The sequence below is a fragment of the Dryas octopetala genome, chromosome 3, assembly GCF_963921425.1.
Source record: "Dryas octopetala chromosome 3, drDryOcto1.1, whole genome shotgun sequence".
NCBI classification, from domain to species: domain Eukaryota; kingdom Viridiplantae; phylum Streptophyta; class Magnoliopsida; order Rosales; family Rosaceae; genus Dryas; species Dryas octopetala.
Genome location: NC_141368.1, coordinates 24,321,857 through 24,466,035, shown reverse-complemented (window position 1 = coordinate 24,466,035; position 144,179 = coordinate 24,321,857). Strand labels below are relative to the sequence as shown.

Genomic DNA, 144,179 nt, shown 5'->3' with positions numbered 1-144,179 from the left:
GATGCTTATCGGATTTTAATATAGAGTACTATTATTGAATGGTCTGTTTTGTGTGTTTGTTGCTTTATGTTAGGAAGACTAAGGGTAGGATTTGGATCATGAGAATGAATTGATGAGGATCTGAGGTTAAGGAATTAATTTGGAATTTTAGAGTTTGTCCTGAGGATAATTGCTGAATTAGGAAAGAAATATTTACTGTCGAAGTAAATAAATGATGTTTAGGCGATTATTATACCGATTTGATCGAATTGAGTATTGAGGAAGTATTGGTATGATTTGAGTGACAAACAAGTGATGGGTCGTGAGTAGAAATCAATCTCGGAAAGGTTTCGGTGTAGATCGGAGTAAACAGTGAGTGGATTTTGTTTATGATTGATTATTTATACAATGATGATTAAGACGTTGTGATTTGAGGAGAGACACCTCCTTTTGATGAGTGGGTTTGATAAGGAGAATTTAGAAAAGAATATTTAAAGACTGCTGTGTAAATGCATGTGTTGACCGGTCGAGCCTGCCTGTGTAAAATGCACGGGATTGTGGCTAGGGTACGAGCTTGCTCGTGCGGAGAGACCCCTCCGTACGAGATTGTGGCCAGGATACGAGCCTGCTCATGCGGAGAGACCCCTCCGTACGAGATTGTGGCCAGGATGTGAGCCTGCTCGTATGGAGTGACCCTCCGTACGAGATTGTGGCCAGGATACGAGCATGCTCGTATGGAGTGACCCTCCGTACGAGATTGTGGCCAGGATACGTGCCTACTCGTGCGGAGAGACCCCTCCGTACGAGATTGTGGCCAGGATGTGAGCCTGCTCGTGCGGAGCGACCCCTCCGTACGAGATTGTGGCCAGGATGTAAGCCTGCTCGTATGGAGTGACCCTCTGTACGAGATTGTGGCCAGGATACAAGCCTGCTCGTATGGAGTGACCCTTACATACGAGATTGTAGCCAGAATTTGAGCCTGCCCGAGCGCGGGATTGTGGCCAGGACATTGTCTACAGTACAGGTACGAGAATGATGTGAGTTTTAAGAATAAGTGTTTCGAGATATCAGTTTCCAAGGATAAATTCAGTTTAGAGCTTGATTTACGGTTAAGGGGATTTAAAAATGGTTTTGAAAGGAGATTTTTGGAAGTAGTTATAAAGCCGGAGGATTTCCAAGAAACGAAGTGTGTGAAATTAGATAGATGGTTGTTGGGTTGCTTGTATTGCATTTGTTTGCTAGGACTTAGTAAAAATCTAGGCTTGAATCGTGAGGACGGAAATGATGGTGTCTATGCATTGAGGATATTAATTAGGATGTGAATGATTGAGGTTGAGGTTAATGGTTGATGATTTGGCAATTGATTTGTCAGAGTATAATTATTATTATTGATAGAATATTAGGTGATTGAAGAATTGTGGACTTATGAGGATTAATTAGTTACGCGTTGGATTTATTGCGGATATTTTGTGGATTATTTTTGAGTTTGGGGATTGAGAAAATTATTGAGGACAATTATTATTATGTCATTTCACTCATACGAGCTCTAGTGAGCTTACCGGGTTTGTTGTATAACCCGGTACACTAGGGATGTGGTGTAGGATTTGTGTTTTGCAGGTTAAGCAGGCTGAGGAAGCAGTGGGGAGAAGACGAGGCAGTGGGACCCAGAGAGATTTATTTAATTGTTTTTACTCAGTGGTTTGTTTAAAATGTTTTTGACAGAATTATATTTACTTATGTTGTTGTGCATGGCTCAAAAGTAAGAGAAAGCAGATTTAACAGTTTGATGTTCAGTATTTTCATGGGCCCGAGGTTTGGGGCGTTACACCCAGTATATCACCAATGAGGTATTACAGCAAGATCTCATCATGCAGTCTTCTAGGCATGTGATCGATGACTCAATCACTTCTCTATATATTTCTAAGGTGCAACATTGGAATATATACATTCTACTCATCATGGATTTTGTGCTTAGGAGGTGACCTCCATATCTTGCCTGTTTGGTTTAAGCGATCATAAAGTTATCCTTCTTTTTCAACTACATTGCTTATACTTTTGTTTCTGACATCAACTATATTGCTTATACTTTTGTTTCTGACATCAGCTATACTGCAAACAATAAAAACAATTTAGCAAGCTAGCTAGGTTTATACAATTTAAAATTAATTAAAAAAATATAAAACATATTATTGGCATGCTATTTGATATTTGAAAATTAACATTAGGAGAAGCAAACAGTTATTTGTTAACCATTTTCATCCGTCCTTCATACGTACAAATCCTACTGGCATAACTCAATTTGACTGTTTTGTGCAAAAAATAATATCGAAGCTCAAATATAAAGACATTTTGTAACTTGAATGAGAGTAATAGAAACGTAGCATGAATGTGAAATACACTAATAAAAATTAAAAACTATGATGAAAAAGGATCTCACATCTGAACCTAACCTCACCCTTAATCTGTCTTGAAGCTGTATAACATACAGCAATAATTCAATAACTTAGCAGGCAAATGTCAATGGAAAAAATGATTAAAAATGACTATGAGGAAGCTAACTTTAAAGCAAGAATTCAATAACTTAGCAGGCAAATGTTAGTATTTGTACATATATCAATGTATTAGTTATCTAAAACTATAACCATTAATTAAGAAGCTAATGGAAATGCTAGGGAATATCACTACAAGAAAAAGGCTCGTAAGGCACAAGCAATAAGACACAAATATAGTTTTGTGACAACATGTTTATTATTGAGCACAATATAAGTAATTATGTGTTCTTCACTTTTATGGCACATATAATTGTGTCCTATTTATATTGTGTTATGTCTGGAATGCTCTTGTCATTTCAATGTAAGCAAGAATAGTGATTATACTTTAAACTTTTTAATAGGCACAAATATTCGTGTTTTAATCTGATATGCATCTATGACAACCCCACACCACATAAAGGGCTTTTAATTAGGCAAATGTTAACATATGTCCTTATACATTTGACAAATTTGTCTTATCCAATAAGTTTCTCTAGCTTATATGCTTGTTTGTTAAAAAGAAAAAAACAACAACCAAAAAAAGTTTGTTTTTGTCAATCTAAATTTGTGTTGTAAATTTAGATCTCAAATGTAACAGTGTTTTACTTTGTCAATAAATGAACCTTGATCAAAGACCCATATGTGAATATATGAAATATTGTCTATCATTTGAAATCCAAATTTGGAGCATAATATATATACTTCAATAACTAGCTTGTTCATTATGCAATTTAATGTCTTAAATTAGTAATGCAGGGTGGGCCAACGAAATTACCTTATCATATTTTCCGTTTGAGCGTTGTCTAAGTTGAGTTGTCCAATTATCCCGCCATTGACACTTTTTTGATTCGCCAACAGTTTCCGCACTTGAAGTCATTTGATCCTTAGGAGTTATTTGAATCTGTAACCACATATGCAAGCAAGTGAACATATATATATATATATATATATAGAGGAGTGCTCTAAAACTAACCGGTTAGTAAGTTAATACGAAGCTAACCATGCTTTTGGGCCCACCACATCACTAATTTCATAATCCGAACCATCAATTATTTAGGCCCTACTTCAAAGATCATCATTGCAAAAAATCAACTAAATCAAAAATCATGTAGTCATCTAATTGAGATCAAATAAATAGACGATCAGTATTTTCGATAAAAGCATAGAAATAGTTGTTATTATAATCAAATGGCTAAATGGCTTCCGATTTTAGAGATTTTTTACAGGAATGATCTTTGAAGTAGGGCCTAAAAAATAAACAGTTCAGATTTTGAGTTTACATTATGCAGTGGGCCCAATAGAGTGGTTAGCTTTGTATTAATTTACTAACCAGTTAGTTTTAGAGCATTCTTGTATATATATATATATATATATATATGAATAGTTTTTAACACAAATATTTATGAATGCAAAGCAATATTATTTCAAAAAGCATTGTACCTGCCAGTTTAAAGTATATGTGAACTAGATGCAATTATATACATAATTCAATTAATTCAGAAAAATTGGTTTGATGGATCTTTAGCCATCCATCTAGCTTGTATATAATATCATAAATTCTTTTTTAAAAATATCATAAATTCAAAATTTTATTTTTAAAATATCATTAATTTAAAACACGCATGCAATACATATTTTGGTTACATATAGCATGGAGAATTGGTGTCGTGGCCCATAGAGAGAAAAAAAGTAGAAAAAGGTTATATAGTTTACTATATATATAATTTCTAATTTTGTTTTTGTAATTTGAAAATAAATCACACCCCTATAGTTGACATTAGAACGTTGAAAATCAAGCCTGAATCTCTAATCTAACTCAGTCAATAAAATGAAACGAACTATGATGTGGTTATCCCTAAATTCTGTAATTTCTAAAAAAAAAACTTCCAAATCCATGTAACTTAGGTCATTTCAAATTCATATCACTAAAATTATATTTAGAGTTAGACAACTTTCCTTAGTAAATATATATTGTTCTCATCTGTAATAATTTCAAAACTTTAAAAGCCCCACACAAAAGAAAGTAGACATACAATTTTCTTTCTCACTAGAGTAACTGTAGAATCACCAGAAAGTCGGTATGGTATTGGAATTGCAAGAATTGCCTAAGTTGAATTTGTTTCCACTTCCTTTGATGGTCGTGGTGAATGTTGCTTCAACCAAACATATTACAATAGTAAAATAATTTTTTCGAGAAATACTATATAATTCGACTAATTAAAAACTCGATAATTAAGTCATTTACAAGGACATAACTCAATTTACAACATAACCAAGTAATAAGACAAGGTCTAAATAGAGACACAATTAATATCAAAAGATGCACGTATAATCAAATCAAAATGACTTTTTCATTGTCATCAGCAAAACTAATAATTTCATTAATTTGCAAACAAATTACTTGAAATAAAGTAGAGGTAGGACTATAGGACAAAATGCTTCTTAAATATAATAATTTGAAAATTTCAAAAGCCCCACATAATTTAGAAAATAGGCTTACCATGTTGGTCCTCATGGTAAAAATTGTAGGATTATCTGGCAGTTTGTAAGATAATGGTACTGCATCAATCACGTACTCAGTGGATTCTGAAAACTCTTTCTTTGATGGCCTTGGTGAATGTTTCTTCAACCCAACATATATTACAACAATAGATAACTTTTTCAGAAACTTATATATGTAATATCCTTTAAATGAAAATAACTCAATTAATTAATATGGCATCATGAAGTAACACAAGGTCTAATGGATTGATGCGGACGAAGTATTATACTATGATGCATTAATTAAATCACATCAAATTATCCAAACAAGATGTACGGCTAGTCGGCTACAAAATGGTTTTCACTGTCAGCGCGCAATAAATTATAGAACTCAAATTAATATTGTTGACAATCGCTGCGAGTAGGAAATATAATGAAGTTAAAACCAAAAAAAATTTATGTTCTAGCTTAAATTATGTGAACGTACTACGACTTGCCTAAAGGAGTTTGCATTGTACACTTTATAGTTACTAAAGTTTTATAAAAACAAATTAAAGATGCTAGTTACATATGAAATTGCAAAAAAAAAATAGATCATTTTGGTGTCAAGATACAATAAGAAAGGATGCCAAATTGTAAATAAGAGAAATAATCAAATATCAACTTGTTTCACACAAAAGAAGTTATTTTGATGTCCATCTGGTAAATTGATTATATTAGTTCGACTCAAGCTTATGTTTCATTTCAATTTTTTTTTTACTATTTATTTCTCCTATATTCCTTGTCTAACTTATACGTAATCAAGCACACTTCAAATATTTTGCATGGATGTCAAGAAATAAGAACAATCAAACATCTCCACGCGTCGTATAGTTATCGTTGTTGTAATAAATATTAATTTATAAGGTATTTTTTCACGTTGTTAATAAGATAGGTCAAGATTATTGCAAGCATACATATTTTACGTACGTTCCATGCAAATAAATGTTGGGATTCCTTTATCAATTATTAAAAACGTGGCAACTTTTTTCCATCGGCCGACAACGTAGTCCAAATTTTTTCTCAATTTTCATAAGAAGGAATTAATTAAAATGGAATTTAAGAATCCTTCAAGATTAAAATCACTGACAATTGTACGTAGTTAATTAGTTATATATTAAACACAACTAAATTAAACAATCAACTGCTTCTACAATCTCTCAAGCTGAAGTTATAATCAACTCATCCTTTTATTCGGGGGATAGAAATTTCAAATGATCCTATTCCTAAATATATATATATATATACATATATCTGTACTGTAATATCTATCCGTCCTTCATACGTACAAATCCTACTGGCAGTACTCAATTTGACTGTTTTGTGCAAAAAATAATATTGAAGCTCAAATATAAAGACATTTTGTAACTAGAATGACAGTAATAGAAACTTAGCATGGATGTGAAATACACTAATAAAAATTAAAAACTATGATGAAAAAGGATCTCACACCTGAACCTAACTTCACCCTTAAACTGTCTTGAACGCAGTGTAACCTACAGCAAAACATTAAAAACTATAACCCTTAAACTGTCTTGTACTCAATTTGACTGTTTTGTGCAAAAAATAATATTGAAGCTCAAATATAAAGACATTTTGTAACTAGAATGACAGTAATAGAAACTTAGCATGGATGTGAAATACACTAATAAAAATTAAATACTATGATGAAAAAGGATCTCACACCTGAACCTAACTTCACCCTTAAACTGTCTTGAACGCAGTATAACCTACAGCAAAACATTAAAAACTATAACCCTTAAACTGTCTTGTACTCAATTTGACTGTTTTGTGCAAAAAATAATATTGAAGCTCAAATATAAAGACATTTTGTAACTAGAATGACAGTAATAGAAACTTAGCATGGATGTGAAATACACTAATAAAAATTAAAAACTATGATGAAAAAGGATCTCACACCTGAACCTAACTTCACCCTTAAATTGTCTTGAACGCAGTTTAACCTACAGCAAGAATTCAATAACTTAGCAGGCAAATGTCAATGGAAATAATGATTAAAAATGACTATGAGGAAGCTAATTTTAAAGCTGTAAATCTCATAATTTTGTTTAAAAGTTTCTTTACTATAAATTTTTGTTCAATGTTTCCATATTTTCAAAGTATTTATAGAACTTTCCAGATCTCGTTCTTCATGATTCATCATGAACTTATTATTATTTATTTTTAACAAAAGGTCTATAATGATGCAGGACGTCCTTCTTCCCCACATGCTTTGAAGACAGAACGACGCCAACGCAGGTCCATTACTCAGAGATAAAGAGGCAGCGCGATAGGCAATGATTGCTTCTCAACAAGAAGCATGTTTAGCATGGCGGCATGCCGACTATCAACTGGCAGCTGCATGTTCATAAAATCAGTTTTATGTTTAGGCAATATGCAGGAGTAAAATCCCTATTAAAATTTCATTTTAGACAATGGACAAGAGTTGAGAGATGGAAAATACGCACAAGAGCCTGCAACAGGAGGTCTAACCCTGAGGAAGTGGTGGTTGAAATTGGGAGAGGTCCACTCAACCGATTGTCTATCAGGTCCAGTCAGTAGAGTTTGGAGAGTTTACCCAAAGAAGGTGGTATTCTACCAGTGAAGTTATTTGAAATTAGAGCTCTGAGATGAATCAAAGATTTACATATGGTTGCGTTAAATTCATATTGGCTTTGTGCACAAAAAGCATAGTTAGTAGTCTAATTCTTACAAGAAGGATATCTCTGCAAGATTTCCTAATTCATCTGGAATAATACCACTGAAACTGCAGCCAGCTAGGATCCTAAAAGATGACAAGAGTCATGTATGCTCATTCAATATAACAAATTTTAAGTTGCATATACAAAGTTCAAAAGTTAGAAATATGAAAATGTTCTTACAGGACATTTAAGTTTTCCAAATCCCCTAATCGTGGAGAGAGAGGACCCGTGGGCCCCAGTTGAATAATGTTTCAGCTTCAATAATAAAGATTGATGCTATGCTAATCAAGTTGGAGTGACATCAAAATAACTGATGCAAAAGAAATATGTTTTCTTTTTTTGTGTATGTTACTTACTAAATCTGTTGCATGTGGTTCACTTCATGGACAAAATATGTTGCAAACGTAATGCTGGTACAAAGAGGAACAATCATACTCACAAGGATCTTAATTTAGTAAGTCCCCCGATGTCACCATTAAGTTCCCCCTTTAGCCCATGGTTGATAGTCCCCTGCACATAGCAGAAGAGGTGCTAGTTAAAAATTTGTTGATGAAAGAAAGTGATCATTTGCCCATAATACAAGGATCATATCATATCATATTTTAAAGATTCAGACAATACTCACAATGCAGTCACCCTTGAATTGCTGCAGGTGACTCCATCCCAGCGAAAATCACAGGGATCATTTGAGTTTTCCCAGCTTGGTGGTGTATTTTTCCAGGACACCTTCAAGGATTGGAGTATCAATCGCAGCTGGACCGACACACTTAGAAATCAATCAACTACCTTAAAGAGAATGATTGCAGACATTTATGTGCAGGAATGTTCATTTATAATCAAAGTTTAGCTAAGGATTTAATAATAATTTGAACTAGACCTAGATTAAATGGACTAATAACTAAGATGCACACATATGAGAACATTGTGATTAACATGATATGGCAAACTCTTTCCCAGTTTACATAATCAAAAACCCAAAATTCACATTACTTAGTAGATGAATATCATAATATATATATATATATATACATATGAACATTAAACATTGATATTTAGGAGTACTATACCATCATTGGGGTCCGTAACAGAGGAGATCAAGTGAATCCCTGCAGAGTAGAATGTCATAAAGAGCAGCAACCTAATGGTTGCCATGATCCCCCCAGCTAAAAGGAAATAATATGATGAAGCATATCAAGATAACTGCATATAGGTATCTATATATCTTCTGGATGGGCTAATCAGCTAGCTAGCAATTAATTCCTATTGAATGAGGACTCGTGAAGTGCATGCATATATATATTGTTGTAAAAGTATGTAGAAATTAGGATTTGTGGAAAAAAGAGGCAGAGAGAATATGATCTGTCTATTTCATTCATCTTATAAATATCCTTATATAGAGGTAGGGTTTACTAGGTTTTGAATATTTACTAATATGCCCCTACAACTTATTACAGGAATAGTCACACATAATAATATATTTACAACACTCCCCCTTGGATATTCCATGTCATTAGTGTTGTCTCTGCTATGCGCTTCTAAGTTGCCTCGTTAAAACTTTGCCAAGTAATAAAAACCTTGTGGGAACAAAAACAACCTTGGTTGAAGGAAAAAGAGTGCAACGCGCGTAAGTGTGGAGTAGTCGCATCAGAACCTCGAAAGTAGGTGAAGTCATATCTTCTGGATCATAAGCATAGTATGTCTATGGGAGCGGGGTGCATTAGAGTTGCTACACCAAAACCTTGCTCGGTAAACCCAATGGGAAAAACCCGTGGTCAAAGGGAAAAGATGAGCAAATGCATATATATCAGATCAACACATCTTCAGAATGTAGTATGAGTAGGGTGACCATGTCAAGATGTGCCTCATTAAAACCTTGTAAGGTAACAAAACCCAGTGGGACAAAATAACCTTGGACGAAGGACAAAAGAGTACACGATGGTCAAGCAAGTATGCTTCGGGATACTCCTCCTGATGTCGACTCCCCCTGAAGACTACATACTAGGTAAATCAGCCAATTTACGCAAACCAATACCTCGAACATGCATCAAGAACGTGGACTTTGGCAGTGACTTGGTGAAGAGGTCTGCATGGTTGTCTTGAGATCGGATCTGCTTGACTTCAATCATCTGATTCTCTTGTTGCTGTTGACTGAAGAAGAACTTCGGTGCAATATGCTTGGTGTTGTCTCTTTTGATGAAACCCGTCTTTATCTGCTGGATTCAAGCGACATTATCCTCATAGATAATCGTTGGTTAATCAGTGGTGGAATTCAGCCCACATGTACTTCAAACATGTTTGGAAACTGCTCTTAGTCATATACATTCACGAACTGCTTCGTGAAGGGCTAGAATCTCAGCATGTTTGAAGAGGTAGCAACAAGGGTCTATTTCGTAGACCTCCAAGATATTGTTGTATTCCCAATGGTAAAGACATAACCAATTTGGAAACACGCCTTGTGCAGGTCTGATAGATACCCTGCGTTAGCATATCCAACAAGGCGGGCATCATTCCGAGGATCGAGGGGTTCGATCTATTCCTTGATGCATAGCTAGGGATAGAATAAGCCCATATCCGTCATACCTCTAAGGTAGCGGAAAATGTCTTTTATACCATTCTAGTGGCGGCATGTTGGCGCAGAGCTATATCTAGCTAACAAGCTCACAGTGAATGAGATATCTGGTCTAGTACATTGAGCCAAGTACAATTATGCGCTTATTGCACTTAGATATAAAACTTCTGGTGCCAATATCTTTTCGTTATCATATGCAGGATGAAATGGATCCTTCTTAGGATCTAGACTACGGATGATCATAGGCGTGCTAGAAGGCTGCGCTTTATCCTCATTAAAGCGCCTTAACATCTTCTGGATGTAATTCGATTGATGAACCAAAATTTCATCTGCACGGTGCTCAAGCTCCAGGCCGAGACAGAAGTTCGTTCTCCCAAGATATTTCATCTCGAATTCCAACTTCAGGTGTTTAGCGGTTTCCTTGGTCTCTTCAGGAGTACCAATTAGATTCATGTCATTGACATAAACAGCTACAATAGCAAAATCAGAACTTGTTTTCTTAATAAACACACAAATTTATCCTCTTCCGGGGATAAGAGTCCATCGCGCCTAGTGGTCAACCTCAATTTTGGGCAAGGACATATGACTGGTTAGCCACTATGGATGTACCTCGTCCATTTGGGACGACACATCCTTCTGGGATGACACGTCTTTCGGGGACAGATATCCTTGCAGGTACGTTTGCAACAGGTATATGTGATCTCGTCATTTTAGCTAGATTAGAGAATGTGTCTAGCATATTATTGGCTATACTCTATAGATCTAGAATTTTTCGCACTTTGCTATCACATTGTGCGGTTCGAGGATCGAGATGAAACATAGTGGGGACATTCCATGTCAATTCACGTCGTTCTTCAGCAATGGTGACGTTCTTATCTCCCCCTAACGGCGGGAAGACTGTCTCATCAAAATGACAATCCGCAAATCTGGCGGTAAGAAGATCGCATGTCAAGGGCTCTAAAAAGCGTATAATTGATGGAGATTCATAATCGACATATATGTCCATCCTTCGTTGAGGACCCATTTTGGTACGTTGTGGCGGCACAATTGGTACGTAAACTGCACACCCAAATATGCGTAAGTACGAAACATCAGGTTTGTACCTAGTCACTAGCTGTAACACAGAGTAAAGTTGGGTAGCAGTGGGCCTTAACTGGACCAATATGGCTGCATGCAAGATTGCATAGCCCCACGCAGAAATTGGAAGAGTCACCAGCTGTAACACAGAGTAAAGTTGGGTAGCAGTGGGCCTTAACTGGACCAATATGGCTGCATGCAAGATTGCATAGCCCCACGCAGAAATTGGAAGCCTGGTGCGCATAACCAAGGTTCGTGCGATCATTTGTAATCTTTTAATGAACGCTTCTACAAGACCATTCTGGGTGTGAACATGGGGAACTGGATGTTCAACATCAATCCCAAGGGACATGCAATAATCATCGAAAGTTTTCGATGTAAGCTCTCCGGGATTTGATTAAAAGGTCATCATTGCAAGTGTTAATGGAATCTATATATTCATTTATTTATTCTATCACAATTAGATATCTTAATGGTTTTCGATTTATTTATATATATATATGCATGGCATGTACATGTGCTGACTAAATAGTTTACCAGAATGCTTAGTCAATTAATTAGATACAAACAAAGTGGACGTTACCTTTTACCGTTTCCTCTGCCCGCACAATCCAATAAGCAACAACTCTCTCATCATCTCACGTTTTTTGAATGAGTTCAAACAAAAGGCTCTCACGATCGAAACATTAAGTTTTACATAATTACCTTTGGGAGGGTAATGCCAATATTGCATATAGAATGTTATCGCTACAATGTTAGCTAGCTTCCTCTTGGAAGTTTGGTAAGCTCCAAAGTTTATTATTATTTAGTATTTGACCACGTAGCAAAGTGGGGGCCGCCGGCCGGCCAAATGTGGAGGGAGCTGCACAATTTTTTGTCATTTTTCTAAGATACCGAGGAGGTAGGCTGGTGTGGGGAAAACCAACGGGGGAAGAGGAGGGGCGCTGTCGACGGCTACCGACGGTGGATGGCTTGGGTTGGCTGCTGCGTTTGGTTGAGGGAGGAAAAGGATGCTAAAAGAAGAATGGCTGTGAGCCTGTGTGGGTGAAGAAGAAAGAAAAAAAAAAATCTTTTGTAATTTTCTGATAGAAATCCACCGAAGAAGATGGGACCGTAATGATTTTTTTGTTTTAATTTTTTTTAGTTTTAAATTAGTTTGTGGACCATATTGAAATCACCACTATAGTTCGTGGACCATCTTGAAATCACTACTATAGTTCGTAGGGGTAAATTTTAATTGAACCATTTTTAAAAAAAATATAGTATTTTATTTTTTAATGAAATAAAAAAAAATTAAAAATGAAAACCCAGTACCCCTCCCCCACCCGACTGCAAAACCTAACCTTCACCTTCCACACCTAGCAACGCCGTTATTCCCTCCCTGACACCGACGGATCTGCACTATACCCCTCTCCTCTTCTCTTTTTTCTTTTTTCTTTCTCCTCTCCTCTCTTTTTTTCTCTTTCTTCCTCTCTCCCTCTCTTTCTTTCTCCCTGTGCGATCTCATTTTCGCCGCTTTCGAACCTTCTCGCACTGTCTCAAAGCATCTAAAGCGAGGTGTATATGGTTGATCTGTCTCAGTTAAGCGTCGAGCTCATGCACTCGCCGACGACAGTGCTGGCTAAGATGACAATGAGTGGTGGGAGTGGGAGGTTTGGTGTATTCATCTAGATTTGCATTGAGAGAGAGAGAGAGAGAGAGATAGAAGGGGTGAAGAAAGAAAGAGAGAGGAGATAGAAGAAAAAAGAAAAAAGAAAAAAGATGAGAAGTGATGGTGGTGATGACTGGTGAGGAGCAGTCGGGTGGGGGAGGAGTACTGGGTTTTCATTTTATTTTATTTCATTAAAATATAAAATAATATTTTTATAAAAAAAATAAAATAGTGGGTAAACAATTAAATTGTTTATGATTTTATGAAAACACTTTTATAATTAATAAAAAAGTAGACAGAATGGGACGAAAGTGCCACATTGCTACACAACTCAAAGTCTAGATGGCAATTAGTAAAAAAAATTTGTTTGAGTGGTAATTACACACACCCCCTATATAATCTGGGTGGTAAATTTGCAAAATTCTCATATGTATATGTCTACAAACTTTCTCCTTTTAGTGTTGTTTTATATTTAAAATTTAATATGATCATTCCTCCTGATTATGGGCAATGATCAGGTTCTTTTGTTAAACAAATTTTGTTTTTTGTTTTCTATGGTAAAGAGTAACGCCTCTATTGCTTTTAAGTGTAGGGGATTACAAAACATGGGTCTGAGATATTTATTTCTTGTACCATATTATTTCTATGAAGTGAAATATATTATATATGCAACAAATTTATTGTTTCTAACTTTGTATTAAGAGAGAAAGCTAAGGAGCAAATGCTATCTATGATGAAATTTATGAGGAATCACCCAAATAAAAGCTACTCAATTTTCATTTCGAAATTTCGGCGAAATAAAATTCATACTAATAAAGCAAAATATACATTGAAAGAAAATTTTAATCGGTAATAAGGAAAAACCAATTATCGACAGTAGCAGAGACGGCAACAGCAACACACTGGCGAAGAAAGGCAACATAAAACAATATAGATATTTAGATAAAATCTTGAAAACCAAGAAGAACAACAACTCAACAGCAGCCATAATAAATTTTATTACGGATGTAATAATTTTGTAGAAGCAGCAGCGGAAATCACAACAATCACGAATTTTTATGGAAAAATCCAAAACCAAATATAAGGAGCAAATCCTAAAATCTAAAACACAAACCCTAATTTTCCAATAGTAGAAGAGAAATTAGGTCAGATCTGATACCAAGTTAAAATTCAGGCTTTATGAAAAAATAATTGTGCTCACTTTTATTCTTCTCCCTAAGAAGGTATTTATAAGAGTACAATGATAATCGAGGATGACACAGAACGACCACCGTAACTGTGTTCAATTTAAATACACCAAGGATCATCTCTCGTATATTGTTCAAGGCAGTACGGTGAACGACTGTAGTTGTTTGGCACGACATTAAGGCAGAACATGTAGTCGTAGTTGGCGATAGCATATATGGGTTTTCCCGCCTGGTTATACAGCTCCATAACCAAGATATGGTGAACGACTCTGGGAATACGATCTTTTACTACAACAAAACTGTCAATACATATCAATCGTGGACTGATATCTAATTGGGTAGCCGTCCGATATAGTCAGTCGTGATATACAATCTTTTACTATCAGTAGTAATTACATATCAATCAAACACGCACAACTTGTCACAAAATTCACACAATATACAATCCTCGTCAAACACGCACAACATACAATCTTCTTATTTCTCACAAAATTCACCAACACCTTCATGAGGATTATTAAGACAATCACTACATATTCCAACAATTTCTCTAATCCAAAATTATCAAAATCCCAAAAATCCTCACAATGAAACGAAATTGCGCTTAAACTTTAAAGTCTTTGGGTAGTGATATATGAACGAGCACTTTGTGCCCACTCAAAATAATTGGACTTATCAAATATTTTAATTGGTGAAGACTCATAAATAAAATTCATACTAATAAAGTAAAATATACACTGAAAGAAAATATTAATCGGTAATAAGGAAAAACCAATTATCAACAGCAGTAAAGACGACAATGGCAACACACTGGCGAAGAAATGCTAACATAAAACAATATAGATTTTTAGGTAAAATCTTGAAAACCAATGGAAGCAGCCGTAATAAATTTTACTACGGATGTAATAATTTTGTGGAAGCAGTAGTAGTAGCAGCGGAAATCACAGGAGTCACAAATTTTTATGAAAAATCCAAAACCAAATATAAGGAGCAAACCCTAAAAACTGAAACACAAACCTTAATTTTTCAATAGTATAAGAGAAATTAAGTCAGCTCTGATACCAAGTTAAAATTCAGGCTCTATGGAAAATAATTGTGCTCACCTTTATTCTTCTCCTTTATGAGGTATTTATAAGAGTAAAATGATAATCAATGATAACACAGAGCGACCACCGTATCTGTGTTCGGTTTAAATCCACTGGAGATCATTTCTCGTATATTGTTCAAGGCAGTACGGTGATAATCGGGGATGCCGACTTGGACCTACAGGCAAACATTGAAAGTATAGTTGCTTGACATGACATCAAGGTATAGCATGTAGTTGTAGTTTGTGATAATATATATGAGTTTGCCCACCTGGTTATATAGCTCCATAGCCAAAGTATGGTGGACGACTCTGGGAATATGATCTTGCTTATCCAGGATTTGAGCAAACTACTCAAGGTCAAGGTTGTTCTGTGGATCGACTCTGTGTTCCCTGTTACTACCAAATGCTTGTGCATTTTGAAGGTAAAGTTGTAGATCTCTTCCAACTATATTTTCGAGAACTCAAAGAGCACATTGACAGGGGAGGTTGAGAGGATGAACTCAAACTGCATTTTGAATCCTACACATGCTATATGCAGTCAAAATTAACAGAAAAGTTAATGGAAGAGGCACATTGCAATTTTCATAAACTTTAAATTTCACATTGAAATGTTTTGAACATTGGGTACCAAAGTTAAAAACAACCTATACTTGAGGTGCAAAGTTTAATTCACCCTAATATTTAATACGTTGAAGATTAAGAAAGTGATGACAAAAAATTATAAGTAGCCATGAGTTACAAACACACTTTCAGCTCAAGAGGTTCTTGATGTAGAAGCTTAAGAGGATGTCTGTGGTTAAATACTATGGGATGTCTTCGAATATGCAACAAGCTTTGCTGCTGAGTCAAGATTACAAGTTTTCATATATGTTGATAAATTCTTAGTCTTTGTTTGAATGTCATGGTATTTGTTTGCCCTATTTAATTAGCTACCTTAGAGATGTATGCATTTAGCAAATGTTGAGAAATTGTGTGAAATAATCAAAGATATGATTTCTAAGTGCAAGAAAGTGATTGATGAAATTCATAAGACTACTGACATAGCCCTCATGTAAACATTGTCTAATACTATCATCTTCTTCTAACAAATCTTCTTGTTACATCGCTTGCTTAAATGTTATTTGTAGAATCTCATTAACTATCATTAAATCTTCAAATGATATAGGCCCTCTGACATGATTAAGAAGTTGCGTAAGTAAAAATTTTCCCCTTTTGAAGGTGAGATTGTGTATATTCATCCAATAACTTTTTGATTACTAACACTCTCCTTCCACTCCTTATCTGCATCACTCCAAATTTCTGAACCAATGGCATTGCATCATGGTATCTTTGGTGCATGACACATGGACTTGCAATAAATGATGAGGGCATTATGGTCTTTCAACCAATGTTTGATGTGCCACGATAGCCATCATGATAGAACTGTTGTTGTTGCTACGATAAGTCCCTAAACCAACTATTGAATTCTCGAAACACGACATGGAGATAACTCATTGGTTCATACTCAATAATTGCGAAAAAGTTGACTTCTTGTGCATTGAGCATGAGGAACTGATGAATCGGGACTATCCATGATATGACAAGGAATGTGTAGAGAAAAAACATATGGAATTGTTTCTGAAATGGTTAAAGGAACATGTAAGTGATTACTGACAATAATGATCGGTTCAAATAGTACTGCCTCATCATCAGAGAGTAAGAAAAATGTTTTCACAGCACTTCTGTTTAGGTTTAATTGTATTTATATGTTATAAGGTTATTGTGAAATTAATATGTTATATTTATTTTTCGTCGCCTAAACATTCTTTGGGCGAGGGATAATTAATTTTGTCGCCTAAAGTATGTTTAGACGACGAACAATTTCGTCGCCTAAACATGCTTTGGGAGAGGAATAATTAATTTCGTCGCCCAAAGTATGTTTAGGCGACGAACAATTTCGTCAAGTAATTGTTTATCTATGGGAGTGGACCCGATGATGTATCCAACAAATAATATTAAATGTAGGATCCTACAATGGAGTCTTCGTGTATATAAGTAATTTAAGTTGGATAGTAGCCTGAATAAATTATAATCATTAGATAAAATCTAATGGTTTAGAGAAAGGTTAGCTTATTATTATTTTACTAACAGGATTAGCTTTAGAGTGTTCCTATATATATATATATATATATATATATATACAAAAATGCTCTAGAGCTAACAAATTAGTAAGATAATACGGTACTAACCACCTTTTTGGGCCCACTACATAATATAATCTCATAATTCAAACCGTTCATATTTTAGGTTTTCATTCAAAGATCAACCTTGCAAAAAATTTACCAAATCAGAAATTATTTAGCCATTTGATTATCATTACAATCATTTCATGTTTTATTGAAAAACTTATGTTCGTCCATTTACATGAGCACAATTATTTTGCTAATAGTTGACTAAACGATTTCTGATTTTGTTGATTTTTTGCAAAGATGATCTTTGAATGAGAATCTAAAAAATACATGGTTTGGATCATGAAATTATATTGTGTAGTAAGCTAAAAATGATGGTTAGTGTTGTATGATCTTACTAACTAGTTAGTTATAGAGCGTTTATTGAGCTTAATTTATATACATATTTTATCCTTAAAACCATACATTTTTATATGTCTTTTGAGCATTTTTAGTGTTTTAAATTCTTATTTTTATTATTTAATTAATTAGTGGGTTTTATGAGTTTTTGTCTTAATTCCTAGAATTTAATAAGTTTTATTTAACTGTTTATTAGATTTTATTTCTGTTAATTAGTTTATTTTAAATTTTGTAGGCTTAATTAAAGAAAATGAAAACAAAAGCCCAAAACAAATAAAAGAAGAACAAGCCCAGCCCAAGTGGAGAGATGAAGCCCAAAAAAGGAGGCAGCCGGCCCAGTCCACATCTTGAGGTAGCCGAAGAGTCACAACACCACACCAGCAAAGCTTCCGCCCAAATCAAATTGCTTTGATTAATATTGGCTCCAGCCAATATGACGACGACACATGGCACATCAGCAATCAACCCAGTGCCTCTCTTTTTCTCTTCCGCCTAGTAGCTGATGCACGCCTCCCTATGCCAGTCATAAGCCAAACCTTGAGCCGCTTCTCCACTATCTCTTTCTCCCTCACGGTTCTTGTGCAACCGCAACTCACAAGCCAAGCCGCCGGTGCGATATTAATCTTTCTTGCAGCCAACCACACTGCGACACGTGTCCCATCTTCCAGCTGCTTCCAGATTTCTCCAGCGCCCTCTTGTGCTAATCCCCATCTCAAATAGCTGTCACCCGCTATCCTCTCAGCCTTACATAAGCTGCCAAATGTCTCCCCCTTCTGATATTTTCTACCCTAAGCTTTGCCTATATAAGGAAGCATTCAGCCCCTTTACCATAGCTTTTTACTCTATATTTTTTATTTTCTGCCTTTTTCTAGTATTCTCTTAGGATTTTTCTCTCAATCCCTTAGGCTATAATGTTTGAGAGAGAATATGAATGTGTAACGACCCGACCCAAATTTTCACTAGAAATTTAAATTTTTATTCAATTATGGTTTTAAGAAGTTTTTGAAAAGAATGTTGAATTGTACTCTAAAAATTTGAGATTTTATTTGGAAATTCAATAGGTTTTGGATTTATTTTAAATTTTGTTTTAAATCAGGATTGACCCAAAGTTGACTTTTTAAATTAGTTGACCTTTGATTTTGACTTCGGATCCGCTGGATAGATCTCAAGACCACGAGTTCGTAGACACGAAGCACGCATAAATCAAAGTTACGGTTTGAGAGATACGGACATTTGAAGGGAGGGGCAATTTTGTAATTTTGCATGTGTGGGCTTTAAATACCCAAAATCCAGAATTTTCGGGGATTATTCTCTCTCCTCTCACCCCGACACACCCTCTCTCTCTCTTCTCTCGCCTGTTCAGCACCGTCGTCCTGTCACCGGCGCGTGGGCGCGCGTCCGGCGGCGGATGGAGGCGGACGAAAGCTCCCTGAGCTCGCCGTCCCTTCCTCTCTCTTCCCTTGGTCTCGGATCACCCAGAAACTCAGCCAAAATCCGAATCCAGGCCAAACCCGATCGAACCCAAGCGACGACGATCCGCCGTCTCCGGCCAAGACGCGACGCCGGACCACTTGGGTCTTCTCCCCCTCGTCGCGGCGAGTCCAGTGGTGGTTCCCGATCGTTCATCAGACCACGGCAGCACGCAAAACGAAGTCACAGGGCCAGCTGTCTTCTCCGGCCAGTTTCTGGTGTTTCCGGCGGCGTTTTCGTTGAGTGAGGTACCCAAACTGATCCTCTCTCTCTCCTCTACATGTAATTGTACTTTGTTTGACTCAATTATCACTAGAATAGAAAAACCCTATTTGAAACTCACAGCCACCGCGTGTGGTGGCCGGGTTGAGTTGTTGTTACTAAATTTCTGTCCTAAATCCTTTTATTTGTTGCTTGTAAATTGTTGGACTGAATTTGGGCTTGTTTTGGATTGAAATTTTCTGTCGAGGCGATGTTTTGCTACTGCCACCGCTAGCTCCGCCACTGGTGGTGGCGGGTCGAGCGGTCTTCCTTGTCAATCAGCCTCCCCAGGACATCCAGAGGCCAATTTTAGGGTCTGTTTGCGTATCGGTAAGTGTTTGCATGTTGTTAGGGGCCGGGCAGCCACCGTGCGTGGTGGTTACCGCCTATTTCGGCTGCTAAACGGCCAAATTGTGAACCCTGTATATCGAATTGTTGGTTGTCTGGTCTTAACAGGTATACAGGCTCAGGAAATCTCATTCCCGATGCCGTTATGCTGCCGGATTTGGTATCCGAGCAATGGTGTCGTGAAAGAGCATTAATTATGAATATTTATGTTTAGTTGTTTTCAATTGAGTATAAGTATTACTCATATAAATTACTGTTACTGTGGAATGCATTGATGTGAATTTTGGTGTGCGTGGAATTTGGTTATTGATTGAACTGATGCTGTTTTGGTTATGATGTCGGTGTTTTAGATTACAGGCGTTGTTGGTAATGCATAATGGATACTTGTGGTTAAATTGAGGAAATAACTTCTTTGAGATTATTTGGGTATTGGATTATGCTTTACAAGATTAATTGATAATGCTTTTGGGCTGTGTGCACTATATGGGTTGCTATGGATTGCCCATTTGATTGATAATGCCCTGATGTTATTAACTTTATAAGGGAATACTTATTGATTTGCTACTGAGTCATTCAATTATATCTTTGTGAATTGCCATGGTTGAATTGGTGATGTTAATGATTTTGGATGATTGTGGTTGAGGGTAATAGTTAACGATTTGGAAATTGGTTGATATTAAAAGGCTTATGGTTTTAAGAGCTATACTATTTTGAGACGATTTATAAATTGCATGATTTGAGGATGTGAAGAGCTTAAGAAATCGTTGATTTTATCTATTTACAAGAATGGTTTTAGAAAGTGGAAGAGCGATTTCTAAATCGTCATATAAGTACCCTCACCCACAGGTATAAATACAGATAGGTCTTTGGGACCCATCACGGCACACACATAGGCTTTGGGCCGTGTGCCGGGATGCCTCGCCCTTTGGGGGTAGTCTACGTGCATGTACGACATTTGGCTTATTGTACGACGGCGATTCGACGGTACAAGAGCCACCGTATGTCCACTTGTATGACGGCGATTCGACGGTACAAGGGACACCCTAAGTCCACTCGCATGACGGCGTTGCGACGGTGCGGGTGGAGGGGCAATTTACGTGCACGTGTAACACTTTGGCTTATTGTACGACGGCGATTCGACGGTACAAGGGCCACCGTATGTCCACTTGTGTGACGGCGATTCGACGGTACAAGGGACACCCTAAGTCCACTCGCATGACGACGTTGCGACGGTGCGGGTGGAAGGTTATGAAGACGGTCCACTTGGTGCGACTGTCTTGTACGGTACCAATGTGGAGCCCGTCAAATGGGTACTTATATGGCCAACGTTTTTACTAAAAACTTTATAAGATAAAAATATTTTTAGTTATTTTTTTTATCAGTTCAAGACTCAAAAGAGGTTTTAGCTAAAAATCTTATAAGATACAGAATTTCTTTTACTTCTCTTTATTTCCCATATTCAAAAAGGAATTTCAAAGTTGAAGTTGTTATATAGAAACTTTCTGTTGGAATGATGTTGATGGTGTAAGGTATTGGATAAATTGTGAAAGAGTTCATTACAAAAAAATGTTTTCAATTAATATTCATTTTCAGTTCAAAATTGGATATTTTCAGCCCGAGCAGTTTTATAAAATGGCTCTCAAATGAAAGGTTTTGAAGTTTATTTTGTACACTCACTGAGAGTTTTTCTCACATTTTGTTTTTGATGTTTCCCCCCCAGGTAGTAGCGATCACCGAGTCGGACCGTACCACGTCGAGGCATTCGAGTTCTCGTCCCCAGTTATAGATATATTAGGATTTAAGGTTTCCCTTGAAATAAATAAAATGATATATAATTGTATAGAGGAGTAGATATGCTCTGATTAGAGTTGTATTACTTGTGGTGAGCTTGAGATCTTATGTATTACTTGTGGTAGAGGTGGTTGTGGTTTAGAAGTGCTTTTTAACAGGTTTTGGAACTTCTGGGTTAGTCCATTTTCAGAGGAGGTTCTGCCGAATTTTCGGTAGAATTTTCCTTGAATTTGGATTCCCGCAGGATCTCTCCGGGTTTCAGGGTGGAATCCGGGGGCGGTCCTGTCAGAATGTAATTTTCTTGCACTTTTAATTAATGAAACTTTAATTTATGTCTCTCTTCTCTCTTCTCCTTATCTTTTATTTACTTTATACCTTTAATTTTATGTAGTTTTTTACTTTATAGTTAACTTTAATATTATATCTCTCTTCTCTCTTCTCATAATCCTTTATTTACTTTATGCCTTTTATTTTATGTATTCTTTACTTTATGGTTAGTAGTGTTATGTATTTTCTTGTTCTTTAAATTACATGCTTATTTCTTTCTTTCTTTATTTAAGATTTTGATATTAAAATGAGAAAGAGATCATCTTTCACCCATAATGTCATATATTATGGGTAGTTATATCCTCTTTCCACATTTTAACTTTATGGTTAATCTTTTAAAACACAAACTTCTTTGAACTCTAGTTGTTTCTTAATTTTGGTTCACTTGAGTTGCTTAAAGTTTGCATTTTCTAAGCAAGATCAAGATCTACTATATAAATCTTCAATTTTTGTGCTCAATTCATATTTATCTTTGTAAGAGGGCATCAAGTGACTCTTGGGTGCCCTCCTTTTTGGGGAAATTACTAAAAATCTCACTTAATATGTTCATAAGTGGTGTGGAACCCTAACCTTGGTTCTTATACCATTGTTTAGCTTCTAAAACCAAAGAGTTGTTATTTTCCTTTCTAGATTTAATATTTAAATTCTTGCACCTTTATTTACTTTATTCTCTTTTCATCTACTTTATTTGCTTTTTCATTTTAGTTGCATTTTATTTTAAGTTGTCTCACAAACCTAACAAAATTTTCAAATTAGGTTAGTTTTAAATTAACTTAAGTTTAAGCTTAGTGTATCGTTTTGCATCACTCCTCACTCCTTGAGGTTCGACCTCGTTAATATACTACTAGACTCGAATATTTGCGAGTAAATAAAATTTTACAACAGCGCTCTTCTATATATATATCACTACTACAAAATTGTCAATATATATCAGTCGTGGACTGATATCTAATGGGGTAACCGTCTGATATAGCGAGTCATGATATTTAATGTTCATATTTTAGATATCAGTTTTAAACTGATATGTAAATATTTTTATATATCTTTTTTTTTTTCAACCTGATGTCCTAAATACAAAATAGATATCCGATTTTTTATTATTTCTGATATCTACAAAATTCGAGTATCAATAGTTATGGTCAATAGATATCATATTTGACACTAATACTGACATATAACCTGGTATCAATATCAGGTATGGAACATGCTCTGATATCTAAACATTGTTTATATATCAAGTCTGAGATAAAATCTGATATCAAAACATCAAAACATTTCTGTTTTTAGACCAAAACTAATATCGTTTATTATTGGAATGTATGTTATATATCAGTTTTTCACCTAAAAATGATATAATTAATTGAACATAAATTTGTGCCTGTAAATTAAAATGGGCAGAAATTGTGCAGCCATAAAATCTTCCATTCTCATTCCATATATTCCAATCACCAATAACAATATTCGAAGCTGCCAAAAAAGGTTTACAGTACAATATCCAATAAGAGAACACATTTTTTGTTTTCTAGAGGTCTAAACATAACCACCAGCCTAATAACTAAAGTAATGTTGCCTAAACCTACTTATAAAGACCTTTACAAAACCAAAACAAGTTGTAATGTACCGAAAGCTGCTCACATGTACAAAATATTAGCATGGCAACATCTTTACATGTAATTATTGACAAAATTGACCCGTGAAATCTGCACCTCATCAATTTCAATTTCCTCCCATGTGTTGTGCTGCCTCAGTTATAACAGCTCTATATCATAACAAAAGATCGATGGTTCAATAAATTTAGTTAACTAAACATTTACATGAACTAAAAAATTAACATTTACATGAACTAAGTTAAAAATATTGGCCAAAAAGAAACATGTATGATGTTATCTTCACCGAACCTGTTAAAAAACCACATGCCTCATATCGGTAATAACTTAGAATTTCAGAGTCATCAAAGAAAGAAAAAAGTCTTTTTAAGAAAAAGTGAAAGGAAAGGCAAACTGCCTGTGAGATAGGAAATCTGTGCAGTGTAGGCTCTTGGAATTCTTTCAAACCAATGGGATGGAACTAGATCAATATATTTCTCCAGCTCAAAATATACATTTCAAACTATAAGGAATAAAATTATCATGACCTATTTCCAACCATAACATGGTTAAAACTCAAGAACAAGTTTAGGTTACTACTTGCCAAAAAAATAGCAAATCAAGGCAGAGCAGTCCTTGTGATTTTTATAAAAATAAAAACAAGAGCTATGAACATGATATTTTATAGAGTTGTACTAGACATTCAAAAGAACATTGATAAAAATTATCAAGTCAATTGAAGCCACAGATCGACTAGCATTTACAAATCTTTCCAGGTTCAAAAATCAGGGTTTTATCTTTCTGAAAACTGTCTCAATTTAGGAAATTCACCATAAATCAAACATAGCTTCAATTCATAAGGTTTTTGGTTAAGATCACTCTTTATCATGTCTAGTACATATTTCATTAGTATTAGATCATAAGCATGACTCAAAATGACCAAGTTACACTCAAAATCTCTTTAAATTTAGTAAATTATAGTTGATCATAAGCATGAAATTTCTGCAAGCAGTCCATCTTAGAAAATTCACAACAAATTCAATACAGGTCCAAATTACTTGGTTCTTGTCCCAAAACAACCATTAGTAAGTCTAATTTCAAACCCCTAAATCTCATATTTAAATTCCCCACACAGCAATACAGAATTCAGCAAGAGTCCAGTAAGGTCAGATTCACTAAAAATGGCTTATTTTGCTATTTTTTGAGTTAAAACACCTGTTCTTTAGAATTCAAAGGAAATACCAATACATGCAGGTTTAAAGACCTTATTTGAGCTATAAAATAAACAATTTTAAGACAAAACTTCGCTGGAGGAAATTAAAATATACAGAGTAGTACAAAAGGTATGCCCTTGTCAATCCAAATACACTCTCTATTTCCCTTAAGCTTAAGCAAAAACTTTAACCAAAGACATGCAATCAAACATGAGCTAGAAACATTATAATTTAAAGAATGCTAAGAAAGTATCCATTGCCTATGCTATCTCTCTTACCAGCATGATCAAAAACAAGTATCTTAGTTGAATCCTTAATTTGAGAAACAAGCTTATTACTGCCTCTAGGGATGACCAGATCTATTACATCAACAAGCTGCAACATAATAAATTTATTAAAATTCATTATATCAAAAAACCATATACAATTTAAAATTTATGTGCCCACCTTGATAGTTTATAAATAATGACATTCATAAATAACTTAAAGTCTTAACAACATATCTGCTAAGAGACCATTATGAAAGCCCACAGCAATGTAAATATTTAAAGCAAAGGTACAAAGATGATACATACTTCAACATTTGCATGTAGTTTGGGAAAAAAATTAAATAAATAAATCATTTGGAAATCTAAAATTTCCATAAAAATTGCATCTTTATGTTTTTGCATCTTTTAAGTTTATGGGTCTTTACGAATTTAAAATGCAGACTAAAAAACAAAAGAAAAATCCTAACCTTTTTTTTAGGTCAGAATAAGAACCCTAACCTTAATTGTCAGTCAATAGCAGGAAATAGAGGGACAAAGAGAGAGACAATGAGAGAATCTCAATTAGATCGATGACAATTCTTTATAAAACCTTTACTACTAGTTGGTACTGAAGGCCTCTCTTTTTAGTTGGTCAGTACCAGGATCTTAATTGGAAAAATTTAATCAACTCTGGTATGGTTACTCTACTTGACGCCAATATCATGATTCAATTAAACTTCTGCAGCAATTTTTTGGATAGACCTATTCGACTGCTGGAGATCTATACAAGACAGAGAAAAAAATTCATACACAAAGACACATATTGGATAATAAATACAATTAAGTTACTTTTAGTATAACATTGAAAATAAATAGGACAATGATTAAATTAGGGGCACATGCATAGTGTTTTGTTAAAAATTTAGAGGGTGTTTAGGACACTCGTAGCTAATGGCTTGTGTAAGCTTCTATTGGCTATCTATGCTTGATATGAGAAGTGTTTGAATTATAAAACAAAGTATCTTTTATTGATAAACAGAGGAGGATACAAATAGAGATGTAGATATCTAGGACAATAAGACTTTAGGACTAGTGGCTTTTAGTATTGCCTCTTGCTTACACTTAGAAATGGGTACATGCTATATATAGAGAGTAGATGAACCTACTCGACTTCTCTATAACATCTATTAGCCACATGCTACTAGTAGGTTCTAGAGTATACTACACTTTTAATTATGTTCTAGTACATTCTTATATAAGCTTAATATTCTAGACTCTTCTTTTATGTAGATACTACACTTTTAATTATGTTCTAGTACATTCTTATATAAGCTTAATATTCTAGACTCTTCTTTTATGTAGAATTATGTAGACTTCTCTAGTTAAGATAGTTACTAATAGATTTATCTAGAATACTCTTTCTTCTTATCAAGCTATCTTCTAGACTTTTAGAATTATGTAGAACTATGTGAAATATTCTAGCTTTAATTTGTATGGGCTTTGAGGAAGCTAGTCTCTAGAATTTTGTAGTATTTTCCAATAATGTGCATTAATTTTCAACATGTTTATATAAGTCTAATTGAGAGATGAATCTACAAGTTAACTCAAATTCTTCCTAAGAAAGTTTTTGTCATAGCTGATGGCAGTTCTAAGTGCAAGCCTAGTATGTGTGAGGTTGTGTATTATATCTTAACCTAAAGTTCATGCTATAGTTAAAAGCAATCACCATCTAGAAAAATTGAGTAAAACTTACCTACAGAGTTAGATATCTCGCCTGAGTTGACCGCTGAAGCATGTTTTCAGCAACATAATACTCTTCATTTCTAGTGCCACTTTTACCCCTTTATGGGAAATATATGTATATGTCAGGGAAGTATAGGGAAGTATATGTATATGTGTGTGTCAGCCTGTGTGTATACACATATATAGATATACTAGGTCAGAGATACAAAAATCTAGATGAAGATCTAAGGTTGCAGTAAAAGGATGCTAATCATATAAAAGCTAACCATATGATAATTACTGGTTGACATTTCTCTTTCTGTTTTCACTGCGAAAAGGATAAGTTACTTGAAACAAGAATATATGGGAGAACCTTTTACTAGTCATAAGAATAAAAGAATAGCCTTTTACTAGTCATAAGAATAAAAGAGAACCTCTTCTTTTGCTTCAGTACACCATAGCTCCAATTCAAGATGGAACAACATCTTACCTGAAACAAGAGTATATTATAAAACTGTACATTGCTTTAGTTTTCAATCTTTTGCTTCTTTTGTTGATAAAGATGGAACAGCATCTTACCTATTATAAACCTATACATTGATATATAAGAAAAGTTGAGTAAATATCTTCTGAAGAAGAACTCGAGGCACCTGAAACAATGTTAACCATTAGATTAGAATGTATACATATGCCCAACTTTTTATATATACATAGCTTATCTTCTTATTAATGCAAATTGTCAATTACTCAAGCTGCTACTATTACTAGTAGCTAATCATGTAGTTTGGTGCAAAGAAAACCAAGAAAGAAAAGAAAAATGGATGTATATCACCGTACGTACCAACAACTTCTTAAATGTAAAGACTCAAATCAAACACAAAATTATTCCAAGTAATTAAATCTTTAAACATATATATTTTTTTACGAAAAATAAAACTGGTGCCATTACTGTCCATGCTCTACTCCATTCCATATTCCTCTTCATCACCACTCCCGAACCCATAATATCTTTCACATCCAAAACATACCATTAGGAGAAAAACCGAATATACAATTCCAATCAGAACACACCCACAAAATGTATTATAGAGAGAGATCGAGATTGAGTACTTGGGTCCTGATATATAGTGCGGGAGGAAGAACGAAGCTAATCGAGAAGAGAAGTGGTAGAGAAGCAGGTCCTTCCATGGTAGACACAGAAAAATATTTAAACTGCTGTCTTCAAAAACTTAAAAAAATATATATATATATATATTATATATCAGGTTGAAAAAACAAGTGATTTCTTTTAGAATTCAGATATCAGCAAAAAAATTAACTGACAATTTTGTTGTGGTATATATATATATATATATATAGAGGGCCCTTCCAATAAGGGTTCCCTCATTTAGTGTTAAATGAGGGATCCCTTATTAGAAGGGCCCTCTATATATATATATATATATATATATATATATACAAAAATGCTCTAAAGATAACTAGTTAGCAAGTTAATATGAAGATAACCATGTTTTTGAGCCTACCACATAACTAATCTCATAATCCGAACCGTTAATTTTTTAGGCTCTACTTCAAAGATCATTATTGTAAAAAATCAACTAAATCAAAAATCATTTAGTCATTTAATTGTAATCAAATAAATAGACGAACACTATTTTCGATAAAAAACATATGAATAGTTGTTATTGTAATCAAATTGTTAAATGATTTTCGATTTTGGAGAATTTTTACAGAGATGATCTATGAAGTATGGACTAAAAAATAGACGGTTCAGATTTTGAGAATACATTGTGCAGTGGGCCCAACAGAATGATTAGGTTTGTATTAACTTACTAACTAGTTAATTTTAGAGCATTTGTGTATATATACCGCACAATGTAATATAGACAAGTTGCTCACCATTTTAGTTAAAAAAATAAACAAATAACACAAAAACATCAGTAATATAAAAAATAGCGGTAGGAAGGGAGAATAAAAGAAACCCAAAAAACAGGAGAAAGAGTATATCGATCACAAATTGGGTTGCTCCTCAAAATGTAGAATTGCAAAAGATCGAAACCCATAGTTGCTCCTCAAAATGCAGAATTACAAAAGAAACTCATAAAACATATCTCTCACAAGTTTAGTTAAAAAGGAAATAAATCTACCTTTGGGTTCATTTACATTAACACCCCTTAAGGTTTATTATGTTTTTACATAACCCGTCAAGGTTTTAACATTTTTTCATATTACCCCTTAATCATAAACATAAATGGCAGAATCTTGTAAATACCAAAATAACATTTATGAAGTTAAAACAATGTCTCTCAACAATATATTTTCATTTTTACATACTAAACGATATATATATTTTTTCAACTATTGCAATATTTTGTCATGTTCCTTTTTTTTTATTTATCAAAGACTTATGTGAAAATGTGTTGAAACTTTGGGGATCTTTCTATAATTGAGTTAAAACCTCAAGGTATGTTACTATAATTTGTGGAACCATAGGGGGTTCTGTGAAAACATGATAAACCTCAAGGGGTGTGCATGTAAATAACTAAAATGTTAAACTTATAATTTAAAGGTAGTTTTTATACCGATGTCAACAATATTTGGACATAATTTTAACCGAATGGATTATGTGAAAACAATTTAAAACCTCACGTGGTCTTTTTGTAATTTCTGAAAACTCAAGGGCCGGGTGTATGTGAAAACACGAAAATGTCAGGGGTTTGTGTAATAAACCGGCACACATGTCACTGTTTATTTGTCAGATCATAACCTAGGCCTCACCAAAAAGCCCAAGGCCCGAACCCCGATTTGGCCCGAAATTTGGGCCGGCCCCGCTCGGCCCGAATATCTCTTGGGTTGGGCTTGGGCCATTCCCTTGAAGCCCATGGGCCGCCAAAAGCCCGGCCCGTTTAGACCCGCCCAAAGCCCGACCCAAAGTCCAATTTGGGAATCATAACATATTTAATAGGTTTTTCGTTTGTTTACTCTAATAAATTATTAATATGTTTATTAAATTATTATATAATACTATAATGTTAGTAAATAGTAATAGTGTAACTATGTAATACCATAAATAATAAAGTAATAAACTTTTAAAATTATATACAACATTACAACTATAATAAAATATAAATGTATATGTGTATATACAACTATAATTAAAGTTATTAAACCACGATCGTCAATTCATTAATTCAACGATCTGAACCGTTCATTTTCTATTTTCATAGTCAAAGTATCATCCTTACAAAAAATCGGCTAAATCGGAATTCATCTACCTATTCGATTATCATTAGAAAAACCACAATCGTTCATTAATTCGACCACCGTTACATCACTTTTACATCTCCGATTAAGCTAATTTTTTGCAAGAATTCTCTTTGAGTGGGGAACTAAAATATGAACAGTTCGGATCGTTGAAAACACGATCTATATGTGAGCTTCTACATATAAAATTATAAATACACTCGAAGAGTATTAGTTCAAATAACTTTCCCGTTGAAACCTTGTTGTTTCCATAATTGTGAAGACCACAACGTGATTTTAACAATCTAAGCCGTTCATATACTAATAAAGTAAATTATACACTGAAAGAAAACTTTAATCGGTAATAAGGAAAAACCAATTATCGACAGCAGTAGAGACGACAATGGCAACACACTGGCGAAAAAAGGCAACATAAAACAATATAGATTTTTAGATAAAATCTTGAAAACCAAGAAGAAGAACAACTCAATAGCAGCCGTAATAAATTTTATTACAGACATAATAATTATGTGCACAAGGACAAGAAAACTAATTAATAATAATGAGAAAATAACAAATCTACTCTAATTAAACTGGAACTAGGAAAACTTAAAATATAGAAAGTACAACATAAGGCAAGTAAATTAAAACTATGACTTCTAAATTACAGCTCACGCTAACACTCCCTCTCAAGTTGGTACATAGTTATGCATGTCCAATTTGCAAGTGAGTTGTAGAACTTTATACTTGGAAACCGCTTTTGTAAGTAGATTAGCTAATTGGTCTTCATTCTTCACAAATGGAAAATCACTAATCACACTCTCCAATATTTTTTTGACAAAATATTTATCAACGTTAGCATTAAACTTCAGTCGATTGACAATACCAATCAAATTCTTGGCAAACTAAAAAATAAAAAGACTATGACAATAAAGTCAACATAGTCACTTTTACCACTATCACCCAATATGGTAAATCGATCACCCCCTCATCAGTGACGAAAAATCTAGTAGAAGATCCATCATCCGTATCAATGTTGATTTTTTCCTTAGAACAAAATAAAAACATTTCTCATTCTAAGTATACTCGCAAGTGCATGAATCGCATCAATAGTAAAGCATACAAACACGAGGTTAATCCCACAGGGAATGGTTAATACACAACAAATCAATTCAATTAATCAATAGAATAACTAAACAGGGGGGTTTTGGAAAGATGGAACTCACGCACACCACACCACACACACACACCCATTACCCTATCTTGCAATGTTAAGCTTTCAGCCATCAAAACAAATATGCATACTCTAACCATTTAAGGCTAATGACAAATCAATTCAAACACAATATATAAAAGTTTGACTGCTAAAAAGGTTTGGCTAGTTACTTTCTCGCAATTGTTCTCCTAAGGCATAAATTAAGAGCTTCTTAGGCCTCCCATAACTAGTTAACTTACATGTTCCGAAAACGAACTTAAAGCAACTGTTATCCATGCAAGAATTATTAAGATTTATGAGAACGTCAAACACGCACAACATACAAGCTTTGACTATTTCCTTGTCACAAAATTCACACAATATATAATCCTCGTCAAACACGCACAACATACAATCTTCTTCTTTCTCACAAAATTCACCAACACTTTCAGGAGGATTATTAAGACAATCACCACATATTCCAACAATTTCTCTAATCCAAAATTATCGAAATCCAAAAAATCTTCACAATGAGACGAATTTGCCCTTTCTCTTCTTGACATACCCACTCACTAATCTAGTTATTTTCTGACGAATAGTTACACTCCCCTTGAAGAGAATAAACAGAGTCTTCATAATCAATACCATATATATGCATTATAATGCATTATAGTCTCTCAAAAATCCCTAGCTGTCTGTGCTCCATGTTTTTTCAACAAAGAACGAACCTCTTTAATCATGGAATCCGCAAGCCAACACGACACGATAACCTCATATTGATCCTAAGTCGCAGACAGTAATTAAACTTTGTTTGATCCTAAGTCACGACACGATAACCTCACAACACGACACGACACGATAACCTCATATTGCATCTTTGTTAGGAGCAGTATACTCACCAGTAATTAAACTTTAAAGTCTTTAGGTAGTCATATATGAATGAGCACTTTGTGCCCACTCAAAATAATTGGACTCATCAAATATTTTAATTGGTTAAGACTCATAAATAAAATTCATACTAATAAAGTAAAATATACACTGAAAGAAAATCTTAATCGATAATAAGGAAAAACCAATTATCGACAGTAGTAGAGACGACAATGGCAACACACTGGCGAAGAAAGGCTAACATAAAACAATATAGATTTTTAGGTAAAATCTTGAAAACCAAGAAGAACAACTTAACAGCAGCCGTAATAAATTTTACTACGGACGTAATAATTTTGTAAAAGCAGTAGTAGTAGCAGCGGAAATCACAGGAATCACAAATTTTTATGAAAAATCCAAAACCAAATATAAGGAGCAAACCCTAAAAACTAAAACACAAACCTTAATTTTTCAATAGTATAAGAGAAATTAAGTCGGCTCTGATACCAAGTTAAAATTCAGGCTTTATGGAAAATAATTGTGCTCACCTTTATTCTCCTCCTTTAAGAGGTATTTATAAGAGTACAATGATAATCAATGATGACATAGAGCGACCACCGTATTTGTGTTCGGTTTAAATTCACTGGAGATCATTTCTCGTATATTATTCAAGGCAGTAGGGTGATCATCGGGGATGGCGGCTTGGGTCTAGAGGCAAACATTGAGAGTGTAGTTGTTTGGCACGACATTAAGGTATAGCATGTAGTTGTAGTTGACGATAACATATATGAGTTTTCCCGCCTGGTTATACAGCTCCATAGTCAAAGTATAGTGGACGACTCTGAGAATATGATCCTGCTTATCCAAGATCTGAGCAAACTGCTCAAGGTCAAGGTTGTTTTGGGGGATCGACTCTGTGTTCCCTGTTACTACCAAATGCTTGTGCATTTTGAAGGTAAAGTTGTAGATCTCTTCCAGCTGTATTTCCGGGAACTCAAAGAGCACATTGACAAGGGAGGTTGAGAGGATGAACTCAAACTGCATTTTGAATCCTACACATGCTATATGCAGTCAAAATTAACAGAAAAGTTAATGGAAGAGGCACATTGCAATTTTCATAAACTTTAAATTTCACATTGAAATGTTTTGAACATTGAGTACTAAAGTTAAAAACAACCTATACTTGAGAGGCGCAAAGTTTAATTCACCCTAATAATTAATACGTTGAAGATTAACAAAGTGATGGCAAAAAATTATAAATAGCCATGAGTTACAAACACACTTTCAGCTCAAGAGGTTCTTGATGGAGAAGCTTGAGAGGATGTTTGTGGTTAAATACTATGGGATGTCTTAGAATCTGCAACAAGCTTTGCTGCTGAGTCAAGATTACAAGTTCATATATGTTGATAAATTCTTAGTCTTTGTTTGAATGTCATGCTATTTGTTTGCCCTATTTTATTAGCTACCTTAGAGATGTATGCATTTAGCAAATTTTGAGAAATTGTGTGAAATAATCAAAGACATGATTTCTAAGTGCAACAAAGTGATTGATGAAATTCATAAGACTAATGACATAGCCCTCATGTAAACATTGTCTAATACTATCATCTTCTTCTAACAAATCTTCTTGTTACATCGCTTGCTTAAATGTTATTTGTAGAATCTCATTAATTGTCATTAAATCTTCAAATGATATAGGCCCTCTGACATGATTAAGAAGTATGCGTAAGTAGAATTTTTCCCCTTATGAAGGTGAGATTGTGTATATTCATCCAATAACTTTTTGATTATTAACACTCTCTTTCCACTCCTTATCTGCATCACTCCAAATTTCTGAACCAATGGCATTGCATCATGGTATCTTTGGTGCATGTCACGTGGACTTCCAATAAATGATGAGGGCATTATGGTCTTTCAACCAATGTTTGATGTGCCACGATAGCCACCACGATTGAACTGTTATTGTTGCCACGATAAGTCCCTAAACCAGCTATTTAATTCTCGAAACACGACATGGAGATAGCTCATTGGTTCATACTCAATAATTGCGAAGAAGTTGACTCCTTGCGTATTGAGCATAAGGAACTGATGAATCGCGACTATCCAGGATGGGACAAGGAACGTGTAGAGAAAAAACATATGTAATTATTTCTGAAATGGTTTAAGGAACATGTTAGTGATTACTGACAATAATGATCGGTTCAAATAGTACTGCCTCATCATCAGAGAGTAAGAAAAATGTTTTCACAGCACTTCTGTTTAGGTTTAATTGTATTTAGATGTTATAAGGTTATTGTGAAATTAATATGTTATATTTGTTTTTGTAGGTACCAAAAACACGAGGGGGATAAGTACATGGTTGAAAGCGTCCCGAATCACGCGCACGACGAACGAGAGAATTCGAATCGTTCTTGAGAAAGAATACCTACGACTAAGCAAGGAGGTCCATAGTACTTTCGCTTCATTTGTCGAGGCGATTATTCATGCCGACTGCCCCATGCTTTTCTCCAGTTGGGAAAAGGTTGATGACGTCATCAAGATGAGCATTATGGGCTCCATCTCAGTGAGTATATTTCGATTAATACAAAATGATGAATTTGATCATTCCTAACAATTTAATATTTATTTTTTTCAAGTAAACTATGACATTCGGATGGAGGATCCGAATGTAGCTAGGTATATGGAGAATTTATTGAGAAAAATTTACATACAATGGAAGCACGAGCTGCACAGGGAATATAACATATTTGGATTAGCAGATGAGGCATTGGTCAGCCCTCCTTCGGAGATGACATCTCGGCTTGATCAGTGGCAGTGGTTGTGCACTCATTTTCAGAGTCCGGAATTTTTGGTATGTTATATCATTTTAAGACTTCAAAAACCTATTTTCTTATGTTATTCCTTTATCGTATATGTACTAATGCATTTACAATTTGCTTAATATTTAACAGAAGAAGTCGAATGCCAATCTTAAGAACCGGAAAGCACCCGCAAGGATTGATCATCTTGGTGGTTCAATGCGCTTCTCATACCGGGTGGAATTGTATCGTAAAGTGCGATATTATTTAATTTAATATATATATTCCTTAGTATTATTTAAGTCTTTATCAATATTATATTCTTTTTCAGGCTGGTTCGCAATTCCCGAAGCTCGACAACTACAGGGATGTTTATGGCCGACCCGGCAATGAGAAGGGCATGACAAAGCACGTTAGTTTTTTATATTTTAGTTTTTTTTTTTCACAATTTTTTATATTTGTATTTAATTTCCTAATTTCTAACTTGTGTATAACATTTTGAAGGTGGAGAAGCTCGCCAAGAAGGCGAGTTATTTAGAGGAGGTGGCCAGCCAGTACCCTCCGGACACTCCGTTGGAGTCGATCTCAGTCCCCGATCGCGATGCCGGTCTTCGTATTATAACGGAGACACTGGGTGTTAGGCGTGGTAGGGAGATATGCAGAATGAAAGCAGGTCAGGTTCGTGATCTTAGTGCCGAGTCTTCATCTTAGCCATCTGCAGAATTCGTCAACCTGTACACTAAAGTGCATCTGTTGAGAGGTCAACTAGAAGAATCGAGAGCGGCATATGCACAGCAGACGAGTAAGGTGCATCAGATGGAGCAAATGTTTAGCCAGTTGGTCAGGATCATACTTGGGTTTGTGTTGCCACCGAACATTGACCAGTGTATGCCAGGCTCCTCCACCGGTGCCGATGATGTTACTGACTGAGGGGGTCATTAGTGATTGTTTGTACCGATTATATTTGCATATAATATGAAATTGTTGCTACTTTATATGGATATTTGGATATATAGATTTATTAATTTTGTTATATAGTTTTTGAATAAAGATTTTTTTATAAAATATTAAATTTAAATATATAATCTCAATAATTTTTTTTTAAATAAATATGTTTAGGCGACGAAATTGTTCGTCGCCTAAACATTTTTTGGCCGAGGGATAATTAATTTCGTCGCCCAAAGTATGTTTATTGTTCGTCGCCTAAACATTTTTTGGGCGAGGGATAATTAATTTCGTCGCCCAAAGTATGTTTAGGCGACGAACAATTCCGTCGCCTAAACATGCTTTGGGAGAGGAATAATTAATTTTGTCGCCCAAAGTATGTTTAGGCGACGAATAATTTCGTCGCCTACACATGCTTTGGGAGAGGAACAACGTTCGTCGCCCAAACTCTTTTTTCTTGTAGTGGTAATTATGAATATAAAGCACCATTGAAGTTGTGAATAATCCGTACCAATCTGTTGAATAATGTTCTTTGCAACGTAATTAGATAACCGCTTCCAATCTCTGTACCGGCTCAGATTATAAGGATGAAGATGTCCATCAAACTCCAAACTTCTAACTGCTTGACAATATCTTTCTTTGGTGGGACATAAATACGAAATAGAATTAATAAATTGAAACAAATCAATCCACCTATATCGAAATAGTAAGATCCATGTTTTTCCCATAATCCAAGCAACAATTAGACAATATGAAACCTGCATGTATTCATTTAAATGACATGACATCAAATATTAATTATTAGATTTCAGTTTTTGAAAACAATTAAAGCATTTGATCAAGTTTGGTTACACATTTTTAGTATGCACAAAACAGTTAAAGTAATAAAACTCTTAATTACAGTCTCATACAAAGGTAGCCTCTTTCACTTGTCTGCAATCGTAAAGTATACAGTGTTAGGCTAATAATATATGTTGTTTTTGCATACATGTCTCGTCTGTTTTTTAAGCATACATATATATATTTTGATAAAATCATTCATTTATTTTATCAAAGTTAGATAGACAAATAATTTTCGATTTGACTAATTTTTTGCAAAGATAATCTATGAATAAAGTTCTAAAAAATAGATAGTTCGGATTGTTGAAAAACTCTATGGGAGTGGGCCCCACGATGTATCCTACAAATAATATTAAATGTAGGATCCTACAATGGAGTCTTCCTGTATATAAGTAATTTAAGTTGGGACAAGTAATTTAAGTTGGATAGTAGGCTGAATAAATTATAGTCATTAGATGAAATCTAATGGTTTAGAGAAAGGTTAGCTTATTATTATTTTACTAACAGGATTAGCTTTAGAGTGTTCCTATATATATATATATATATATATATATATATATATATACAAAAATGCTCTAGAGCTAACAAATTAGTAAGAAATACGGTATTAACCACCTTTTTGGGCCCACTACATAATATAATCTCATAAGTCAAACCGTTCATATTTTAGGTCTTCATTCAAAGATCAACCTTGCAAAAAATTAACCAAATCAGAAATCATTTAGCCATTTGATTATCATTACAATCATTTTATGTTTTATGGAAAAACTTATGTTCGTCCATTTACATTAGCACAATTAGCTTGTTAATAGTTGACTAAACGATTTCTGATTTTGTTGATTTTTTGCAAAGATGATCTTTGAATGAGAATCTAAAAAATACACGATTTGGATCATGAAATTATATTGTGTAGTAGGTTAAAAATGATGGTTAGTGTCGTATTATCTTACTAACTAGTTAGTTCTAGAGCGCTTATTGAGGTTAATTTATATACATATTTTACCTTAAAACTATACATTTTTATCTATGTCTTTAAGCATTTTTAGTGTTTTAAAGTCTTATTTTTATTATTTAATTAATTAGTGAGTTTTATGAGTTTTTGTCTTAATTCCTAAAATTTAATAAGTTTTATTTAACTATCTATTAGATTTTATTTCTGTTAATTAGTTTATTTTAAATTTTGTAGGCTTAATTAAAGAAAATGAAAACAAAAGCCCAAAACAAATAAAAGAAGAAGAACAAGCCCAGCCCAAGTGGAGAGATGAAGCGCAAAAGAGGAAGCAGCCGACCCAGTCCACATCTTGAGGTAGCCGAAGAGTCACAACGCCACACCAGCAAAGCTTCCGCCCAAATCAAATGCTTTGATTAATATTGGCTCCAGCCAATACGACGACGACACGTGGCACAACAGCAATCAACCCAGTGCCTCTATTTTTCTCTTCCGCCCAGCAGCTGATGCACACCTCCCCATGCTAGCCACAAGCTAAGCCTTGAGCCGCTTCTCCACTATCTCTCTCTCCCTCACGATTTCCTGTGCAACCGCAACTCACAAGCCAAGCCAAGCCGCCGGTGCAATATTAATCTTTCTTGCAGCCAACCACACTGCGACACGTGTCCCATCTTCTAGCTGCTTCCAGATTTCTCCAGCGCCCTCTTGTGCTAATCCCCATCTCAAATAGCTGTCACCAGCTATCCTCTCAACCTTACATAAGCTGCCACATGTCTCCCCCTTCTGATATTTTCTACCCTAAGCTTTGCCTATATAAGGAAGCATTCAGCCCCTTTACCATAGCTTTTTACTCTATATTTTTAATTTTCTGCCTTTTTCTAGTATTCTCCTAGGATTTCTCTCTCAAGCCCTTTGGCTATAATGTTTGAGAGAGAATATGAATGTAATTTTCTTGCACTTTTAATTAATGAAACTTTAATTTATGTCTCTCTTCTCTCTTCTCCTAATCTTTTATTTACTTTATGTCTTTTATTTTATGTAGTTCTTTACTTTATGGTTAGTAGTGTTATTTATTTTCTTGTTCTTTAAATTACATGCTTATTTATTTCTTTCTTTATTTAAGATTTTGATATTAAAATGAGAAAGAGATCATCTTTCACCCATAATGTCATATATTATGGGTAGTTAGATCCTCTTTTCACATTTTAACTTTATGGTTAATCTTTTAAATCACAAACTTTTTTGAACTCTAGTTGTTCCTTAGTTTTGGTTCACTTGAGTTGTTTAAAGTTTGCATTTTCTAAGCAAGATCAAAATCTACCATATACATCTTCAATTTTTGTGCTCAATTCATATTTATCTTTGTAAGAGGGTATCAAGTGACTCTTGGGTGCCCTCCTTTTTGGGGAAATTACTAAAAATCTCACTTAATATGTTCATAAGTGGTGTGGAACTCTAACCTTGGTTCTTATACCATTCTTTAGCTTCTAAAACCAAAGAGTTGTTATTTTCCTTTCTAGTTTAATATTTAAATTCTTGCACCTTTATTTACTTTATTCTCTTTTCATTTACTTTGTTTGCTTTTTCACTTTAGTTATATTTTATTTTAAGTTGTCTCACAAATCAACAAAATTTCCAAACTAGGTTAGTTTTAAATTAACTTAAGTTTAAGCTTAGTGTATTGTTTTGCATCACTCCTTGAGGTTCAATCTCGTTAATATACTACTAGACTCGTATATTTGCGAGTAAATAAAATTTTACAACAGCGCTCTTATATATATATATATATACAAAAATGCTCTAAAGATAACTAGTTAGCAAGTTAATATGAAGCTAACCATGCTTTTGAGCTTACCACATAATTAATCTCATAATCCGAACCGTCAATTTTTTAGGCCCTACTTCAAAGATCATTATTACAAAAAATCAACTAAATCAAAAATCATTTAGTCATTTAATTGTGATCAAATAAATAGACGAACACTGTTTTCGATAAAAAGCATATAAATAGTTGTTATTATAATCAAATTGCTAAATGATTTCCGATTTTGGAGAATTTTTACAGAGATGATGTATGAAGTATGGACTAAAAAATAGACGGTTCGGATTTTGAAAATACATTGTGCAGTGGGCCCAACAGAATGATTAGCTTTGTATTAACTTACTAACTAGTTAACTTTAGAGCATTTTTGTATATATACCGCACAATGTAATATAGACAGGTTGCTCACCGTTTTAGTTAAAAAATAAACAAATAATACAAAAACATCAATAATATAAAAAACAGCGGTAGGAAGGGAGAATAAAATAAACCCAAAAAACAGGAGAAAGAGTATATCGATCACAAATTGGGTTGCTCCTCAAAATGTAGAATTGCAAAAGAAACCCATAGTTGCTCCTCAAAATGCAGAATTACAAAAGAAACCCATAAAACAGATCTCTCACAAGTTTAGTTAAAAAGGAAATAAATCAACCTTTGGGTTCATTTACATTAACACCCCTTAAGGTTTATTATGTTTTCAGATAACCCGTCAAGGTTTTAGCATTTTTTCATATTACCCCTTAATCATAAACATAAATGGCAGAATCTTGTAAATACCAAAATAACATTTATGAAGTTAAAACAATGTATCTCAACAATATATTTTCTTTTTTACATACTAAATAATATATATATTTTCAACTATTGCAATATTTTGTCATCTTCCTTTTTTATTTTTTTATCAAAGACTTATGTGAAAATGTGTTGAAACTTTGGGGATCTTTCTATAATTGAGTTAAAATCTCAAGGTATGTTACTATAATTTGTGGAACCATAGGGGGTTGTGTGAAAACATGATAAACCTCAAGGGGTGTGCATGTAAATAACTAAAATGTTAAACTTATAATTTAGAGGTAGTTTTTATACTGATGTCAACAATTTTTGGACATAATTTTAACCGAATGGGTTATGTGAAAACAATTTAAAACCTCACGTGGTCTTTTTGTAATTTCTGAAAACTCAAGGGCCGGGTGTATGTGAAAACACGAAAATGTCAGGGGTTCGTGTAATAAACCGGCACACATGTCATTGTTTATTTGTCATATCATAACCATATCATTAGTGTCAAAAGACTATATATCTTACCCAATACAATTTTTTTTCAACAAATAATTCAATAAAGATATGTATTAATTCTTAACAAAATCTCATTTGCAAAGCCCAAGAAATATGGATTCCATATGAATCCCGATACGGCCCAACTTCAAGAGACGACATATTCCAATTGAATCCCAAGAGTTGTACAAAGAGCAAAAAGACTCTTTTGTTGAGCTTGCGAATAAGTTTTCTGCCCCTTTGTGAAACCAAAGGATTGCATGCGATTTCTACATGGATTTGATTGTTATTGGGTGGAAGATGGACTCAAAATGGACCAGCTTGCTGAAGATGCCAAAGCACCACCACTACAACTTGAAAAGGCTATTGATTTGGGTGTTTTGAATTTGATAATGATGCTTCTTTGAGTCGATGATGATAATGATCTACAGAAAATGCTAGGTATACCACATTTTGATACCTAAAAGTATGATCCACTATTACAAATAAATATCTCTATTAAAGAAGTGGTACGTACCAAAATGTGATACACATTACCCATAATCTACTAGTACCAAGACCAATGGGAGAAACACTACAACACCAACAAAGACTTGTGTCTACTCAAGGCCCAATGGTTTGAGGTTTGAAACCCGGCTAAAAACTTTTGTTTTTGTTTTTGTTTTTTCACTCAATAACAAACAGCTTGCATCAACGTGGGCCTAAGAGGAAGGAGAAGGGCTGACGCATAGGCCGAAAGTGACATGGGCCTAGGAGCTGGGCTGATGCATGGGCCTAGAATAGGGGCAAAAAGGAATTGCAGGTGTTGGGGAGTTTTGAGAGAGTCTAAAAGATAGAGGGATGGTGAAAATTTTTATATTAAACTAGGGGGCTAAAATTAGGCACTGCAGTACCAATATTTTGACAAATATTTTCATATAAATTCTTTCAATATTGACACTTTATTGATATTTTCGTTAGATGTATTTGTATTTTCAGGTTGTGGATATTTCTGTTAACATTAATATTTAATTTCTAGATAATAGTAATAACAATGTAATATTTAATTTCTAAACCTGTTACTTGTTTACATCCACCAACCATTCAACTTCCACAAAAGGCCTCATTCCCTAAGCTGACTTTGGGCCCGTTTGGCACTGCTTCTTAGAAGCACTTTTATTTAGTAGCGTTTCTTACCTTGCCTTTTTCTATTTTTTTTAAAAAAAATTTTTATTTATTATTTTTGCTTTTTGCTTTTTGCTTTTTGCTTTTTGCTTTTTCTTGTTGGTAAAATAAATATTCCAGAGTCTGTTTTTATTGTTTATTCAGTTTTTCATGCCAGACTTTGTTTACAGGTTTCGACGCTTCGTTAATCTCAATACAGTTTAGAGGGTCCGTTCTGAAACAAAAATTTGTATCTGATTTACCAAGCAAAAAAAACAAAATACAGTATCTTTAAAATATTATTTTATACAAAATCAAAGAGACAAAATATTTCAGAAAAATTTGTCAAAACCCAGATGCATATTCTTCCCATCATTGCAAATCTTCTTTCCCTGAATCTGTGTTTTTTTTTTTTTTTTTTTTCCCAAATATTCCATCAGATAACATAATATATTATTTTTCTTCACCTACCCACAATTTTTTTCCCCCTTTCTTTTTCACCATTGTTTTTCTATTCCAATATCCCAAGTTTTGAGGTTCAATCTGTATACGTTTATTGTCAACGTTTGTTTCCCAATTTGAGGGTAGCTTTTTTCTTTTTTGGCTAATAATTTTTTAACAATGTATTTATCATCTACGAATTTGTTTGACTTTGGCTCTTTTTGTTTGATGCAGAGAAGAAACCGAGAAGAAACCTTCTGATTCAGATAAAAACTATCTTCAACTTTCATTATTTTATCCTATGTTTCAATCTGTAAGGATCCATTTGAATTCTTTGTATTATGTTTCATGGTTGTCCCAATATAATGTTGTTTACATTTTCTTACCCAGATTTTTAATAATTGAACCATTGTGCCATTGGATGCAGACAAGTTTATGTGAAATGGTTTTCCTCGGATAGTAGATTCAGATAAAAACCATATTCAGTTTATTATCTATCCTATATTTGAATCTGTAAGGACCCATTTGAATTCTTTGTTTCATCTTTCATGATTGTCCCAATATAATGTTGTTTACGTTTGCTTTTTCATATTTCTGATAATTGAATCCATTGTGCCACTGGATGCAGAGAAGTTTCTGTGAAATGGTTATCCTCGGAAAGTAGCTCCGTTTGATGATTTGGGTCTGAATCAATAGAGGATGGAGATGTCTACCCAGCAAAATAATTCTGGTCCTGACAATGTTTCAGGTAATAATTTTTATTTTTGTGAATGATTTATAATGAGTCGGAATGGCATAACATAGTTCATGCTGCCAAAGGCCCAAAGCTATAAAGGCTGATGAGGATATATGGACAATAATGATCAACTTGTTTGATTATTGTTAAAGGAAAGTAATAAATTTGCTGTGGGAGTATAGGATAATTGTCTTGAAATAACAATATTCTTTTCATCAACATTTTATAGTAACTTTTGAATGACAATATGGTTTTATTCCTCAGCATTTTGATGCTTGTATATGGTTTAAAATTGGTTAAGGTTAACCTTAATAGATGTTGTACTCTCGCAATGTTAAACATAGTTTCCTACAGTACAAAAGTTGATGAATTTATTGCACTGTGTTGCACAAATTGAATTTATATTGGCGGTCAAGCAGTTCATTGAACATGTTGCATTTGTAGGATCAGGTTCTTGCCTGTATGATCTCTTATCTTCAGACACACCAAGTTGGAGATGCCCAACTGATCGGCGGACACTGTCTGGTACTCTATAGCCTTTCGATCATTTACTTGATTAAAATTCTGTTTGTGTTCTGATTTTCCAAGCTTTTCCTTTTTCTTGATCATGTTCGTGTAGTTAGCGACAGTCACAATTAATTCAAGTCTAGAGTGCAGTATACCATTATAAATAGATGAGACTGAAAGTTCTATGAAATCAGTTATTAGAATACAATATGAGTTGTTCCAAGCAATATTTCAAATCCTGCTGGTTGGTGCAGTTAATTATCAGTGCAAAATGATATATAGATATCTCAAGGAAGATCCAACGCCTCCATATTATTTCCTGTTGTTTCATGTCTCTTTACTTCATGGAGACCAAACAGAAGACCATGCAAACAAAAACAAAAATAGATCATATGTGCAAAGAATGTATTAGGCTCATATAGAAGACATACTGTGTCAAAAGTGTAAGTGGGAATGTGGGAGGCGCTTCCATCCTCTAAAATGCTTGAGGCATAATATTAATACTTCAAACTTATTCACCAATTAAATTAAATTCTTAAAAATGGGTTCTGCACCACTAAGAAATCTAGTCTATCTAATATAGATATGCTTTTAAATTTGTGATTTGTCTTTGTTTGTTGTGGATGTTCCTGTCACCATCTTATGTGACCATATTGTATATTTTGTAACTCTTATACTTCATTGAACAGGTCCACAGGAAAGGCTGGATATTTTGTTGCGTCAATCTGCCAACAAGTCCTGTGCAGATTGTGGATCTCTAGATCCAAAATGGGTGTAAGTATCGCATTTGGATTGAAGAGAAAATTTTACCATCTATTTGTACTTTAAATTATGATTGGTTTAGTTACTTGCATTGTGTTTTGACTGTACCAATTGGTGATATCAGATCGTTAAACTTTGGAGTATTTATTTGCATCAAATGTTCTGGTGTACATAGAAGCCTTGGAGTGCATATTTCAAAGGTATGGCTCTGCTCTATGCTCCTCAATATAATAACAGGTTATGCAACCTTGTTATGACATTATCTAAACATTGTAGACCTGAAAGTTTGACTATAGGAGAAATATCTGTTTTTGTAAACAAGAAAGAATGACACTGCTCAATTACTTCCTGGATGCGCAAGCCTGCTTGGGTTGTCCTTTTGGTATGATCCTTTGAGGTTTGGGCCTTTGGGGTTATTTAATTTGGTTGAAAGCAGGTTGTGGCCTGTCATGTACTTTGCGCAAAAGCAGTTAGTGGGTAGGAAACCTACCTGAATGATAAAAGAATATCATAAATATGTTCCTTAAATAATTCCAGCCTTTTCAAAAATTTCGTTTGAGAATCATCATTCATTACTCTCTTCTCGCTCTCTGGGACATTTTAATTTGATCTGAAAATATGCTAGGTTGTATCGGTGAAGCTAGATGAATGGACAGATGAACAAGTTGATATCTTGGCTAGTATGGGTGGAAATACTACTGTAAACAAGAAGTACGAAGCTTGCTTGCCTGAAAATGTCCAGAAACCCAAACCAGATTCTTCTATAGAGGAGCGCTTTTATTTTATTAGGTAATAAAGTACAAAACTTGTTATAGCTTTGCATGAGAAACCTATGCCATTCTAAACAGAAATTTACTTCTTGTGTACTCAGGAGAAAATATGAGCTGCTAGACTTTTTAAACTCTAGCGAACAGATGTCCTGCCCTTTCCAGCCTTCTCATAAGAGATCATCTCCTTCTAACAATTCTTTAACCATTACTTCTACCCAAGATAAGAAACAATATGAGAAACAAGCAACAAAAAATCGTATTGGGCAGGCATTTCGTAACAGCTGGGGAAGAAAAGACTCTGAACATAAGGCCGCGAAGAAGAGCAACTCAATGCCAATGGTAATAGCTTTTCAGTTTTATTAATTGCTATGTTTTGTCATGTTATTTCACAATTGTTTTGATGCGCTTGCTCTCTCTGGAGTTAGGTGCTAAAGTACCATGTGTTACTATAATATGTACATTCTTCCTGAATAAAGATGTTTAAGTATATTTCTCAGTTTTTTTTTTCTTTAATTACATTTAGGAAAGGCTTAGTCATTCACAGCTTTTCATTGTTTATTTGACTTGGGCTTATCTGAGATTTTCACTTCTTTCCGTATATTTTTGATGATTTTCAAGCTCCAAAACACAGTTACTTGTCTAAAGATATTGTGTATGCACTCATGTTGAACTTATATGCAATATATATAGTAAAATTCAGAAGATAGAAAGATACTTTAGGACAGGTATGCTTTGGATATTCCTGGAGTAGACAATTTTAAAGAAAAATTGTTGTCAAAATTATTATTACCACAGGTATACATCCACAATCACCTGCACAAGCACATACACTCATAGATCCTTTCCCCATCGAAATGAAGTGGCTGTATGAGTGAGAAGGCACGACACTGCGACATACATCGTGATTATCTTAAAATTTTACTATAATTTAATTGTTATATATACATGTATATGCATGTAAAAAAACCATGAATGGTTTTAGGCCTCACTGCTTGGTCCAAGACTCCAAGTCATGATCAGTTTCTATGCATGGTTTACACATAGTTGCGAAGGGAAATACAGGATTTAATTGAAAAGAAGAAAAAGTATTTTTCTCTAAATGTGAATCAGTAATTAGGAAACCATAGTTTTAATCCACGACAAACAAAAAGGGGGAAGTATAAGAGTAAGTAAAATATGTTGTATAAATTTGAAATTTTGGTTAATATGGGTATTGAATCTTACTGCTCGAATTGTACATTATAGGCAGGTATGGTTGAATTTGTTGGATTAGTTAAAGTGAATGTGGTTAGAGGAACCAACCTAGTTGTCCGTGATGTGATGACAAGCGACCCTTACGTCATCCTGGCATTGGGTCAGCAAGTAAGTCTCTTCTATTTAAACTATCACAGATGAGATAATTCAACTCTGTCATAAACTCATAATGCAATTCACCCTAAATATTTGTTGCAGTCGGTGAAGACACGTGTCATAAAGAACAACATCAATCCAGTATGGAATGAGAGCCTGATGCTGTCAATTCCTGAAAACATTCCTCCCTTAAAAGTGGTAAGTTATATTCATCATACTTTGATTCCTATGAAGCAAATTATGTGGCATTAAATCCACCCAATACACCATTTGTTACATTATAGATGCAAACTGTGTTTGAGTATGATCTGCAATTTCATGTGTATCCTGTTCAGATTACTATTTTGTGCAAGACTGGTCAGAGATTGGTATTCATTTTTGGCTGGCCTACTTTGATAATGTAGCTCGGTGGTTGGCCCAAATTATTTTAGTTTTTAAACAGAATATGTCAAAGGAAGGGTGAATTTAATAATTTTATATAGTTTGGGACTGTTGTAAAATTAAATTCCCCAACTGCAGGAAATTTCCTCCACTTTCGAGAAAAATGAAAATTGTAAACATATAAATGGCATAACCTACAGTAAGGAACTAAAAATAGTTCTTTGTTTTTATTTAGCATTATGTAGACATGGGTCACATCACATGTATTCCATTGCTATTGATGATGGTTTTCCTTGTTTGCATCTTGGTCTTTGCTAGTATTTACTAAAATAATATTTGAATGGTTACATTCAGCTGGTGTATGACAAGGATACATTTACAACTGATGATTTTATGGGTGAGGCTGAGATTGACATTCAACCTCTGGTCACTGCTGCTAAAGCCTATGAGAAGTCCACGATCAGTGAGTCGATGCAGCTTGGAAAGTGGGTAGCCAGCAAGGAAAATACACTGGTGAATGATGGTGTCATCAACTTAGTAGATGGAAGAGTAAGACAGCAAGTCGCTCTCAGGCTGCAGAACGTTGAGAGGGGTGTATTGGAGATTGAGCTTGAATGCGTTCCTCTTACTCAATAACCAGCAATGAAACTTAAGGATATGAAACTCAAGCAAGTCTTGGTTGTATATTGATGTAGTTTTTGTTTTTGTCTGTAGATAAGAATTTTAGGATTGTCACTTCATGAATCATGATATGCAGATGGATTTGATTTTTTTTTTTTCTCTCTTTCTTTTTAGTAGGAATTTTGAAAACATTTTCCAGTTTGGGAGGATTGGCATTTCGTCATTGGACATTTATGTGAACTAAAATTAGTAAATATTATTGTATCATTGGAAGATTGTTTCCTCCTCTTTTTATAGGTTATACTGCTTAGGGAGGTAGTCTTATTGCCTCAAGCAAGTAACCACCACCTTGTAAGTTATCGACTCACGAAGTGGGTGGTACTCGCATTGGGCTGGTCTGTACCAGGACCTCTTGCGCCCTTTCTAGCTCTAAGGCTAAATGGCTCCAACCCAATCATTTGGCTCAACAGGTTCATGAGCTTTTGGATGCTTCGGATCATGCAACCCAGGCGTTTTTAGGTCTTCCTAGGGCTGCCTTTTGGTTTGGTTTTTACCGAACCGACTGAATTTTTTTGGTTTGGTATACCGATTTTCACAATTCGAAAATCGAAAATCCGAAACCGAAAATATCCGAAAAAAGTTGGTTTGGTTTTGGTAAAAACCGAAAAAAGTTGGTAAACCGACCGATTACCGAAAATTATTACAGAAAGAAACCGAATCGATTATTACCGAAAAAACTGAAACAACTACCAAAATTTAGTTATATATGCTTATATAATACTATTATGTTAGTGGTAAAATAAATATTAAACTACTAATATCTTAAACAACTATAAAAAAATATAATTGTATAATGTTATCATATTAATATTATAAAAAGTGTGAGTTAAGAAATAGAGTCATTTTCTAATAAAGTAAATGTTATTATTTTTAGGAAAATAAAAATCTCATCTTTAGATAAGTAATGCATATATATATATATATATATATACACTCATATTTATCGGTATATATACATACTAAATTAATAGGATATGTACTAATACATATTATTAAACTAATTATACTAGTATATATTATTACTAGGGTAAAATACTAGTACTATACTAAACTACTAATATTACTCGTGCAAATATATATTCATCAAACATTATATTTTATGTATCATATTTGATTAAATTTTAATTTATATTAGTATATAATAATTAGTATTATTATAATTAAACTGAAAATGAACTGAAGATATATCGAAGTAAACCGAAAATGAACCGAAGATATACCGAAGTAAATCGAAAATGAACCAAAAATATCCGATACCAAAATTACCGAAATCGAACCGAAAACTGAAATTTACCAAAAATTACCGAACCAAAAAATACCGAAACCGAAAAATACCGAAATCGAAAAAATACCGAATTTTTTGGTTTTGGTTTGGTAAGCCTCAATACCGATCCGAACCGACCAATGGGCAGCCCTAGGTCTTCCCCACGTGGTGATTCCTTGTTTCATCATATGGACTAGCATAGGGTACAAAAATATTAAGGGTATCACATTTTTAGTACCACGAGTACCACCTCTCTTATAGAGATAGGGTCAATATATATAAATGGGTTTTACCTCTATAAAGAAAAAAAATTATGGTGACCGTAACACCATTTGGTAGTGTGACCAATCTATTTAAATTATAACACGTGTATTATTTTAAAGGTATTCTTTAGAGTTTAGGATTTTATATATTAATAATTGTACACGTGTTATAATATAAATGGATTAGTCACACTAATATGGAATGTTATGATTTTCTATTAAAGAGGTGGTACACATGTGTTACAAAAAATGTGGTACTCCTATCATAACTCTTTAAGGTATATCAAGAAGTAAGCATGGTCAAGATAAGTCGATAACTTTGGTTGGCAGCATAAGTGGACATATTTGACATGGGAAGCAGAAATGAGACATAATATATGTTATAAATTTAAGAAACTATTGTTCGCGCACTCCCAATTGTTTATCCTCTTACTCCAAAATCAATATCTTGTCATTTTTAAAGCACTTTTACACTGCGTTTGGACGAGGAAATTTAGAAATGTTAAGTAATTTAAAATGACAGAATTTTAAAAGGCTTATTCGCATATTTACTCTGTAAAACTAAAATTTTATCTTACTTCACCCCCTGAAAGTTTAATGTCTCAACTTATCCCCTAAAAGTTTATCTGTGTTCCACATTACCCGAAACCATCAAGTCCATTAATGCCACCATTTGAATTGATGACAAAATTTTCTCGCTACATAGATGCCATGTCATCAATTCAAACTAAGGAATTGACAAACTTGAAGGTTCAAGTGAGGTGAAATAATAGATAAACTTTTAGGGGCTAAAATGTAACTTTAAACTTTCACGGGGTGAAGTGAAACAAAGTTATAGTTTCATGGGATAAATATGCGAATAAGCCATTTTAAAAGATGAAATTTAAAGCTATAGATTTTGTAAATTTTCTTATTGGCTAAGTGATTTGGGTGACTATATATGATAATGATGGAGGTAGGGTACATGGTAGTGGAAGTGACAAAAATGGAAGCGGGAATTGTAATAATTGTAATGGTTGTAAGAGGGTGCATGGTGCCGATACTGATGGTAGTTGCAATAGCGGTGGACGCAGGGGTGTAGTGGTCGTGGCAGCCTGTAGTTGTGAGGGTAGTGGTGGTGTTGGTGGTAGCGGGGGTGGTGGTAGTAGTACATGGCGGCGGCGGTGTTGGGGTGGAGGTAGTGGTGTTGACAATGACGATGGTAGTGATAGGTGTGTTTTATCTTAGAATTTTAAAGAATGATACCTATTTAAAGATTTGCAACCAAATCCTAACTTTACTTTAATTTTCAATAAAGGCTAAAATTTCTCAAGTTTTTTCTTATCATTTGATGATGCGATGCCTCCAAATTCGATGCAAAATGACTAAAACACCCATACATATGACATTCTAAACCTACACGTTGTCTCCGCATCATCAAACCATTAAAAAGGGAGATTTTATGAATTTACCTTAATTACAAACTAAAGTGAAAATTTGATTGAAAATTTGTAAACCATAAAGACTGAAGTAAAAAATGGCTCGAACCAGAAGGACTAAAAGTGTACTTTGCCCAAAGTTTTATTGCTTGCTAATATTCAACCAATTAAAACAATTTTATTTATTATTTTCTTAGTCTTAATTTCCCTACATTCTCTTAAAAACCCAACCCCAACTCAAAGAAAAAGAAAAAAATAACCCCTCATCCTGTTCACTTGTTTTTCGGCCAAGATTGGCTGAAAGCAACACTTTGATCCATTTTTGTATGAGTGCGGGGCGTGCCACTGTCAAGCCAAGTTTTCGCTCGATCAAAATAAGAATGTGATTGGATTGAGTTATTGCACTTAATATGATTCTTATCAAACAATTGATCGGCAGAGCTAGGAATCGCTCTCGACCTAAATTATTTTCTAGCCTCGAGGACAAGGCTCTTTAAAGCCTAGTCGGAATCGAAATCTGACCCACTAGTTGGCCTCCTAAGAATGACGTGATCGAATTCGTGCACAAATTGGTGTAAGTGTCCAAGCAAAACAAAGAAACTATGAACGACAAAAGTATAATGAAATTCAATGCAACCTTCACCAATCGAAATAACTTCAAGGTTAAAAGCAACTAATAATACGGTAAGCATGTGGAAAGCAACAAGAACTAGAATTGCATTAAAACTGGAAATAATAACAATCAGCGTTGCATGAAAAGTAAAGAGAACAAAACTAAATCGATACCACAAGCCTTTGAGAGGATGATGGCAGAGCTACAAACCTAGTGAAATTTGAAACTAAGAGCAATTAAAAACCTAAAATGCACTTCGAATGGAAGCACCAAAGAAAATACGAAAGCAGAAGAACTTTGAGTAATTCTTGAGACTTGAGAGTTTGTGAGTTGATTGTTGTGTATTCTTCTTCTCTTTTGAATGCGTTTATATATAGGGGTTAGGATAGCAATGAGCCATTACTTGGCCCAGAATCCCCTCTAGACTCCTTGTACGGATGAGATTTGAACTTTCTTGAATTTAAGATTTTGACCGGATTCTTCCTTGATATCCACGTGATCTTGAGTATTGATGACTGATTGGAATCCTTTCCAAACTTGGACTCTTTACTTGAATGTCTTGGCTTCTTGATTCAATCAGGATACTTGGTCTCCAAGACTTTTCAAATTCTTCCCTTGGTAGGATTTGTATTAATCTTGCCTTCAATTTCTGAGTCCCTCTCCAAGTAAAGACTTCGACTTGGATTTTGATATTGAGTGGAGTCCTAAGTCGAGTAGGATTTAGTGGCGTATTGGAAACCTCTATCATTTTGGGTTGAGCCATTATTGGCTAGAGAATTTCAATTAAGAGGCTTTTGAGCTTGATCGAACTAATTGGGGGCTTTGAGCCTTAATTGATAAAAATCCAGCCCAATCATTGAGACCCAAAGCTTGATTAAAAAAAATTAAAAATAAAATGAAACGACCCAGTCTCAAAACTAGGCTGGAACCACCTCTTTTATTTTCCTTGCACACTAATAAAGTAGCCCGACCCATTTGTCTTCAATCGGGCCGATTTCGTTACTTAAAAAACATAACTCGGCCTCAAACTAGGCCGAAATTATTTCTATTGATTGGAATATATGGCCTCAAAAAATTGCATTTAATCGGGCCAATACACTCTATTTTGATAACGATTCCAATCGAAAAGTCAACCGGAATTTATTTGAGCCAAAGTTGATCGGAATGAATTTTAACCAATCTGATCGACATTAATCAACTAGAATATGCTCCATGGTACTGGTCAACATTTCTAAAAATTGACCAGACTAAAACTAAATGGATCAAAATTTCATTGGGCCGCTTGTCTCTTTTAATTGTCGATCGGAATAAATCCTATCAGACTTAAATTGGAGAGGTCGATCGAATTGTTTCACTCATTCCATGTACCTGCCCGATCACTCATGTTACTTGGCCTTCTCTTTTTATTTCACATTTCGATCGGACTCCAACCCACTTTTCTTGTTTGAAAACACAAGTCCTGGCAGGGCGCATTTCATCTTGGTGACTTGAAAGTTGCCCGATCATTTTTTTACAATTTTGGCTGAACTCATTTATTAGAAAAACCTCAACTCAGACTGTCAACAAGTGTAGAAATCGCCTAGCTTATATTTGCCTCCACTTGCCCACTTTTATATATATTCATACAAAACAACTAACTAGCCATATGTTTGGCTAGTATTAATGCTTAGAGAGATACCAGCCACACAACAAGTGCAAGTCACCTTTTCATTTCTAAGTGTTGTCTTCTCTTTATTTCTAACTTCAACACTCATTCATAATTCAATCAACATAGATATATAATATATATATCCAAGGCATGCAAGTACCTAGCTGCCCGACAACCTCTACTGAACTTCACATTTTTCCCTTGCATATATATAAAGTTGCCCGACAACATAAACCCACCTTTCCTCTTTGAATTTTACATCACAAGCCCAACCAATGCATATATATATATATAGTCTTTCTCCAAAGAAGATGTTCGCATTTTTCAAATTTTGCGGATGTATAAACTATTCAGTCGCCCTCTGGTAGACATCCGGATGGCGACCAAATAGTTCATACGGAGACCGGATAGTCCACACATTTGCAAAATTTGAAAAATGCGGACATCCTCTCTAGAGAAAATCCCTATATATATGCCCAAGTATCTAGCTGCCCGACAACATACAAAGGGAGGCTGCTCGATCAATATTAAAGAAAAAACCTCCTCTTCCTTTCTTTCTTCCAAGCTCCGGTATACATACAATACATATATGCGAAAGTCAGCCTCCTTCCAATCGTTACCCACATTTGAGAGGCCTCTAAATACACTGCTTGGATTGATTATTTTGGGGTGTGTTTGATCAATTAGCATTCAACCACCCTCACTCAAGCAGCGGGCAGTACACGTGTTTGATGAAATACTGCAACCAAGTGAATTGTCTCAAATGTCACCAAATGTTTAGGCAGCCCGATCAATATTGATGTCATCACTTTACTACCAACAATCATCCCGGTTGGTGTCAATTGTATGCCCAAACACATCCCCTATGTTGTAAAAGCATCTTCAACAATATGTTCAAAAGCTTGTAGCTGCTTGATTTGGTGAGCCACATTAGATATACTTGCTCCAAGAGACTCATCAAACACATGTCAAATTGGGGACTTCAATCCCACTCGGCTATTCTAATAAGCAGCAAGCCACTCGTCAAATAACTTTTTGCTATTATATATTGAAAGCTGCAATACATTGGAACTATACTAAAACACTAATAAATAAAAATTAGTTTTAATTTAAAAAATAATAATAAACTAATGAAGTTTGTAAACTAGGTTGGAATTAAAAAATTTAAGATAATGTTATAGTCAAAAATGCTTCTGCCACAACATGCCTTGCCGTAAGCGAGGTTTTCGACCTTTGGGGGTGAGTGTGCGGGCGTGCCACTATTCAGCTTCGAGTAGCCGAATAGAAAAAGTGTGTAAAAAGGGAAATTAAAATAAATATGAAGCGTCAAATGAAAATCTAACTTCTAAAAGTGATTGAGCAATATAAAAGGAATGATAAAAATCTATCTGGGTTCGTTTCTTGCCTGGACATTCCAGGACTTTGGGTATGAAAAATAATAAATAAATAGAGTCTAATATAAACTGAAGAAAACTAGAAGACAAAGCTTTAAAATAAAAGCTAGCTGATGTAAACAACATTAATGTAAACTCGATGCTAAGGAGAGGCTAGATCTTTGCAAAGCAACAAAGAAAATATGAATATTAAAGATCTTGGAACTTGACAAAAACACATAAAGAAATTAAAGGCAACAAAAGAGAGCTTTGAGGATTAAAAAGCCTATGAGCTGAATTTGAGAGCAAAAGTTGCTAGGAGATTTCACATTGCGTGAGTTTTCTGAGTTTGTTTTGGGTATTGGAGGAGAGCCTCTGATTGTTGTTTGTGAGCTTCCTTTTATATTGAGCCTTTCCTTTGTCCCCTAGTCTTAATAGCCACGTGTATGGCTTGAAATGAATTGCTCTTAGACAGCTGTTGACAGCTTTTTGGGTAAGTAGACAGTTGTAAATGAGTGGCTTTAGTAGTGGACAACTGTCTATGAGTGAGAATAGGATAAGGATGATGAGAATAGCTGAGTCACTCTTTGATTACTTCATGCCCAACCGAGAGACACCAAATAAATGAGCAAGAGCTACAACAAGGCTGCTGGGCGAGAGGTTGTTGCGGTGTTGGGTCAAGGATCAATCCATCATTTAATTGCCAATGGATGCCACCTGCTTCTACCAAAAGAATTGCCTAAAATCCCAAAAAGCTTCCATCACATCATTGTTAATATATATGCTTTTTTTATTGCGCAAATACCGATATTTTGACAAGCGGAATCCATTTAATAAGCTTTTCTATTTATATTCTCAAATCACAAATACAAACAAACTTAGTTGTTCAACCCAAATGAAAGATCTAAAAAAAATTGAATATGTGAAATTAAAGGGAAATTAATTAAGGAGAGAGAATTAAGGAAAAATTAATTAAGGAGAGAGAGGCGGCAAACCAATTCTCATGGGCGGGAAAGTAAATTTAAGAAATAGATAACTGACTATTGGATTTAAACTGAAACGATCTCAGCCATTCAAATCCGGAGATAAATTTTAAAATTCAAAAACCGTTTTATTTTATTATATAGATATATGTATATCACTTTTCAATTCCAAAGTCACCTAAAGAAATCTTTTGCACCCACCAAACTCTTTTATATTAATCAATTGGAAAGCACCAAACTTTGGCATTAACTTTGAACCTTTTGAAATCAAATAAGCCTTCGCCCAAAGCCAAGCCAAGCCTTTTGCTTTTGTCTTCCTCCAAAGCCATGTGACAACACCATTCAAACTCTTATATTAATCAACCATTTGGAAAACCAAATAGCTAAGGCTTTCTCTCAGACCAAAGAAAGTCTATCGCCAATGGCATTCGCTCATGCCAAAAATCCTTCCTCAAAGGTCCTTCGCCCAATCATTTTTATCCAATTATTGCTTTCAAGACCCACTCCAAATTAATTCCGAGAGTGGTAAAAACGGATACAAACAGATAACAAATTTAAATCTTCAAAATGCCACGTAGGTCTTCGGAAAAAGATTTTACGTCGAACAAGCATTTTTTGGAGGAGATTAAAAGTATGGTTGGTTTATTTTCTAATGTTCATTGTCAATATGTGCCTAGAGCTTGTAATAATGTGGTACATACTATTGCCAACTTTGCTTTACATAGTTCTTGTGTATGGAGCTAGGATGGTACAGCTCATCCTTGGTTGGAGGTTAGCCTCCAAGCAGATATTGTAGCTCCTTGAAACTTCTTCAATAAATTTTATTTTGCAAAGATGAGGAATCTAAACACACCGGAGTGACCAGCTCGTCAAGGGGAGTTGATTGGAGGTGGTGGCCCGTCCCAATTCTGCCAAAAAATGAGGTCAATAGCAGAGGAGGGCCAATCAAGCTTGGGTCTGGGTTTCGGGTTCTCGCTAGTTTCTAGGTAAGAGAGAGACACCAGGAGTTAAAGGGAAGGAGAAGGAAAGAGAGGAGAGGAGAGAAGAGAGAGGAGAGGAAATGAAAGTGGATCGGGCTAGGATTTTAGTCTATCGGGTGGGCTAGGTAATCAGGGCTGTTTTTGAAATGGACTTTTAAAAAAAAAAAAACTCTTTTTTAAAAAATTATTTTTAGGGCAAAAGACATTTTTGGTCTTTGTACTTTGGATGAATCGCACTTTGGTCTTTGTCATTTTAATTTGAATTTTTCAAGGACCGTGGTTCCATTATGTCGCAATCAGGTCTAATTCCCTAAAGTAATTTACTTCAAAGCCAATTAGGTGGTGTCACATCTGCATTTTTCGTCTCGGTTTTGAGGAATTGGACCTAATTACTACATAATGGAACCAAAGTCCTTGAAAAATTCAAACTGAAATGATGAGGACCAAAGTGCGACTCATCCATAGTACAGGGACCACAAACATCTTTTTGCCTTTTTTTTTATGCTTCTAATAGGTTTGGGTTTTCTGGCCTGTCACAGGGAAAAAAAAAAACAAAGAAAAATTCAGAGAAGGGCTGTGCAAAACTTGAAATATATTCTCCCACGTGTTTTCATATGAAAGCAGATGTACGGAAGTTGCATAAATCTAGCCGTCAGCAAGCAAAGTTTGCCAATTATGGAGGGAAGAGCAAAAGGCGGCAAAAGCCCAAATATAACTTTTCCGCTAAATGACCAAACCTAGCCACCCGCCGTCAGCAACCAAAGTTTCATTACAAGTTCATCTCTCTCAAGTCCTCTCCAATGGAAACAACAGGTATCAAACCCTAGCTTTTCATTATTGCTCTCTTTATTTTCTGTTTGGTTGCCTAGAAAACAGAGGAAACTCAAAAAAGAAAAAGGAGAATAATTATGGCCACCTCAATCATATGAACGGTGCTTATCCAACATTAATATTGTGGTGTACAATTTCCTTGAAGTGTTGTTTGTATTGTGGTGTGCTTCATTGTTGCTTAAAATTAATTGCTGCAATCATAAAATTTTCAAGGTTGATAGTATAGGATGTTGGAAATTTAAAGGTTTTGATCATTGTAATGAGTAAAGGGCAACAAAGAAATTTTTTTTTTCTTTTTATCTTAAAGCAATTTGCTTACTGCCCAATGAGCTGAGCAAAAAATTTTGACGTTCTGCAAATTTTTGTTGTTTTATTTTTGGAACTTATCTATCTAACAGAGGAATGGTTATCTAAGTAGGTAATTGGTTATTATGCCTTAAATGGTAGATTAAGAAAAATTGTCTTGAAATTTTTTGATGTGGTGAGAGCGATTTGTACATTTTCTTTTTATAAGTTGGAAATTATGCTAGGCAGCCTGGGCATCGATGATCGGCAGGGGTTTTGATAGTAAGAAGAAGGCCGATTCAGAGGAGATGTACAATTAACTAATTAAGGGTCATGTGGCCAAACTGATATTGGACATGTTTTTTAGTTTTTTCTAGAGTATAAATCATATTTAGAAACAGTATTAATTATGGGAATCTAGAGATCTCCAATTTCCCCGTATTAAATTGTAGATGAATCTTATCGAAATGTCGTCACCACTTCTTTTTAAGCACAAGGGTTCTTATAGGTTTCCTTGAAATTCATTTCAATTTTCGAAGAATTTTGTTATATCTATGGAGTTTGCCTGTGGAGATGTGAATGTCTCTAATATATATCAGAACAAGATATTTGGATTTTTTGCTATACTTATTTTTGTTTGTTTAAATCCTAGTCATGTACTAGAAATCTATCGATTATAAATTCATGATTGTGACCAAACACACCCAAAAAGTATTATGAGTCAATTTTGTATTTTGTTCTCACAACTTTAAATTTATATAATATACAATTAACAGTAAAAGTCAAATAAAAATAAGTATGATAAAAAACAAGTAGTTCTCTGGATCCCTGAACATGTCATAATTTTCAATGATTTAAAAGTTGGGCATAAATGCAAAGTGTGAGAAAAATAGATGGTAACTCATTTGAATTATATTAGCTTCGCAGAATTACTCTCATTATCATCTCCCGATGCTCTATTGTCAATAAAGTAGTAACACAAGTTTGAAAGAGTTTACTCATCATCAGCATTGTTTTAGCTAATTGTCTGTCTTCATAACCAGCATTGTTTCTTCATCAACTTTCAAGTTTCTTCGTAACATTATGACACACTGTAGCATGTCTGCTGCCAATCCTTTACAACTTATTTTGAATGAATCGAAGCCTTATAAATATAATTCTGAAATGTACATTCTTTGCTCACATCTTAATGTATTATTTTTTCATTCTCTTGTACATACATGTAACATTTTTGTGTTGATTAACCAATGAAATGTGTTATGATGCCTGAGGAAGAATAATTGAATGTAGTAGAATTTGTTAGTCGTTCTTTTAAGAGTCAGTAATGTTCTGATTTTCTGATGAAAATCTTCACTGCATCATGGTCTGATTTATCTTGTCTTTTCATTTTTTGTCTTGGTCAACTTACTTGCAGGAAAGTGCAATCTGGCCATTAAGGGTCGTGGCACTCTTGATGTTCGGTCGAATCCCCTCACACAAACATATCCTGCAAATAAATCAATTAGTCAACAAGTAAACTTGGCTGAATAACCATCTGGATAAACTTTGAACTGAACCAAATTCCTGACCAAATGGAACACATTCAATCTTCAATGTTCAATCTCAATTTTCTTAAAGCTAGAGTTTGCTTGTGTTATAAAGACATTTTACAGGCCAACAAGCGTAGTGCTGCCCATTTTCTTCAGAGTATTTTGCAGCTAGCAGACTTGATTGCTCCTGTGTGCTCTCATTGCATCTTGTTGGTATTTCTCTTCCATACAAATTGACATAGTCCAATACTATTATTACACATGCCATTTTTTCCTTTTTGAATATTGACATGATTGTGGTTTTTGGGTTAGTAAAAGTAGGAAGAGAGTGACTGCTTTGTTGCTTGTATTAAAAGTTATCTTATAAAAGATACATGTAATAATATTATCGGACAACATGAACTTGTAAGGATGAGAAGGTTCTGAGTCTCCTGACTGTCAGGACCCAAATGTAAGCTAGCAGCACTTGATGAAACATAATTATGTCAATGGTAATATGGTATATTGTTGTATGAAACAGGGGTTTTATGTAGGAAGAAAGGCATAGGTTTGTTTTGGATTTAGTTAGCGTCAGCCTTTTCCTTTTGCTTTAGAGGACGCTGAAACATATTGATAGCATTTATAACCTTAAGGCCTCGTTTGGTGTATAGGATAGGATTGGATAGGATAAATGGCTAAATTCATGTGTATTCAAGAAATAAGTTTCTAACTTGAAGGAACCAAATGTATTAAGATGGACTAATCATAAGGGAAGACTTATCCCTTCCAATCTCCCCAAAAATGGTGGGATTAAATAATCAATCTTCTTCCCATCTTCTTCCTTCAAGTTAGAAGACACCCTTCATGTTCTTCCTTGAATACACATGAATTTAAATATTCATCCTATCCAATCCTATCCTATGCACCAAACGAGGCCTAAAAGTTATAAATTTTTGGATATGGTTTGCATGTCATTTTTTCAGTTGAATGCTAAATGACAGAAATCAGTTCTTTAATAGCAATATTTCTTTTTCTTTTGTAGCAGTACACCAAACTTTTTCCTTCTTTTAAAAAACACTCATTGAACTTTTGTCAAAGACAAGGTTCATCCATCAAATTTGTTAATCATTCGTTGGCTAATCGCATATGATTGCACTATCAATGATTTGTCTTGTGCATTAAGAAATTACATAGTAGTTCACAGTTTAAGATTTACTTTTGTTTTTCAGGCCAAAAGAATACGTTAAAAGTTTGAATGTCCATGGGTATGGTAATTAGTCAAAAGCATGATTGGCCAATTGTGTAGTTTTTGTTATCATCATGCAATAATGGAAAACAATGTACTTTTTCAATTCATAGAAATATGTGACTAACACAATTGTTGCAATCCATGATCGTTGGAATATCCAATGCCTATTTTTTAAATGATGTTTTAAATGTAATTACCTTATTGTGTGACAAGTTTTTTTTTTTTAGACCAAAACTTTTGCTGAAGGATTGCGTAAATTAACAACCTCTTTTTCCATGTCAGAACTTTACAGGTGCTCAATCAATTAAATGTTATGTGCTTAGTTACTCAAATGATCAAATCTATGGTTTTTCATTGTGATTCATTCTAGATATTTGAATAATTTGAATGCACTTATTTGATCTAATGATAAATTTAATAGACGAAATGCAGGAACAAGATGTAATTGCAAAAAATTAACTGGGTTGTTTTTAAGTTCAATTTTAATTTCCAAAAACGATGTTATTAGGGTCAAAAGTTAAATTCATGATTTTTTGTTGTGTTATACTCAAAACAGATAAATGAATACGAAGAGTAGAAGTTAGTATTGCATACCTCTCCAAAAGCAGTATTGAATTCCCTCGGTTGATAGACCTAGTAGACAGGTATTTCATTGTAAGTAACTTGTATACTTTAACTGGGATCATTATGCATTAAACCCTGGTATCTTAATTTTCTGTTACCTTTGAATATTGTTGATACAGAAGTTCCAAAGTATACGGTCCTTCTTGGCAAATTCCATATCCACCCCCTTGGAACATCAATTGGGTTCACACTAGAATCATGATCAGCAAACATCTGCATGGTGATAGAACTTTTCTTTTTATACATCTGGAAATTATTGGCTCTAAAATTCTGGCTAGAAGTGGATGAAGCAGTCAGTAGGTTTTCCTCATGAGGTAGTCAGATAGCAGGGTCATTGTTAATCAACTTGCACAAGGAGTAATTTTTGGACTGCATTAACTTAATCCAGATTGTGCACAGTAGATATACGTAACGACATTAAGTTGAATAAGACTTGCCTCATTAACTTGAAAGTATGTGCCATTGAGTGGAAAGCTCCCTCTCATTGCTGTTCTACAAGGTATCTGTGCCAAGTTGATTTAAATTTCAGTAAACCGCAGGTAGTATATTTTCTTACTTCTACATATTATCACAATCAGTTTTCCTCACCAAAATTGTCCCCCTGACTGTTTGTAAATTTGCTTCTCTTACACTATTGCACGAAAAGCACGTCTTCTCAGTGCACAATTTGTTTTGGTCTTCGGAGCCACACCTGCTTTCTGGTGGTTGAATTGAATTTGCAGTTTCACCTAGTATACAGTGTTGTAGAATAAACGTTATTACATGTAAAAATGTATAATATTTCACTCCATTACTTGGAAAAATGTGTAATATTTCACTTCATATCTCCGATAGGAAATCAGCTAGCCCTATGTCATCCCTTCATCTGTATTCTGATTTCTAACTGTTGGTCTATAAAGTCAAATGCATTAAAATATCAGTTCTCTATGTTCCATGGGTAATGTAAGCTCATCTTTTTAGTTACTTTCTGAGATTATTTGGAATTATTTAATTATACACAATTTTCAGGAATGTTGTGTTTTGAGCTTACCTGGTGTCCATATGGCAAGAAGGTATGGGCTCGGATCATCTGGTTCCCGTCTGTCCATCTGTAAAGTTAAATATTGCTTAATTTAGAACGAGAATGTTTTAATTTAGGTCACTGACTCTGCTACATATTCTAGATATAAAATTTTACAGTTTAACCTACCCCTTCCAAGAGTGGATGTGAATCTGATAGTTCATACCTGCATTATAACAGCACTGGATGTGTCAGTGTCATAGAGACTTTATGTCATGTATATATGTTTGCATATAAGTAGTATGTCAGAACACCATAAAATTTAGTACAAGAATTTTGGTGGGGGCGAATTCAATATTTAGGCATCAGATATTGTTTTTCCAGATTGAATATGCTATAGCTTTGTTCGATCTGTTCCAATCGTAAATAGTATGAACCTTCAAAGTGTAATTTGGCTGTAGTTTAGCTGAATTTGTATTCAGTGTATTGTTTTTGTGCCTATGGGAAGACATGTACTTACACTTGGTGCTCTGTTCGTAGTCGACTGACATTCTTTAGCTTGGTTGTAGGGATAGAAGCAGCTTCTGGATTCAACGCAACTAAAGCCTTGGACATGTCACCTTCTTGGAGCTCCATCTTCTCTTGCATATAGTTTTGTAATGTCACTGTGAATTCTTCCATGTTGAGTTTGATGGTAGGAATCTCATCAGGATCCTCATAGAACAAGTCCTCGATGTCAACTTGCGATAGCTCCGTGAATTCTTGTTCTGGTGTTGCTGGTTCTTCAATGATCGGTTCATACTTGTTAATTTCAGCACCTGCTTTCTGAAGCGAGTTATTTTCAGGTGGAGGTAGTGACATAGGATTGACATCTATAGTAGGAATTTTCTCGGCTGCAATTGGAACAGTTGAACTCACAATACTCTTCTCTTCTGGCCCTGGCAGGGCAAGTCTTGCACTGCACAAAACATTGTTGGTATTTAGTTATTAGTTTTATAAAAAAAAATAGACTTTCATTAATGATAACTGTATTTTTTACTTCTCTTTATTGTTCCATGTCATTAGTAAGACATTGTTAATGTAGTTAATTGAATTATAAGTTTTCCATGTACTATCAACTAGTGCAAGTCCATCAAAGACTTTCTCATTGCTAATTAATGAGGCCCGAATCTCGTGCCTACAAAGAATACATGAAGACTCTGATGGCTTGCTTCTATGTTTACTTGCCTGCACAGTGGCAGTAGTATACATATAATTTTTAAGATCAGTATGCAAACCTTGCAAAAGCACTTGCGAAGTGTCTGCACTCTCCTCTCATTGGACATGCATTGCAATTTGGTTTACTCTTTGTGCAGAAAACCTGCATACAGATCAAAATGTGAGGCACTTAATTTATTTCTTTTGACTAATCACAGATAATGTTTTTGATTAATGAAACAGCATGCATACCTTTCCAAACGTAATCATCTGGTAGTGTAGCTCATACCTGTATTTGGAATAGTTCACCAATCAGTAAAAGCTTATGTATATTCAAATTAACATGAATAATTTGAAGGAGCTATGAGTTTACAGGGTTAGTTGATCGAGTTTGCATAATCTTGGCCATAAATACTTTTGAATTGACTCCAGCATTGGGTACCTATAGAGGAATATGGTTAGCATTTGTAAGTAATGGAATACTTAAGCATGCATAGGTTGGAATATTATTTCTTACAGTTCTAGGAGGTGTAACTGAAGTGATTCAGGTAGTGGTTGGAGGGGGACCCAACCCAGTCGTACTGCTATTCTTCCAACGTTTGTGTCAACCTTTAGGGTACAAAAAAATTGTAAATTCATTTATTGCTAGATGTTCTCCACCTCTTATAAGATAATAAGCAGCCATAAAATTGTTACCGGGAAAGCAAGATGGTGGAGTGTTAAAAGCCGGACGCACTCCACACTTTTCAAGCCCAATCCTCGTATACTTAATAAATAATCCCTACAGAAGAATCATTTGTGGTAATTATATATGAAATCTGCTGATGCATTATTCATTCATTTTGGATAGCCTTGCTAATTTCATTGAAGGGGCAGTTGTAACATTTTAGAAGAAAATGAATTATTTGGAATGGCTTACTTTGCTTTGTCAGGGGGAACATCTCTTAACCATTCAAGATCAGTGCTTCCATGTTCTCTAACCAGTCGGTTTAGGAAGTCCTACAAACATGTTTCAACCATTGTTATCCTTAATGATGTCTTAACCTATTCAGTGATGTTGCCAACATGTAGCAAATTCACGATGATCTTAACAAACATGAGATCTTTAGAGTTTAGACTAAACACTAAAAGGAGAGAAAACCTGAATTCGTTCGGCTAGCATGTTGTTCATCCCTCTCTCCTTGATGGCATCAGAAATCTCTTTAACATTAGCATTTATAAGTGCCTCATAGTCCAGTGAGTCCATTGTGTCTTTGTTTCTATCTTTTTTCCCACCATTGGCCTGCACCTGCTTTCGTAAAATGTCCCAGTCAACTGGATTCTTTTTTTCATTCTCACCCTTTCCTTTTTTTCCTTTTGAAATATTTGTGATTGTCTCATTATGTGATTGACCAGAGGAATATAGTTTCTTCTCTGAATTTGAATCAACTGATGGATTTTCAGAGTGTATTTGCTCATTCACTACAGAGATACTATTCACAACATGGAAATAATTTTTATTGAGCTCACTGACATTAGGGACATGCTGCATGCTACCATTCTGCTTTCCCAGAAGTGGTTCAGTGTCTTTTATAGGCTCTGTGACAGATGTGATATCCAATTGGAAGGTTTCATTCCCCTCATGTTGATGACTGTTGCAGGAAGGTTGGTTGTATCCATTTCTTGATCTTGGTTGATAATTAGTTTGTTGGTCTGTTGAGTGCGGTCTGAATGATAAATATGGGTCCTTTGGCGGTGTTTCTCGAGACCTCCACAAAATATTCTGTTGCACAGAGGAATTAACAACACTTCCTGATAGTTCTTTATTTCTTAAGCTCCTGCAATTTTCATCTTTTTCCATATTGAAGCTGGAAGATATGCTTTCTTCACTGAAAGATTCAAACCGATTGTTAAGATTGAGACGATCTATTCTGTCTGATCTTGTCTTTAGCTTTCCATATTCTATATGCCCATGCTTGGATCCATCATTTAATACTGGATTTCCATTTACTTGATGGTAAAAGTCCTGAAACATGGTAGCTTTCTCCATCTCTTGATATGTTGAGAAGGAAATATGAATCTTGTTGGGGTTGCACCCAGTGGTAGGATCTTCTACTTCGGAACTGGAGACCGAGTACGATGTAATTCCTACAGTGCCTTGAGTGACTGATAAGTCAAAAGAATCTTGAGATGATACAAACTCTTCCTCCAAACCTTGACTATATGCCTCCACCAGCTTACTTTCTGTCCCTGAGGTCTCGCTTTCTCTCTGATGTTCTGCAGACTCATGGAGTGTCATAGAGATTTGTTGACTTGATATTTCTTCATGCCATTTGGTGGCATCAACTGGACTTGTCATGCGCACTTCTGGTTCATTAACCAATATGTTTGTCCCAACCTTGTCTTGAGTTTGGTGATTGCTCATCGACTTAAGCGGAAATCGTGCTGCCAATGACATGAAGGCAGAGCTGCAAAAAGAGAATGGAACCAAAAAGAATACTGTTCACTTCAAGTCATTCACTTATGGGCATCTGGCTGTACAATAATGCAAAAATTTTGAATGTACCTTGATAGATGGTCTGAAACATTCTGAGTAAGGAAAACTCCAATCACTGAGTCAACAACTGATCCTTTCCATAGTGAAAAACGTCTGTCTCCTGTACAGATTAATATTGGGTCAAAGGCTGATGTTCATGTCATCTAATAACTGCCTATCCACTACTTGAAGAAAACTATAATGAATTTATATTTGTCGGAACATGTTCCACCACCAGGAGCAATTATTAATATGAGGCATTGAAATTAAATTATTTTATAAACTCAAACCTATTACGTCTCCAGTTTAGAGCTTCATTATTTTATAAACCTTTGGAATTAAATTATTCAAAGAGCTCTCAAAAGTGTAGATGGCCATGTTGATGTTATAGCATATGCAACATGGTAGTTCAGGATGATCCAATTTAGGACTAAAATATAAGGTATTTTACCTTGAACAAGGTGCATTCGTGCAATGAATGATTCAACTCGTCCTTGGAAAACTTTTCTTTCCTCTTCCCAATATTTCTCCTTTCCGTTGTCAGTTCCTTCAATGCCTACACTTCCTTCCTTGCCCATCAAAAGATTCCAAATCCTATTGGTTTCTGGGTCAAGCTCTACTTTAGGTCGTGGTTTACGTTTCTTAATAAACTCAAAGCCCTCGTAGGGAACAACTGCACCATCTCCTTTGTATGGGACAAGTGCATTTTGCTCTTTCTTTTGTACTGTGCTGCAGCTTCCATTGAGGTTCAGACCATTAAATCGATGTATGATGTCATCTATTGGTATAGGATATACTGTTCTCTTTGGAAACCCTACATCAAAATGAAGAGGTTTTCATATTTAAGTGAGTTGGAAATAATGAGTTATTGAGTGAATTTCTGAGATGATACAGTTTTTAAAGGTTTCTTAAGGTGGAAAGTACCTTTTTTTTTTGCAGAAAATTGCTGATAATCATACAAGGTATCCTGTTCTTGCAGCGATTTATTTGTACCGGATGAAACTGATTTTGATACATTGGGTCCCACAGTCTGCTTCTTTGCTGACATATTATCACGACAAGTTTGGAATACCAGCCTGTTTTCTGGTTGAAAGGATTTTCTAGGAAGTGACGAGGCAAGCTGGTTACATGTTTCAGTTGTGAAATGGGTAGAAAAACTACGAACTTGAGTGAATTCTTGGCCTGAATGCAATTTGGACGAGATCTGATGCTTTAGCAAATTATGCCCAAAAGCCATAGGATGAATGTATCTGTCATTGGTAGACTTGTTGATCCCATTGTTCTGTCTCTCCGGTTTTCTTCTACTTTCAATGTATGAACTCAATAGTGTGTGATTCAGATTTGGTGCAAATCCATTTGGATTGACATCATTTGCCCCTTTTCTTTCAACATTTCCTGGACAGTCCTCAACTGGTGTGACTTTACTAGGCATACCATAGATGCTCATGTAGTATCCTCCATTTTCAAATTTCTGTTTCTTATGCATGGGACTGTAACCATAACTACATCTTCTCTGGTATAAATCAGAATTTCCATTATCTACTTGTCTCCCTATGACATGCAAATTTCCCATCTGCATGTATTTTTTTGTTGCAATTGGGGCTGTAGATTCTCGCCTTTCTGGCAGGAATGAATAGTTATTTGGCATATGATTCATCGAAGGAGTAGGGTTACTCTTGGTTCCTGGTATCTGGATTTCTACCATCAACTCATTCTGTAGGCCAATTCTTTCAGCTGACTTTGTTTTAGACATGTGGTTAGTTCCAATGCCCATATCTGTCACTCGAGAGTCCAAAGTCAAATCAAAAGTCCTCTTGTTCCCTTGTTGCATCTCGTCTTGCTGACCAACTGTTTTGCCCTTGTTTTTATCTATGGTCTTCCCCAAACCAAAATTTAGAGCTCTCCTGCATGATTTTGCAACTTTTCCAGCATTAGGGTCTGTTGTCTCCCTTGGAACATTTGCTGGTTGACTTGCAGATTCCTCTTGCTTATTCTTTCTTACATACTTCCTCTTTCCTGGTTGGGTCTCCTTAGACTCTGTATTCTTTGGAGTTGCCGGCTTTGGAGTCCTTTTCGGCTTGCCTTCTATAATTACCTTGGGCCTGTGTTTTCTTCGCTTGGGTGTTTTCTGCTCAGGTGTCTTGTTTAGATCAATTCCTCGGTCACTTTCGCTGTCCAAATCTTTTTTTTCCTTGTATGGAGTAGAAAGCCCTGCAGATGATGACTCCACAATGTTCTGCAAGAGTTCGTCACCATATTTTTGAATTGCTTCTTCTCCTATAGACATGACTAATTTCACCTCCTTGTCTTTTTCCTTAAAAGGACCTTCATCTGTCAAGCACTTCAGTATTGCAGAAAGCCCATTATGCTCCAAATTTTTGGCCTGATTTGTTGTGAATTGGAGTTGGCTGTCAACACATGAGGCAGCATCAGCTTCTGTTCTTGGTGACGAATTTAGATCATAGCCCGATTGGAATGGTATGGGGAAACCATCTGTGCAACAAAACAGTTTTTTCTGTGAAGCAGTTTTAACAATGCAGGGATTTTTTGGAATCCCATGGTAATTAATATATACTGTCTTTTGGAATGGTAATCCCTTACGATTTCTAGTGCATTTACAAGAAAACCCAAGTGATGAATTTTTCACCTTCATATTAAAAGGAAAAAAGTTTGACAAGATTAAAACAACTCATTCATAGCTCATTGATGTCTGTCAATTGACTTTAGCCGTTGTTTGGTGCAAGGGTAAAAGTTTTAAGCTTTCAAGTGCAAATAGCCACTAGATTTTTAAGAGCAGCCACCTCATCTAAGTTTTAAAGGGTAGGATTGTATCTGCAATACCTCACTCTAGGAGGCTAATACTAGGTAATCAGCAGTATCTTTCATAGCATTCAAAATGTTTTGTTTAATCAGCAGTATATCTTCACCTCAAACTACAAGAGAATCATCAAAAATAAGATTGTTCATGATGTGAATTATTCTATTCTGTTAAAAGCTTTTGGTAAATATAAGAAATACTTGCACTTGAATTGATATTGTAATATGACACGAAAATTCCCCATGGTAATAATCTTATCTATGGCAGTATTCTATGTAAAAGATTGAATAAGTTATATGTTACACAAAATGCTGATGAGTGTTGTGACTTGAAATTGATTTGTGGTAACGTGGTAAAAATGCCAACTTATTTTCTTTCTCCTATTTTTTGGTTTTCATCAATGGAATTTGAGCAGAAAAGATCGTAAGCTTGATATCTTTCAAACAATTTCTTATGGAAAATATTTGTTGCATAAATGGCACAAATATCAGAACCAATTAAAATTACTTACACTGGTACATCTGGGCTGAGCTATTGCCATTACTCAATGGGTTTGAACCTGAGTAGTGAATTTGGTTGCTAGGCAACCAAATACCCGAGTTGCAATCTCTCTGACTGTTGTCAACTTGAGAATGAACGGCCATATTTAGAGGTCTGTTGATCACCTTACTTGAAGGATATGAACCATCGTTGCAATTTTGGTTGGTTAGCAAGAAACTGCCTGAGTTGTATCCCTGGTTGCCCACTTGAGAATGCAACTTAGGAGTTAGAGGTGCATTTGCTGCCATGTCCACTCTACTGCTCAGAGTCCTGTTTGCAGAGGCAACGAAAGTTGCCTGCTCCATAGGTAGTTGTGTCCATGGTATATTATTGTTCCAACTTGAGCTGTCATTGCAGAGCAATTGTGTGAAGGAGCCTGCAATTTGATTAATCATTTCATTGTTCTCAGCCGTTTTTGGTGCAAGCGTAAAAGTTTTAGGCTTTCAAGTGTACATAGCCACTGGATCACCTCATACAAGTCTTAAAAGGGTAGGACCGTATCTACAATACCTTAATTTAGGAGGCTAATACTAAGTAATACCAGTATTTTTCATGGCATTTAAAATGTTTTGTTCTGCTTTTACCATTTTTTTTTTTGGGGTGTGTGTGTGGGGGGTGTTAAACATCATGCAATAATTAAATTGTTTGAGATGTAGTGTGTGGATGCCAAACAAAGGTAGTTAAGTTTATTTTGTTTTTGTTTTGTTCCTTTTCTTGGTCAACATTTTTGCTTCTTTAAAACTACATTAGAAGACATATCATAAACAAATTATAGCACATATAGATCTTTGCCTCAAACTACAAGAGAATCATCCAAAGATAACATTGTGCATGATGTTAATTATTTGACTTTGTTAAAAGGTTTTGGTAAATGTAAGAAAGAAATACGATTCATTTGATATTTCAATAGGAAATGAAAATTCCCCATGGAAATAATAATCTCATTCATGATAATATTCCATGTAAAAATTGAATAAGTTTTATGTTACATAAAAGGGAGTGTTGTGACTTGAAATTGATTTGTGATCGCGTGTTATCAAATGCCAACTCATTTCCTTTCTCCTTATATTTAGTTTTCATTAATGGAATTTGAGCACAAAAATCGTAAGACATGTCTTTTGAACAATTGCTTAGGGCAAATAATTGTTGCATAAATAGCACAAATATCAGAACCAAATAAAATACTTACACTGACGTGTCTCGGATGAGCTGTCACCATTACTCAATGGGTTTGAACTTGAGCAGTGATTTTGGTTACTAAGCAACCAATCAGCTAAGTTGTATTCTCTCTGACTGCTGTCAACTTGTGAGTGAAAATCCATAATTGGAGGTCTGCTCATCTCCTTACTTCAAGGATATGAAGCATTGTTGCAATTTTGGTTGGTTAGCAAGAAACTGCATGAGTTGTTGGAAGAAATTCCTACTAATTAGGCAGGATCAAAGTAATTGTAAATTAAGCGTTAAACGAAGTATGCAATTAATCAGTCTAAAAATATGGGACCAACTGTGACTGATCGTAACTGACTGTAACTAACTGTGACTGACTGTGATTTCATCTCCATATAACTAGAACACACGAAACTCATCCTATTCTTCTTTCTACTTCCCTGTAACAGGAATAGAGATAAAGAGGTGGCATTTCAAATATGAGATGAGGGAGAGCCCAATATCCACATCACAAACATGATGCCACGTCACCATCCCTGTTCCAGGGAAGTTCTTCCTGTTTTGTAGAGAGAAGCTTAGGAATAATTATTGTGTTTGACAGAAACAACATATGGCTGACGTGGCATTACGAACCACGTCACCAAGATACTCAATTTATAATACGTGTACAATTATATCAATTATACACGTGTTATAATTTAAATAGATTCGCATCCATATTAATAATTAATATTTGGATGGATTTGTAACACAATCCGTCACATAGAATTGCTCCAAGTTTAGGGCTTTCTTACACGGTTTGCTCTAGACAGAAAATTTGGGCCGCCGATGCCTTGTCCCTCTGCTGCCGCTGCCGCTGCCGCCGCCAAACACCACCGAGACCCGGCCACCATACCTCATTCTCTCATCTCACCGCCGCCACTGGTGAGCCGCAATCCCCTGCATTCATGGTTCCACTGCCGTGGGTCTGTCTCCAAGCCTCTGCCTCTGTGAATTAGGAGCCTCCAGCCTAACGCTCAGCTCGCTGCCGCGGGCCAGAAATGAGCATCTACTTGGGTTCTGCTTGGCAATGGCAGTTAGCGACTCACTGCCAATCTGCAATAATCTGTTTTCCTAAATCGATTTTCACACCAAACCCATAATTGCACGCCTACAATCAAGTCAAATGCTGCAAATTCAGCTCATGGCAGCAGAATTACCAACAATTCCAATTTCCACCAACCACCATTTCAACCAAATCCTTCATTGGCTAAGATTTAAAACAAGAATGTGACATAGAATTCAACCCATTCAAGGAAATGGGGAGAATTGAAAAGAGTGAGGGATGTATAGGGTTAATTTTGAGTTAGGGACGAAATAAAAATCGGAAAAATCGATGGAGGAGAGGTCAAGAGGGAAGTGGTGGAAAGGGCAGAAAGGTCAAACCCGCGGCGGCTGAAGACTGGAGATCGACTTGCGAGAATGAGAACGATAGAAATGAGAGTCACACTCTCTCTCTCCCCCCTCGTACCTTCCTTACCTTCTCCCTTCGTTGTTTTTTAAGTCATGCGTCATGCTTTGGCCAAAAAAAGAAAAAAGTCATGCGTCATGCGTTTGCCCAAATAAAAAAAAAAAAAAAAAGTCATGCGTCATGCGTGTATTTTTGGTTTTCTAATACGTGTATTTCTGTCTTTGGCAAACAAGACAGTGTGCATTCTACATGTGTATTTTACAGACAGGGACAGATACTCAAAAAGTCATAAGTAAGCATTCATTGCATTAAAGTAATAAATTACTTGCAACGTTTCTCTATGTCTTATATTCTTCCTCATTTCCATCCAAAAAAAAAAACAGATTGTTTCTTGAATTAGCAATGTTTCTTTAATAAAAAAGTTATAGACGGCATTAATAAAAAAGTTATCGACGGCAGTTATTGATAAAAATATATATTTTTATTTTTAAATTATAAAATTAACAATCTTTATCGAGCACTTAGCAAAAATATTAACTTTAGTAGCGCTTAGGACATGAAAAGGTCTAAGTACTACTCAACGTCTATAAGGCTATCCATAATAGTGAGAGTGAGAGTAAGAGTAATACATGGCCTGAAAAGTGATTTTATGGCCTGAAAAGTGATTTTGTGATTTAAGAGTGATAGTAATATGTGCTGAAGCTGCAGTGGGGCTGAAAGTAATACATTTGTAACTAATTAAATTAAGCCTAATTTAGATTAAGTGATGATTAATTTATAATTTATAACTTAAATATTTATAAAAATTATATCATTGGTTTTATTTTAAAGAGATCTTTAATATAAAGTCAATATTGAATATATTTGGATTTATAATTTTATGGCCCAAATTATAAATTATATATTTCAAGTTGTTTGATATTTTTAATGATTGAAATGTAAAAAAATGGTAAACACAACACAATTTATTGTATTTTATAATATGAACGACGACAAACATATAAAAGAAATCACACTAAAATAACTAAAAACTGGAACGAGTACATAAACTTAAAACGAACGACGACAAACATATAAAGGAAATCACACTAAAATAACTAACACATTGGATCCAAGAAGGGAACCCACCACTTGCACCAACACATTGAGATCAGAATCATGGTTCATCAATGTTGTTCTCATTATCGTATGTTAGGTTTATCTTCGTATGTTAGGTTAATCTTCGTTATTTATTTTCGAAGTTTGTTTCTTGTCTTTGTGTTTGCCGTTTAAGTGTGTTTGTATTTGTCGGTTGCAGTTTGTGAAATGAAATAAAGACATTGATTTCTCTTAGCTGACTTGACATGACACAACCATCACATGCTTGCAAAATAATTCACTCAACCAATGACAAGACCATACACTTACTTCACACTTCATCCCATGCACAACACTGTTGCTTCACATGTGAGGTTTGAGTATCTGTGAATCCATCAGGGAATCCAATGGGCAAGTTATCATGTTTTTTTCCCCTATAAATACCAAGGTTTAACTAGTAGGCCAACACATCCACATAACTATCGTTTAGAAATGGCTTCCTCCTCTAAGCAAGGTGTCGGTGAGAGCTCTAAGCAAGGCGTCGGTGAGAGCTCCAAGCAAGGCACCGGTGAGAGCTCCAAACAACAGTGCGATCAAAGCTTGTGTAAGTGCCTCCCTAACTGTGCTGCTCCATTGTGCGATTATTGTTTAATGATGGAGCATGCAAAAGAACCAAACTGGAGGTTCTGCAAGTGTTCGGATGATATTTTGGTCCCTTTGTGTGAATTTTGCATGAGATTGGAGCTCAAGGATTTGGCCAATCACCCAAATCTTCGCCACCAATAGTTGAACCACCTACTAGAGCCCAAAACCATCCGTGCCATGCATCTGCGGGAAAAACCCTCTCGTTCAACCATGTGACAAGTGTGAAACCGAATAGAAGATCTCATATTGGTATAATTACGTGGGTGTCAATTCTTCGTCATCGGACTCCGAATAAGAACTTCGCTTCATTTTTTGTTATGTTGAATGCAGTTTTTGTTGTTGTTTTTTCTTTAAATTATCGTGTTGTTCTTGTTGTTTATGGTTGTTGAAGTTCCGATGTTGTACGGCTTATGTTGTCTAATTTATGAAATTTCCTTATTTTAAATATATTCTATATTGACCTTATTTTAAAGATCTCATTAAAATAAGACCAATGGTATAATTTTTATTATTATTTGAGTTTTAAATTATAAATTAAACATCACTTAATCAATATTAGCCATATTTTAAATATGTATAAGATACTGTTACCCAAAATGGGTCATAGCACCATTACTGTGAGAAATGGGTAACAACACTATTTGTGACCCAAAATGGGTTTTGGGTAACAAAATTTGGATATCCCCATTGTGGAAGGCTTAACGGTTGTACAAAACCGGCGTTTCTTTGATGGGAGCTGATAACACAATCTTCAAAAAGCTTCATCCAAGCTTCAACTAAAGCTACCTCTTCACCATTAGACCAATTGGGACCCTTTACCATGATTGAAATTGCAAAGAAAATTTTTCTACAATATGGGTGAGTGAAAATGATAGATAGATATGTGAAAAAAATGAGATGTGAATGCTCAATTTATAGGACAAGTGATGAAATAGCTGTTGGAAATTTTATTAAATTATTCTGAATTTTTTTGATTTTTTACGTATTTTTTGGTATTTTTTTTATATTTTTTAATCCTAATTATAACAGTCATTTATTTGCAGCTGTTGATCACCAAAGGTAATTAATTTAGATGGTCAGATATGCGCCACGTGTAAGGGCTACTTTCAAATAATAAAAAAAACAACGGTCCAAAGATCTAGACCGTTGATCCGCAACAGTGCATAGATCTTGACCGTCTGTGTCACGCACGCGTCCTCATGGTGCGTCAGTCAGCTTCTGTCACGTGGGCCAATCACTTGTCGACTGCTTTCACATCTCTTCATTTTTCCAAATCTGCCCCTTACATTTAATTTAATACCAACACAATAAAACAACAATAAATTTATGACAGAAGGGCTGGGAAGGAATTTCACCACCCCACTTTCTCTCAACCATCCCCATCCGTATGTGATATTATTCGGTGGACCCCACTCTCACTCAAACTCTCACTCTCAAGTTTTGCATAGATCAATCTCAAATATTACCTTCTGTTAGTCTAACTCTCAACCTCCGGCCCATTAATCAACTACTGAGAGTTAAGACTAACTATCACCCTCACTCTCACTCTCACTCTCACCCATTAATCATAGCCTAAGAGTATTATTCCCAATGCATGGTTACATTACAAGGGAAATATTAATATAAAATTTCTTTTTGACACTTAAATACAAGGATTGCATTGCATGTATTTTTTGGACTCCAATACATCATTGAAATAGTTTAGTTGCAATAGCTTATTATGATGCGTTTGGATGAAGTAGTTTGAAAATACTAAGAAATTCACAAATGATGGAATTTAAAATGATGTGATTTAAAATTCTGAATGAACCATTATGTATGTTTGTTTGTTAGTTAATGGAGGAATTTGAAATGTTTTATAGTTCGTAGACCAACTTGAAATGGACTTTATAGTTAATGGATGTAAATGTATTTGAGTCTTTATTTTTTGATGCCATCCATTATAAATGAGTGATGGTAATGGTAGTAGGGCTCACCAAAAAGCCCAAGGCCCGAAGCCTGCCTGGCCCATTAGGCCTGAAGCCCGATTTGGCCAGAAATTTGGGCTGGCCGGGCCCGGCCCGAAAGTCTCTTAGGTTGGGCTTGGGCCATCCCCTTGAAGCCCATGGGCCGCCCGAAACCCGGCCCGTTTAGGCCCGCCCAAAGCCCAATTTGGGAATCATAACATATTTAATAGGTTTTTCGTTTGTTTACTCTAATAAATTATTAATATCCTTATTAAGTTATTATAGAATATTATAATGTTAGTAAATAGTAATAGTGTAAACTATGTAATACCATAAATAATAAAGTAATAAACTTTTAAAATTATATACAACATTACAACTATAATAAAATATAAATGTATATGTGTATATACAACTTTTATAATACAACTATAATTAAAGTTATTAAACTACGATCGTTAATTCATTAATTCAACGATCTAAACCGTTCATTTTCTATTTTCATAGTCAAAGATCATCCGTACAAAAAATCGGTTAAATCGAAATTCTTCTACCCATTCGATCATCATTAGAAAAACCATGATCGTTCATTAATTTGACTACCATTATGTCACTTTTATATCTCCGATTGAGCTAATTTTTTGCACGAATTATCCTTTGAGTGCGGAACTAAAATTTGTATGGTTCGGATCGTGGACAACACAATTGCATCGTTTGTTTATAAAAATATGTAATAAAATATATAATAAAACATATGTACATTTATGTCTTATTATAGTTGTAATGTTGTATATAATTTTAAAAGTGTATTATTTATGGTATTACACTATTACTAACATAATAGTATTATATAATAACTTAATAAGCATATTAATAATTTATTGAAGTAAACAAACGAAAGAGCTATTAAATATGTTATGATTCATAAACTTGACAAATAAACTAGTCAGCTCAGTTGGTTGAGAGTTAAAGTTTGTTATGTGAGGTCTCATGTTCAAATCACAACATAGCCAAAATCCTATATTTTATTTTTTGAAGATATATATGTGTCTAAACAGGCTTTGGGCCCCTTTTGGGCCGCTCGTTCGGGCCTAGTCTGGCCCGGCCCTCCAAGCCCGCAAGCCAAAGCCCGATGGGCGGGCCTTGGGCTTGTGTATTAAAGCTCAAGCCCGGCCCGAAAGCCCTATTGGTCTTCTATAATTCAAGCCTGAGCCCGGCCTAAACTCGAAAAATTTGGGCGATTGCCGATCCCTAAATGGTAGCAACAATAAGGAGGATGCTTGTGGTGAGTTGACGATGTTGGTAATGGTGATGACCAACGAGAGGTGAGAGAAATTATGGTAGCAAAAATTGGGGTGGTGGCGATGGTGGCGACAACAGTAGCGGTGATGGTGGTGGCGGGGATGGTGGTGGCGGTGGTGGCGGCGACAATGGTAGTGATTATGATGGCTGCAGCGTAGTGGTAGTGGTGATGCTGGCGGCAATGACAGTGGTGATGGTGGTAGTGGAGGAGGCAGTGTTGGTGATGGTGGTGGTGGTGGTGGAGGTGGCGGTGGCGGTGGCGATGGTGTACTGTCTTTTGTAAAGCAGTACACTTTACGAGAGGCTCATAGTGCTCACAGTTGAGATGTCTTTAATACATATCGATTAATTCCGACAATTCATTTAGATGTTTTTAAGTGCTCATAGTTGATTATGAATGTGAAGTTGTATGTCATCTCTATTTAAATTTATTCTAAGTAAAACAATTCTAGAAAAAATCATTTCTCATGTCATATTATGGTCCACACAGAAAGTTCTCGAAAAGGTTAGTAAGTTTCAAGATTGAAAAGGGGATGATGATTATTTTGATTCATCTCATGAAGAGGAGGACGAAAAGGATGATGACGGTAATGATTAGTCACAGGGCCGGCCCTGAGCATGGGCAGCAGGGGCGACCGCCCAAGGACCAGCTTTTAAGGGGGCCCAATTTTATTTTTTATTTTTTATATATAATATTATATAAAAAAAAATATGTAGAAGTATCATTATTAAAAAAAAAAGGGATTAATACCATTTTGCTCCCCAGACTATTACACTTGTATCAGTTTGCTCCCCAGACTTCTAATTTGAAAAATTAAGGACTCTGACTTTTTCAATTTTGCCAATTGAGGTTCTTCCGTCAATTTACATATTTTTTATCCAAATCTTTGAAGGCAAAATAGTCCCTTCCATTTAGATCTTATCATTTTTTCCTCATGCATCATTTTCCCTCTTTTATTTGTCGCTAAATTCTGGTTGATTATCTCGACATTTTAGATGAAAAATGTAAAAATGACGGAATAACCTTAATTGACAAAATTGAAAAAGTCAGGGTCCTTAATTTTCCAAATTAGAAGTCTAGGGAGCAAACTGATACATGTGTAATAGTTTTGGGAGCAAAATGACATTAATCTCTTAAAAAAAAGCCCAACTTATTAAGAGGCCCAATCTAACTAATATAAAAAAGTTATTTATGTTTTAATTTTTAATTAGAATATCGAAAGTCAGATAAGTTTTTTGTTAAATTAAAGAGTTTTTTTTTCAATTTTGATACCTGAATTTTGGATCTTGTCCCAAATAGGTACCTAAACTATTATTTGTCTTAATTTCATAGCTAAATTTTTATTTTGTCCCAATTTAGTATATAAGGTGATTTTTTTAAGAGATAATTAAACTTAGATCCTTTAGATTTTTTTTAGGTGATTTTTATTCCGTATTCCAATATATTGCTTTTTGCCAATTTATTTTCATAATTGTTTTTGTTCATTTTTTTTTTAAAGGTTAAGTATCTTCTCCTCCAAGGGTACATAAGACTTTAGTTACATCATGATGTAAGGGAAAATTGAAAAATATTTACACCATTAATTTGCTGCTTAATTCCACTATTGGTTTATGTTATTGATGCAGCAGCAACTAAATATTGGTTTGAAGGATCAATAGCCACCTTGCAGTCACTCTTAGCCCACCATATAGGTTTCCTTTTTGAGGTTTGATATCTATTAGTCAACTAATATTATTAATAGTTAGACATAAAGCAACTTTTTGGGCTAGTGAATAATTAATGTTTACAACTACCAAATTATTAGTTAGTGACAATGAAAAATCTCAATTGTCACTAATTCTAATATAGTTTATTTTCAAGGTGGCTTTAGGCCATATTTGTTGTAGTTAATAGAGGCAGACATGAACCTCTATATAACTAAGGTTTATTTACGCCAATAACCCCTGAAAGTAATTTTGAATTTCAATTTGCCCCCTGAAACTTTATTTCTTTCACTTTGCCCTCCGAACTTTACATTTTCAATATTTCGTCGATCAACTTCATCTATGGGTCTGTCAAAAATGCCTACGTGGTACTTACGTGGACGTGGAAGGGGCAATTAGGTCTTTTACGTTAAACGGGAAAAATAAATACTTTCTAAAAAAAAGGGAAATAAAAAAATAGAAAAATTCCATCCCACCCACTTAGCTGCCGCCAGCTCCTCTTTCCGGCATAGCACCCCACCCCATCTCACCCAACCATCGACCAGCCTCCCCTCCCTCTCTCTGTCTCTCTCTCGCTCTCTTCCCCTCTCTCCTTCTCTTTCTCTCTCTTCCCCTCTCTCCCTCTCTTTCTCTATTGTCTCTGCTCAGATCCAAACCAAGTCGAAACCCAAAGTCGTTGACCTTCGAGTAAGTTGCCGATTACAGAAATCGTTGGTGGGGGGCCGACGACTCAGTTTGCCTCAAAACCCAAATCTAAAAAAAAAGGAAGGGGGAGATGGAGAGAGAATGAGAGGAAGATAGAGAGAATGAGAAGGGAAAAAGGATAAGTCGTTGGTTGCCGGTGGAAGGGGCTGCCAGTGGTGAAGAAAGGTGGGGAGGGTGGTGGGGTGGGTTGGGACGTCGAGGTTAAGGTGGGGCTGACTTTTTTTTTCTTGATTTATTTTCTTAATTAAAATATTAATTTATTTAATTTTTTTGATATATTATAGTTTTATAATAATTTTTTGTCCACATGGCGGGTTGTCAGTCCCGGATATTGGACACGTATGTGTTATATCAACATTTCTAACGGTTGGACTAACAGAGTTGACGTAATATGATATTTTGTAAAATTCGAGGGCAAAATAGGAGGAATGAAGTTTCAGGGGACAAATTGAAAATTAAAGTTACTTTCCGTGGGCATTGGCGCGAATAAGCCTATAATTAAACCATAGTTACAACCTGATGTCCTTCATATTTTTGTAATGTCAAAGTAAACCATAGTTTCACCAATTTTAATTGCTTTAAACAAATTGGTTTATCACGTTGTATTGATAAGCCTTTTCTTTTGATTGTTTTCAGAATATGTACCAGACATATATAATTATCACTTTTCTCTTTTAAGAGAAAATATCTATACTTTTGTGATTTGATAAAGGTGTAACTAGAAGATGAGTGATGTTATTTAATTTTTAATTAAATTTTCTCTTTAAGATCCTTCAAGTATGTTGACTTACCATTAAGACTATTGTAATTTGATTAAGGAGTTTGATGCCCCACGTTAGCTTCCTCTCTTTAGCACGGGGTCACCCCCTTTCTGTGCGTGATTGCATCATATATTGTGCATGGCCGAACCCAAGCCGATGCCCTCGTTGAGTACTACATGGCCAATGTGCACCATGTAGTCTCCGGGAGTTCACATATAGTTTGTGTGTTGTGCATACGGTGCGATATAAGGGAATTCCTCATGTAGCCTCGTGTGTGCGCTTTCCTAGCGCAATACAAGCTCTCTCGCTCACTTGTACTGTCCATGGGACCTTCTGTCCTACAGAGACACATGACTGCCCTTCGGAAGTCATGTGCCTGCCTCTAGGTCCCCAAATGTTTTTAGAGTAGCTTGCTTAATGCCCCATATATAGATGCAGGCGTCGAGGGCGGTGGAGAGCCTGACACCATGCCTCTCCCTAAAGAGCATTTTAAACATTTCTTCATAAACCATGAGGAAACATCAACTTGTGCGAGGAGTCATAATAACCCATAATAAATTCATCCGAACGCCAAATGATGATTTGTTAGTTGCGTTGGACTCGTTTCGACCTCCTGGATTTACCAGTATTTTTAGATTCTCCAAATTCCAACTGAAAGACCCCGAAACTACAAATTACTGAATTACCCTTCTACGTGCGCAACCCGGCCATTCTTCGCCAAACGAATGCCACATTCTTGCCATTCGGCCCCTCATCCTTCATATTAATGTCACGGAAGCACAGCTCTCCATATGCTTGTATTCTTAAAATCAATTAACCAAAAAGACCGCAAGTCTGTTGACCTTCACCATCGACTCGACTACTGCATTTATTTGTCTCATTAACTATATGACTCAAGAGTCAAGTCGACTCCATGCATTTTCTTTTCATTTATTTTTTGTGGCTATATTGATATAGAAAGCAACACTTAGACTTCTCTTTAGTCTTTAGTATAAGTCAAGTATATGCAGCTGCTTGTAATATACAGGCACATATTGTACAATTCTTATAACACTAAAAATTACAGAAGAGAATACCCTACTGGCCTACTCACATATTGTTCCCTTGCGTTCTATCGAGGGATATTTATAAGACACAAGCAGAAATAATTTTTTATGCACCCAAAGAAAAAAGAAATATATATTTTTTAAAATTTTTCCTATAAGCTGAATTTGTTTTTAGGGAATCTTATACTTTTCAACTTGTTTTTTGTTTTCTTTCCACGAAGTTTGATATATAATTATTAATTTCCTTTACAAGCACAGCTTCATACTTGTAAGAGAGTAGAGGAGGAAAAGGAAGAGGAATGAGTACTACAATTATGCAATTGTTAGTTCATATAACTACCCTTGTGTTGTTATATATGGAGCATAAGTACAACAATACTAGCATTATCATCATCAATATCAGAATTTGCAGCACCACCAATAGAAAAGCCTACTTGCACATCTCTTTGTGGAGATGTGAACATCCCATACCCTTTCGGGATTGGACCGGATAAAAACTGCTACTTTAATGAATGGTTTCGAATAGATTGCATTCATAACTCTACCAGTAAGCCTTTTCTGAGGCTCTTCAAACTAGAGGGTGCTGAATATTTCTGTTGAAGGTGCGCTTCGGGTTAACAATCTCATCACTAGCTTTCTTCAACAAGAGAAAGGAAACTAGCCAATTGGCACCAAAATTGACCATTTACAGCATGCGAGCACACGCCATGAAAAGCTATGTCGTCACGTAATGCACGCCGTAAATTTTATTTTTAAGGCACAATTTGCACGCCATAAAAGATATTTATGCTCATTTTTATGACACAATTTGCACACCGTCTTTGTCACATTATTTTTCAAAAAAAAAAAATATATATTATTATGTATATATAGCTTTTATTGATTACTGCTTAATGTGAGAAAGTGTGAATTTTAATAATTAACTATTTTAGTCTGGGATGACAATTGTAAAATGGAATTCTCTAACCGCCGAAAAATTTCTCCACTTTCATAGTAAAGGAAAATTGTAAGCCCATAAAGGGCATAACTTAGAGTGAGAAACTCAAAATCGTACTTGTGTGTTACATTTGATTTATTATTAGTTATGTCGAAATTAATTATATCACTAGCATTCCCTTGCTATACTAATGATGTGTCCTGCTTTGCATCTTTGCAACAGGTAAATATCTTGTTACTATTTGGATTTCGATTAAAAATGCTTTCTTATTTTGGGTGTATCATGGATTCACAATCAACTTTTCTAGTAACAAATGCTCCATGGTTTGGCTTTATTAATTGATGTAGAACGGTTCATGCAACAACTTGACCGTCAGAAGGTCAAGAAAAGGAACAAGCCTCAATCCGGCCCAGTATCCGAAATGGGCCCATGATATACCGATTCGAAGGGAACGACGAGACAAATCCAAGTCATCGCCATAAGCGATGGTCGAGGGCCTATTTTGGCCAAATTCCTTTGTTTAGGGCTTCAAATAAGCAATTTAGTGTTTTTGAATAAGTTTCCTAAATTGCACTTTATTTCCATTTTTATTTTTGTTTTGAATTTCGAACGTCTAGTGTTCTGAACGTATTTAAGCAACCTTTTTGGCTGTTTGTAAGATTGAATATTATCATTTTAATCAGAAAACCTTGAGATTTCTCTCTAATTTCTGGTGGACTCCAGATTTTTTCTTAGGGTTAACGCTAGTTTTCCCTAATTGCGTGTTACGCTACGTCATTAATTTAATACAAGAACTTAACGTTATTGAAAAAGGCAGAGTATACAATCAGAAAATTTATTTGCTTTCCAAAAATGAAGTTCTCATTAGTTACATTAATGAAATTGTGATTAAGCTGCTACGCTGCTTATGAGAATTGGACTTCTAACATTGTGAGTTCCATCATACCAAACCAACTATGCAGATACATGTGATCCATCTTGTAATATTCCGGAAATTCAAATTTTCTTTTATAATTTATCTTGTTTTTACAAAGAATTAAGCTAAGGAAATAAATTGGGGGGTGATTGGTTTTGAAAATGTTTATTTTACTTAATTAATTTTTATAACTTGGGTTGTCCAAAAGTTGACTATTTCAAATAATGGGTTTTTGATCGTAATTTTGGTCTCATTGGAAAGATATTGGGTTCACGAACGTGTAAACGCAAACCGTGCGTCAATTGGAGTTACAGTTTGAAAGTTACTGACATTTAAAGGTGAGAGGCATTTTAGTAATTTGAAGTTAAGAATTTTAAAACCCCCGAAATCCAAAAGTTTCTCTCATTCTCTCCCGGCCCTCACCCAAAAATAAAATCCAGAAGTTAAGAAATTTATGTGAAGTTCATTTCTTAATTAAGCTCTTTAAACCAAGTTCATATTCAAAAGGTATGCAATAAGTAGACATTTTGCAACCATTTTGCAACAAGTTCATAATCAGGTTTTCAAGTAGCAAATGGCCCCACAGTTTGGCTTGATTTTATTACAAGAATTTAACTAATTTGAAAAATGTTTCAGGTACACAATCAGAAACCTTTTCCATTCCAACAATGAAGTTCTGAATGAAGCAAACAACGAAGTTGTGATTAACATATGCAGCTGCACCAGCGGCATGGGGACAAGACATGGAGGTTCCAGATAGTATACTGTAGTTTAAACGCCTGTTATCATCAGGGCTATCGGAGATAAAAGCACTAGGCGAATATGCAGCCAAAATATCTACCCCTGGAGCAGTTATATCTGGTTTAATGATTTCGGGTAAAATTAGATATAACTTCACTTGGATCAGTGCTACTTGCTGCAACTGAAAGCATCCATGGTGCTACACTTGATACAGTGCCAGCTAGAGGACCATCGTTGCCTGCAGAGTTTGAGGTTAGTATCCCTTTCTCCATTGCATGAAAAGCACCAATTGCTATTGGATCCTTATCGAAATCAGTTGCACCATCGACTCCAATTGAAATTGAAATAATGTCAACTCCATCAGCAATAGCATCATCAAAAGCACCCAAGATAGCATCTGAAGGGCACCCCTTAGCTGTGCAGACTTGATATGCAGCAATTCTTGCAGAGGGAGCTCCTCCCCTTGCAGTACCTTGTGCTAGTCCGTAAAAGTTAAGCTCACATCCTTTACAGCATTCCCTGCTGCTGTGGAGGCAGTGTGGGTTCCATGACCTTCTTCATCCCTTGCAGACGATAAATTATAACTCTGAGCTCCAATGATCTTGTTGTTGCAAATGAAATTTTTGCCGCCTTTACAAGCAGCTTTCCACTTCTTGGGAGCAGGATCCGGACCAAAACCTTCATCTTTGAAGCTCTCGGATTCAGGCCAAATTCCAGTGTCAATCACACCAACAATAACATCACTCTCGATAGTGACATTTCGATTGATTTTCTCACTGCAACCGATGAAATTTCAAGATCTTGTTGTTTGAAGTTGGTAAGTTCTACTTGGAAAGACAGAGACTACTTCCTGTTGACTGACTATTGACTAAACTAGCTGACTGTACAACTGTCAATGTTTTAGTGGTGCTAGTATAGCCTTTAGGATTATGACATATGGCATTAGTTAGAAATGAATAAGTTGGTTAGAATGTTGCTTTAGTTCAGTTAATCCTGTTTTCGTTGAGTCTAGTATATAGACTTGGATTAGTTCATTTTTCTGTTTTTCTTGTTCTCTCTAAGCTTTAGAGCATTTCTTTTGCTTCTTCCATTACTGTTTTTCTTTTGATGGCATCGATTACTGAGGATTCTATGGAGTATATCTTGGATTGTTCTTCTGCTCATGAAGCATGGATGAATGTTAGAGAAAGGTACAGTACTGATTCTAGAGCCACAATTATGCAACTCAAAACTGATTTTCAAACTCTGCAGAAAGGTGCTGATAATGTTGAGATGTTTCTAATGAGGATTAAACATGCTAAAGCTCAGTTAGCTGATGTAGGAGTGTATGTTACAGATGATGATGTTTATCTGGTTGCATTAAATGGTCTTCCTGATGAATTTGATCCTGTGAAGGCTGTATTAAGAGGTCATCAGGGTCCTATGTCTATGAAGGAATTTTGATCTCAACTTCTTGCTGCTGAACATGATATTAATAAGAAGCTAGCTCTTGCTTTGGCTTCTACTCAGACTATGTCTGCAGTGGTAGCTAAGCTTCCTGTGCCTAAATCAAGCTATCCAGCAAGTTCTAATGGCAACATTGGTACTAATGGTTCTAATGGTTATGGATCAAATTCTGGAAATTCTTATCACAGCAATGATAATTCTGGGCATACTGCAAGAAGTGTTTACAATGGAGATGGAGGTTATAATCATCCCTCAAATGGTGGTTACTCTAGAGGAAGTTATAACAATGCTGGAAGATGGAATAATAATGGTCATGGTGGTGGTGGTGGTTACTGGAACAAAAATGAAGGTAGAAATGGGAATTCTGGAAGTTACTGGGGTAACAATGGAGGTAGGTTTAATACTGGTGGTCATAGAGGTTGGAATTATGGTGGAAATGGCAAGTTTAACAACCATTGGGGTGCAAATAACTGGAACAATGGGGGTCGACAGATTCCTGAGTGTCAAATCTGTTGTAGAAGAGGACACACTGCTGTCAATTGCTTTGATAGAGATGGATCATCTCAGAATGTTGGTACTATTGTGGAATGTCAAGTTTGTGGTAGAAAAGGTCATGTGGCTTTAGATTGCTTCAACAGATCAAACTATGTTTATCAAGGCTCAGCACCACCTTCAGCAAACTCAAGATATGGTTCAGACTACACTCAAGCATCAGGAGATGAGAGTTGTACAAATATTTTCGACTTAGATGGTTCCTTCTTGGATATTCCTACTGCTTTGCATGCCCACTACTTTGACCAAATTGGTTATGTGGTAAATGCTTGCCCAGGATCACCCCTTCATTATCAAGAGGATATTCTTCATAGTCACCATAACTTAGAGGAATAAAAGTTATCTGCAAAGTCTTATTCAGTGGCATCATCTGATAGTAATACCAGCTGTAGTGAAGATGATAATCATGAATCTAGGCAGTCAATTCTTGAAGCTCATCAGCAGAAAATTTCAAATCCAGACCACTCTTTGCAATCATGTGCCAATGATGTTCTTGCTAGTGCTCGTGATTGTGAAATTGTTCATTTCATTGATAAAGAAAGTGATTTGTTGAAGAGGAGAAAAGACAGATAGCAAACTAAAAGAAGCGTTATTCCACTACTAGAAGATGATAACATGTTTTTGCAAGCAGACACATCATCAAAATCAAATGGCAATCTAGTTGATCATGTCACACAAGTGGAAACTAAGCAAGTGAATCAACTTTTTTATAGACAAATGTTGTCAAATACAAGTAATATCTCACTAGTTGATGATGCAAATGGATCATTTAGGGGTGCATGCTTATCTCCAAGGAGTGAAGATTTTATTGAGAATTATTTCAATGTACATGTTGCAGATTTGGGAAATCGTGAGATTTGTAGGCAGAGTATGCTTTGCTATTGTATACGTGAGCTGGATTCTCTTTACAAATAAAGAGCCGTTGTTGTTTTACTGAGTAGTGACAACAAGCAGTATGTGCTACTCATGGTTTTGCTGTTCTCATCAGAATTCTGTCCCTTGGCCAAATCTGACAAAGAAGACTCAAGTGTAAATGGGAAAAGGACAGCTTTAGGGTTGGTTCAAGCTTATTGGTTCTGTTTGAAAGATTGGTTATGTTTGAAAGAAGATGTTGATCTTGGTAGGTTGATCTATGTATGGTTCTTTCTTCTCCTCCTCTCTTTCATAGTCCTTTGCATCATCAACATTGTTGCAACCTCAGGCTCGGTCCCCTTGCTGAGGTTGAGGGGGGATGTTGACTGACTATTGACTAAACTAGCTGACTGTACAACTGTCAATGTTTTAGTGGTGCTAGTATAGCCTTTAGGATTATGACATATGGCATTAGTTAGAAATGAATAAGTTGGTTAGAATGTTGCTTTAGTTCAGTTAATCCTGTTTTCGTTGAGTCCAGTATATAGACTTGGATTAGTTCATTTTTCATTGTAATGCAATATCATAAAAACACATGAGTTTTTCTTGTTCTCTCTAAGCTTTAGAGCATTTCTTTTGCTTCTTCCATTACTGTGATCACTTCCTTCATGTTAGCAAGCCTTTCTCTTTCATGCATATGGTCAGTGAGCTTGGCAGCAAATCCATTGAAACTCCTTTTGTAACTTCTTATCAACAAATTTGTAGCAGAACTGCTCTCGACAACTCTTTGTAGTAGACCAAGGTGTTGAGACAATGGTGAGTACACCTCATTAGGAAGTGATCCTAAGTACACAATATGAACCTTTCTATCTTCATCAATGGCTTTGGACAATAAGCTCACAATTAATGAGTGCAAAAATGGGGAAAGCACAAGAAAATAGGAGAGTTCCATGCTTAGCCATTGTTTTCGATGCTCAAAAATATAACTGGTGAGGAGTACTTTATACTGGGATGAAGGACATTAAATTTAAGCATCCAGATTTCTTTCCTTTATTTTTCAATGCATATTTGGAATTAAATATGCTTACACATGATTTGTTTCAATTGCCTGAAAACAATTACAAGTTCATATTCATTCCATATATGTTACATATCAGGATTATCAAGAATCCATGTACATTCAAGAAATTGTATTGCTGTAGATTCTATCATTATTTAACTCTAATAGTTTCCAAATATATTGCAAGATCCCTAATAGTTTCCCTTATTTTTTTACTTTTTTGGAAAATTTGAAATTTAAATAGCCCCTTCAAAACATGCTCAAAGACTTTTGGGCCCCACTTTTTTTCTTTTTTCTTTACATCTTTACAAAAAAGAAACTAGGATTAAAAACTCTAACAAAATGAAAAGAAGACAAAACTTATATATGCACTAAAATTAAACTTTTATTGTTTCAAAAATAAAAATTGAAATTATTGAACAACTATTATTTGGTAAAATAATTATAAAATCAAATATAATTTAGTTTTTATTTTTTTAAACATAAAAGTAAGCATAACTTGAAGATCAAACTGGGTTTTTTTTTTTTGGCTTATTGAAGATCTCAAAATGCTTTTGACCAGTTTCAGTAATTTTCAATGCTATACTAATTAATGATGTGTTCTGCTTCGCATCTTTGCAATAGGTATGTATATCTTGTTACCATATGGATTTCTATTAAAAATGCTTTCTTATTTTTGGTGTATCATGGATTCACAATCAACTTTTTTAGTAACAAATGCTCCATACATGTTTTGGCATTATTTAATACAAAAGAACTTAACGATATTGAAAAAGCTGGCATAAGATACAATCAGAAAATTTATTTGCTTTCCAAAAATGATCGAAGTTCTCATCAGTTACAATGAAATTGTGATTAAGCTGCTACGCTGCTTATGAGAATTGGACTTCTAACATTGTGAGTTCCATCAGACCAAACCAACGATGCAGATACATGTGATCCATCTGGTATTCCTTCTCCAACGACGGTCACATCAAAAGTCTTCTCCTCATTTAGGGACTTGAAGGAAAGAACATCAGGCACCACTTCAATGTCAAACTTAGAATTTGCAGAGATTTTGGCCTTGTAAGTGGAGTTTGCAAGGCCAACATTTTTGACTCTTCTACCAAATTTAATCGTAAAGGATTTCATTGGTGTAACATTAGCTGCCATTGAAGGATAATTGTGATCCTTTGGCGATCCTTTGTCAGAGCCTGTAGGGCAAGTGCTGTTATCTCCTGATATAACTCTAACTAAGGTCTCATCAAAGATCAAGCAGAGCAACTTTATGTAATCTTCTTTTGAAGCATCGTACACAAGACCGGGGTTTATAGCTTTTAGAGGATTGATATGTCCTGATCCATAAGCAAATTCACCAGGGGAATTGTCGGTATCATTCATGGGCCAAGCTGTAGTCATAAGAGATGATTTGATGGCTGCTGGAGACCAATCAGGGTGGAATGTTTTAATATATGCAGCTGCACCAGCAGTGTGTGGGCAAGACATGGAGGTTCCAGATAGTATACTGTATTTTACACGCCTATCGTCTCCGGGGCTAATTGTGATAGGAGAAACAGGCGAATATGCAGCCAAAATATCTACTCCTGGGGCAGTTATATCAGGCTTAATAATTTCTGGTAAAATTTGATTAGGTCCACGTGAAGAGAAGGAAGCAACAATAGGAGCAGCAGGATCTTTTATCTCTTCACTTTTTAATATGTTGGCTCGAGGATCTTTCGTGGAGTTCAGGTAGGACTTGACCGCATCATAATCTTGGAAGCTTAAACCAGTTGCAGGTTGTGGGACAATAAATGCAATATCAAGTCTTGAAGTGTTTGAAATAGAACCTAGTGCACCAGCTTTATGAGCCTGAATGTTTCCACCGAACTGATCACATAGCACAATCTTTCCCTTAACCAAATCACTGTCTAGGCAACCTGCTGCACAATTCCTAGCAAAGAATTCAGAGCATTGACTAGAAGCATCTTTTCCATATATCAACGGAAAACTTGTTCCATTTAATGTGAAAGTGTTCACTGAACTCCCAACTAGTGTCCTTCCATCTCCAAGAACAACCTTGTCAATGAATCGACGATCTGTGCTACTTGCTGCAACTGTAAGGATCCATGGTGCTACACTTGATACACTACCAGCCCGAGGACCACTGTTGCCTGCAGAGTGTGAGGTTAGTATCCCTTTCTCCATTGCATGAAAAGCACCAATTGCTATAGGATCCATATCGAAACCAGTTGCAACATCGCCTCCAATTGAAATTGTAATAATGTCAACTCCATCAGCAATAGCATCATCAAAAGCACCCAAGATAGCCTCTGAAGGGCACCCCATAGCCGTGCAGACTTGATATGCAGCAATTCTTGCAGAGGGAACTCCTCCCCTTGCAGTACCTTGTGCTAGTCCGTAAAAGCTCACATCCTTTACAGCATTCCCTGCTGCCGTGGAGGCAGTGTGGGTTCCATGACCTTCTTCATCCCTTGCAGACAATGAATAGTAACTCCGAGCGCCAATGATCTTGTTGTTGCATGTGAAATTTTTGCCGCCTTTGCAAGCACCTTTCCACTTCTTGGGAGCAGGACCAAAACCTTCATCTTTGAAGCTCTCCGATTCAGGCCAAATTCCAGTGTCAATCACCCCAACAATAACATCACTCTCGACAGTGACATTTCGATTGATTCTCTCACTGAAACCGATGAAATCCCAAGATCTTGTTGTTTGAAGTTGGTAAGTTCTACTTGGAAAGACAGAGACTACTTCCTTCATGTTAACAAGCCTTTCTCTTTCATGGTCAGTGAGCTTGGCAGCAAATCCATTGAAACTCCTTTTGTAACTTCTTATCAACAAATTTGCAGCAGAACTGCTCTCTACAACTCTTCGTAGTAGACCAAGGTGGTGAGACAATGGTGAGTACACCTCATTAGGAAGTGACCCCAAGTACACAATGTGAACCTTTCTATCTTCATCAATGGCATTGGACAATAAGCTCAGAGTGAGTACAAAAATGGGGAAAGCACAAGAAAATAGGAGAGCTCTATGCTTAGCCATTGTTTTCAATGCTCAAAAACGTAACTGGTAAGGAGTACTTTATACTGGGATGAAGGACATGAAATTTCCTTTCAATTAAGCATCCAGATTTCATTCCTTTATTTTTAATGCATATTTGGAATTAAAAATGCCTACACAGGATTTGTTTCCCTGAAAACAATTCCAAGTTCATATTCATTCCATATATATATATGTATGTTACATATCAGGATTATCAAGAATCCATATGTATAAAGAAATTGTATTGCTTTAGATTCTATCATTATTTGGCCCTAATAATTTCTAAAGATATTGCAAGAGTCTTTATTTGGCTACTCGGCTGACCACACTTTCCTTGTAGGATGACAAAAATCCAAATATATCAAGTAATTGAATTGCTTTAGATTCTATCTATATTTGGCCTTGCCACAATAGGAAAGCATCGATATCACCAAAAAGAAAACAATCGGTGTTCTTTTGGAGATTTTATTTTTCCTTATAATATGTTCGGTTGAGAAAAGTAAAAAGGACAGGAAGCTCATGTCTAAACGTTTTCTTCTGTTGAAATGGTCTTATTCTATGTCATTTATCTCTCTCTAATTAAAACGATAACACAATTTTATCACTTTTATACTGTCAAAAATGTACTTTGATTTTTCTGAAAGGAACTTTTATTTATAGGGAAGCAGAAAGAGAAACATTGTGTGGTTCTCACTTCTCAGTGATACTTTGGAGATAATCTTCTTTCATACTTTGGTAATTTGGTTGGCTGGTTGCTGAGAAAATGTAGTAAAATCAAATAAAAGAAATCAAATTTTAACTTTTTTCATTAGGAATTAGTGAACTGGTTTAATTAGTTGAGATGATTTACCATCACAGAATGAAAGAGATTACTCGTTTCAGTTTCTAATGAAAAGGTTTTATCTTTGGGTGATCATAAAATAAATTTATGTGAAGTTCATTTCTTAAGCTCTTTAAACCAAGTTCATATTCAAAAGGTATGCAACAAGTTCATAATCAGGTTTCCAAGTAGCAAATGGCCCCACAGTTTGGCTTGATTTTATTACAAGAATTTAACTCATTTGAAAAAAGTTTCAGGTACACAATCAGAAACCTTTTCCATTCCAACAATGAAGTTCTGAATGAAACAAACAACGAAGTTGTGATTAACATATGCAGCTGCACCAGCGGCATGGGGACAAGACATGGAGGTTCCAGATAGTATACTGTAGTTTAAACGCCTCTTATCTTCAGGGCTATCGGAGATAACAGCACTAGGCGAATTATTATATCTGGTTTAATAATTTCGGGTAAAGTTAGATTAGGTCCACGTGAAGAGAAGGAAGCAACAAATGGTGCAGCAGGATCTTTTATGACTTCACTTTTCAAAATGTTTGCTCGAGGATCTTTCGTGGAGTTCACGTAAGACTTGACCACATTATACTCTTGGTTGCTTAAACTTGTTCCAGGTAGTGGGAAAACATTCGAAACATCATTTCTCTCAACGTTTAAAATTGAACCTAGTGCTCCAGCATTATGTGCCACAGTACCTCCAAGGAACTGATCAAGATCACATAACACAATCTTTCCCTTAACTAAATCACTGTCAAGACAGTCTTTATAACAAATCCCAGCTAAGAATCCTGAACACTTACTTGAAGTATCCTCTCCATATATCAATGGAAAACCTGTTCCATTTAATATGAAAGGGTTCACTGAACTCCCAACTAGTGTCTTTCCATTTCCAAGAACAATCTTGTCAATGATCCGACGATCGGTGCTACTTGCTGCAACTGAAAGCATCCATGGTGCTACACTTGATACAGTACCAGCTTCAGGACCATCGTTGCCTGCAGAGTTTGAGGTAAGTATCCCTTTCTCCATTGCATGAAAAGCACCAATTGCTATTGGATCCTTATCGAAATCAGTTGCACCATCGCCTCCAATTGCAACACCCCTCCCTCCACTCCCACCCAAGCCCTGCCCCACTCCCCTCCGGCCAGCTTCAACATGCTGTGAGGGAAGTTGGCGACTGGGGGTGGAGCGAGGAAGGGGAGGGAGGATGGAGATGGACATGGAGGTGGTGGTTTGGGGTGGGGGAGGGAGGGAGGGAGGAAGGAGATGGGTTTATTTTTTAATTGATGGTAAAATAAAAAAGTTTTAGCATTTTTTATTAATTTTTTTGTACACATGGCAACTTACATACATGAGCGAAAAATAGGCCCACAATGCCCGTGTAGGTGCGACATTACAAATCTTTTTAAATATGCGAATTATTTATTTTATTTTTTTTCCAAGTCTACGAAATGACTAGAAAGCCTCTGCCACGTCATCATTTTGTACGGCTTGGGTGATGGAATTGACGAAAAAAGATAAAGTGAGATACGAAAAATAGTTGTAGGTGATAAAGTTGGACAAATAAACATCTGAGTGTTAAAGTAGGAATCAACTAAACCTATGGGTGATTAAAACACAATTAAGCCTTTAACAATACATCATTAGACGAGATTGCAGATTACTTAGTTTAAGCACTTACCTTGAATGAAAAGACAATAGATCAGTACAAGAAAAATATCCATACAGGTTACATTTGGACTTGGAAACATATTGTCTTCGGTCACCATTTTCATAGTGAAAATGATTAACAATTGAAATCCACAGGTCGAGAAAACCCTAGCTGCCACCTCTCTTCTCTCTCCTATGTTTCTTACAGGCCCGCTACTCCTACCCCCGCCTCTCATTTCTCCTTTTCTTATTCGTTTGCTATTTTGGTTTATACTAAGGAATACTCTCCTCCCTCTTTGTGAGAGCTTTTTCATCTCTCCATTTGAGAGTTTTTTCTTCTCAATAAAGGAGAGCTTTTTTGATCGCTCTGGTTTGGTCTGTCCACGGTGTTGTGCACAATCTGCGCGTTGTGCGGCGTCAGATCCTACTTTAGCGACGCTTAGTTGCTCTATGAAGATCTTTTTTCCAGTTTGTCTCTGGTTCTCATCACAAGGTGTAGGGATATCACTATGCTCGTTGGTACCGGTCGTACCGTTTACTACTACCCGATCAGCCACCTAGATCTACTGTTAGATTCGTTTAGAGATGTTGGTTGGATTGTGGACCCAAATGCAACTAGTTCGCTAATTTCTACGGGGCCTCACTGGCTCTGTTTGGCAGTTGTAGTGTTTGTTCGTACCGATGTTACGAGAGTGGGCTCTTATTTCTTTGTAAGCTTTTAGATTGTTGGCCCTATTGTTGTATGGCTTCTTTCCATAACTTTGTATTTTGTATGCCTTTTTGGTTGTTTTAATGAAATGTTATTGCTTTCTACAAAAAAAAAAAAAAAAAAAAAAAAAAAAAAAAAAAAACAACTGAAATCCACAAATCCAAACAACACAGCAAACACTAACAATTTCCCATTTTGATGAACACGCCCTCCTGTCAATTTCTTCTATCTAGAGCCTAGAGGGGAATAATCACACAATACCACAACTCATATCAAGAAAAGATAAAACACAGCCCTTTTACTAGAGCTCTTATTTAATTTACAGAATGAAGAAAAATAAATAAATAATGCAAAACCCTCAATCTGTTTGGTAACTAAAGGAAGCAAGCTAGGAAAGAATAAAGGAAAGTAAAAGATAAGCAAAAGAAAATGAAATGATAGGAATTTAAAATGTCTTCTTGTCTGGATGTCTGTGGATAACATTACATAAGGTACGTTTACATGTAATCCATTATAAAAAATAAAATAAAAAAATAAAAAAATGAACATTAAGAATTAAAGCCAACATAGTATGTCAGGAGTTAGAGAAATTATTCTGTGTAACCAATATACCGCCACGTGGTGTAACCAATCTAACATGTTATAATATGAGAAAATATTATTAATACTTTGATGGTTGTTTCATTTCAGGACATTAATTTTGATGAGAAAAATTTACAAACAGGACACATACTTTGATGGAATACTTTGATGGTTGTTTCATTTCAGGACATTAATTTTGATTCGTGTTAATGAAGGACACATACTTTCATTTTGTGTCATTAAGGACCATGTTTTTTTTTTTTTTCAGTTTTTATCTCAACTTTGGCCCGATGTTGGACACATCAAAACTCCACCAAATTCAGAAAAATTATACTGGGTTTAAAGATATGCATGTCCTCTTTACAACCATATAAAGATCACCCAAATCGGATCTCTACAACTCCAGATAATCGGCCCCAAAGTAGGGTACCTGAAACTGTCTGATTTTCCAAATTTTTTCCTAAAGGTCAGATTGGACAGTTGCGGGTACCCTACTTTTGAGCCAATTATCTGGAGTTGTAGATGTCTGATTTGAGTGATATTTATATGGTTGTAAAGAGAAAATACATAACTTTAAATCAAGTATAAGTTTGCTAAATTTGGTGGAGTTTTGATGAGTTTAATGTCGGGCCAAAGTTGAGATAAAATAGGATTCTTAATTAACACAAAATAAAAGTATGTGTTTATTAACACGAATTAAAATTAATGTCCTGAAATGAAACAATCATCAAAGTATTTGTCCTGTTTGTAAATTTTTCCCTTAATACTATACCAGCTTACTAATATAAATATACCGTCCAGTAATACTATTACACGTTGGAATGGTTACACCATGTGACGGTATATTAGATACACCTAATATCACGCTACATGGGTACTATTGATTTTGATTCACAATAAAATATTAACTTATTTATTAATATATTTTTATTATTTTCAACTCATTTTGTACCACCACCAAAAACAAGTAAATGAATTCCTCATAATTCCATATCTTGGTTTTCATGCTCAGGGCGAACATTACCGAAGAGAGAGTGATGCAGTCTCCAAATTAAGTATAATAAATATGCAATCCATGTACCAAATTAGATTAGATATCACAAATTACACAAAATATTGACTTTGAAAACAACAAATTAGAAGTTCAAATTGCATCAGTCATATTCGGGTCATCAAACTCATCATATTACAAGAATTTAAAACACAGTCAGAAACCTTTTTCTTCCATTCCAACAATGAATATCGGAATGTTACAAACAATGAAGTTGTGATTAAACTTGTACGGTGCTTACAAGAACTGGACTTCTAGCGCTATGAGTTCCATCAGACCAAACCAGTGAAGCAGATACTTGTGATCCATTTGGCAACCCTCTTCCAACAATGGTCACATCGAAAGCCTTCTCCTCATTCAAGGACTTGAAGGAAAGAACCTCAGGCACCACTTTGATGTCAACTTTTGAATTTGGTGAGACTGTGGCCTTGTAAGTGGAGTTTGCAAGGCCAACATTTTTAACTCTTCTATGAAACTTAATGGTAAACGGTTTTTTTGGTGTAACAGCAGCTGCTAGTGAAGGGTAATTGTGATCCTTTGGTGATCCTTTGTCAGAGCCTGTAGGACAAGTGTTGTTATCTGCTGATATAAGTCTAACTCTGGCCTCATCCATGACCAAGCAGAGCAACTTAATGTAATCTTCTTTAGAAGCATCGTACACGAGCCCGGGGTTTATAGCTTTAAGAGGATTGACATGTCCAGATCCATAAGAAAATTCACCAGGGGAATTGTTTGTTTCATTCATGGGCCAAGCTGTAGTCATAAGAGCTGATTTAATGGCTGCTGGAGACCAATCTGGGTGGAATTCTTTAACATATGCAGCTGCAGCAGCGGCATGGGGGCAAGACATGGAGGTTCCAGATAGTATACTATACTTTAAACGCCTCTTATCTTCAGGGCTATCTGAGATAACAGCAGTAGGCGAATATGCAGCCAAAATATCTACCCCAGGAGCAGTTATATCTGGCTTAATAATTTCGGGTAAAATTGGATTAGGTCCACGTGAAGAGAAGGAGGCAACAACAGGTGCAGTAGCATCTTTTATGACTTCACTTTTCAAAATGTTTGCTCGAGGATCTTTCGTGGAGTTCATGTAGGACTTGACCACATTATACTCTTGGTTGCTTAAACTTGTTCCAGGTAGTGGGAAAACATTCGAAACATCATTTCTCTCAACGTTTAAAATTGAACCTAGTGCTCCAGCATTATGTGCCACAGTATCTCCAAGGAACTGATCAAGATCGCATAACACAATCTTTCCCTTAACTAAATCACTGTCAAGACAGTCTTTTGCACAAATCCTAGCTAAGAATTCTGAGCACTCACTTGAAGCATCTTTTCCATATATCAAGGGAAAACCTGTTCCATTTAATTTGAAAGGGTTCACTGAACTCCCAACTAGTGTCTTTCCATTTCCAAGAACAATCTTGTCAATGATCCGACGATCGGTGCTACTTGCTGCAACTGAAAGCATCCATGGTGCTACACTTGATACAGTGCCAGCTTCAGGACCATCGTTGCCTGCAGAGTTTGAGGTTAGTATCCCTTTCTCCATTGCATGAAAAGCACCAATTGCTATAGGATCCTTATCGAAATCACTTGCACCCTCGGCTCCAATTGAAATTGTAATAATGTCAACTCCATCAGCAATAGCATCATCAAAAGCACTCAAGATAGCTTCTGTAGGGCACCCCTTAGCCGTGCAGACTTGATATGCAGCAATTCTTGCAGAGGGAACTCCTCCTCTTGCAGTACCTTGTGCTAGTCCGTAAAAGCTCACATCCTTTACGGCGTTCCCTGCTGCTGTTGAGGCTGTGTGGGTTCCGTGACCAACTTCATCCCTTGCAGACGATGCATTGTAACACCGAGCTCCAATGATCTTGTTGTTGCATGTGAAATTTTTGCCACCTTCACAAGCACCTTTCCACTTCTTGGGAGCAGGACCAAAACCTTCATCTTTGAAGCTCTCCGATTCAGGCCAAATTCCAGTGTCAATCACACCAACAATAACATCACTCTCAACAGTGACATTTCGATTGATTTTATCATTGAAACCGATGAAATCCCAAGATCTTGTTGTTTGAAGTTGGTAAGTTCTACTTGGAAAGACAGAAACTACTTCCTTCATGTTGGCAAGCCTTTCTCTTTCATGTTCAGTGAGCTTGGCAGCAAATCCATTGAAACTCCTTTTGTAACTTCTTGTCAACAAATCTGCAGCAGAACTTCTCTGGACAACTCTTTCTAGTATACCAATGTGGTGAGACAATGGTGAGTACATCTCATTAGGAAGTGACCCCAAGTACACAATATGAACCTTTCTGTCATCATGATCAATGGCTTTGCACAGTAAGCTCATAGTGAGTATGAGCACGGGGAAAGCGAAAGAAAGCAGGAGAGCTCTGTGCTTAGCCATTGTTCGATGCTCAGAGCATAACCAGTGAGGAGAACTTATACAGGGATGAAGGAAACAAAATCTTATGTGCACTAAGAATCCAGATTTTGTTCCTTTAATTACATGATGTCCATTAACAATATTCCATATACGTAGTCAACAGATCCGGATTAGCCTTAATTCTGGTCCTAATAATTTCTAAAGATGTTGTAATGGCCTAGATTTCGCTACTCTGGTTGGTGTGCGTACAAATTAAGGAAAAAAATCTCATCTCCATTAAGCATCCAGATTTTTTTTCCTCCTTTAAATGCATATTTGGAATTACTACAGGTTTATCTACAAATTTGATTGCTTAACAACAATTCTAAGTTCATGAACGCATATGCAACTTCCATATATGTAGAGATTATGATTAATTGTGGCCCAACTACTTTCTATAGTTGCTGTAAAAGCCTAGATTTGTCTACGTACTCTTAATTAGTTGTAGTTCCATATATAACATATATTTTCTGAGAAAAAAAATAGAAAAAATACATTAACATCAAATGATTCATTGTACATAGTCGTTCAATCGATAATATTACATTGTATCTGTCAAACAATGTGTTTAGGGTTTAATAATTTCAGCTTATTTTATTAATCATATAAAAAAGGTATTTATACCTGTACAAGTGAGGGTCTAAATAGCAAATACATCTATTCCTATAATTACAAGAAAACCCATATAAACTAGGAATTTAACACTCCTCCTCAAGTTGGTGCATAAACATCACACATGCCCAACTTGATAAGTGAACAATCAAATATCCTACTCGACACAGCCTTGGTAAGAACATCAGCCAGCTGGTCTTCAGATTTCACAAAAGGGAAATCAACAATCTTAGCCTCTAATTTCTCCTTAATGAAATGACGATCAATTTTCACGTGCTTCGTACGATCGTGTTGAACCGGATTATGAGCAATCTCAATCGCAGATTTATTATCACAAAATAACTTCATAGCGACCTTGAGTTTATACCCCAAATCTATCAACAACCTCCTTAGCCACAGGAGCTCACAAATACCATTTGCCATACCTCGGTACTCCGCTTCGGCACTGGATCTAGACACCACCTGTTGTTTCTTACTTCACCAAGTAACTAAATTACCACCAACAAAGGTGAAATACCCAGCTGTAGACCTTCTATCATCTGCTGATCCTGCCCAATCAGCATCTGTAAACCCAATAACATCCAAATGGTCATGTTTACTAAATAACAACCCTTTACCTGGTGCGGATTTCAGATACCTCAAGATACGTTCAACTCCATCCATATGTAATTTCCGTGGGTCATGCATGAACTGACTCACCACATTAACAGCATAGGCAATATCCGGTCGAGTGTGAGCTAGATAAATTAATCTCCCCACAAGTCTTTGATATCTTCCTCTGTCAGTCGGAGCAGAATTGTAGCTTTCAAACAACTTATGGTTCTGCTCAATAGGAGTTGCAGCAGGCTTACAAGCAAGCATACCTGTTTCTGTCAAGAGATCAAGGACATACTTTCTCTGGGACAAAAAAATTCCATGTGAAGATCTCGCTACTTCAATCCCAAGGAAATACTTCAGGTTACCTAACTCTTTCATCTCAAACTCAGAAGCCAGGTAAGTTTGTAGCGAGGCCATCTCCTCCTGATCATCTCCTGTCAAAACCATATCATCCACATATATAATGAGTACAGTACGCTTGTTACCTCTTCGTTTAATGAATAGTGTATGGTCTGAATTACTTTGTTTATAGCCTGCAGCTTTCATAGACTTGGAGAACCGTCCAAACCAGGCTCTAGGTGATTGCTTTAGGCCATACAATGCCTTTCTTAGCCTGCACACCATACCTGACTGTTCCAGTTCAGGAATTCCAGGAGGAGGATCCATATAGACCTCTTCTTCAAGGTCCCCATGCAAGAATGCATTCTTGACATCAAACTGAAGAAGAGGCCACTCCAGATTAGCAGCTAGAGACAACAACACCCTCACAGTATTCAACTTTGCTACTGGAGCAAATGTCTCCTGATAGTCAACTCCATAAGACTGAGTGTACCCCTTGGCAACCAACCGAGCTTTATACCTCTCTATGGAACCATCAGCTCTATGTTTAACCGCATAGACCCATCTGCATCCCACAGGTTTCTTCCCTTTAGGTAACTGAACCAACTCCCAAGTCTTATTTTTCACCAATGCCTCCATTTCTTCTGCCATTGCCTTAGTCCATCTTGAATCTGCTAAAGCATCCTGCAAATTTCTTGGGACAGATACAGAAGATAATTGATGCACAAATGACTTATATGACTCGGATAGCCTATGCGAAGACATATGACTATTTATAGAGTATTTGGCTTTGGCGTTAGGATCTGGTTCATAAGATGTAGGTGGAATACCTCGGGTTGACCTATGTGGAAGCTTATACCTAGAGGTGTCAGGCTCAGACTCAGATTGGATACTCAAATCATCAGAAAAAGAAGGGGAAATAGGATGTACCTCATGAGACGCCTCTGGAGAAGATTGTATCAGTGGTGAAGTATGAGGACTGAGAGTTGTACTATCATCAAACAAACCTCCAAACACGGAAGAGTCAGAAAGATCACTATCACACTGCACCGCCGAGTCTGTAGGTAAGCAAGATTGATCTACCAGAGGAGGTATTTCACCCACCGTACCCACTGAGCGCTCGATACTACATTGCTCGTCCTTTTTGTCCTGTAACCTGAAACCATTGAAAAACTCCATATCTATGGCATTCGTCCCTTCACCAACGTTCTCCCCCTGAAGGGAAGGTGCGGAACACTCATAAAAAAATTGTTCCTCATGAAATGTAACATCCATAGAGACATGGAACCGACGAGACGGAGGATGATAGCACTTGTACCCTTTAGTAGCACGACCATAGCCAACAAATACACATTTCAAAGCCCGGGGCTCCAACTTGGTATGTTGGTGCCCATGTAAATGGACATACACAACGCAGCCAAACACTCGAGGTTCCAAATGCAAAATAGACGGAAGCTCACAAGAATCAGCAAGGACATCCAATGGGCGCCGAAAATCGAGAACACTAGATGGAGTGCGGTTAATTAAGTACACGGCTGAGCTAAGGGCATCGCCCCATAAGAAGGTCGGTACCCAACCGCCAATCAACAATGATCGAGCAATCTCTAGTAAGTGTCTATTCTTCCGTTCAGCCACCCCATTCTGTTGGGGAGAATAAGAACAAGATGTCTGATGGATAATGCCATGTAAACCAAAGTAATCTGTCAATCCTTTGTTAACATATTCGCCGCCATTATCCGAGCGGAGAATACGAATCGAATGATTGAACTGAGTTTTCACCATCTGATGGAACAATTGGAATACTTCACATACATCACTTTTATTATGAAGAAAATAAATCCAGGTCATACGCGTGCAATCATCTATGAACGTGACAAACCATCGAACGCCATTACAAGTAGAAAGAGGGGCAGGTCCCCAAACATCAGAGTGAACCAAACCAAAAGGAATTCCACATTTATTATCATTAGAAGAAAACACTATTCGGTGACTCTTAGCCAACACACAAGTTTCACATTGGAAATCCTGGAAATTACAACCACGAAACAATGAGGGAAATAACCGCCTTAGATAACTAAACGAAGGATGACCCAACCGCTGATGCCAGAGCCAGATCTTCTTCTTATTCGCAACTAACTGAGCACCACTAACATGATGAGCCTGACCTACACCATCCAGACCCAAAGTATCACCATCCAGATAGTACAAGTCCCCATCTCTCCTACCACTGCCAATCCTCTCCTTGGTATGAATATCCTGAAAAATACAGTGAGTAGGAAAGAAAACAACAACACAACCACGAGATGCAGTTAGTTGACTAACAGACAATAAATTGCAGTTTAAGGACGGAACAAACAAGGTATTAAACAAGGTAAGAGACGAAACAGACACAGTTCCAATGCCAAGGACTGGAGAAGACACACCATTGGCATTAGTAATGAATGGTTTAGGACTACTAGATGACAAGGATTGGAAAGCATATCTATCACAAGTCATATGATCGGTGGCACCTGTGTCAATTATCCATGTATTTGGACAAGAATTAGCAGGAGTACGCAAAGCACAATAAGATATACCTGACTTAGCAGCAAAAATAGAAGTATTGACCAAATTTCCCTTAGGAGCCGGTTGGGTAGCCTTAAAAGGAGAGTCCCCTGGAGATGCCTTCATGCCTTTCGGATGCCATTCCGGATACCCATGAAGTTGAAAACACTTTTCTACCACATGATTGGTACCATTACAATGAGTACATTTCCGAGTCTCATTCTTTCTAGTCCCGAACCGGTTACCACTGGAGGGTTTGGCCACCATGGCCATACTAGTATTATTAGGACCACCAAGCATGACATCCTGGCGATTAGCTTCAGCACACACTGTAGCATAAGCAGTACGAAGGTCAGGCAGAGGAGAGGTAGCAAGAATCCTTCCTCTAACACTATCCAAATGCGAATCAAGTCCAGCCAGAAAAACATATAGCCGATTAGCACTAACAATATCATTATACAACCCAATATCCCTCGAACATTCCATAGGACAAGGTTGAATTGCATCCACCTCCTGCCAAAGTTTTTGCAAAATACCATAATATTCTATAATAGTTCGACCATTTTGATGAGTGGAAATAACCTGACAATGAAGAGAATAAGCCTTGGAACCATCCTGACTCACGGAATACTGCCTCTTGAGAGCGTCCCATATCTCCTTGGCTGTCGTCATACGAATGAACAATGATCGCACATCCTTGGTCATTGCATCCAAGAGCCAAGACTTAACCATGCAATTTTCATCTTCCCAGCCCTCGAATTCAGGTGAATTATGATCCGTAGGCATAGGATGTGAACCTGAAACTAAACCCCAGCGCTTCCGGCCTCGGATCTTATTCTGTGCATTTAAAGCCCACTCACCATAGTTTGTGCCATCAAGCTTTTCTGGTGTAATTACTGAGTCATTAAAAGTAACCGGAGGAAGTGTAGGAGGTGTACTCAATTCAGCCTTCTTGCCATCAGTCTTGGAAGAGTCGGTCATGATACCAAATAGCACTTCAAATATGGCAAATAGCAATTCTAATACCAAATAGCAAATAGCAAATATGGCAGCAGAACCAAATAGCAAATATGGCAGCGGAACCAAAAACAAAACTAATACCAAAAAACTGATTTGTAGCAGCGGAACAAGTCAGAAAGCAAGTCACGCACACAGCAGCAGCGAGGAGTAAGAATCAACGCACACAGCAGCAGGAAAGATGAACGGCGTCCCTGGATGGCTGCGGCGTCGTTCTCTGGGCGGCGTCGTTGTCCCTGGATGCAAGCAGGAAAGAACGACGGCCGTCGTTCAGTTAACGTCGCAAGGAGCCGCGCACGGCCAGTGGTCGGGCAGCAGGTTGGCGTCGTCGGGCAAGCGGCTCAGCGCGTCGGGCAAGCAGGCTGGCGGCGGGTGAAGTCGCTAGCGTCGCTGCTGGTTGACTGGAGCAGCAGAGGACGGCGGGATGGCTTGCTGTGTGGTCGGCGCACAGAGAAACAGACGGCATCGGCGTCGCTGCGACTGTTCGGCGCACAAGGAGGACTCGGCGTCGTCTCTGGATGGCGGCGGCGTCGTCGTCGTCGTCTGGGCAGTGGCGTCGTCGTCGTCTGGGCAGCGGCGTTGCAAGCAGGAGATCGACGGGCGGCGCAGCAAGAGAAGACGGCGTCGCAAGGCAAGAGTCGTCGTCATCCCTGGGCACGATGGCGGCGGCGCAGCAAGGCAAGATGGCGGCGGCGTCGTCTTCGTCTTGGCAGATGAAGGTAGTTACAGAAAATACTGATAGTTGTATTTTCTCAGCAAGCAGGTGTGGAGAAGTCACGCAAGGTACAAACAATAGAGCAAGATTAATCCCATGCACACAGCAATAAGGATTTACACAGAGATTCCCACGTAAGGAACAAGATCAACCCTAACACACCACCAAAAACCTAAGTATGACGAATAGGAGTTTGGGTGGCTCTGATACCATGTCAAACAATGTGTTTAGGGTTTAATAATTTCAGCTTATTTTATTAATCATATAAAAAAGGTATTTATACCTGTACAAGTGAGGGTCTAAATAGCAAATACATCTATTCCTATAATTACAAGAAAACCCATATAAACTAGGAATTTAACAGTATCTACTCATTTGAAATTAAATTAAAATACATGGTATACATTAATTTTAAAATTCCTTCCAGAAAAAAAGCCAATTTATCGATGAGGAATCAAAGAGCCCGAGTCAAAAGAGGAGTCCAAGAATTATAACTCGAGTACGTATCACTTTAGTCCATCATTTCTAGAGTTCATGAACTATTGCACGAGTATCACTTTAACTCCTTTTGTAACTTTTCTTACATTTTTCGTCTAAATTAAATACCAATGTGCCACGAATGTGACCTATATTTAAGGGGTATTTTGTCCACACAATGCCCTAACTTCCTTCAACATCTCTTCTAGCTCTTACACATTCATCCCACCCTTACCCATATGTTGGTTGCTTCCTTATTCATCTCAATAATTTTGAAAATTATTGGCAAAGGCTAGATGAGATGTTGAAAGAGGGTTAGGCATTGTGAGGACGACAATACCCCTCAAATATGGGTCACATGCGCCACAAATTGGTATTTTAAATGGAAAAAGGTAACATAAGTTACAAAAGGGACTAAAGTGATACTCATGCAATAGTTAATGGACTCCAAAATTTCAAAATGAAATTTAGATTAAAGTGATACTCAAAGGTATACTGGTATTAAATTTTGTTTTTTAGGGTTCCGAAATCGAAACATATGTTTAACAATTTTTCGTGAAGATTTCGTCGACATTTTTGAAATTTTCAAAATTTCGGCGAAATTTACCGAAATTTATCGAAATTATCGAAATTATCGAAATTTTCCTATTTTCTATTTTCTCCAACTTCAAAAATTCACCAAAAATAGCTCGAGACTCCAAATAATTCACTGAAAAATTCTACGGACTCGTATTGATGAGTACTAATTTCCTATGACCTCAAAATAGTCAAATTGCTTTCAAAACAATTATTAAAAATCATACTCTCATAATTTAATTATAAAAATAATAATAATCGCCAAATTCTTGAATTTTCATTTTCTAAAATTCATTTCCACACAACTGAACTCTAGAACCACAACCAAAGGTCTAAGTTAGTTAAAATAAACTTAAAGAAATTTCTAATTCCTTTAAACAAACCTTACAACAAGTTTGAAAATTTTAAGTAACAAAATTACCATAAGCCAAAATTTGGGTTGTTACACTCAGTGAAGACAAAGCTTGGCTGGGTGAGAGGCACGAGAAAAAAGGAAGGAAAGATAAAAAATAATAATAATAAAAAGACTAAAGTGTAAGACCCCGTATTTTTCAAGGAGTTATTTCAAATATTTTGCGAATTTATTTTAAGGATTTTGGGAATTTATTTGGAAATTTAAAAGGGTTTAGTTTAATTTTTAATTTTTGTTTTAAATTGGGCTTGACCCAAAAGTTGACTTTTAAAACTAGAGGGCTTTCGCCTTGGACTTTGGGCACGTTGGATAGGTCTCGATCCCACGAGTTCGTAAACACGTAGCACGCATCATTTGGAGTTACAGTTTGAAAGTTACGGGCATTTGAAGGGGAAGGCAATTTCGTAATTTTGTATGAGTGGGTTTTAAATACCCAAAATCCAGAAATTTTTGGGACTCTCTCTCTCCTCTCCCCCGCGTCTCCCTTCTCTCTCCTCTCTCTCTCTCTCTCTTTCTCTCTCTCTCTCTCTCTCTCTCTCTCTCTCCGCCTGCCCTCTCCCCTTGGCAGTTTCGCCGTCCGGCAACTCCTTGACCAACGGCGGGCACCGGCGAGTTCCTCTCGCCGTCGCCGACCTCCAGCGGCCCTCCTCATCGCCGGCCGACCACCGTAGACGGAAAATCGGCGCGAGACAGAAAACGTCCTCGTCGGCGATCCGCGTTTTTCTGACGGAGTTACGACGCCGGACCACTTGGGTCTCTTTCCCCAGGCTCCGGCGAATTCAGCTGTGCCACTCTTTTGCTCCGGCGACCTCCCACGGCGGCGAATCGACAACTCAAGACCACCGGCTTCCACCGTCGATTTCGGCCACTTCCAGCGACTTTTGGCCGTCGGTCCAGTTGTCAAAAACGACCATCGAGGTATGGGCTTTGTTTCCCCCTTGGTTGGATTGGTCAATTTTGTGAAATTAGGAAATTGAATTTATGGGGTTTGACCCCATTTCGGGTTGACTTTGAATTGAGCCTATTTGAATATTTTCTGAGTTGTTTTTCATCAAATTGAAGTGCCTAGGTTGAGTTTGGGTTGATTTTCAGTTGAAAAATCATTTTCTTTGGATGTGCCGCCGCTGCCACCGTCGGCTCCGCCACTTGTTGCGGCGAGATGGGTGGTTTTTCTTGTTAATCAGCCTCCCCAGGACTTCTAGAGACCAACCCCAGGGTTTGTTTACGTGTTGGTGAGTGTTGTGTGTAGTTGGGGCTGGGCAGCCACCGTGCGTGGTGGTTACCATCCATTTCGGTCGTTGAATGGCCAAATTGTGAACCCTGAATATTTAAAAGTTGGTTGTCTGGTCTTAACAGGTACACGGGCTCGGGAAATCTCATTCCCGATGCCGTTATGCTGCCGGATTTGGTATCCGAGCAATGGCACCATGAAGGGTATTTCGGTCTTTTACGTAGTTAAATTGTGAGTGAAACTTTCTAGTTTTATTGTAGAGTACCGTTAGCAAATTGTCTGTTTTGTGTGTTTGTTGCTATTTGTTAGAGGAAGCAAAGTGTAGGATGTGAATAATGAGAGTGAATTGACGAGGATTTGAGGCTAAGAGATTGATTAGGAATTTGAGAAATGTTTATGGTCGAGGTATATGAGTGAGGATTAAGCAATTATTATACAGTAGACTGTGAATAGGAATGGCAAACAAGTGAGGAGTCGTGAGTAGGAATCAGTTTCGGAAGGGATTCGGTGTAGCTCGGGGTAGACTGTGAGTAGATCTTTGGTTTTCGAAATGTTTTGCACATTTTATAATTCAACTCTTTTCTTGATTTAATTGAGTATGGACAGTTTCTGGGAATGGTTTTTGATATTATTTTGGAGAAGTTTTATTATTGAATTTTCGTCCTTTGGAAATGATTTGGATCTAGTAGCTTTCATGATTTGAGAATGGTTTTATTTTAAGCGGATTTATTGAAATAATTAAATTTCAGTTTTTATCTGGAGGAGTATTTTTGAGATGTGGTTGAATGAGATATTCAAAAGCGGTTTCAAACTGTCATATTAGTACCCTCTTCAGCAGGTATTGATTTGCTCTGCACTCGCCTAGAGATGACTCGGCGGTGTACAACCAGCACTCGCTCTGCACTTGCCTAGTTGGCGGTGTATAACCAGCACTCGCTCTGCACTTGCCTAGTTGGCGGTGTACGACCAGCATTACATTTGCTCTGCACTTGCCTAGTTGGCGGTGTACGACCAGCATTTGCTCTGCACTTGCCTAGTGGGCGGTGTATGACCAGCATCACAGCAGGTATAGATTTGCTCTGCACTTGCCTAGAGATGACTCGGCAGTGTATGACCAGCAGTTTCCCGGGTACTAGTGTGGCGTGAGTTTTCAGTTGTGGAGTATTTTAAAGAATTATATTACACTAGCAATTGTTTTAAATGACAGTTTCAATAAGGCATTGCGTATTGTTTCAGATATTTGAACAGTTTTACAGCTTGAGGGTATTAATTGTTTTTTTTAGAGTTTGATTTACGGTTCGAAGTGATTTAAAAATGGATTTGAAAGAAGAGATTTTAAAAATAGTTTTAAAGCTGAAGGATTTCAAAGAGCGACGTGAGTGAAATTAGTTGGTTTAACTGTTGCTTGATTTCTTGTGTGCATTTTTTTGCTAGGATTTGGTTTGGCTAGGACTTGGTAAAGTGTAGGCTTGAATCTTGAGGATGGACATTGATGAATGAATTATGCATTGAGGTTATGAGTTAGGAAGTGAACGATTCGAGATTAAGGTTAATAGTTGACGTTTAGGCATTTGAATGGCAGGATGATTATATTATTTTTGGTGGGATTATGATGTGAATTTGAGGAATTACATTTATCTTGATGCTTGGATATTTGTTGATGAATTTGTGATGTGATTGAGTAATCATGGATACTCTTGTGGATTATTTTGAGTATGGAAATTGAGGATATTATTGAGGTTAATTATTTCGTTATTTCACTCATACGAGCTCTAGTGAGCTTACCAGGTTATTTGTTTGAATGACCCGGTGTACCATGGATATGGTGCAGTGTGGTTATTGGTGTTTTGCAGGTTAAGCAGGCTGAGGAGGCAGTGAGGAGAAGACGAGGCAGTGGGACCCATTTTAATTTGATTTAACTGATTTTATACAGTAAATTTTACATAAATGTTTTCGGCTCACACTCTTATTTACCAAATGTATTTATTTATTAAGTGCATGGCTCATTCTTTGAAAAGAGGTTTAAAGGACAAAGTTTCAGTGTATTTTTGGACCCTAGGATCGGAGCGTTACATGAAGAGAGAGGCATGGGGAAAAAAAGTAAAGAAAGAAAGAAAAAGAGGGGGGGGGGGGTTTGGGGCCTTTGGGCAATTAGAAAGAAAAAAAAAAAAGGTTTGAGATTTCGTTTAGTTATTTTAAACCTTAAACTCGAATACATTTCTATATAAAAAAATAATTAAAAGTATCATAAAGAGCCTAAAACCTAATATCCTAAAGAATATAGAGTATATAGGGTTTAATGTATAAATTATAGAGTATAAAGAGTATTAGGGTATATAGAGCATATAGAGTATTAGGGTTTCGATTTTAGTATATAATTAAATTATACAGTATAAAGAATATATTAATTTTATTTAACAATATTTGCTCCAGCGCGCATTAATTATATTCACCTTATATCACATGAAACCTACTATATAATTTGGTTTCTTCAATGTTTTTTATCAATTTAGTAGATAATATGTTAAATAAACATATGGTAAAGTTTCATTAAAAATTTCCGTATTTTGATAGCAATTTCCGTTGTTTCCGTCTAATTTTTGTCGAAATTTAAAAATCTTCGAAATTCTCATCGAAATCTGAAATTTAATTCCTTGTGTATACTCAAAGGTATAATTTGATAATTTGATCCCATATAAAAATAGTAGTATTCAAGACGACTCCATATGAATTTTCGGGGAATTTTTCATATCCTGAGCTATATTTGGTGAATTTTCAAAGTGTATCTAGGGACCAAATTAATGTTCAGTGGCAATGATGAGGGATGACATTGAGGGACCAAATTGATGTTTTGGTGAAAGTTAAGGGACTATTTGTGATAAAAAGCCTACTATAATTAACTCTATTTTGTAATGTATAGGTGTTTGTGGATAAATCCACTTGGATTTTTCAGACCAATCGCATACTTACAAGTGGCCTAGCAAGGCCCTATGTGGCATGTTGACTTTCCAACGGCTGACCCAATGAAACACATCAGGTCCACGTTACGAGAAATTATTCTATGTAACCGATACACCACCAAGTGGTGTAACTAATTCAACGTATCATAATATGAATGGATGCTATTAATACTTTACCCTAGCTACTAATATAAATATATCATCCAATAATACCCTTACACATTGGATTGGTTACACCACGTATCGGTTACACCCAATAATTTTTCCTACGTCACCACTTCTACTAACATTAACATCCAACCCAACCCTCCAGTCAATCACTATTGAGCTCATTTTAGAATATTTGTTTAACCTCTAAATTATGCATTCAAACCTCTAAATGGGTCATCTCATGGTGGTGTTTCCTCCTTAACCCTGATGAGGAGGTATGAAACTCACCATGATTGAGGAGGAAACACCATGAGATGACCCATTAATTATTTATTTAAAATTTTTCATCTTTGTGCTTAACTTAGAATTAATATATATCATTTGTTATTAAAGTGGAAAAATGGTTTCTTTCTTCACCCATTATATATGTCATGTATATTGGGTAGTTAGAGCCTATTTCTAGAATATGCTTGGTCGTGTAGTTTTTATAAGCAACCCTTTTGATTCCTTGTAGCTGCCTTAGGTTTGATTTCACATGGAATGCTTAGAAGTTGTACATCTATAAGCTAGACAATGATATACCTAAAGATGTAATTTTTGTACTTAAAATATAAAAATATTTGGAGAGAGTATCTAGTTGATTCTTTGGTGCTCTCCTTTGGGAAATTGTTAGATAAATGCTCTAGGTTGTCACATAGTGGTGTGGAAGCCAAGACCTTGGTTTCTACCATTGTCTAAATTCCTACACCGGCCTTCCTCTCTTGTATTTATTTTGCACTATAATTTCTTGCTTTTTTTTTTTTTTTTTTTAAGTTTGTTTCATCAAAAACCAACCAAAAATCTCTTGAGCTAGGTTAGATTTAAATTGATTTAGAGTTTTAAATTAGTTCATCCCTATAAACACTCCCTTGGGTTCAACCTTATCTTTTGTACGAACTTTACTATAAATATATACTCGTATACTTGCGAGAAAAATAAACAAATAAAATTCTACAACAATCACATTCAGTCAAGTACAACGAGTTCTTTTAACCAAAAAAAAAAGTACAACGAGTTGCGAGTCGAGCACAACTCTAACTCCATTAAAACTCCAACCAAGTATCACCTGACTCGTATGTTTCGATTCGATCAGGTTCGGTTCGGCTACACAATGCATCCCCCGACCCGATCAGTTGAGACTTCATTCCATCATGATGTTCTAGTGTTCTTTGGCAAGCAATACTTAATTAGTTCGGATTGGATAGGCTCTGAGTGCCGTACAAGGCAAACTGCTATTCCGGAATGATGAGATATTATTCCAGAATTTAATCAATTGATCATGACCTACCACCCTACACCACTTGACATCTTAGCATTGGATGGGACGTTTGGCACATCACCAACTCCCACAAAGGCATGCTTGCATTCAATGCCGGCGCCACTTTGTTGGGTTGTTGTGCATGTTATTGTTCCAAATTGGTAATGTTCCCTTATCTCCACCACTCATCAACATGCAGGTAAATATCTCTTATATCTCTTCCTAGCCAACGTGGAATATGTTGGATGGTTAGAGTGTATTGTGCCACGATCTAACTCTTAGTCAGATGGTTGATCATCCAAGCAAGGAACCACCTCTTGGCCGAGTTTCTTTTCTACCTTGGGGCCAAGGCTAGCTCTTAAATAAATTGAAAGGAAAATAAAGTGCACCAAATTAAAGAGAATTGAAGAACGAGAACGTAAATCAAAGGGTTTTAGACAGTAAAATGCAAAAACAAATATGAAGGCAATTGTATTGAAATTGAATTGAAATGAAAGAAAAAAAGTAGAGTACTTGAAATTAAATGGACAAGAGAACTAAATCGATACTAAGGCCTTGCAAACGCTTAGCAGAGCGAAAACTAAAACTTAAGACTATGAAAAATAAGATAGGTAGACATCGTGTATGAGTGTTTGTGTGATGTTGAGTGTCTAAGTGTGTCCTTCTTCTCCCTCAAATACATTTATTTATAGGGCTCAGGATACAACCCTAAGAAATGGGTCATTACTTGGCCCGAAATCCTCTTTAAGCTTCCTAGTTTGGATCAGAGTTGAACTCTCTTAAATTCAGGATTCGACTAGACTCTTGCTTGATTCTTCCTTGTTAGTCATGTGATCTTAAGCATTGATGACTGATCGAAATCCTTTCCATACTTGGACTCTTGACTTACATGCCTTGGCTAGCTTTTTGATTCATTCGGGATCCTTAGTCTTCAAGACTTTCAGACTAAATCCCTTGGTACGATTTGAATTGATCTTGCATTCAATTCCGTCAAGTAAAGTCTTTAACCTGGATTATGGCTCTACCTTGGGTGGAATTCTAGCTTGTGTAGGACTCCTTGGCGAATGGGTAATTATTGTGTAACTTGGGCAGAGCCATTTTTGGCTAAGGAATTTTCATCAATGAGCTTTGGGCTTATCCGGGCTAGATATATGGGTTCTTGATAAAATTGATAAAATCTAAGCTCAAATGCTAGAAAAATAATAACGTCGTTTCTCTCTTTAAAAATAAAAGAGAGAGAGAAGAGAGATGACCTTGCTCAAAACTAGGCCGGAATCACTCATTTATTTATAAAAAAAAATAAATTGGGCATCTTAATTATTGAAAATAATAAATAGCATGTTTTGGCCTTTTTTGACTCAAGATGAGCCATTTTCCATGATTTATCACCATAACCAGACCTCAAAATAGGTCTTCTTAGCCGTCTATATTTCACATAACTTAGGTTGGTCAACTCAATTTTTAGCCCAAGGGAGATTGGGTGACCAAAATTTTGATACCATGGGTGAGGTTCCCCGGATAGATTTTAATTGATTAATTTTGTCACGTCGACAAGGTTGGACGATAAAAATATATGGTATTTGGGTGAAATAAACATAAAAAGAGGTTGGGTGATAAAAAAAAAAAAAAAAAGTAAAAATAGAGAGAGGAGATCATACGAGCAAGGAAATGGGTAAATAAAATGGAGGGAGGTTTGGTGGATATAAATAATGGAAAAAGGCACTTCGGGCAAAGTAAAGGATGCTTGGGTGTGGAAATAGATGGGGAGTGAAGATTTTCCGAATAGCATAGAAGGAATTTTGATAGAAAGTGATGAGAGGTTGGGCGGATAACTTGTATAGATTTTGGGTGTAAATTGAGACGAGATTGGGTGGTCAAATTTCATGTCTCTTTATAAATTGACCGGGACCCACTCAAGAGTAAAGACCACATTTTGGTCATTAATTAAACCATGTACTTGTCTAGGCTATATATACATATATATATTTACATTAATGTATATGTATGCTTATGTGTCAACACCAGTCGCTGGCATTTTTTCTTTAGTTTTAATTTTTTCCTCATGCATCATTTTTCCTCTTTTATTTTTTGCTAAATTTTGCTTGATCATCTCGACATTTTAGATGAAAAATGTATAAATTGACGGAATAACCTTAATTGGCAAAATTGAAAAAGTCAGGGTCCTTAATTTTCCAAATTAGAAGTCTGGGGAGCAAACTGATACATGTGTAATAGTCTGGGGAGCAAAATGACATTAATCCCTATATATTAATGCCAAGTTTGCTGGCAGTTTTCTCACAACGTATATTTACTTATAAGTAGATTTATACACGTGCAGCCCAAGTCCTTCAAAGCCAATTGACTTGGCTAGATTAACAAGCTAGGCAACCACCCATTTTTCCTCTTCTTTCTACTTTTGCAAGTGCTACGCACCCAGCCCATTCAGAATCATCATATTATTTCCACCCACGCAACCAAGCCATCCCCTCATAAGCTCCACCAAGTAGCCCGTGTTTAACTCTCCCTCGTGGATAACAAATCTTTATTCCACTTATACTCTCCTCTTAAATAGCTCTAAGGTGTCATTCGACTTAATAGGTTTACTCGACGGACAACTATCTGAAATGTTGTCCTCAAGATAGCCAACGATTGGTCGTCTTAGGGCACACATTTCCTACAGGATGGTGAGGCGAGTTTGTCTGTAGGGAGAGTGGAGGTGGGGAAGGCAAATAGAAGTGGAGCTGGAGGGGCCGCCTTGGGGGGGAAAAGGATGGGGAAAATTTTCTGCAAAAGAGGTAGGAATCAAGATGGGGTTAATCGAAGGGGGGGGGGGGGTGGAGGAGCCGAGTAGGAACCAAAAGTAACTAGTGTTTTGGGGCCCAAATGCAACTGACGCAATTCCTCCATCATGGTAGTGCAATCCTCTACTTGGCAAGACATAAGACTAGACCTGGCAAATGGGTCGTGTTTTGCCAGTTTGGGTCAAACCCGTTACAACCCGTTAGTGTTAACGGGTGAACCCAACATGACCCGTTAGTCTACGGGTGACAAAAACTTCAACCCAAACACGACCTGTTAAATAACGGGTATACACGACCCAACCCGTTTGACCCGTTAGAAATAATTTAAATAATAATAAAAAATCAGTATTTTTTTCCCAGCCTCAATATTCAGAGTTTCTTAGCAATTTCAAACGTTTTAGTCGCCACCCCTCCCTAAACCAGCGTCGGCGCTGCCCACCCAGCCTCGCCTCCTCCCCTCCTCCGGCGATCCCCTATGCTCCTGGAGATACCAGATCTTTCCCTATGAAATAGGATATTGAGAATAGTGTCTTAGATGGTGCAATTCAAATCAAATGAAATTTCTTTCATTACTCACTTTCATACAATAAGGGGCTTAGTTGTCCAAAGCAACACTTATGTTAGAATAATTATCTTTATATACTGTAGAAATGGCTCACACGCCTTTTAGAAGAAATATCCAAATCAACAACTAATTTAATTTGGATGAATTTTTGCAGAATGCGGGATGGGGGCAAGGATGAAGACTGGTTAAGTCCCAACAGTAAAGAGCATGAAGTGTGCTAAGAGAGAGAGAGAGAGAGAGAGAGAGAGAGAGAGAGAGAGAGAGAGAAAGCTAGAGAGAGAGCAGAGAGCGGTAAGTCTGCACATAGAGAGAGGGCTAAAGAGAGAGAACGCAAAGAGGAAATAGAGTGGTTGTGATGTTTAGGTTAGGAAACTTTAGTTTAGGTTTTGTTAAATGTATGAAAATATTTAAATGCCCTTATTTTTAACGGGTTTCGCGGGTTTGATACGACATGACCCGTTATCTTAATGGGTTGTTATTGGGTCAACACGATTTTGACACGACCCATTAACCTCCAACCCAAACCTGCAAATTTGCGGGTCGTTTTGGGTCATGTTAACGGGTCGTGGGAAGTTTTTCCAGGTCTACGTAAGACCTACAATCAGCTCACGGAAATCGTGAAGCTCTGAGGTCGTATGGTGGTGGAGCGATTAAAAAAGAAGCTCGATCATAGTGGGTTCCGGCGAAGGCGTGAGATCGGTGCCCACGGAAAGGGCTCTGATACCAAATGGTGAACGCCCAATTTCAAAGAAGTAAAGGAAAATTCTCATATATTTCTCATATCCTCATTAGTTCCAGTACAAGAGACTAAATAAGGAATCCAAAGAATAAGGAAAGGAAAGCGTGATGCCTAGCCACATGGGCACATGACCTATTACAGTTTATATCAAAGATAAAGCCTAAAGTAAATAAGGGCTCATGACAACCCAAGTATAAGGTAAAGGTCCAAAATATAAGCCCAAGTATAGTGAGGAACTCATCAGTAGCAAGTGGGTTTTGGAGTTGGATCATGAATTTTGGATTAGCATCTAGAGATATGGACGTGGGTTTTCTTCTACTGAGGAAGAACAACAACAACACACGGTGATGATAAGAGGTAAGCTTCCTTTCTCCTCCTATTCTTCATCCTCATTGTCATCATCTTCTTCTCCTTTCTACATCATGACCAAGGGTTGGAGCCGCTTCGTCAAGGAGAAAAAGCTCAACGTCGGCGAGATCGTCTCTCTTCCAACGCGACCTCGGCAAGGACCGCCTCTACATTGATTGGCGCCACCGCCCCGACACCCCAAACCCGCAACCCATCATCACCTATTTCATCACCATTGATGGAGCTTCTGGGAAGTGGGTGTTCTCTGGGAGTGGTAGATCTGAGCTTGACTTGCTAAATGTGGTAACTTGCTCTCCCCCATATGTGCTAGGCCCTGTTTGGGATTGCGGTGGAAGACTCAAAAATTGTTGTGGATGACAATTCTCAATCACCTACAGCAGTTTTGGTGTTTGGTAAAAAAATTAAAAATTGTTTTTCCCCACAATTCTCAACTCCCCACAACAAAAACAGAAAGCAAGTTTTTGAAATTTGCAGTGAATCACAGCAACAATTAATATTTTATTTTACCCATAATACCCTCATTGATTTTTGAAAATCACATCTTATATCCCTATTTTATTTTACGTTTTGTCATATTAGTCATTTGGTATATGATGGTTGAATATCCTTTTCATATAACTATTTAAACGTCTATAATTTTTATTTGTTTATTTTAAATTTAAAAATATGTCCATTGTTAGTTATATTTTATATTGTGATCATTAATTATGATATTTTATTTGTACGATTAAAATTAGAGATAATTAGATTTAGGTCCTTTAGAAAAACAATTTTTAGATGGAGACTGGGGGTGTTTTAAAATTTATAAGATAATCACTTTAGTTCATAATAATTTATAAGAAAATTCTTTGAATTCATAATAAAGTTCTTTTAATTTATAAAAAAATCTTTTTAATTCATAATAAAGTCATTCCCCGATTTGAAGGGTATTTCCCTCTATTTGAAGGGTATCTTCCCTCCTAAGGTATAGAGTGGGCTTTGTAGAGGCTGCATGTTAGGTTTTAACTCCAAGATTTTGGGCTTGGAGTTAAAACCTAATATAAATTCGTCAAAGAAGAAAAATAAAAGGACTTAATTGAAAACCCTAAATCACTACCGGTCTTAGTCTAAGAAAGACTCATAAAATGGACTGGACTCTAAGTCTCTTTTAAAATTATAATATACCTAAAAAAAAATAATAGGCATAGTTATTTTGATAATGTTGTTCTTAGAAAAATTAATGCTGATACATATTTGTAGCCAAAATTTTCAAAGACAAGTAAAAAAAACATTTTATTTTTACCAAACAAATAAATGAAAAACACTTTCAGCATCATGTCCATTTTAGTAATTATACACAACCACAACACTTTTACATTAACATTTACCAAACACTTTAATATTGTTTTTTACGCTCACAGCATTTTTGAAAACATAATTTACCAAACACTCAGCTGTTTTACTTTACAACGGACTTTACTTCACAGCTGTTTTACTTCATAGCTGTTTTTCTTCACAACAATACCAAAATGGCTCTTAATACTGGGAAAGTTGTTGCTAGGTCAGAGTGTAACAATCAACCAACAGGTTTAGCTGTCTCAGCTATGAAAGATGGGGTACAACAATCTCCAAAGTCATCTTATAAGAAGAAGCCTAAGATTTCTATTCCTGCAGCAAAGTAATTAGCTTTCTTTCTGTTTCCTATGCAGGAGTAATATTTTGATTGTTGAATTGTAGTATTACTTATTTTCTAGATTGTCTATAACATTGATTTCTTGCTAGGTTCTTCTCTAGTAGATTTTCGAAAACAATGGGAGTCGGTTGGTCAGTTGTCCCACTTTCACATATTTTCAAAAGGGAAAAATTTACAAACAAGACACATACTTTGATGGTTGTTTCATTTCAAGACATTAATTTTGATTCGTGTTAATGAAGGACACATACTTTCATTAAGGACCTTGTTTTATCTCAATTTTGGCCCGATATTGGACCCATCAAAACTCCACCAAATTCAGCAAAATTATTCTTGGTTTAAAGCTATGCATCTCCTCTTTACAACCATATAAAGATCATTCAAATCGAAGATCTACAACTCTAGATAATTAGCCCAAAAGTAGTGTACCGAAACTGTCCAATCGGACCTCGAGAAAAAAATTTGAAAAATCGGACAGTTTCGGATACCTTACTTTGGAGCTGATTATCAAGAGTTGTAGAGATCTGATTTGAGATTTTTATATGGTTGTAAAGAGGAGACATATCTTTAAACCCAGTATAATTTTTCTGAATTCGGTGGAGTTTTGATAGGTCTAACGTCGGGCCAAAGTTGAGATAAAAACTAAAAAAAAAACTGAAAAAAACATAGTCCTTAATTGACACAAAATGAAAGTATGTGTCCTTTATTAACACAAAACAAAATTAATATCCTGAAATGAAACAACCATCAAAGTATGTGTTATATTTATAATTTTTTCCCTTTTCAAAACCGACAACCGAACCGACTTCACCGAGTTGGGTGGAAACAACTTAACCGAGTGTTGTGGGTCAGTTGTCGATTGCAACCAATTCTTAAATTCGGGTTGGTTTTGGGTCGATTGTTGGGTGAAAACCGACCCATTCTCAACCCTACAATGAACAGACAATAGTCATGGCTCATTTAAAAATATGCACCAAATGAAGTAAACATGTCAATGAAATTTGTAAATAAAGATAACAAACGATAAATACAGTACTCATTATCAGAGCATGTTCTTTTTTGCGTACTTTACTTAGAAGCCCAAATTGAGAAGAGACTTAAGCCACAACTAACTCGGCTCAATACTTAACTTGCAGGACAAAATTTGGTATTTTTTTCAAAGGCTCGACACATGCAAATGCATCTTAAAAACTGCATATTTAACTATAAAAAAACCCTAAAAAGTGCATATCCAACTCCAAAATTAACTCTAAATGCTCAAAAAAAACTATAGATGCATGCAGATGCAAATGTATGCACATGCATATGCATCCGCGTGCACAAAAAATAAAATTTCCTTTGACTTAATTTTTGTTTTTAGATTGATTTACACTTAAAAATCTTTCAAAAACTCAGCTTTGGAAGTAATTTATTATTCTTGTAATTATTAAATTATTTAGTTTAAGCACTTCCTTCGAATGAAAAGACAATAAAAAAAACTAACCTATAACAGGGATAGGAACTGACTTGACATCTCATTAAATAGATTTTATCTTAAAACTAGAGAAAATTTTATGTGATGAAATATAAGAACATATGTGTCATCATGTTATTGGATTGAGATACCAAATCAATCATATACCTGATACACGGAAGTTTCTCTCAAAGACAATAGATCAGTACAAGATAAATATGCATAAAGGTTACATTTAGACTTAGAAACATATTGTCTTCTGCACTGTTTTCAGAGTGAAAATTATAATAACAATTGAAATCCACAAATCCAAACAACATAGCAAACACTAACAATTTCCCATTTGTATGAACACCCTCCTGTCAATTTCTTCTATCTAGAGCCTAGAGGTGCAATTAGCATGAATTCCCAACAGGGGAATAATCATACAATACCACAGCTCATGATCAACAAAAGATAAAACACACCCCTGCTACTAGAGCTCTTATTTATTTTACAGAATGAAGGAAAAAAAGAAAACAAAAAATAAATGCACCAGATCATTCTATTCTCTGAAGATCGGGCAGTTGCAACTAGCAAGCAATAAATAATGCAAACCCTCTGTTTGGTAACTAAAAGAAGCAGGGGAAGGAAGAAAAGAAAGGAAAATAAGCAAAAGAAAATGAAATGATAGGAATTTACAATGTCTTCTTGTTTGGATGTCTATGGATAACGATACATAAGGTTTACATTTAATCCATTAGGAATTAAAATCATAACCCAAAGACAAAGTTCAAATACTCAATTGCAGTTATGCCTACATCATCATATCAACACTTCTCAGCACTCAAGAAAAGAATATCCGCATACATGTAGAGTTGTACACTTTAAACTGCAACGCTTATGAAAGAAATTCAAGAGCAGAAATTTACAAGCATAAATAAATCCAATCTCAATACATTCCATCAGTTTGCAACCCTTTGCAGTGACAATACAATACTAAATATTTACATTACCAATAGGGAGGGCAGAAGCACCTCTCCCCAGAGTGTAATACAATCCAGACATACCCATACCAATTTTGCATTTTGATAACATACACTATTATTCAAAATGCAGTTCAAAGAGTGAATGAACATCATTTCCCAACAGATGAACAATCAACAAAAAAAACACCACAAATAAAAGGGACATTTGGATCCCAACTTTAAGCATTGCCATCAACTATCCTTGAGTAATTATTTATGCACAACAGAGCGTCTAAAATATGCAGCAAAGCAGGCATTTGAGAAATCAAGAACAGCAATCATGACACCGAATCAAACCATTTTCATTGCACTCCGGGCACCTCTTGAGAATCCCTTCATCTTCATCAAACACTTTCCTACTCCCACTGCAATTCAAGCATGGCACGAACCTTGCATCCCCACAACCCTCACACACGAACCCGGGTTTCCGAAGCGGAATCCCTTGAAGTATTTTCGCCAATTCGCCAGTCTCAAACAGCTGCTTGATCACCTCAGCACCTCCCACATACTTCCCCCTTATAAACACTTGCGGCAAACTCACATTCTTCGCACCCAAAACGCTCTGCAACTCTTTCCTATACTCGGAATCCATGGATATATCTCTCTCATCAACCCAAACCCCAAACCCTCTGAATATCATTCTCACCGCATAGCAATCCTCGTACGTCCTCCGAATTCCACGCAAGCTGGTGAAATACACCACAATTCGGTCGTCGGTTCCCGGCAACCGAATCGACAAGACCCTGAAATCGGGCGCCATTGATTTCGAGGGTCTTAGCTTGTGACTCGAAAGGGATAGGGCTAGGGGTTGCGATTCTTCGGGGCTCCGCATTGTTGCCGCCACGGGTTTCTCCGGTTCAAAGAAACTGCAGAGTTTCTTGACCTTCCCTTTGAGAGAAGAGCTGGCGGAACGCACCGTTTCGATCGAATTGTAGAATTTCTTGAAGGAACCGGTGTGATCGAGCGCGTGGGTATAGGCCTTTTTGGGCGAGTCCACGGCGTAGATGGTAAGCGACCGATTGAAGAAGAACGAGGGCTTCGACTTGTTCCCCGATAATTCGTGCCTGTTTTCGAGATCTGCCATCGACCCAGATGAAAATTCACAGAGAATTCGAATTCTCCGATTCCTCTTTGGGGGTTTCGCAGCGCTAGGGTTTGGAATTGCTGCGATGATCAAGAAAGGTAGCAAAATTGAGCTGACCGTAGAAATTAGGGCTAGAAAGAAAATGATGAAGGAAATGATCGGAAACAAAACGCGGCGTTTTGGATTAGGGAAAAGGCGGTGGTGTCGGTAGTGGATTGTGCGATATAGGGGATGATGAAAATGATGAAGATTGTGAAGGAAAATGAATTGGGTTTGGTTTGGGGTTGGGTTTGTTGCTTTTTGTGTTGTCAAAAGCGACTTCTGTTTCTGTTTTTTGTTTGTTGTGAGAGAAAATGTGGAGAGAGAAAGAGAGCTTCTATGGCTGCTTTTCAAAGGGAGGAGGAGTCGTAGTTACAAAGCTAGGCATTTTCTCTCTTTTTTTTTCTTTTTTTTTGGATAATAACAAAGCTAGCTATGCAGTTTGATTACGCCTTGTTTTGTTTAACAAAACAAAATTTATGAGAGAGAGAGAGAGAGTTCTTGAAAAAGTGTGCTGACATCTGGGCTCACCGTCTGACTTTTTGAATTTCAGGACGCGGTATCTTATTTTTATGACTTTTTTATTTATCTGATTAAAAATGTGGTATTTACCAAAACACAACGAAATGATTTTGCTGACAATTAACTAATTAAGCATTAGAAAATTCTTTTTGTTATATCGGTAGAAATAAAAAGTCTTTATTTTGTTTTTGCTGCATATGGTGCAATGTCTTATGAGCAATGCATATATATGGTGCAATGTCTTATGTGCAATGCATATGATGCAATGTCTTATCTCACAAATTTCAATAGTTAAAGATGATTATTTTGTATGAAAATGTTTATCGTCACACAATTTTATATACGCATATATTCAATTTAGACACATAACTATATATGTCATTTCAACGGGGTCTACAAACTTTAAAATATTTTAAATATATACCCGATTTATTATCTAAATTAAAAAATAGACTTCCGTCCATCGATTTGTTGAGAAATCAGTTAAATGCCAGCTTGGTTTTAGCTGACGGGGATTAGTTGGCGACGTGGCGCCAACTCAACATACATTTCCCGCCAAATGAGCAACACATGTCCACTTGACACGGGCCCACACACCCATCACATTTTTCCCGCTCGTCAAACGCTTTCCTGACCATTTAGTCTCCCAAAAACATTACTTTTTCCCAAATTCGAATATAAATCCATCACATGTGTTCGACGAGTGAGAAAGAAATGATGAATTTGTGGGCCCGTGTCAGGGATTAGGTGGACAGGTGTCACCATGTCGCTCATTTGGTGGGAAAGGTTTGCTGAGATGGCGCCACGTCGCTAAGTAATCCCGGTCAGCAAAAGCCAAACTGACATTTAACTGATCTCTCAACGAATCAATGGACGGAAGTTCATTTTTCAATTTAGATAATAGATCAGGTGTATATTTGAAATATTTTAAAGTTCGTGGACCCTGTTGCAATAACATATATAGTTATGTGTCTAAATTAAATTTATGCCTTTTATATATTATGTTATCATATTATCAATTTTAATTATTGATTATACATATTTTTATATTTTAAGATCCTTATTTGAGTTATTTCTATTGTTCTTTGCTTAAAATCACATTTTGTCATTTTTTCTTGAGAAAATATATCATAATGCTGAAAGCATTAGGTGGGCACTCCATCTCCTACTTTTTATTTATTTTATTATTGAGGTGGGTAGGGTGGGCTCAAGTTTGTGGTTAGAACTTAGATCTCATATAATGGATTAGGTTTACTCCTAAATTGGTAAAATCATGAAAGTGTTCATCATAAGGTCCAACCAAAATGAACCTAATTTTAATGATATGAATGGTAAGCAGTAAGTTCAGCTAGCTACTAGCTAAGCAAGAAACACTAGTAGACAATTCTCTGCTATAAAGGCTTGGAGTTTTATATTTTTAAATGGTTCAATTTGAATGGATTATCAGAATTATTTTTTAATTAGAATATATTTCCCTAAATAGTAAACTGTTTTCTGTTTCTTTGGATTCCCAAATCCCAATCATTAATTGTGTGGCATATTAGAATGTAAAAGTGTAGAACTCTGCAAAATTTGATATTATATCCAACCTTAGGCCCACAACTTCTCCATTTCTTTTTGTTTTTTTAGATAAATGCAGCATATAAGGTAGGCTTGGTCTAATGGGCCATACATGACCCACTATCCCACTCCATGGGCTACTCAGCCTACTCAAAGGCCTCAACTAATACATGGCCCACTGTATCTCCTCTTTGTCATTAATTGATTAATTAAAACATTACTAAAACAAACCCTAAAAAGCTTTTGTTTTTTTAGACTAATCCAGGGGCACACCAAAGTCTAAGGGTGCACAAAAATATCGAAAAACCGAGTTTCGAACCGAACCAGTTTGGTTTGTTTTTTTTCTTTTCTTTTTTTGGTTATCAAACCGAAGTGAGAGGTTCGATATTGGTTTTCAATATTGAAATTTTCAATTTTAACCGAACTAAATCACCACTTATAATATATATTAATTAGTTTATATATAGTTTTAATACCTATTATAGACTAAACCAAACCCCCTATTATAGTTTATATATATTAATTAGTATATGTTTGTTATAGCATATATAGTTTATAGTTTATAGGTTTAATCTATAGTTCATAGTTTATATATACTATAAACTATTATAGTTATAGGGTATAGGCGCTAAACCCTAAACCCTAATTCCTATACTCTAAACCCTGAGTTCTATACCCTGTATCCTATACTCCATACTCTATACCCTATACTCTATACCCTAAACCCTATACTCTATATCCTATCGTGTAAGGGATAGGGTATAAATAGAGTATAGGGTATAGGGTATAGAGTATGGAGTGTAGGGTATAGGGTATAGAGTTTAGGGTCCTATTGTGTAGGGTATAGGGTATATACCGTATATGATATATATTTAATAGAGTTTAGGGTTTAGAGTATAGTACTTAAATTTTATATAGTTTATTGTTTATATATGTTTTCAATTAGTTTTTATATGTTTATATATATACTAAAAACTATAGTTTATATGTGTACCTATTGAATTAGTTGGTATTAATGTTAGTATATAGTATCAGTATGCTATTAAAAACTATTTACATTACTTGGTATCTATTAAAAAAGTATATAATTATAATATCAGTTTATATATTATTAGTTTAAATTAGTTTATACTATATGTTTATATAGTATCAGTATATATAGTATAGCAAATTTCAACTAAGTCAATAAATAATTGGCAAATTATAAAAAGGTCAATACATAATTTGCTATCACATTTTAGTCAATCATATAATTTGAAAAATTACATTTTGGTCAATAATCCTGTGGGCCCTAACTCATTATTGATTTTATTTTTTTTAGTTTGTTTTACCCTTTTCCTCCAGCCCATTGTTTTAATTTTAATAATTACGTATAGGTCAATTGGTGTGCATCTGTGTGGCCCCAGCCCATTGTTTTAATTTTGATAATTATAGGTCAATTGATGAGATGATAATGCATACGATCAATGGTGCCAAAACTGATGAAGACAAATATTCAGTCTTGCAAAGTTCGTCCTCTCATGTCTTTGTACATCTTGCTTGCTATTGACAATGGTGACCTCCCATTCTAATCTCCAGGAACTTTCCTTAGTAATATATCTCCATCCTAACACTTTATTTTGCAAAATTCAAAAATCATTGCTCCAACCTAACACTTTATTCCTCATTCTGAGTGTTTAGTCATTCTTGCAATGTGCTTTAGGATTCCCATAAAGCCCTTAGACATTTTTCTATCCTCATACAATATTGAAACATGACTTATTCAAAATGTAACAAGAAATGCATCAATTCTTCCTTCGGCCGGATGCCAGAGAAATTAAAATACTCAGGCTATGAATGCGATAATTTATATTTGACACATTCATATAGCACCATTGATGAACATAGTATAGAAAATTCTTATCTGTTAGATATTTTCATTTGCTCCACAGTAAGAGCTCGGGCATGTTCCTTTCTTTTGAGCACACATTACTTAAGTGTGTTTCCTTCCCCACAAGTCATGTCTTTCATCACCATGCTTAATTTCAAAAGTATACAGATAGATTTTCATCAAATATTAAATAAAAAAAATAAAAACAGAGCTCAAGTTTCAATAGGCTTTTTATTCAATCCTTATCATGTGCAATTTTAGGTGGTAAAACACCAATCTTGATTCTGGCAGCAAGCAAGTATATCTTCCGTGTTTCATGCTATATTTCACCTTATACCAAATGCCTTAATTTCAATCACAACTAACATCTCTCCAATTCCATGGACAATAAACTATCATCCTCTACTTCAATCATGGCCTGCTTAAGCGTTGGCAAGTTTTAAGGGGCACCAACAACACTTGGGAGGACAAAGATTTATGGTCCTGGCTTAATCTTTGCAATGATACTGAAGTTATGGGATTGGGCTATGATCCCGAAGCTAAAGATTACAAGGTTGTTAGAGTTATAAGTAATTGTACTTTTGAAGGGCCATGTTTACTTTCTCACACGGCAAAGATTGATATATTGAGAGAACAATATGTCTTTTTCTTTTCAGTTAACTTGTATTTCAAGGGAATTTATTATTGGTGGGCACGAGGTTTGCAAATAGGAAATTAATTACAAAAAAGTCATCCTTTCATTTGACATGGGTGATGAGATATTTTATAATATATCTCTTCCAAATTGTAACTCTCTATGTTATGACAACCTTGTGGTATAGAATGAATCCATTGCTTATTTATCCTCTAAAGTAAAAGGTGAGGTTCTCGACTATTGTGAAGTATGTATGGGTGATGGATGACATTGGTGGAGTTAGGGGTTCATGGACAAAACAGTTAACCATTAGATCCTTAGTGGACATTGAGATGTCATTCTTATGGTTGCCATTGACGGAATTGTTGCCTATGATAATGTTAATTAGTATGCAAACCCTCAAGTATCTTCCTCTTCTTCCCGTTCCTAGTGAGCTTAGATTTTTTCAAGCTATTGTTTATGTGAATTGCATTGTTTCAGTCAATTAGCAAGGCAACAAGCTCAAGGGTATTGTTCTTGAACTATATTTCTCACTCTTTATCATGTTTGTAAGCTTGGATAAAATTTGTATCAACGTCGATGGAAGTTTGTTGAAACTAGAATTCTTCTTATCCAGAAAAAAGTATTACTAGTAGCCTAGCTACTATAATTCTCATGTTGTCTTACATTTTTGTTGGTAAGAATGTGGTCTTACTTTTAACTTTCAATCTAGCTAGTATTATTATTCCTATTTGTAATTTGGTTTTTTAGGGGGTAAATTGGCATGATGATGGTGATTGGAAATGTGATATTAATTCAGATTTTTTGTTCTGTTTTATTTTGGAATTAGTGAACATTTTTGTTTTAGTTTGATCCTACTCTTTTGTATTCTTTGAATTTCTTTCCGAGATGCCTTCAGCCTTGAAATAAACCGAGATTTGTAGTGGAACAAAGAATTGATAGTGTTGAAGAAGCTAAATAAGGAGACTAACATATATTATTTAAGATTAAAATTCTTGGCCCTAATTTTTGAATTTGAAGGTATTAATTGCTGTGTTGTACAGAAAAAACAAGAAGGCTGAACCTTTTAAATTAGTTTGCTAATGGGCATTCAAAGTTCAATAAATAGTCAGCTAGCGTGCTGTTTTATAAAATAATAATAATAAAAAACATAACACAAAAAATTCTTTAAAAAAAAAAAAGAAGACATTCTAAGTTGAAAGATTATGTATTATTTGAGGAAAAAGCAAGCCGATTTATTGAAAAAAATAAAATTGAGATTGGTACTATTCACTACCAAACAATACATGCATGTGAACTTTTTAATACTTTTGCATCTTCACCAACACAATTAATTGTCGAACTTAAAACAAAATCACTAATTCATCCGCACATTTTCTTAGTGATCGAAGAACAAAAAAAAAGGCTAATCTTTCTTGCATGGTCTCTCACCCAGGGTTTACAGTGGGGTTGGAGGAAGTAATAATGATATGTAATTATTGTTATACCACGAAAAAGAAACTTTCATGTACACATGCAAAACTTTCATGAAGTATTTCTTGTACGTGGTCCGGAGTCTCCGGAGTGAAATTTTGGTAGCAAGTTGACTTGTTATTATTAGCAAAGCCAATGAATTGATTTGGAAGAAAGATCTTTAACAGAAAAGAAAAGAGAAATTTAGAAAACTAACCTAAATTGAAGTCAAATAAAGACTTTTTAACCTCTTTCTTTTATATTTTAAAAATTTGACCCTCGAATAGTGCTCGAACCCCCCCTTAAGAAGTGCTTGAAGACCCCTCGAGCACTACTCGATAGGGTTCAAGTACTACTTGAGAGGGATTCGAGCACTTCTCGATGAAAGTTGGAGCACTTCTTGATGAGAGTTCGAGCACTACTCGATGGTCAAATTTACAACAAAAAAAAAAAAAAAAAAAAACCTAAAAGTCTTTAATGGCAATCAAAATGGGTTAGTTTTCTAAATTTCTCAAAAGAAAATACTTTATAAAGGATTGGGCTATGACATAATCCATCTATGAACACAAATCAGTGCTCATTAATATACAAACAACTTAACAAAACCCTGCACTACAATTACTTGGGATTGGCCAAGCATACTGTATGTCACTATTCAGTTTTATCCGAGGCTAAATCCTCGGCAAACTCAGAGGCATTCATTTGTAGTCTACATCCTATGTCCTAACACACTCCAATCAAAACAGACCTCTTCATCATTACAAAGCATTCAAGCTCCCAAAGCTGAAACTTTCTAGTTATCTTTTCTTTTCTTCACAATGCCCTCGAAAATCCCATCAGTCTCAAAAGATCCAATAAATTGTTGCGGATCAACTGGACCAGGAAGCTGGAACGAGATAGAAAAGTGACCTGGTGGGCATAGATTTTGGCTCTGCATCTGAAAGATCTGGGAGTCCTTGCAGACTATTTGCTCACCTGTCGTAGTTATTCCATTTATTGATACTTCTCCATCATCTTCAATGGTACAACTAAAACCTGCATCCACAAAGTCAATGATCAGGTTCATTAATTAAGCATGACCAATGATATGCGAGACATGTTGATCAAGATGATTCAGTTTCAGTTTAGTGGCAACAAACTTTTCATGACTAACAGATAACCCAATTATTGAAAGCTTAAAATTAAGGTTTTATAAAAACAAACAGTCAACTTGCCAAGCATGACTATAATGTAGAACAAATTTGTTTTTGGCTGATAATCACACCTATGTCAAAGATATATGCACTTAGTCTAATATGCCAAGGCTTCAATCACAATTACTAAGAAGCATCATTATATAAAGTAAAAAATGCTAAATTAACAAACACGCCTCCCTTCGTACAATGAAGAAATGAACTTTGTATTTATTAGCAAGTACAGAAATAACGAATAAATTATTAAGTAGTTAACCACATGACACAAAGTTAACATACTCACTCTCATCCCTTGAAACCCCTGGTACGGAGACACGAAATAAGTATGACTCTTCGCACTCGCCAATGTCAACTAATCCTACTATTGGTCCCACTCGTCCCAAGGCAGCAGCTCCAGTCAATGCAACCCCTGATTTGGTGGTTGCCAAAATATTATCCCGCTCTTCTTTGGTTGAGGGAGAAGAAAGAAATATCATAGCCGGCTTAACTTTTTCCGTTGCGTCAGAGTCTTTAGTTGGCATCGTTGTGGGTGGATGCATTGTAGGTGGACCAATATATGGCATGCTTCTGAGAGGTGCCACATTGTAAATGGGTTGCTGAGGATCTAACCTGCAAGAAGACCATAAGTTTATCACAACATGGATACCACTGTACCATAAAAGTCTATCAGGAGATTTAGCATTAAAAAGAAAACTCTTTCAACCCAAAAAAGAAAAAAATTATGACTTTCCATGAAGGCACTAAATTCATATATATCATGGAGAACAATTGCCTAAACAAGTATACAGAGATGCTTGTTAAACTTAAATTTTGTTTTCCTCATAATTTGTTACATTTCATTTCTTTTTCTATAAATAATTGTGGTTTGTTCAGTATCACAACTAGCATGACTTCATTTCTTTCCCTTCAATCAAGACCGAAAACTAATATCTCCATCAAATTCACCCCCATTTCATAATCCTAGAACAAAATCACTTTTGTTCCTACCAAGAACCCAAACATTCCTCAAAAACATGCCGTTATAGGCGTAAAATTTTCAAAGAAACAGTTTCTAAAATATACCTTCCAAATCAAAACTTACCCCTTAGCATCAATTTAATCCACAAAATCCATAAATTCAAGAAAAATTTAACTAAACAGATATTTATCTTTCTTATTCCTTTTACTTCTACATATTCCCCACTCATATCAAATTTTTCATGGAAAAATTGCCTTACACACATCAACATAAAGAGGGACAACTTACATTATCAATTTCACATATAGCTATAGCCAAAAACATCAACATTCAAATATATAATTCCATTTCCAATATAAGAAAAAAATTAAAAAATATATGTAACAGACATTTATATAGGAATACATATATATACAAATGAATATACATGCAACTTCCAATCTGACTCCCAAAAATAATTGAAGATTAACTGAAAGCAGTTTTGTAAAATACTCAATTTTATATCTATAGAATTTATATAGAGAGATATATGAAGACGGTGTACGTATGTGGTCAATGCAGTGGTGTGTGTTAAATACCTATTCGGAGCCGAAGAATCCATCGGAGAGTGGTCGGAGAATTAAGAAACGGCGTCGCAGCAGAGAGTTCCTTGGGATTTCTGTGTTTGCCTTTTGCTTGCTATTGACCGAGTGAGGTGCGTTTTAAAGGCGGGATGCCACGTGTAAGATTGTGAGTTATCGGCTGGACAGAGGCGCACTGTAAGTATCACGGATAGAAACCACAGGCGGGCCGAAGCCCAAAACAAAAATACTGAACAGGCCCACAGGCCCACAGCCCACACAGCCCAACTCCATCTTCAGCCCAGCAGAAAGCCTATTTATTTGATCAAATTATTGACCAAAAAACACAAGATCTAATTTAATTTAATTTTAAAGGCATAATAATTCCAATTGTTTGCTTCATTCTTGACATTTTAACTTGTGTTAATACCGTCTAATCATGAGAAAGATTGAATGAAATTGCAAGAAAGCCTCGAAGGATATGGGAGCCCCATATAATTTTTGAGTGCTGCTATTTGCACACCCTTTTCTTCTCTTTGCACACCCTTTCTTAAAATAAAAAATAAAAACTCAAAGGAAAAGACCTTATACCCCATCAATTTTTCTTTTTGCACACCCTTCCTAAACAGAAAAAAAAAAAAAACACACACACACCCCATCCCCATCTTCCCCCTCCCCCCCGTACACACCCCCTCACCCACACACCTCCTCCCCACCTCTCCTCTCTCCGGCACACACCCATCCCCGAGCAGCCTACCACCACCGGCGACCACCCCACCCTCTCTTCTTTTTCTTCCCCTTACCCAGACCACCTCCCTTCCTCCAGCAAGCTCACCATCGCGCGCCGGAGAAGAAAACTTAAAAAAAAAAAAATTGGATCGGGTTCGGTGGACCAGTGCCGAACCCAATGGTTTCGTTCGGTAGGTACCCACCGAACAATCCTATTCTATTCGGCGGGTACCTGTCGAACGAAACCACCGGGTTCGGCACTGGTCCGCCGAACCCGCTGCAATTTTTTTTTTTTTTTACTAGTTTGGCTGTCTGCTTGGGTGAGAGGAGAGAAGGAAGGAGAGATAGAGAGAGAGAGAGAGAGAGAGGAGAAAGGGAGGAGCCGAGGAGGGGCTGCTGGGCTGGTTATGGTGGCTGTTTTGGGTGGTGCTGCGCGCGGTGGTGGTGCTGCGAGGAAGGTGGTGGTGCTGCGAGGAAGATGGTGGTGCGAGGAATGTGGTGCTGCTGGTGCGAAGAAGGTGGTGGTGCTGCTGGTGCGAGGAAGGTGGTGATGGGGCGGAGGGAAAAAAAACAGAGCAAGGGGGTGTGTACGGGGGGGAGATGGGGATGGGGGTGTGTGGGTGAGGGAAGGGCCAAATGGTCTTTTCTCTTGAATTTTTCTTTTTTTTTTTCAGAAAGGGTGTGCAAAAAGAAATTTAGGGGTGTGCAAATAGCAGCCCTCTAATTTTTTTGGTTTGTTATAAAAAAGATATAGAGTTTATTGGTTCAATAATGGTTTATGTTGGTACCTTCAAAAAATTATGGCTTGAATTTCATATGACAATGAAACATGGCATGTCCATTAGCAAAGTAAACTTCCAAACCATTGTTGAGAGACCCAGTTGATTAGATTGAATACTATTCCTTCTTAGAAAGCCAACTAGTATCCACATATGACATACCACATTAGCAACACTTTGTGCTGCAAAAATCCAAAAGATGGAAGCAATACTTTTGAGCTACGTTTTGTAAGATTACCAACATATATCAGGTAACCTAACAAAAAGAGAACAATGACTAAATCAAGATCTCATACACTTTTGAAGCACATTCTCTACATTAAGTTTGCCTATCTTCAACTCAAGATTGTTAATGTTAATGCGTACCACTAGTATTCTCGAAAATAAACATGTTCCCCTGGTGAAATGGAAATTAGGAAAGTTTCTTCACTTACCTAAAGGAGAAGAAGAAGCAGTGGGAGGCTGGGAGCTGAAATCTGGAGACTTGAGACTTGAGAGAGTGGGCTGCAAGTCTGGGAGATGTTTCCAATCGCCGCAATCGTCGCCGATTGACTTATGGAGATGGTGACGCTGCCACGATGAACAACCTCAACCACCAGTCAGCCTCCCTACCACCGATCCAAACCCAGACCCCACCAAGAGACAGAGAGGGTGTGGTTACTGAGGTGAGGCGAACTCGATGGAGGCTGAGGGTCAAGAAGGAGAGATTGTAGAGAGAGAGAGGGAGAGAGAGAGAGAGAGATTGCAGAGAGTCAAGAGACAAGAGGCGGAGGGGCTGTTTTGTTAGATGTGATAAAATGACATAAATGCCCTTTTCTTAACGGGTGAAAAGGTGGGACAAGATCCTTTGCCAAACTTTCTCTATCAGACTTGTGCCTTTTGATTTTGGTCATTGAAAGAATCCAATGGTTATGATTGCACAATATTTTCAAAACTCACCTACCATATTTTTAAAAACTAAAAGAAAAAAAAAATGCAGAAAAAAATCCCAACCCCATCCCGAACCCACCCCCCTCCCTCTCCGGCCACCAGTTATTCTTTGCAAATTTCTCTCACCAGTATTTCCAATTGTAGTTCCTATTAAAATGAAACAAGGTATATGACATGAGAAAACAGTGAAAACCCATTTACTACATTAGACAAAAAAACCCCAGAGTCACTCACATGCCATGATAATCATCTAAAGAGCTCAGCTTTAACAATTCCTTTTTCACCTTCTTCTTCTTGCTCTACCTAACTAGGAGGTAATCTGCTGGCAGCGAATGGGTTGCTGAAACTAGCATATGCGTACAACTGCCCAATACGCATGCACCAGAAAGCCATAAATGAGATTAAGGGATAGGACAAGGATCCTTTGCCATACTTTTTCTACTAGAGAGAGAGAAAAAAAAACAGAGTTAGAGAGAGATGCAGTAGTGGGGTCGCCGGCGGTGGGGTTGCTGGCCGGAGAGGGAGGGAGGTGGGTTGGGGCTGGGATTTGTTTTCTTTTAGTTTTTTAAATTTTTTTTATAATTCTTTTAGTTTTATTTTTTAAAAATATGGTAGGTGGGTCTTAAAAATAGTGTGCAGTCATAACTATTGGATCCTTTCAATGGCCAAGATTAAAAGCTTGGCACAAGTCTGGTAGAGAAAGCCTGGCAAAGGATCCTTGTCCAAAAGGGTGACCCGTGAATTCATCCGACACAACTTATTATCTTAATGAGTCATTAACAGGTGACACTGATATTAACCTGGCCCAATATCAACAAACCCGAACACTAAAATTTTGGTGTCATTTCGGATCGTGAACATTTTTGTCAAGTGTAATAGTCGCTTTTCTTCTAACGAATTTTTCTGTAATGCGTGACTAAAAAAGAATGTGAGCGAGCCTTATCTCATATCTTGCATTGTTCCTACATCTATGGCTCACTTAATTCTTCACGCTTACAGCTAATTGATTGGAAAATTAACGAAATGATATTCATGTACGTGATTGATACAATAAGAACTCCACAGGCACTTTAGACCATATATATGCTTATTGTTTTACTCTCATTGACAGGCTGACGTGTGGCTATAATTTTATACCAGATGATTATTCCACATACAAATCATTTTATTCAATCTTAATTTCCGCTACAAATTTAGTGACGCGGCCTTAACCAGACATCCATGTTATTTTTTTGAAAAATTTGCACATTGACCACCCAAATTATAGGGGATGTGTGCATTTACCATCCAAACAAAATTTTTTAATTAATTGCTATACAAACTTTGTTCTGTGTTGCAATGTACCACCTACCGTTAGATTCCATCTATTTTTATGTTAAACGCTAACGTGGCGTGTGCCACGTGTCACCTCTTTCTGATTTTTTCTATTTTTCTATTTTTACAAACTTTGAAAATTAATTAAAAAGAGGGCTGCTATTTGCACACCCTTTTTTTTCTTTTTGCACACCCTTTTTCTCTTTTTTTCTCCTACACACCCCACACACTTACTTCAAATTCAAAATCTCTCAACACACACCTAACCCATTACTAAAATACCCTCATTTCATTACACACCCTTCTTTCTTTCCCTCTCTTTTTTCTCACGTTCACACCCCTTTCCCCCTGTTTTTTTTTTCTTCTTCTTCTCCAACCCTCCCCCAGCCAGCCAGCCCCTCCACCCAACCCACCTAGCCCCTCAACCCCCTCACCCGACCCACCCCTCCCTCTCTCCCCCTCCGGCCTCCCCCCTCCACCCAACCCACCTAGCCCCTCAACCCCTGCACCGACCCCCCCGCAGCACCACCTTCTCTCTCTCTTCCCCAGCCCACCCCAACCCAGCCCCGACCACCCTTCACAGCCCACCCCAGCCCCGACCCACCCACTCAGCCCCTCACCGGACCACCTCATTCCCTCCCGCACCCCAGCCCTGTAGCAGCACCACCTCCTCTCTCTCTCTCCTCCCGCGCGCAGCTGCGCATCCGTTTGACACTGGCCCGCCGAAAATGTCACACTCGTTCGGCAGGCATCCACCGAACGATGTGAGTGTTGTTCGGTAGGTACCCACCGAACATCAAGGACCCGTTCTACAAGTGCTCGCCGAACCAGCTACTCGGAGAGAGAGAGAGAGAGAGAGAGAGAGAGAGAGAGAGAGAAGGGCACGCCGGTGGTTGGAAGCCGCTGCGCGCGGTGGCTGGAGGGCTGGGGTGGTCGGGGCTGGGTTGGGGTGAGAAGGGGCGGGGCTGGGGTGGTCAGGGCTGGGTTGGGGTGGGCTGGGGCGGGGCTGGGGTGGTAGGGAGAGATGGTAGAGAGAGGGAGAATGGTGGTGGGGGTGGCTGTGCAAGCTTGAGAAAGATGGAGGGGTGTGTACGGGGGGGGGGATGGGAATGGGGTGTGTGGGTGAGGGGAGGGTTAAAGTGGTCTTTTTTTTTAGGCTTTTTTTTTTTTTTTTCAAAAGGGGTGTGCAAAAAGAAAAAAGAGGGTGTGCAAATAGCAGCCCTCATTAAAAATAGCTCCGGACTCAGAAAAATATACGAAAAATTCCTATGGACTCGTCTTGACTAGTACTAATTTACTATGGGGTAAAATTACAAATTTTCTATTTGAGTGTTTCCAGAAAATTTGGGAAGTACAAATTTATTTTCAGAAAATTAAAATAGTCTAGACTTTTTGAAAACTCATAGGATAATCTCCCGAACTCCAAAAAATATAACGACTGCACCATTAGTCTTCTAAAACTAACATTACCTTTCTCTTAAACACTTACTATTTGAGTTTGGGAGATTATCCTATAAATTTTCAAAAAGTATAGAGTATTTTAATTTTCTGGAAATAAATTTGTACTTCCCAAAATTTTTCGAAAGACTTAGATGGTACAAATTGGTAATTTTACCCTATAGTAAATTAGTACTAGTTAAGAGGAGTCCGTAGAAATTTTCTGTGTATTTTTCTGAGTCCGGAACTATTTTTTATTAATTTTCAAAGTTTGTAAAAAATAGGAAAATATAAAAAATCCAAAAATAAAATAAAAGATGTGACACGTGGCACACATCCAGCACGCCACGTCAGTATTTAACAAAAAAACAGATGAAATTAAAGGTATGTGGTACATTGCTACACAGAACAAAGTCTATATGGCAATTAGTAAAAAAAAATTGTTTTGGTGATAAATGGGCACACCCCCTATAGTTTGGATGGTAAATGTGTAAATTTTTTTTTTTTTTTTTTTTTTTTTTTTTTTTTTGAATATAGACATTCATGTTTAATTTATTCAAACATATATTCATAATATAAGTGGACGTAGTCATATTTAATTGAGACACATTTTGACACAAAAACACACATTTTAAACTATTAGATGAAGGCACTAGGAATGTTAAAGATTGCATCGTGAACAATTCTAACTACTTATATATAAACAAGGAAACCTTATACATCTCTTCCTAGCTTGCTTGTCGTACGTGGTCAGAGTTTTGACTTGTCATAAGAAGTACCATAAAAATCCAAAGTAAACCAGCATTTAATTATCAATAATACACGCATATAAGCCAGGCAATTTCCTGAAGTCCATAGTAAGCTTGTAACTAAGCTAGATGGACTAATTAAATTCAAGGAAGGGTTTATTAATAATCCCCAAAACATTATTATTACGAAGATAATAATCAAGCTACTTGAGAACCATAACTGGCACCATGCTTGTCTGCGCGCTTGACAAATTATTGTATATGGTCTTGTTCTTCGATCGGCATGCATATATGTACGTACTTCATAGCACCGTATAAGCTGTAGATTAAGTTAATTACAAAAAAAAAAACTTGTAGTGAAGAATTAAGCATAATTAAATATTGCTCGTGAGATTGAATTATTAATTTTGAAGTAGGATGCATTAGAAAAAGTGTAATAATTAATTGATTAATTAGTTTGTGAGAAAGTGATTGAGATAATATCACTACAAGAAAAAAAGGTTCGGGCGACGAACCTAGTTCCTCTCCCAAAGTCTAATTTCGTCGCCCAAGTGTTTGGGCGACGAACTCAGTTCGTCGAAAGTTTGGCCGCCCAATCTGTGACGCCCAAGAGTTTGGGCGATTAACTAGAGAATTTCGTCGCCCAAAGACACCTTGCGCAACGGAGTTTTTTCGTCTCCTAAAGCATATTATTCCTCGCCCAAAGCATGTTTAGGCGACGAAATGTGTCGTCGCCCAAACATGCTTTGGGCGAGGAATAATTAATTTACTCGCCGGAACATGATTTGGGCGACGGAATTTTTCGTCGCCCAAACATGCTTTCCTCGCCCAAAATATTTTTAGGCGACGACATTGTTCGTCGCCTAAACATGATTTTGGGCGAGGAATAGTTATGTTCGCCGCCCAAAGCATGTTTGGGCGACAAACAATTCTGTCGCCTAAACATATATATATTTTTTTTAAATTGTTTTTTTAATTTAGATTATAAATTTGAATTTAATATTTTTAAAAAAATTCTTTATTCAAAAATTATATAAAACAAAATTAATAAATTTATATATCAAAATATCCATACAAAGTAGTAATAACCCTAATAGTCAATCTATTCTAAACTAGTAGCATCATCATCATTCATATCTGACGGAGGTTGATGAGAAGATGGTGGCGGGACAAACCCAGGTATCGCCTTGGTAAATGCAGCATACAACGCCTCCTTCTTCGCTCTCTCAGCTCGTAAGTCTTCCTGCAACTTTTTCACTTGAGCGGACAACCCTGTGACAACTGCAGATGGCTGAGAGGAAGATGAAGACGAAGACGAGGATCGAACATCACGAATCCGCCCATATCCCATGCCGCGTATTTCCTTACCGGGCCTAACACCCAATGAGTCTATCATAATACGAAGTCCGACATCGGGATCGGGTACTGGAATCGACTCCAACGGAGTACCCGGAGGGTGCTGCTCAGCCAAGCTCTCCAAATATATTCTCGAGTTGGCCACCATCTCATCCTTCAAAATGTTATATATAACCAATTAGAAAAATAAATATAAAAAATTGTGAAAAAAATTAAAATATAAAAAACTAACATGTTTTGCCTTCGCCGCATCACAACCGGGATGAACATAGATATCTCCGAAAGTGTCTATCTCCGGGAATTGCGACCCACGCTGAAAAAGAAAATAATTTTGTCAAAAACCCAACCAATATTAAAGAATATATATGTATTAAATTAAATAATGACGTACACGACGTCACGACTCCACTCGATATGAGATGGGCGTCGGACCACTATGATGGTTAAACGACTTCCCTTTCCGGTTTCTGGCGTTGGTGACCGACTTCTTCTGTTAAATATTAAGCAAATTATAAATGTGTTAGTGTATGTATACAATAATAGAATAACAAAACAATAATTAATTTTTTAAAGTCTTAAGATGATAAAATGTACCAAAAACGACGAACTCATGAAATGATCGCACAAAAAACGCCACTGGTCAGACCGCTCTACCAACTCCATAGGGGGATTCGCCAATGCGTCAACTGCCGACGAAAATCCCTTGAAATGCACGTGTAGTTCGTGCTTCCACTGCCTGTAGGACTTGATGAGTAAATCTGTCATGTACGTGACGGTGAGGGGATCATCCATCCGAATGTCAAAGTTAACCTGAAAAAAAAATTAGATTGTTATGAATGATCAAATTTATCGTTTTGAATTAATTATTGAGCTATATACTCACTGAGATGGAGCGGATCACTTTGTGTTGAATCTCTGCCGGCAATTTTTTCCAAGTGGTTGCAACCATGGCGCATTCGGCACGGATAATAGCCCCCACATCGTGCGAGAACAAACTGTCAACGTTAGGATCTAACGGTCGTCGGCCGTTTTGCACACACATGACTGGAATCCGCGCCCCAGTACTGCGCACGATCCGAGAGGACTTCAACCCACTACATGGTCCCCTCGTCGTAGTGGATGACGTCGCAGTAGATGAAGCGGAAGCGGAAGCGGAAGCGGTGACCTGACTAGAGCGATGAGATCGACGGGCCCTCCGTGGCATAGAGGGGCTCCCAGTACTCGAGGATGGCTGAACTACATCATTGGGAGCTGGCTCCATCGCCTTTCACCTTATAACTAAATTATATTTCTCAAACTAATTAATCTACATTTTGTAATTAAACTAAATTTTATATTTAAAAACTAACAAACTAACTAATCTACATACAAACTACCTAATAAATTTTATAATTAAAAAACATATAAAACTAACTAATTTTATATGAAAACTAATTTGTTATCTAACATAAAAAAATATCAGCAAACTAAGAACAATGATTAGAATTAAACTAATTTATTCAACACTAATAAACAAATTTAAGAAAAAAAATTAAAAACACCAGCCAAATAACATTAAAGGAGCGATTGAGTCTTAAGTCTGACCTGAAAAATTTCCCTGGGTATTACTATTCCCCTGGCCACCTGCACTTGATCCCTCTGAAAAAAAACTAAAGCTAATGAGCAGAAAACACAGAAAATAGAAAAACAAAAAACACCCAAATAAAAAATAAATAAAAAAACCCACAATCGGGTGGGTTTGCTGCAACCGGGTCGGCCATAAAATATAAACCCACAACATTAACTAATTACCACTAAAATCAGAAATTTCACAACCAATTTATGCAAAATCCACAACAAGTGCAAAATCCACAATATAACAAAACATAAAAAATAGAAAATAACAAAATTTAAAATAACAGAAATTGAAAAAAAAAAATACCTCTGTGGGGTTTCGGTGAGCTGGTTTCGGGTGTGGGGGGGGGGTTTCGAGCTGGTTTCGGGTGGGGGGGGGGGGTGGGTTTCGGTGGGGGTGGGTTTTCCGGGGAGAGTGGGTTTCGGTGGGGGTGGGTTTTCGGGGGAGGGTGGGTTTTCGGGATGAAGGAGGAGGAGGGGGTGGGTTTCGGGGGGGTGGGTTTTCGGGGGGGTGGGTTGCCGATGGGGGGGTGGTTTTGGGTTTCGGGAGAAGGAGGAGGGAGGACGAGGGAGGAGGAGGGGAGGAGGACGGAGCCGGCGCTGAGAGGGAGGAGCGAGATCGAGCTGCGAGGGAGAGAGACTTCGGGGGAAGGAGGAGGGAGTGAGAGGGAGTGTTCAGTCTGAAGTGAACCAGAAATGGTTAAGCAAATTGAAAGACTTTGGGCGACGAACATTATTTCGTCGCCCAAAGCGCCTTTAGGCGAGGAATTGATTCTTTCGTCGCCCAAATCACCTTTGAGTGACGGAATCTTGTTCGTTGCCCCAAAGTCGTTGACTTTAGGGCACCGTTTTATCCCGCCATAATTTCAGATATATTTCGTCGCCCAAAGTTGATTTTTGGTATGAACCATGATCGTTCATACGTTCGAGCTCTAATACCAAACTTCTAGATCTCCAATTGACCTAATTTTTTAGAGGAATGATCTTTGAGTGGGAAACTAATAAATGAACGGTTCGGATCGTTAAAAACACAATTGACATATAAGGTTCTACATATAAATCAGTGAATTTTACACTTAAATAATAAAATTCTATTAACTATTTCGTTCAAACCTTGTCGATTCAATAATTGTGAAGACAATAACGTCATTACAACAATCACAGTCGTTCATAATCTATGTTCATACGCAAAGATCATCCCTGCAAAAAATCGGCTCAATCATAGTTCATCTAGCCGTTCGATTATGATTATAAAAACCATGATCTTTCATACACACTAAATGTTAAACCTAACTTCTACTTTTCCGATTGAGATAATTTTTTGTATGGATGATCTTTGAGTGGTGGACTAGCCAATGATCGGTTCGGATCGTTAAAAACATAATAGAAATTTAAGCTTCTACATATAAATACACTTGAAGAGTATAATTATATTAACTTTTTAGTAGAAATTTTGGCGATTCAACAGTTTTTGAAGACTACAATGTGATTTCAACGATCGGAACCGTCCATTTTATTCATTTATACTGGAAGATCATCCCTGCAAAAAATCGGCTAAATCGGAATTCATCTCCTCCTTCGATTAATATTAGAAAATTCACAATCGTTCATAAGTTCAACCACCGATACCAAACTTCTACATCTCCAATTGACCTAATTTTCTGCAAAAATAATCTTTGAGTGAGAAACTAATAAATGAACGGTTCGGATCATTGAAAACACGATCGACATATGAGGTTGTACATATAAATGAACGATTTTTACACTTGAAGAATAAAATTCTATTAACTCTTTCGTTAAAACCTTGTAACTTTAATAATTGTGAAGACCACAACGTGATTATCACGATCAGAGCCATTCATCATATACGTTCATACTCAAAGATCAATCCTGCAAAAAATTGGCTCAATCGGAGTTCATCTACCCGTTCGATTATTATTATCAGAATCAAGATCGTCTATACACCCTAAATGCCAAACCTAACTTCTACATCTCCAATTGAGATAATTTTTTGCATGGATGATCTTTGAGTGGGGCACTAAAAAATGATCGGTTCGGATCGTTAAAAACACAATACAAAAGTAATCTTCTACATACAAATACACTTGAAGAGCATAATTCTATAGTTTTTTCGTTCAAACTTTATCGATTCAACAATTGTGAAGACTACAATATAATTTCAACGATCGGAGCCGTTCATTTTATTCGTTTATATTCAAACATCATTCATGCAAAAAATCACCCAAATCGGAATTCATCTACTTCATCGATTAGTATTAGCAAATTCTTGATCGTTCATACATTCGAACATTGTTACATAACTTTTATATCTCTAATAATCCTAATTTTTTGCAACGCTGATCTTTTAATGAGGAATTAAAAAATTGAACGGTTCGGATCGTTGGAAACACGATCGCATTGTATGAATAACATACATATAATTGTACCAAAAAAAAAAGAGGGAATGACCCTTTGGGCAAGGAAAATTATATTCGTCGCCCAAAATACATTTGGGCGACGCAATTTCTTGTCTCCCAAAATAGGTTTGGGCGACGAATTTATATGTTCCTTGGTCAATTAATTTTTTGGTGCGTGATTTGAGGCGACGAAATTAGTTCGTCGCCCAAAGTGGTTTTAGGCGAGGAAGATGGTTTTCGTCGCCCAAAGTTCCTTTGGGCGACGAACGTGTTCCTCGCTCAAATCTGTATAACTTTGAGCGACAAATGTCATTGTTCGTCGCCCAAAATTACTTTGGGCGACTAATATAGGTTCGTCGCCTAAAATTTCGTCGCCCAAATATGTTTTTCTTGTAGTGTATATGGAGAAAGATCTGTAATATCCTACTTTTGACACAAGTTTTCAATGAGGCTCACTCTATATAGGATTTCAATGATTCGAACCGTCTATTTTTTAAGTCTCCATTAAAAATTATCCTTGCAAAAAAATTAAGTAAATCATAAATCATTTACTTATAAAGATTATATGGTCAACAAAATAAACTTGATATGTTGACCATTTAATCTTTGTAGGTAAATAATTTCTGATTTACCTAATTGTTTGCAAAGATAATCTTTGAATAGAGAGCTAAAAAATAGACAATTCGGATCATTAAAATCCTATATGGAGTGAACACCATTGAAAACTTGTGTCAAAAAAAAAAATATATATATATATACAGGCTCCTTCTATTGAGGTATACCTCAACTTATTTATGTTGAGGTATGACCTTGTTGGGGCCCACACGATTCGTTTTATGTCGATCCGAACCATTTGCAAGGATCATCTTCATTGATAGATCATCCTTGCAAAAAATTAGTCAAATCGGAAATCATTTGCCTATCTAGGCCAAATTGAATGGTTCGGATCAACGCAAAACGACTCGTGTGGGCCCCAATAGGGTATACCTCAACATAAATAAGTTGAGATATACCTCAATAGAAGGAGCCTGTATATATATATACAGGTCCCTTCAGGTGTGGGATGGGGCGAATAAGCCCACTCCATGTAGTTTTTCAACAATCCGAATCGTTTATTTTTTAGGCCTATATTCATAAATCATCCTTGCAAAAAATTAGCCAAATCGAAAATCATTTGTCTATCTAACTTTGATCAAACAAATAGACGAACCAAATATTTTTGATAAAACAGTTTATTTATTTGATCAAAATTAGATAGACAAATGACTTCCGATTTAGCTAATTTTTTGCAAGGATGATCTATCATATCCCACATTTAACACTAAATGTGGGATCCCACACTTGAAGCTCCCTATATATATATATATATATATAAGTGCTCTAAAACTAACTAGTTAACAAGTTAATATGAAACTAACTATACTTTTGGGACCACCACATAACTAATCTCATAATCCAAATTGTCAATTATTTAGGCCATACTTCAAAGATCATCATTGCAAAAAATCAACTAAATTGGAAATCATTTAGTAATCTAATTGAGATCAAATAAATAGATGATCAGTGTTTTCGATAAAATCATATAAATATTTGTTGTTATAATCAAATGACTAACTGACTTCTGATTTTGGAGATTTTTACAGGGATGATCTTTGAAGTAGGGCCTAAAAAATAGACTAATTCGAATTTTGAGATTACACTATGCGGTGGACCCAACATAGTGGTTAGCTTTGTATTAATTTATTAACGAGTTAGTTTTAAACATTTTTGTATATATATATATATATATAGATGGGTGGTTCACCTCCGCACTTGTAACCCTTAGGACGTTCAGCATCTCCACAACGTTTATGAATGGTGACCGCAACTACTGGCTCGAGTCCAAGGCTTCTGGCTACTGTAGAAAGTATAATCTGACAGAGGCAGGATTTGTCTTCCGCCTTCATCAAAGCACAGCACTTGTGAGGCACCGCCACCTGCATATTTTGTGCTGCTTTTGCACACGGAGGCAGCTTCTTAGCCACAACAATCTTGTGGAATATCCCACAACTCCCATCAGCCCCATCAAACCCCCAAATCCCTGCAAGTAGCAACATCAATGCTACCTTCTGCACGTACACGTACTTGAACTTAATTACACCACCATCTTCCATTTCTAGTTAGCTAGCTGCAGGGCTAATTGGTTCAAATGCAAATTAATGCATTCCACAAATTCTATCTACTACTCCGATCCACTTTGAGCTTAATTTATAGATAGCCAAGTGCCCTAAATTTGACATTTCATGAGCTCATGCATATATGCTACCTACCTCTCACTATTAGTATAGGGTTTAGGGTTACTTAATTGGCTATATATAATAATTAGGCCATCAATATGTCTTTGAGAAGGCCGGCCTTGAATGCGTAAATATATAGATAATTATGAGTTTGACATGAAATACTTTCATAATTTGAGAAATTTCTGGGTTATGTTTGATCAATTAAGTTTAGGTCATCGATCGATCAGTTTATGGTTGACTTTTTTACTTTGTTATAATTTGAAATGTCTATTTTATACGTAATTTTATGAGAATTAAGGTAAGTATCACGTATATCCCTCCCACATATGGTACCGCCACGTGTCACCACTACCAAAACGCTACATGTCATCTACAGCCACCACGGTCCGCTACCTGTCCCCGTCGTTGGTCAGCAACTGATTATGTCTCAAGCTCCTTAAGAAATTATGTAAAATTAAGGCCAAAGTGTATAGTTGGGGGGTCTGATCGAATTAATTAGGGAAAAATTTACAAACAGGACATATACTTTGATGGTTGTTTCATTTCAGAACATTAATTTTTATTTGTGTTAATGAAGCACACATATTTTTATTTTGTGTCAATTAAGGACCATATTTTTTTCATTTTTTTATCTCAACTTTGGTTTGACGTTGGACCCATCAAAACCTCCACCAAATTTAGCAAACTTATACTTGGTTTAAAGCTATGCATCTCCTCTTTACAATCATATAAAGATCACTCAAATCGGATATCTACAATTCCAGATAATTAGCCCAAAAATAGGGTACCCAAAACTGTCCAATCGGACCTCTGAGAAAAAATTTGGAAAATCAGACAGTTTCGGGTACCCTACTTTGGGGCCGATTACCTGGAGTTGTAGAGATCCGATTTAGGTGATCTTTATATGGTTGTAAAGAGGACATGCATATCTTTAAATCCAGTATAACTTTTCTGAATTTGGTGGAGTTTTCATGGGTCCAATGTTGGGCCAAAGTTGAGATAAAAACTGAAAAAAAAATATGATCCTTAATTGACACAAAATGAAAGTATGTGTCCTTCATTAACACAAGGCAAAATTAATGTCATTAAATGAAACAACCATCAAAGTATGTGTTCTATTTGTAAATTTTTCCCAATTAATTAATTAATACCAAACCTCACATACACAATTAACCAAACGATGCTTGATTTGTGTTTACTTCTTTGTTTTGAAATATTAATCCTATATTGCTACATGAATCAAAATTAAGGGTCCGTTAAGCATTGCTTTGTAAAATGCGCTTACACTCAGTAGCGTTTTTGTTAGAAGCAGATACAAATTCTTATAAAAATTAGAGAAGTGCTTCATGCAAAAGCACTTGAAAGTACAAAATGAGGAAGCAACTGTGGTGCTTCTCCAAAAACTACTTAAAAACACTTTTATAACCCATAAGTGTTGTAAATACATTATTAAGTGTCGCTATTCCTGTAATTAATTGTAAGGGCATATTAGTAAATATTCAAAACCTAGTAAACCCTACCTCTATATAAGGATATTTATAAGATGAATGAAATAGACATATCATATTCTCTCTGCCTCTCTTTTTCACAAACCCTATTTTCTACATACTTTTACAACACGTTATCAGAACGAAAAGCTCTTTGGATTGTGGATCGCCAAACAAAAGAGAATCATCATTCAATCTGTTCTTCAACCAAGTAAGTTTTATAAAACAATTTTATGTTCATGTTTTAAAACTTTGATTGATTGAAAAATTCTCCATGAAGCATGAACCCTAAATTTATGTGATTGATTTATTTAGGATTATCTATTTTATACATGTATTTGGGTTGAATGATTAAACAATAAAAAGATGAAATTTATTAGGGTGATCGGACACCACCCCGCGTGGCCAGCAGCTGCCAGCCCCCTCACC

At 36.2% G+C, this 144,179-nt stretch overlaps 6 protein-coding genes and 3 pseudogenes across 13 annotated transcripts; 1 reads left to right on the top strand and 8 right to left on the bottom strand.

The window, feature by feature from the left end:
- The first annotated feature begins 42,076 nt into the window (after nt 1-42,076).
- On the top strand, nt 42,077-47,636 carry LOC147291951 (Calcium-dependent ARF-type GTPase activating protein family). Of its 5 annotated transcripts, none has more exons than XM_086235542.1 (12): nt 42,077-42,142; nt 42,590-42,668; nt 42,746-42,868; nt 42,984-43,103; nt 43,536-43,616; nt 44,288-44,372; nt 44,485-44,560; nt 44,986-45,149; nt 45,232-45,469; nt 46,376-46,492; nt 46,583-46,678; nt 47,216-47,636. In XM_086235542.1, the coding sequence occupies exons 4-12, from the start codon at nt 43,055-43,057 to the stop codon at nt 47,495-47,497; spliced, it is 1,188 nt and encodes a 395-aa protein (XP_086091668.1). In that variant the 5' UTR covers nt 42,077-42,142; nt 42,590-42,668; nt 42,746-42,868; nt 42,984-43,054; the 3' UTR covers nt 47,498-47,636. The 5 variants fall into 5 exon arrangements, with proteins under 5 accessions (XP_086091668.1, XP_086091669.1, XP_086091664.1 ...); XM_086235543.1 differs by having other exon boundaries at nt 42,096-42,498; nt 42,783-42,868; nt 43,542-43,616; XM_086235538.1 differs by having other exon boundaries at nt 42,097-42,498; nt 42,783-42,868.
- Nucleotides 47,637-58,323: 10,687 nt separating this feature from the next.
- LOC147291950 (transcriptional activator DEMETER-like) lies at nt 58,324-71,589 on the bottom strand. Of its 2 annotated transcripts, XM_086234690.1 has the most exons (21): nt 70,613-71,578; nt 69,841-70,046; nt 68,623-69,027; nt 66,218-67,786; nt 65,745-66,107; nt 65,324-65,414; nt 63,920-65,225; nt 63,698-63,777; nt 63,475-63,559; nt 63,296-63,387; nt 63,152-63,220; nt 63,031-63,067; nt 62,859-62,941; nt 62,102-62,539; nt 61,771-61,807; nt 61,612-61,669; nt 61,170-61,309; nt 61,019-61,084; nt 60,680-60,794; nt 60,552-60,590; nt 58,324-58,686 (listed from the first exon to the last, which is right to left on the bottom strand). In XM_086234690.1, exons 2-21 carry the CDS (start codon nt 69,989-69,991, stop codon nt 58,571-58,573), a joined length of 5,340 nt encoding a protein of 1,779 aa, XP_086090816.1. In that variant the 5' UTR covers nt 69,992-70,046; nt 70,613-71,578; the 3' UTR covers nt 58,324-58,570. The 2 variants fall into 2 exon arrangements, with proteins under 2 accessions (XP_086090816.1, XP_086090817.1); XM_086234691.1 differs by lacking the exons at nt 58,324-58,686; nt 60,552-60,590; nt 60,680-60,794; ... (2 more) ...; nt 61,612-61,669; nt 61,771-61,807 and having other exon boundaries at nt 62,235-62,399; nt 62,500-62,539; nt 70,613-71,589.
- Nucleotides 71,590-82,908: 11,319 nt separating this feature from the next.
- Nucleotides 82,909-86,860, bottom strand: LOC147291949 (subtilisin-like protease SBT4.9 pseudogene; annotated as a pseudogene).
- A 953-nt stretch (nt 86,861-87,813) lies between these two features.
- On the bottom strand, nt 87,814-89,997 carry LOC147291948 (subtilisin-like protease SBT4.3). The gene has a single exon (XM_086237527.1). It carries the CDS (start codon nt 89,995-89,997, stop codon nt 87,814-87,816), a length of 2,184 nt encoding a protein of 727 aa, XP_086093653.1.
- A 1,212-nt stretch (nt 89,998-91,209) lies between these two features.
- Nucleotides 91,210-92,052, bottom strand: LOC147291947 (subtilisin-like protease SBT4.5 pseudogene; annotated as a pseudogene).
- A 2,991-nt stretch (nt 92,053-95,043) lies between these two features.
- Nucleotides 95,044-97,236, bottom strand: LOC147291946 (subtilisin-like protease SBT4.3 pseudogene; annotated as a pseudogene).
- Nucleotides 97,237-118,672: 21,436 nt separating this feature from the next.
- Nucleotides 118,673-120,362, bottom strand: LOC147291945 (Glutaredoxin family protein). The gene has a single exon (XM_086236870.1). It carries the CDS (start codon nt 119,869-119,871, stop codon nt 119,053-119,055), a length of 819 nt encoding a protein of 272 aa, XP_086092996.1. The 5' UTR covers nt 119,872-120,362; the 3' UTR covers nt 118,673-119,052.
- Nucleotides 120,363-126,455: 6,093 nt separating this feature from the next.
- On the bottom strand, nt 126,456-130,903 carry LOC147291944 (HSP20-like chaperones superfamily protein). Of its 3 annotated transcripts, none has more exons than XM_086237489.1 (4): nt 130,602-130,903; nt 128,678-128,972; nt 127,425-127,750; nt 126,456-126,983 (listed from the first exon to the last, which is right to left on the bottom strand). In XM_086237489.1, exons 2-4 carry the CDS (start codon nt 128,698-128,700, stop codon nt 126,742-126,744), a joined length of 591 nt encoding a protein of 196 aa, XP_086093615.1. In that variant the 5' UTR covers nt 128,701-128,972; nt 130,602-130,903; the 3' UTR covers nt 126,456-126,741. The 3 variants fall into 3 exon arrangements, with proteins under 3 accessions (XP_086093615.1, XP_086093616.1, XP_086093617.1); XM_086237490.1 differs by having other exon boundaries at nt 128,678-128,840; XM_086237491.1 differs by lacking the exon at nt 128,678-128,972.
- On the bottom strand, nt 130,308-142,137 carry LOC147291943 (uncharacterized). Its single transcript, XM_086236091.1, has 2 exons — nt 141,789-142,137; nt 130,308-130,423 (listed from the first exon to the last, which is right to left on the bottom strand). The coding sequence occupies exons 1-2, from the start codon at nt 142,135-142,137 to the stop codon at nt 130,308-130,310; spliced, it is 465 nt and encodes a 154-aa protein (XP_086092217.1).
- Between the last annotated feature and the right edge of the window lie 2,042 nt (nt 142,138-144,179).

Coding starts and splice junctions, on each gene's coding strand:
- LOC147291951 (XM_086235542.1), top strand. CDS start 43,055: ATGGAGATGTCTACCCAGCAAAATAATTCTGGTCCTGACAATGTTTCA. Junction 45,150..45,231: donor GAGCGCTTTTATTTTATTAG/GTAATAAAGTAC, acceptor TTGTGTACTCAG/GAGAAAATATGAGCTGCTAG. Junction 45,470..46,375: donor AGAGCAACTCAATGCCAATG/GTAATAGCTTTT, acceptor TGTACATTATAG/GCAGGTATGGTTGAATTTGT.
- LOC147291950 (XM_086234690.1), bottom strand. CDS start 69,991: ATGAGCAGACCTCCAATTATGGATTTTCACTCACAAGTTGACAGCAGT. Junction 65,226..65,323: donor GTTTCAGACCATCTATCAAG/GTACATTCAAAA, acceptor CTCTTTTTGCAG/CTCTGCCTTCATGTCATTGG. Junction 61,670..61,770: donor CACATCCACTCTTGGAAGGG/GTAGGTTAAACT, acceptor TTAACTTTACAG/ATGGACAGACGGGAACCAGA.
- LOC147291948 (XM_086237527.1), bottom strand. CDS start 89,997: ATGGCTAAGCATAGAGCTCTCCTATTTTCTTGTGCTTTCCCCATTTTT.
- LOC147291945 (XM_086236870.1), bottom strand. CDS start 119,871: ATGGCAGATCTCGAAAACAGGCACGAATTATCGGGGAACAAGTCGAAG.
- LOC147291944 (XM_086237489.1), bottom strand. CDS start 128,700: ATGGATTCTTCGGCTCCGAATAG. Junction 127,751..128,677: donor GATTCTTCGGCTCCGAATAG/GTATTTAACACA, acceptor GTCTTCTTGCAG/GTTAGATCCTCAGCAACCCA. Junction 126,984..127,424: donor AGGGGTTTCAAGGGATGAGA/GTGAGTATGTTA, acceptor TTGTGGATGCAG/GTTTTAGTTGTACCATTGAA.
- LOC147291943 (XM_086236091.1), bottom strand. CDS start 142,137: ATGGAAGATGGTGGTGTAATTAAGTTCAAGTACGTGTACGTGCAGAAG. Junction 130,424..141,788: donor TAAGGGTTACAAGTGCGGAG/GTGAACCACCCA, acceptor TCTTTTTGTTAG/GTTACCTGATATATGTTGGT.